Source organism: Patella vulgata, chromosome 3 (assembly GCF_932274485.2).
Source record: "Patella vulgata chromosome 3, xgPatVulg1.2, whole genome shotgun sequence".
Classification (NCBI taxonomy): Eukaryota; Metazoa; Mollusca; class Gastropoda; family Patellidae; genus Patella; species Patella vulgata.
Window position 1 is genome coordinate 82,508,580 of NC_065881.2, and position 144,179 is coordinate 82,652,758.

The window sequence follows — 144,179 nt, forward strand, 5'->3', positions numbered from 1 at the left end:
CATAGAATGCAGAACATCTTTAGCAGCTTGAATCAAATGATCACCATTTTGTTTATTGGTGACATCTGCTTGGTATTTCTGTGAAGCTATTTTTAAATCTGAACCAGCTAAATCTAAACTTTCACGCCAATGTGTACACGAGACCTCGGTTTTTCGTCTCATCCGAATGACTAGACAACTGTCCTTGTCAGACCCTCTGTTCTGCATCACTGACAAGGGTGAATCGTGTGTATAATACAGTGTTGTTATCCATTGAACTATGTTATATTATGTTCATTCGCGAAATGACATTCAAAGATTATATTACAGCAATAGTTGTCTCCATGTACGTGACAGTATTCAATAGCTGTCTCTATGTACGTGACAGTATTTATTTCAACCGAGAGAAAAATATTAAAATATAATTTACATGTAATCCTAAAATTAATGAACAATTGGTATATAATCAAATTCCTTACCATAATAATTGTCTCCAAGTACTTGACGTAGGTATTTCTCTAAATAGTACACGTTTTATCCCAACAATTTATTTACAAATCGCTAATATTCCATTTGGGTTGAATTGGGTTTTGTGCCGCCTTCATGTCCATATCCGAGAGTATATTTGGTATATGTCCTCCCGGTTATAAGTTCCAATACTGAAGTTTATCCGAGAATATATTCGGTGTGTTATAAATTCCAATACTGAAGTTTATCCGAGAATATATTCGGTGTGTGATAAGTTCCAATACTGAAGTTTATCTTAGAATATATTCCTTATGCGTCATCTTGATTATAAATTCTAAAGCTGAATTTTATCCTAAATATATTTGGTATGTGTTCGCCAGGTTATAAATAAACTAGACGAATAAATTTGATTAACTGAACGTTTTGATCAATTACATCTCAGTAAACCAAAGACAAAAAGGATTGAAATATTTTTGCCTGGGGGAATTACTGATATTTTCAGCGACAACATTGGTAGTTTTCAAGTGACAGTTTTCTTTTTAAAAATGAAAAATTAAGGTGCAACGGTTATATGTATATTAATACAAATGTGTACTGTTGCGTTGAACCTAAATATGTCTAATCTGTTCATGTCATTGTTCTGTCTGTGGATTTTTAAGCAGTTTTCCTGCAACTCCATTAATCTGTATGAAAATATCAAGCATCGTGGACCCCGCCCCTCCCTCTCTCTCTCCTGAAAAATAAAGGTAGTCAAACGCAATGCACTGTGTATGAAGGGAATTTGGCCAGGACAGCGGCATTTCGGCCTACATCTAGACACAGTTCCTATAGGCCGTCTATCCTGCACCCCTGACAAAGTGGAAACAAAGCTGAGGAACTCCCTCGTCTAACACCGAGATCGAACCCGGGAATGAAATGAAATGAAATAGATCTACTTTTCTGCTCCTACTGGGCTGATGAAGACGGGCTTATGCCATACAATATGCTATAGATGAGGTACATTTGGCCTGGACAACGGCACTAAGGCCTACTCTTGTCTCGAAGGTATCTGCCAAGGTATCATTTAAGTGCACGCCAATGTGTACACGGAACCTCGGGTTTTCCACCCATCCCCCGCCCTACACCACTGACAAGGGAAACTACGCCGAAAAATCCCGATGAACTTCCTCAATCAACACCTGGAACGAACGCGCAACCTCAAGGAATAGCGCGTCAGCGTCTACCAACTTATCCACCGTGGCTCCCATCGAGAGAGAGAGAGAGAAATGGGGTTTAACGTCCACTCGACACAAACTAGGTCATTTCGGGACTAACATACGGTTTAATTTTATTTACATAATTCGCTTGCGCGTAGGGGTCTTTAGCAGTGGGAGGACCCGGAGAAAACCCACGAGGTTGGACAGGCGACCCTACTCCTTGCCACGTACAACCGGGGATTCGAAACCACGCCAGTCGACTCAATGACAGACAGTATGATACAGCGCGCGCACGCTAACCATTCAGCCATCCACCCCCCCCCCCCCCCCAGGCTCCCATCGAACCCCGGGCCTCCTGGATACTACATACCGAGACTGAGCCCTACTCTATAAGTCACCACGGATCCACATACATATATAATACAATGATTTAAAAGTCATAACGCTTGTGTGCTCGAGGCCAGGGTGCGGGTATACAAGTTTTAGAAAGCACAGCATTACTATTTTTTTCACATGCGATAACGATCTATTTTTTACCTAGGGACCAGTCATTGTAAGTTAATTTCGATATCTTGTTAATCAAATCTTCAAGGCAAATTACTGTAACGGAAATAGCCGAGGTTGACCTGAATGTCTTGGTCGAAACGTCTGTCCCTCCTCTTATAGGAGTGAAAGGACGTACGTATAGCTCTATTATTTGGAAATGAAATGAAATGAAATGGGGTTTAACGTCCTACTGTTCTGCTCCTATGCTGGGCTAATGAAGACGGGCATACGCCATACAGTGTGCTATGAGGGAAATTTTGCCCGGGCAGCGGCACTATCGCCTACTCTTATATCGATTTCCAACTGCCAAGGGATCTTTTACGTGCATTCCAGTGTATACACGGGACCTCGGTTTTTCGTCTCATCCGAAGGACTAGACAGCTGTCCTTGTCAGGCCCTCCGTCCTGCATCACTGACAAGGGGGAACCACGCCGGAAAATCTGGATGAACTTTCTCGGCCAATGCAGGGATCGAACACCCGACTTTCAGAGCTAAATCTGCCTATTGTAGGTCTTTCTTTAGGCCTGAAATGTTATATAAATTATTAATTAGACATTAATTAACGTATCCAGACCATAATCAACTCTCGATGTCAACGCTAGCCTGCGATATTTGTTAGATTATGATCCGATTTGCTACATAACTTTCTTTCTTGATTTAACGATTAAATGGATAATCGAGACTATGATTTTTGTCTTACCGACTTTCGTAATGATGACCGAGGCTATGCGGAACTTTCGATCGCTTATTTCTCGGTTCATAGTAAATCAATTTGACTGAAACTTTTAGCAAATTGTCTTTACATTATCTAGTTTTTAACTATTATAGTGAGAACTGTCAGCTCTTCATCTAATCTCCCATAATGTATCTTTAATGTAATACGAGTGTAGATAAACTAATTTATATCCACTTTATGGGGTTGTATACAGGTCACAATTCTATGGAATACAATTACTGCTTTTTACTGAGCGACGTTTCGACTAGGCTTCTCTAGTCATTATCAAGCTATGATAAAAAAAATGAAAATATGACAGGACAATATATACATGTACACAACAATGCTTAGTTAATGCTGACAAACCAGGGATCTAACTTAATGACGTGTACCTAATGGTAATCTGATTTAATTAAACGCTAATAAGTAATAATACCAATTAACCTAAAAATTGACTAATTGATTAATGGATAAGTTGTTGTGGAGTATACACAATGATTAGTGGGTTTTAATAATACAAACGTTGAAAGAAAATGAAAATTGATGAAATGTTATCAACGACCCCTTTCACTGAAATAAACACAAATGATAAAAGAAATGATTGTTGTGGAGTATTTACAACGATTTGATGAGGTTTCGATAATGACAACATCCCAAGAAGATGAGATTTGATTGGTGTTATGACAAAAATAATTATTGTAATTTAATGCACTCAATAGTTCTAACCCTGCCTTTCTTCATCACTATAACACCCAGTGAAGTACCACTCAATATTTTAAATTGTCAGCCTTCAGGGGACTATTGATAATTAGTGCAGTCATTGTTCTATAGGTTTTTCGTATATCAGTAGAATCACTCGCATCATCATGCACATATCAATTATTTTTGTAGCGGTTTTATATACCTGCTGGGGTGGGGGGTGGGGTTGGATGGCCCAATGGTTAGCACGTGCGCGCTGTATCATACGGTCTGCCATTGAGTCAACTGGCGGGGTTTCGATTCCCCGGTTGTACATGACAAGAAGAAGGGTCGCCAGTCCAACCTCGTAGATTCCCCCGGATCCTCCGGCTTCCTCCCACTCCCAATAAAATTAAACCATATGTTAGTCCCGAAATTACCTAGTTTCTGTCGAGTGGAAGTTAAACCTCATTCCTCTCTCTCTCTCTCTATATATATACCTGCTGTAAATAAATCCTATATTTACTAAACTGATCTACTCTTATCACTAAGATAGTGTTACATATTTCAACAGTAAGATAATAATAAATATTGATTATAATGAACAAATACTGAATTCAAATTTGTGATTTTAAACATGCATTATGCAAGAGCTAAATCTGATTATTGCAAGTCTTAATTTAGGCTTCAGATGTTATAGAAATTATAAATTAGATCTTTATTTAAACAACAGGACCAAAATCAACTCTGTAGACCCACGGATGGCTCGGCTACAACTCGGATTTAAATAGGATTTCACTAACTGATTAAATCAAATAAGGGGTAACCTGATGAAAATACGTCAGTTAGATCGAGTCTAAATGATAGAGTGTACTTAGCGAGGCCGCTATAAAGCGTTTCCGTATGCCATTGAAAACTTTACTTGATAATCGAGGTATGTAGGTGGAGTTAACGCCTGTCAATCAAACGGTCGGCGAAGGTGAAGACGCATTTCGCTACCATTTTTAGTCAAATATTACAACGATGATAACTATGTTCAGAATAAAGTAATTTGACTGAATTTTTCAATATATTCTTCTTTCATCATCTACTTTTGAACTGTTATAGCAAGAATGACCAACTCTCTATAAAAATCTCCCATAATGTATCTTTAATTTACAATATTATAAATAGATAAAACTGATTTAGGAGTTTAGTTGTTTAACTATAGTTAAAGCGATCTAATTTAAAACGGTGGTGGGGTACGGGAGGGGGGGGGGGGCGGTCTAACATCTGGGTTCCCATCCTTTGGGTCGCCACGCCTTCTGCTCTCGTCAAGCACTTTTCGTGGGCTTTTTTTGTTCCATCCGTAAACCACTTCCTTTTCATCAAATATGCTCAATTCATATTTGATAAATAGTTCCACGGAGGGCAACAATATCTTAAATCTGACTTACCCCCCCCCCCCCCCCGCCCCCAAGATAAAAAAAACCCCCAAAACTCTTACGAAAACAATACGTGTTTCGTACCGAAGTTACACGCAATAATGATAATATTTCTTCGAGGGGTCGCGATCAGATGCTAGTTTCTGGAATAGGGTCGCAACCAAGAAAAAGTTGGGAACCGCATGCTCTAGTTACTAAAGTCTGTCATATAGTGGCAAGGTTTCCGTAACACATTTGTAGGTAACAACGAGAAGTGAGAACGAAAATTGTCATCTACCCAAACTTTTCTTCGGGTCCTCTGGTTTTCTTCAACAGATAAAATATCCCGAAGAGCTAGCGATTATTGAACTAAATAATTTACCCGGTGTAATTTGATATTCTAAAATTATTTTACAATAAAGCCATCTTTGATTTCATGGAACAGAAACTGTACCATATGTTTTACTGGTCTATACAGAAAGAGAAAAATATATGTGATAAAAACACCATAAAACATGAAATGTGGTATGTTTGCCCTTACAGTCGATTCTGAAACGTTTAATTGACAATATTAATAAAAAGTTTTAATAAAAAGTTAAACGTTAAGTATTGTCGATCATATGGCAATGTGGTATTAATTAATATATTAATATATTAATAAAAAGTTCTAAAAGAGATTAAAACTGTTTAAGTTTTACCTTTGAAGTAACATCTGGAACGATCATGTGGCAATGTTGTGGGCGTATCTCTATTTGATCTGGCGTATACAAGAGTCTAGAGAGAGAGAGAGAGAGAGAGAGAGAGAGAGATTACAAGCGTGGTAGATGTCCATTTGGAACCGTTTTGTTTTAAACATTGTATGCAATGTCAGTAGATAAAGGTGCCTTCCAAACCTCGTGGGTTTACTCCGGGTACCCCGGTTTCCCAAAACAAGAAAGGTGACTGTGCGTGCGCTAAGCGTAATAAAATAAGATAACCAATCTGCGATAAAATATGACAACTTGTCTGCGATATTACCCTCGGTGGAAGCGGACGTTAAACACTAATAAAAGAAGAAGCGATCGAGAAACATCTAGGAAACGAAGTTTGGAGGTGGGAGTCATTTACCCCAACCTACCTCGCCCCGCCCCGTCTTCCACGCCTTTGGTTTTATACATATATATATATTGATTTTCCCGCTCGACAGTTTCAATATAATTCTATTTGATGTACATTGTGATAGTTGACGGACAAGGTAAGTTGAAGATTTCCTCTTGAATCATTGAAATACCGTGTTTTAGAAAACTTCTGATTGACAGAAGTAGATGCTGATTAACTAAAGAAATCAAGCAGAGTATCTGACAGAAAGTTAACTACCAAATTTACAATTAGGGACATGTACTCCTAGTATACTGTTATTCATCTTCATATCAAGTCAAATTAAATTTATTAAACTTGTCAGATAAAGATGAATGTTTTCACATATAATATAGAATTTAGTATAATATCACCATTTTGCATCATCTGTGTCTAATACAGTATTGAATAAAATATGAAAGTTTCTAACCACGATTAATTTAAGCGCTATATAGGAATACCTACAAAGTGAAAACTACAATACTTTAAAGATTATCAGTGAAACAATTGTTCAATACATTTAAAGAATGGAATAACCTCGATATAAATATTAAAAATTCGACCTCTATAAATAAATTTAAAAATAAAATAACTGATAAAGATAAAAAAAATAAAAATATACCACCTTATTTGAACTTTGGCAAACGTAAAAATCAAATATTACATAGTCGTCTTCGTCTCAGTTGCAGGGAAATAAATGGGCATAAATTTTTAATCATATTTCGGACAACCCCGCGCGCGATTGCGGTCATTCCTTCGAAGATACCGATCATTTTCTTTTACATTGCTCCTTACATTCTGATGCACGCAAAATATCTATAAATCTTTTACCACCGTATTTTATCAATACACATAATCTGTTATACGGGGCTAGGTGGTTAAGACGCTGGCTCGCTAGCCTGGAGGTTGGGTGTTCGATCCCTGCATTGGCCGAAAAAGTTCATCTGGATTTTCCGACGTGGTTTCCCCTTGTCAGTGGTGCAGAACGGAGGGCCTGACAAGGACAGCTGTCTAGTCCTTCGGATGAGACGAAAGACCGGGGTCCTGTGTATACATTGGACTACACGTAAAAGATCCCTTGGCAGTTGGAATTCGATATAAGAGAAGGCGATAGTGCCGCTGCCCGGGCAAAATTTCCCTCATAGCACACTGTATGGCGTATGCCCGTCTTCATTAGCCCAGCATAGGAGCAGAACAGTAGGACGTTAAACCCCATTTCATTTCATTTCTGTTATACGGTGTAAGTAGCAGTCATATTTCGTTAGCCATCTTTGAAAAGGTCCACATGTTTTTAACAGCAGCAGAAGGTTTTAAGATCAGTGTAACATCTATATCAATCAAAATGCGAACATGAACAACTGCGTAGCCAATGTGTAAATATGTATATATAAAATGTTGATGATTAAGTATTCATTTTATTGTTTTGTTGTTTACTCACTTATTTCTTTTACATATCCTTATTAATTCTTGTATTTAGGAGAGAGGTCATATAGGCTATGCCTGTTCCGCAATCCCTTTTAATTTCTGAATAAAATAATGTTTTTGTTTTTTTAAAAAAAAAAAAAAACATTTAAAAAGATATGATGAATTTAAATTTCAATGATCTATGCTGCTCCCACCGTCATCTCTAAGAAGGGAGATTATCTAGCGTTGATAATTATTGTTTTCTTACATATTAGGATTACGCCGTGAGAAATTTGACATTTTCCGCAAAATGTCAGTCACGCAATCACTACACAATTTGGCAAATTTTAGACAAAGATTCATTCGGTCTAAAAAAATATTTATATTCAGTAATAAATTTTTCAAGTTTCGTCAAAAACAGCTGTCCATGTCAGGCCCTCCGTCCTGCATCACTGACACGGGGGGGCCACGCCGGAAAATCCGGATGAACTTTCTCGCCCAATGCAGGGATCGAACACCCAACATTTACCACGACTCCGCCACTGCTATTATATAATCTTCAAAAAAAGTAGGGGATATTGAAATGCAAATGCCTATGCAGGTTGTGATATGATGAATAGTCATGACCACTTGACATGCTTTGAGAGTATGTTCACAGATGAAGAACTTATCGCCCCAGCAGAACAACTGAGCTGCAGATGCGACACGCACTTGCGCAATACACGTGGGAGGGGTTCATTGTCAAATTTGGCACTTCAAGGAAGGGTTGATGAAAACTGCCGCGTGCTGGTTTATCCTATCCATGTTCGCTTTCCTATCGGTTCTTGTATAAGATTTACTGTTTAGCGAATCTTTGCTTTAGTGTTTTATGTTTAATTTGATCGGGAGACGTGTTCGTCGACGTCAACATCAACCGACAACACTGCAAGAATCGGCCGTGGCACTGCAAGAGGGGTGGGTCATATTGCCCCAAATCCTGATATTGCCCCAATATCCCCTACTTTTTTTGAAGAGTATTCCAACAAGAGTTTTATAACCGCATATATGAACTCGTACTATTATGTTGGTTTATAAACGAGAGTTTTATCCCCGCATATATGAACTCATACTATTATATTGGTTTATAAACGAGAGTTTTATCGCCGTATATATAAACTCATTTATTAGTTTATAACCAAGAGTATTATCGCCGTATATATGAACTCATTTATTAGTTTATAAGCAAGAGTTTCATCCCCGTATATCTAAACTCTACTATCATATTAGTTTATAAACGAGAGTTTTATACTCGTAGATACTATATATTATATTAATTTTTAACCATTCTACTCCTCGTGGGCGTTTTTATGCAATAAATTTACTTACTTACTTGCTTACTTACTACATTCGTCGCCACGTGAATTACAAGTAACGATTCTGCTTGTGCTTTAAAGGAACAATTTTGTCGAACTTTATTTTTCAAATACAGCATTCACTCCCATTTCGCATCCGACATATTCAAATTTCTTGCAAGCCATGTAAAGTATTCATAAAACTTAATCTATTGTTATATTTATGTACTTCTGGTCAGATTTGAACGAAATTGGAAATTTCGCTTGCGTTCGAAAAATGAAAAAAAGACAATTTGTTTTTATATACAAAAGTTTATTAGGTATATGAACACTTGGAAATGATAAGTGTTATGAGATGTTTTAAATTAGTAAATCGATACGTAGATCTTATAAATTAGGTATATGATCTCGTAGAAATGATAGGTGGTATGAGGTGTTTTAAATCAGTAAATCGATACCTAGATCTTGTTAATATTATTGATCACGGTGCATATTTGTATATCTGCCAGCTTCAATAAGAACCGAATGCTTTAACACAGGTACATGGGGACAGGTACGCCCTTATATGGTGCACCTATGTGATTTTTTCAAAATATTTTCTGGGGTTTTTTTTAAATATTTTTCAAATTTTTTAATCTTCTTTATTTTTCTTCCTATTTGGTGCTAAATCATATAATATTTACTATCAAACATATTCGTATCAAATATACCTTCTGATTTATCTAATAAAGAAATACATCAGAAGGTATTTTTTTTTTTTTTTATTGATACGAATATGTTTGATAGTAAATATTATATGATTTAGCACCAAATGGGAAGAAAAATAAAGAAGATTAAAAAATTTGAAAAATATTGAGAAAAAAACCCCAGAAAATATTTTGAAAATATCACATGTGACATATAGTATAGGTGCACCATATAAGGGCGTGCCTCTCCCCATGTACCTGTGTGCTTTAACGGTTAATGTCTGTCATTGAGTCAAGTGGTGTGGGTTCGATTCCCCGCTTATACGATTTCCTCTCACTGCTAAAGACCCCTACGAATAATTGAAAAAAAATTGACCATATGCTAGTCCCGAAATCACCTAGTTTATTAATAAATTCCAGAAAACATGCACAGTAAATACTTCGCCATTCAGAGTTATTAGCTATAGATAGTATCAAGGGAGACAAATCCATTTATTGACAACTATGATCAGGCTTCAGACAACAGTCGTCTGTTCACATTGATGTTTGGTTTGAAAATAAAAAGTGACGCAAAAACATGCAAACTCCATAGAAGATAAGTGGCATTCTAGAAAGAATACGAATATCATGCATCGTCCACAATATCCACTATCTTTACAGCTAACTGGATAAATATCCGATCCATTTAAGAATGTATTATTCAAGAGCTAAATCTGCCTAATATAGCAGATCTTTCTTTAGGCCTTAAATGTTATATAAGTTATTATTTAGACATTTAGTTATTAATATGGCAAGACCATACGTAGATTAGAGTGGTTGGGCCATTAAATAATTGACTTTAAAACTGAATAATCAATGAAAGCACACATCTTGTCAAAACTACAAACACTGATAACGTCACTCAGAATAAAGTAATTTGAATGAAATTTTCAATATACTCATTTTGCATTATCTATTTTTAAAATATATTAGCAAAAAGGGTCAGTTCTCTATCAATATCTTACATAATGTATCTTTAATAAAGTCAATCCAGATTACTCCTATTTCAAATAAATGGGGCTTAACGTCCACTCGACACAAACTAGGTCATTTCGGGACTAACACATGGTTCAATTTTATTTCAATAATTCGCTTGCCCGTAGGGGTCTTTAGCAGTGGGAGGAAATCGGAGGACCCGGAGAAAACCCACGAGGTTTGACATGCGACCCTACTCCGTGTCACTTACAACCGGGGAATCGAAACCCCGCCAGTTGACTCAATGACAAACCTTATGATACAGCGCCCACCTGCTAATCATACGGCCATCCACCCCCTCCCTGAGGTTCCTTCTAATAAACGAGTAAGTCTTGGTGGAATTGTAATCTTTTATCAAAACATAGGCTAATATGGCCGACACCATGGGTGTAATTTAATACGTGAATGTAAGATAAATGTACCAGATGTAGCTGACTTTTAGTAAATGGTTTATACTGAATAATAGACGGTGTAGTATACGCTTCTTGATTGAAAACATAACTAGTAAATTGAAATTCGTAGTATTCAAGTAAAAGAAAAAGAAAATTAGTGCTTTATTAGATTTCGGGTACTTTATGTTGTCAACTAATAATTTTTGTTTTCAGTTTACCCGTCTGTCTGGACGTTAAACCCCATTTTTGAGCCATGTTATAACTGTTTGAAGAATAGCGTAGTCTTGATTGTCATTCCTACCGTTGTTACGATAATAAACATAGTCTTGATTATCCAGTTTTTAATTTAATTATTGATTGGCGATTGTGTTTAAATCCGTTGAAAAACATAACCAGAGAGAGTTGTTTATATGGGAGAGAGAGAGAGAGAGAGAGAGAATTGTTTATATATGGACTTGGCAAGTGAATAAATGTCTAATTAATGATTTATATAACATTTGAAATTTGAAGCCAAACGAAAAATCCGCAAAAGACAGATTTAACAGGAAACCGCGGTGGCTAAGTGGGTAAGACGCTGGCTTGCTAGCCTGGGGATCGCGGGTTCGCTTCCGTTGTTGGCGTGCACGCAAGAGATCCCCTGGCAATTGAAATTCGATATAAGCGTGGGCGTTAGTGCCGCTCTTATGAAAAAGTCCTATAGAAAAAGTACAGGTTTCTATAGAAGTCTGTGGGATTCTATAGAATGCTATAGAATGCTGCAGGAAAACAAATTCATTCTGTAGTTTTTTTCACATGACTATAGATTCAAAAACATGTACTATAGTTTTGTGTAGGATTGATAGATGAATATTTTCCAAGTGTAATTTTCTACAGAATTCTATAGAATACTGTAAGAAACTATTGGAAAAAAAAATAAACCTACAGATTCATTGGTGCTGCTATAGTTTTCTATAGAACTAACCTGTATCCTCGAGTCATTTGAGGAATCAATCAGTTTTCTACAGCGTTTGTGGTAAAAACTATAGTTTGCTATAAAACTAACATGTATTCTCATGTCAGCTGGCGTTCTTATAGATTTGGTGGTAAAAACTATAGTTTTCTATAGAACTAACTTATTGTCTCAAGTCAGTTGTGTGATCCTATAGTTTTCTATGACATTCTGACATTTTTTTCTATAGATTTTGCGGAGAAAAATATAATGCATGAGCCTTCTATAGTTTTCTGTAGAATTTATATGTATACTGTATTTAAACCATTTTAACAAATAGCCTACTATAGTTTTCTACATAATAATGTAGAAACAATGTTCTATACTACAGATTTCATAAATTGGTGATGTCTTTTATTCATACTATAGTTTACAACAGAATTTAGTGAGGCACTTGTGTGAATTATGTAAACTTTTCCAACATAATTTTCCTGGATACGGTTTTCCTTAATTTATTGTGATACCAAATGACAAACTAAAATAAGCTTACCACGAAAAATAAAATATTAAGTATAAAATAGTGTATATAATATGAATGAAATACATGTTGACACTCAAAGGAATTCCCCACCCACCCTCCAAAAAAATGCCAGTAAATGTAGATCTTCACAACAAAAATATCAGATAATAAATTATTCTTCAGATAAGTCAATGAAATAAAGACAAAGTTTATTTAGAACACAGAAGTCTGACTGTTATTTGATCCTGCTAGTTAGATCTTAATGACTATAGCAGATTCTGTACTCAAATTATATAATTTGTTCAAGTCACCAGGTCAGCCGTTTATACCTGTCAACAAATTATAATTAACAGCCAATGTACTCTCTTGAAATCTGTTTGGCCATTGGCTGAATTTTAAATTCAAAAATTCAGTGTATAACAACTTAATATGTTAGTATTAACAAGAAACTGAAGAGAATGGTGCTATTTTTTCACAGATTCGATTAAAGATAGAAAGATAAGTATACTTTATTACTTTCTTAACAATAATATTAAATTACTTTAATTAGATAAGATTTATGTGATTTTGTTATTTATTTAACTTTATTACCTATTCTTTTCCTTATATTTCAGTTATACCAAGAAAAAAAACTTTTCATGGTTCTGGCTGGTGAATCATCAACAGAATTCAGATTTATCCATGAGAGAAAAAATAAGCTTATCAATTTAGAAGAATCCATGAGAGAAAAATAAGCTTATCAATTTAGAAGAAATCATGGGCCAACTATAGTTTTATTCCCAAAATAAGATTTAATAAAAAAAAGTCTATAGAATTCTATAGTACCCATTCCTACAGAAAACTATAGTGGCCCAATTTTCAAACTACAGACTACTACAGTATTCATTCCTATACATAACTGTAGAATTTCCTACAGAAAGTGCAATAAAAAAAACCCTATAGAATACTATAATATTTTTCTATAGAAATGTTTGCCATAAATCTGTAGGAAAAACTATAGGATGTGCGCTACAGAAATTATAGAATATTTAGGGCCGTTATTTCCTACAGGCCCCAAAATTATGTAGAATACTACAGAATTTTATCCTATACAAAATGGGACACGCCCCCCCCCCCCCCAAAAAAAAACTCTATAGTTTTTCTATAGAATTATATACAATACTACACTGGTATTCTGTAGGACTTTTTGCTAAGGGCTGTCCGGCAAAATATCCCTAATCGCAAACTGTATGGTGTATGCCCGTCTCCAGTAGGCAAGTTGGAGGAGGGGCCTGTTTCACGAAATTTTAACTAAGATAAAATCAAATTTTAGTAATTTGATTGGATAATATTAGATTGATTTTAGTGCTTAGCTAATCAAAATTGAAGTATCTATTAAAATTGGATTTTATCTTTAGTTAAAATTTCGAGAAACAGGGCCCTGAACAATAGAACGTTAAAACCTATTTCACTTAATTTCATTGCAGATTTAACGCTTGCATAATGTATCTTTAACTTCTCTTTACGTCTTAAATCGTCGATTTATTTAAAGGTTTGTGTTAGCCTCGGTTTACAGTTTCTCGGTGCCATTATATTGAAGCAGGCTGTGTTTTACTCTTGGAGTACATGTAAACACAGTCTACGAAGTTGGCATTCTATAATGGAACTCACTGCGTGGCGCGTGCAGTAAAACTGACCGTTCACGCTTTACTATAATACACACTTGTAGAACAGTCTGTGAGAGACGTCTGCTCATTCTCAAAGCATTCCACATTATTCAAAATGGCTGCGCCCATGTTAAGAAGATGTTGAAGAAATGAAGTAAACACAAATGTAACCAGTCGTGAAGAAAGACGATAGTTGTGGACCAGGAAGGTCACGTGTTGACTGTGATATGTATGTATACTTGTATATACTATATAGACACATGCTGTTTTTATACTTATATTTCTAACTGTGATATGTATGTATATACTTGTATATACTTATATTTCTAGCATCACGTGATTATGTAATCCAGGTAAACGTGTAGTATTTTGTTCTACCTGTATGTAATCAAGGTAAACGTGTAGTATTTTGTTCTACCTGTAAACACGGAATAGGTATATAGTAAAGATAAAAACTGTTACAGTGGACGCTTACGTCTGACCTCCAGACCCATTCCCGTAATTTGATATGTGTTGTTTATTGCTTACAATGTTTGTGTAGTTGGTGTCCTGTCCGCATGTTTGTCTTATAGGTATTATTTGTGTGTAGTGCTGTCCTCCTGGTTTACTGTGTCGACAGTAGAATACAATATTAGTTTTATCTATATGGAATTAAAGCTTTCAACCAAGACAGATCAAATGTATGAACGTAAAGTTTTCAACGAAGTCAGATCAAATTAAATGAACAAATTAAACCTAATGTTGCTATTCCACAATTTGTTTTTACCCAAATCGAAGAAATCTACTTAAAGTAACTAAGTCTCCAACTCAAAATCATCCAAATCCTTCGACATTGATCTTACCGGGAAAAGGTAGGCCTCTAATATCCAATATTTAAAACAAAATAAACATTTTACCATTGGTACACGAATCGTGTACCATAATGCGTTTCAGTGCCATCTGTAACTTAAGGGACTTGAAGAATGGAGCTAGACATATTCTACAAGTCATGTCAAACGGTGACGCCATATTCTTATCTAGAGAGCATGCACAATAAATACTTTGGTTGTAGACTGGAATGACTAGATGCTAGAGATTGCCATTCGGTTGAGATTTCTGACGTATTTCGTTGAACATGACTGATTTGAAATTAGAGTAAAAACGGAAAGATTGAATGTAAATCGGTTTAGACACATGCATATTACATTATTATATGCGTTGCGACCCATTTGTGCCAATTTCTAAGTCCCAAATATTAGCGATTCAGCTCTTTTAACTGGCGCATGTGTGTATAAAATACGGGGTTGGTGTCATACTGTTTTGTCACTTTTAGGCAGGAGACGGTTTCTTGAAAATTAGAAATTGTTTGTGTTGCAGCTCTACATTGCTATATGTATTGACGGGGAATCGGCATTGACCTTTTTAATACACCATAAACGGTCTAAGACATATGTCTATGCCATACAATAATTAATAGCTGTCAGTCACAGTATTCTATGTGGAATTGAAATAGTGATGTATATTTATCAACACTAGGTTAGCTTACTGAAGGTAATATTAAAGATGTACGTATTACAGTGTAAGCATGCTATCTAGATTAACTTACTGATAGCCCAGCATTCTGAGAAAATATTCTCTTTTTTATCTAATATTAACACTACCCACGACATTTCAAGAGATATCAACATGTCAGTATTAACTGCTATCATAAGGTCTGCCATTGAGTCAACTGGCGTGGTTTCGATTCCTCGGTTGTACGTGACAAGGAGTAGGGTCGCCTGTCCAACCTCGTGGGATTTCTGCGGGTCCTCCGGTTTCCTCTCACTGCTCAAGACCCCTACGCGCACGCTAATTATTGAAATAAAATTGAACTATATGTTAGTCCTAGTTTGTGTCGAGTGGACGTTAAACCCCATCTCTCTCTCTCTCTAGACGATGGGATGGTGGACTATTTGGCTTAGATTTGAACACCCCAGATGTTTTGTCAAACGGCGTCACATTAAAAATAATTAGTTTATCGACGGATTAAGACACAAAAAGCAGTAATAATGCTTCTTTGATTATGTCTAATGGTTTCATTTGAACAATCAGAAATGTCTTTTTATCTCTATATATTACAGAATGGCCGAAGATAAACTGAAGGATTTTGTCACGGCAGTGGATGATGAAGTAGCGAAACAATCGTATAATATAAATTATGGGGCCCATAAAGTGGGGATCACGGGACAAGAGTCGGCCGATTATTACACAAATTGGGCGAGAACAGGCAAATACGATCAGGTGAGACGAAATTTAAATTTAAAAGAACAAGAAATCTCTAGCAGATTTCATCTTCTGTCGTGCATGGTATCTCATGTACCGAAATAAGACAGAAAAATTTGATGGAATGACATAACAATGATGTCTATAAAAAGTGAGAAATTGTCCAGGCACTGGTTGAGTTGTCTATAAGAGGTAGAAGCTGCCCATGTAAACGACTGGGACAAGAGAAATCTTCGGAATTATTCAGTCCTGTTTCAAATTGTCAGCAGTCACGTGCAAACAACGAGAAAAAGAAAAGTTATGATTGTCTTGATGTAAATTCACATGGGTATCAGGCATTTGATAGTTTTGTATCTGTTTAAATTAAACAGAACAAGATATCTCTTTCACTCTGAGCTTCTGAAATCAAGGTCCAAAGCTAGTGCTGTACACGAGGCAGTGTATGACTGCTCAGCCTAATCCAAAACGGTGAAAACATGGAAAGTCTTCTCCCTCTTAAAGCTGCATTATTTAAATAATTACTCACGTGACAAGCTCATAAAGAGACTCTCTAGAGCATCCAATGGCTGATAAGCGGATTAGAAAATGTTTACCATGTCTTCGTTAAACGTTAAATTGGAAAATCGGGACTACGTATATCATCACTGCAATGATATTTGACAATCGAAACAATTTACCGTATTTCTTGTCAAAACTTCAAATATTAATAACTTCGCAAGGATTTAGTAATTTGACAGAATTTTTCAACATATTCATTTTGCATTATCTATGTTTTTAAAACAATTATAGCAATAACGACCAGCTCTCTATCTAAGTTTGAGAATCACATGAAACTTTTATACTGTTCCAGGATTTATCAAAAGGTAAAATCTACAATGGACCTATAGTTGCTGGTGCTGTCTTGGCGAAACACTACCCAACTAACAGAGATAGTATAAGTATATTAGATATAGCTGCTGGAACAGGATATGTGGCGGAAGAGGTGGGTATTATAAAATACTGATTTGAAAGATGACACACTGATCAGCAGTGAATAATCGCTAGGCTGCTACAATCACTGATAAGGATGACATAGGTGCGGCTTAATGAGCCCCCAATATTAACCTGTGTCCTTCTGCAAATTAAATTCTTAAACAATTGTTTTTAAACATTAGAAAAATAAATAAAGTTGTTTGAAGTACATGTAGCTTAAAAAAATATGTCCTATTTAGTGTAAATGGGTGTGTAGAATGAGTACAAGACACCATTCTGCTGGGACCAGTAACGTCTTATGTAAACAGTGCACGGGCTTTTGAGCCAATGATTGAAGCCGCGTGATGTGACGTCACGTGTTGACAGCAGTATCTTTTACAGAGTTATTAGAAGACTTTCGTAATCCTGTGTGAAGCAGATTGGAAAGATGAATGAATCTTCCGACGTCAGGATACAATGGATTATTTGAGGCGTACGTAACTTGAGGGGTGGGGTGGAGGAGGATAAAATGGGCTGTAACGTGTTGACGGCATTTCCCCATGGCGTATTTATGTCTTCATTATCCCAATTAGAGTAGAAAAGTAGGACTTCAAACCCCATCTCATTCACTCGTTCAGTTTTCCAGTGTGGATTTCCTTTGTCAGTGGTGCAAGACCGGGGCCTGGCAAAGAGCAGAGCCTAGATGTTTGTATGGGGTGAAGAAAGGGAGATCCCATGTACTTCTTGGTGTGCCCTTAAGTTGTAATTAAATTGCAATCCGGGGAAAAGTTTCCATCCAGTTGCTCGAATGAGATGACAAAAGCGAGATCCCACTATACATAACAGTGGGACGTTGCTAGCCGGATGTGGACAGTGTGGTTGACAAAGCGTGAACTGGATGTGGGCGTGGCCTGCCTCTTGTTTTTGTACGCCATACAATCGTCCATGATTGTTCTACAACTTGAAAACAAGTATGGCGATTATTTAGGGTGTTAATTTTTTTTTATTTGATTATTTCTGTAGTTTTGTAATCGGAGTTCAGCTTTAAATAAAACTCCATTTCATTCAATCATTCATTCTTTAACTTTCAGTTATTAACATAACAGATATTAAACTCAATTCCTTTCAATCATTCATTCATCCATCCTCCCATCTATTCATTCATTCTTATTCTTTAACTTTCAGTTATTAAAATATGGATTTAAGATTATAGATGCGCTGGATCCATCAGAAGGGATGCTGGAAATCGCTAAAACTAAAGACTTGTACAGAAAATATATCTGTGATTTTCTAAATGGTGGAAATGTATCGATTCCTGAAGGTACAATTATAATATTTTACTTACATAGATGTACCTCTAGTTTATATACGACTAGGAACGTTGTCCGAAAGGATAGCGCCTGGTTTGAAAATATTCCCCCTTACAAAAACTTAAAGGGACCATCCAGAAATAAAAATCTGTGTACGTATGAAATATAAGCGTCAAAATATAGAGGAATGATGTCTCAAAATTTCAGCGCAAAATATTTAGTCGTTTGGACATGAACGTCAAAACTGCTTATCCGGATACGTAACCCTTTTAAGATTTCGGCTCAAAGTTTTAGTTAGGTGACCTGATAATCGTTCTTTTAGAGGTCTATACAGTGAATGATCCACGTGATGTACTTGATACTGAAAGGTAAATTTCACCTACACATTATTTTTATAAATAAAAGTCTGGTTTTATCTAGACACCGTATAATACAGCTTGTGACAGATGAAAACTGACGGGTTTTAAGTTGTTTGAAAACTTATCACGTATATTGAGTTAGTTGCCCGGCCCTATAGGTAGAGAATTTTAGGGGCTTTTAACAAAAAATTAAGCAGTGTTATTCTCAAAAATATAATCGAGATTGGCCCGTGTAAACAATCAATGAATTCAACATGGCGCAGTAAATAAGGCGCAAAAACCGAGGTATCTGTAAACGTCTGATCAAGTTCAAATTCTCATTATCAGGTTTAACAGTCAGAATCAGCATATAAACCAATTATCGGCGAAATCGAAGGGGGGACGGTTGGACTCATGTGGTGACTTGACCCGGAATGATTGAACATGACTGTTAAACGCACCGAACGACTGTTGTGTATTTTAGATGAATATGACTGTTGTATAATATTTAGTTATGATGTATTTTAGATGAATATGACTGCTGTGTTGTATCTGGTGGAATGGGTGAAGGTCATATACCATGTTGTGTAATATCTAATTATGATGTATTTTTAGATGAATATGACTGTTGTATAATATTTAGTTATGATGTATTTTTAGATGACTATGACTGTTGTGTTGTATCTGGTGGAATGGGTGAAGGTCATATACCATGTTGTGTAATATCTAATTATGATGTATTTTTAGATGAATATGACTGTTGTATAATATCTAGTTATATGATGTATTTTTAGATGACTATGACTGTTGTATAATATCTAGTTATGATGTTTTTTAGATGACTATGACTGTTGTGTTGTATCTGGTGGAATGGGTGAAGGTCATATACCATGTTCAGGTCTCCATGAAATGATCCGTGTAGTTAAACCAGGTAATTCACATCGTTAGCCCATGCGCATTGTATCACAAAGTCTGTGTTGTTTCCTCTATACGGTGGCGGATTTGGATGGCCGAATGGTTAGCCCATGCGCATTGTATCGCAAGGTCTGTGGTGTTTCCTCTATACGATGTCTAATCACCACTCGTGCTCCACTTGTAGGCAACCTGTTTGTCACCGGAATGAGCCGTTCTTGACCGAAATATCAGCTGTTAATGAGCCAAATCATACACTCAAATCAGCCGCTCTTGACCGAAATATCAGCCGTTAATGACAGCAATGCGCCGTTTATGACTTCTAGGAGTGTTACGATCCATCCTCTGCCATGTGATGTGTTCAGATGGCGATTTCTAGACTCCAGGAGGGTACTGGAATCAGCCGAGATTTGCCGAATGTCTTCGTACTTCGTAGTTTTGAGATCTTCTTTCTAAAAGTTACAAGTCTTCATAATAGTAAACCGACAGACGCATCACATGGGTGTAGCTAGATGTAGGATACATGTGTCTGCCGAGGTTTGCCGAAGGATCGCACACACCATTGCATTCAGCGCATGCGTACGGAACTTCCGGAGTAGAGAAGCGGTTCTACCTATCTATAATCGGCCACACCAGGTGTCCAATCTCCTGTTTTTGTCTGATATCATATGGGTCCATGTTTATAGTAAGGTGTTGGGGGGGGGGGGGCAACTCTGGTATGTTCATCTATATTCCAGGTGGGCTAGTTTGTATAGTGATGTGTATATATCTATATTCCAGGTGGGTTAGTTTGTATAGTGATGAGTATATATCTATATTCCAGGTGGGCTAGTTTGTATAGTAATGAGAGAAGAATATTTATCATATGTTGAAGATTATAAAAATAAACTAGAACCGCTGATGGCTAAATTAGAAAAGGAAGGAAAATGGCGGCGATTATCACGTGACGTCATCCCTAACTATTCATTTAATAAAAATGGCGTCGTATTTAAGTACGAAAAGTGCTAAAATAAACATGTTTTGTATTTTTTCTCCAAAAAATGAAACGTGAAATGATGTTTATCAACGCCCATATTTGGAGATATTTTTGACCCTCCCACACTCTGCCTATCGCGCTACAGCGGCTGCTGCGCAGCCTCGTGCCTCCTATGGAAGCCTATTGCGGCCATTTCAGAATCTCGTCTTCTCGCCGCGAGAAGCCGAGGGCGAGAACACGAGAAGACAAGAAGTCGAGAAGTCGAGGGCGAGAACACGAGAAGTCGAGAAGTCGAGGGCGAGGACACGAGAAGACGAGAACACGAGGAAATAAGGGCGAGAATACGAGGATCTCGCCCCGAGAACACGAGATTACTTTCACCTCGACTTCTCGCTCCCTCGTCCCTCGACTTCTCGTCTTCTCGTGTTCTCGCACTCTCGCCCTCGACTTCTCGTCTTCTCGCCCTCGACTTCTCGCCCTCGACTTCTCGTCTTCTCGCCTTTGAAAAACCTCGTGTTCTCGCTCCCTCGCTCCCTAGCCTTTGAGTTAATCTCGTCTTCTCGTGTTCTCGCTCCCTCGCTTCGTCACAATCTCGACTTCTCGTGTTCTCGCCTCGGAAGTGCAGTTTATACGCATGTCCATTGACTACCGTATCGGCATTTATATTTGGACATGAATTGTAATATACGGAAATGTATGAAGGTCTAGAAAATTTAATAGTCCTAAACAATTTTAATCTCGCATAGTCGTTCGAATGGTATTAAAAAAACGAGGTCCCGTGCCTGTAATCAAAATGAAGTTGGTTCTACGGTGGCCCAGTGAGTAGGACGTTTGCTCTCTAACTTCATCAAAGTGCATCGGGATTTTTCTAGAGATGTCCTCCCTGTCAGTTGTGTAGGATGGAGGACGGAGGGCCTGGCAACGGATAACGTGTAGTCGTTCAGATGAGACAAAAACAAAAAGGGGTCCCGTGTACACATTGGCGTCTGTCATTGAGTCAAGTGGCTCGGTTTCGATTCGCCGCTTGAACGTGACAATGATATCGGATCGTCTGTCCAATCGCGTGGGTTTTTTCCGGGTTCTCCGGGTTTCCCCCACTGCTAAAGACCCCTAAACGCAAGCAAATTATTGAAATAAAATTGTTAGTCCCGGAATGACCTGGTTTGTGCCTCTCTTTCTCTCTTTCACACTCATTGGTGTCCACGTACAAGAACCCTTTACCGTTAGAATAAAATAAGAGTAGGCCCTTGCAGCACACTGCATGACGTATATTCGCTTTCATTAGCTCAGTTGGAGAAGAACAGTATGGGTTTTGGTAGCCGAATGGTTAACGCGTTTGCATTTGATCATAAGGACTGTCATTGAATCAACTGGCGGGGTATCGATTCCCCGCTTGAACGTGTCAAGGGATAGGTCGCCTGTCGAACCACGTGTTTTTTTTCCGGGTCCTGAAAGTGTGCAGTCTGGTAGTTGATTCTGTGAAATAAATAACATTTTGCCACCAAGTTGATCAAGGCTCATTTAGGTGGTTTTGATGCAGCCTGAACGTACCCTTTGGTTTATCCCGAATCCGGGTCATGAGAACTTTGCGGTGATATCTGTATCAATAAAATCAAGTTGTGTATGTATGTAGGTAGGTATGGATGTTCGCACATCACGCTTCGTGGCCATGAGAACTTTGCGGTGATATCTATATAAATAAAATCTAAGTGTGTATGGGTGTGTGTATGTATCTTTGTATGTATTTTCGCCCATCACGCTTCGTCGCCGCGCTCTACCACCCACTCATTATTATGTGGTATTAAATTAACCATCATCACAACATGAATGTTTTAGGCCATTAAATTCGGGTCCCAGGCGAATTGCGCTTCGTCGCCGCGCTCCACCCCACATATCTCGTATCAAATTAAAAAGCACGACCACGTGAATGTTTTAGGCCATCAAATCTGGGCTCCAGGCGAATTTGGGACAAGAACGAATTGGGCCTCGGGGGAATTTTGGTTCCGTGCGAATTTGTGCATTGGGCGAATATGGGCCCACTCTACAAATCAAGCAATTAACAGTTTTTTTTAGTGTGGGTGGGGGGTGGAGGACCTGAAGAAAACCCACAAGGTTGGACAGACGACCCTACTCCTTGTCACATATAAGCGGCGGATCGAAACTAGAGTCCCTCCCTCCGCGCCCCACACATCACCACGCCAATGTGTACACGGGACCTCGGTTTTTCATGCCATCCGAACAACATGCTGTCCCTATGCTTCCGTCCTACACCACTGACAAGGGGAACCCTTGCCAGAAAAGTCCCGATTACGCACTGAGCCACAGCAGCCCCTACTTCATTTCAAATTATCCCATCCTTCCTTCACAACTGGGGGGTTGGATGGCCGAATGGTTAGCACGTGCGTGCTGTATCATACGGCTCGTCATTGAGTCAACTGGCGTGGTTTCGAATCCCGGTTGTACGTGACAAGGAGTAGTGTCGCCTGTCCAACCTCGTGTGTTTTCTCCGGGTCCCCCGGTTTCCTCCCACTGCTAAAGACCCCTACGCGCAAGCGAATTAATGAAATAAAATTACCCATGTTAGTCCCGAAATGACCTAGTTTGTGTCGAGTGGACGTTAAACCCCATTTCTCTCTTTCTCTCCTTCACAACTGACATTGGTAAACCCCGTCAGAAAATTGAGATAAACTTTGATGAAATGAAATGAAATAGGGTTTAACGTCCTACTGTTCTGCTCCGACTGGGCTAATGAAGACGGGCATACGCCGTACAGTGTGCTATGAGGGAAATTGTGCCCGGGCAGCGACACCAAGGCCTCGGCTTATATCGAATTCAAACTTCCAATTACGTGCACGCCAATTTATACCCTCGGTGTTTGGACCCATCCGAACAACTTGACAGCTGTCCTTGCTAAGCCCTCCGCCCTGCACCACTGACAAGGGGAAACCATTTCGAAAAATCCTGATGAACTTTCTCGGCCAATGCAGGGATCGAACATGTGACCTCCAGTTTAGTAAGCCAGCGTCTTACCCACTTAGCCACCGTGGCTCCTAACTTTAATGATGTTAGAGAGCAAACGTCCTATTCACTGAGCCACCCTAACTCCCACTTCATTTCGATTCCGGACAAGGGGCCTCGTTTTTTTTATGCCATCCGAACGACTATACGTGGTCCCTTGCCAGGGCTTTCCTCCTACTCCACTGAAGGGAAGTAAGAGTGCAAACGTCCCACTCACTGACCCACCGTAGCTCCTACTTAATTTAGATTCCGGACATGGGAGCTCGGTTATTTTTATTCCATCCGAACGATATGTTGTCTCTTGTCAGATACTTCGTCCTACACCACTGACAAGGGTGGACATAGCCAGAAAAATCACGATGAACTTTGATGAAGTTAGAGAGCAAACGTGCTACTCACTGAGCCACCGTAGCCCTCACTTCATTCGATTTCGGACAAGGAATCTCGTTTTTTATTTATACCATTCGAGCAACTATACAACTGACAAGCCGGAACCACGACCGAAAAATGAGAACTTTGATGAAGTAAGAGAGCAAACGTCCTACTCACTGAGCCATCGTAGCACACACTTCATTTAGATTCCGGACACGGGATCTCGGTTATTTGTATTCCATCCGAACGACTATACGTTGTCCCTTCTCAGGCCCTCCGTCCTAGGGTGGACATCGCCAGAAAAATCACGATGAACTTTGATAAAGTTAGAAAGCAACAGTCTGGGCCACCGTAGAGCCAACTTCATTTCGATTCCGGGCACGGGACCTCGCTTTTTTAATCCCATTCGAACGACTATACGTTGTCCCTTGTCAGGCTCTACATCCTACAGCACTGACAAGTCCATGCATCAAAAAACCCGATGAAGGTTATTGAAGTTAGAGAGCAAAGAAAGATTCGACTGAAGACTTAAAATCGATTACAGAATACAATACTATCTGTGCAAGAAGAGATAAAAATTGTTTAGAACTATTAAATTTTCTAGAACTTCAAACATTTCCGTTTATTATAATCCATGTCCAAGTATAAATGCCGATACGGTAGTCAGTGGACATGCGTATAAACTGCACTTCCGAGGCGAGAAGACGAGAAGTCGAGGGAGCGAGAACACGAGAGGACGAGATTAACTCAAAGGCGAGGGAGAGAGGGAGCGAGAACACGAGGTTTTTCAAAGGCGAGAACACGAGAAGACGAGAAGTCGAGGGCGAGAGTGCGAGAACACGAGGTTTTTCAAAGGCGAGAACACGAGGGAGCGAGAAGTCGAGGGACGAGGGAGCGAGAAGTCGAGGTGAAAGTAATCTCGTCTTCTCGTGTTCTCGCCCTCGACTTCTCGCGGCGAGAAGACGAGATTCTGAAATGGCCGCAATAGGCTTCCATATGCCTCCGGTGTCACAGATTGTCAACATTTTATACAATTTCATTTGCGCCCCCCCCCTCCCAATATATATTTCAAGGCTACGCCTCTGTACTCGACACAAACTAGGTCATTTCAGGATTAACACACGGTTTATTTTTATTTCAATAATTCGCTTGCGCATAGGGGAGGAAACCGGAGGACCCGGAGAAAACCCACGAGGTTGGAAGGCGACACTACTCCTTGTCATGTACAACCGGGGAATCGAAACCACTCAATGACAGATCTTATAATACAGCGCGCACGTGCTAACCATTCGGCCATCCAACCCCAATCCGGATATGACGTTGAGAATGTGGCAGTGCTCCTGGAATATTTGACTATTGATGTCAGGCTATACATTATAGGTCGTTACCATGTAAACGGTGATCTGCTGCACATCGCTCGAACGAATGGGTTAGAAATGGAAGGTATACCCTGTCACGTGTACAATACTTATAGTTAACGGAGTAATGTTTTGACAAAGGGTTGTACTGGATGATGTTCACAACCCAGATTAGCTCTACTGTGTATACAGTCAACACTAGAGGGATCAGTACCTCAGATCAGATTAATGTATGCTGGGGTAAAAGGGTACTCACTAACCAGTAGATCGTTGGCTGTATCCCGTTGTTGGACGAGAATGGTACAGTATAAAATGTATACGCTAGATGTTTATTTTAAATACAGTAGGTGTAATTATATACAATACAATATAAATTGTCAATTAACATTTAAATTTTAATACCAAACCGATATCATTTAACATTTAAATTCTAATATGATACAAACTAGGCATACTTTGGTATCAATACAATCAAACTATCTGATTAGACTTGTACCGCCAGTCGACTATATCACCCTCACCTACACCGTAATGTGATAATGATAGATCTTTGTTGTTGTAACGGTGGTAGATGAACTTATCTTGTTTTACACTGTAGATACCAGTAATACAACGAACACCACGATCTCTACCATACTTCCTTCTACACTCCTCCTGTACCATAGATTCTAGTTCAATTACAGTTTTATCTCTACTTATAGTCATCTCACGACCACTGTAAATACAGGTAAATATATATTATATTATACCTACTATTGTAAATACAGGTAAATATATATTATATTATAATACCTACCTCTATAGATACATGTTAAATAAAACATGTAGTTTATACTTACATACAAACGATCGCGATACCGGTAAATATATATTATACTATAAAACATGTACATGTAGTTTATACTTACACATCAATGATCTTAAGAGTAATCATATCCTCCTCCTCTTCCTCCTCCCCCGTGTCATCCATCTGATATTCTGGTTCCTCGGTGTTTGTATCATCATTATTATTTTCTAACGCGGCCATTCTTTCCTCCAATTGTTTGACTCGGTCTTTTAATTCACCCACCTCTTCCCGCAGGTCAACCACCTCTGATTGAAGTTGATTCCTCTGGTGGAATACATTACCATTTCCAATCTGCACCTCATCACCGTTAACATGGTATGTATTGTATGTATTATACGCCAGGTTGTTGTTTGTTACGTTCTGAATAATATATTATAATATATACATAAAACATTTTATAACAAAAAATAATGTGTACATAATACATTTAGACTGGTTTTATATATTGTATTGATAACAGATATTGAGAAAAAACATTCATAATAAATAACGGGAATTCCCACAACTTGAACTAGTTTCAACCAGTTACTGTTTACGTCATTGTTCAATTGTTGACGTCATATTATAAATTTAATCAATCAGGGGTGATAATTTGTATGTAGGTAAAGATTTTTAAAAAAGATTAGAAAACACAAAACTTTCAAACACAGAGACCAATATATGATTTGTTTTTTAGTTACTGTAGTCATGTGGTGCAATTTCCTTAATCTTACCTCACATTTGAATGGTATGGTCAGGGGGTAGGACCAGGGGGTCTAATGGGAGCGCATTAGACCATAAGGTATTTCATTGAATCACGTGTCTTGTTTGTTAGAGAACCCTATTATTGAAATCACATTTATTTATTTATTGAAACCGAGATGATCAACCTGTTTCAATATTTCTATCAGATATTTGTTTTTTTGTTATAAAGATTATAAAAGATTAAGATGAAAGGAATGTTAAAATAAAATTTTAAAAATTAAGAAATGGCATGGATTTAACATTGACGTTTATAAGCAGAATTACCCGTCTGTATCCCAAATTGTTTAAATGGAGTTCCCCCCCTTTCAATAAAAAAATCTGCTCACAGATAATTGTCATCATATACTAATATGTTAAATCATTTGTATTTCTGCTATAATTAAACTATTTCAAGATTTACAGTTTTAGATAATTTAATATAATAGTCTGACTCGACGAATAAACAGTTGATCAAAGTAGATCATCTGCTCAACATGTACAAACAGCAAGTTTTAAATATTGATTATATCTTGTGTATAACGTTGTACTCACATGATTAGACATTATTTATAATGTGATTTGGGTTACAAAACACGTCAACCAGATGTCTTGAATTATCTACACTACAAAACGATGGCGACGCTGTACAAATCAAACGGGAAGTATTTATTTTTTAGAAGCCCCTCATGGAAAAAACCATTTATTTATAGTAACTATTTCAGTTTCGTTGTAGCCTAGATTGTCAAGACCCCGGCTAAAAGCTATAAAAAGAGTTAATATGATAGTAGAGTCTACTGTATGTATTATTACGTCAGTATTATATTGATAAAGAGAAATGTCAAGGTTGATAAGTGATCCGTGTCGTTTGATGTTAACAACAACTGAGGTCCACCCATGATGTACCCATTAGCGTGAACATAAAATAACCATGTATAAACAATTTGATAACTTTACTGTCCGTGACCATTTATAAACAATATGATAACTTTACTACCCGTAACCATGTATAAACAATATGATAACTTTACTACCCGTAACCATGTATAAACAATATGATAACTTTACTACCCGTAACCATGTATAAACAATATGATAACTTTACTACCCGTAACCATGTATGAACAATATGATAACTTTCTCTCAAAATGAACAAAGTATTGCTCTATTAATATTTAAATTTTCCAATCATAAATAGTTATTTTCCCGATGGTATTTTGATTTTTAAAACTTGTGAATGCGATACATTCAGTATTAAAATAAACAAATATAAGCTTAATATTGTTAGATCACAGCTGTTAGGTCTATTTATTGCTCGTTGTTGAATCGTTACACCAATATGGGATAACAACGGTTATTATTGCACTATCGTCACGTGATGAAAACAGTCAAAACGTCAGGCGTGTATTCAACAACGGGAATACCCACAACACGAACCTGTTTGAACAAGTTATTGTGAAATTACCGAACGCATATTTAATAAATTTTATAGTATTGAATCAAGTGTCTTGGTTTGTTTTTGTTTTTTGCTCTCCTGTTTTTGAAAGTTGCGAGTCGCAACATCTGAAAATACGATGATCTACAATGAATTCTTTCGGCCACCATGACAAACATAAATGACTGGAATCATATGTTTAAACAATCTACCAACATAAGACTACTTCTATTTCCACGATAATTAGATCATTTCCATTTTCACGATAATTAGATCATTTCCACGATAATTAGGTCATTTACATTTCTACGATAATTAGATCATTTCCTCCACACTGAAAAAACACTTGTGTTGGATCTCAACACAAGTACTTGTGTTAAAACTAATCTACACAAGTTATGTGTTGTTTTGCATTGCATTAACACAAACTTGTGTCGATTTATAAAATCTTGTGTTTTTTTCATATCATTAACACAAGTAATGTGTACCTTCCAAGATTTGTTTTCTTTTTTAAAAAAAAACTCCATACAAAGTCTGAATTCGGGAGTCGTCAAGTTTTTAGAAAAGTAATAAAGGGCTTAATTCACATCTCGAAAATCACATGCTGTTCTTCACTGGAAGGGTGTGAGTACCAATTAATCGGACAATTGCCAGACAGACTTGAATGTTAATTGATGTTAAGTTGTCTGTATAGTTAAAATGTCTGTCTTTTTTTATTGACCCAATAAACTGATAGATCAAATGAATATATAGTGTACATGTGATTTTCAGCACCCTGGTGTTTTCGAAAATTGATTCAATGTACAATGAACAAAAAAATGAGTAAAACTCTTAATAATGTAATTGGTTGATGTAATCGAAATTGGACAGTATTGGTTAACTGAAAAGTAACCAATCAAATTTAATTGATCATCCACGTGTATCTCATAATCGACTTATTGATATAATGTTTCTCCAAGTTATCTATACTTTTTGTCTGCGATATCACTTCGGTGGAAGCGGACGTAAAATACAACTAACTAAGAAGAAGTATCTATACTTTAGTCATTGCGACAAATTCTTTCTTTGATATTATATCAGCGACATTCAGTTAGATAGATGTAGTGAAGTTAGCATCAACAGGGTGCTTTAGCCGTGATATTTTAAAAAAAATTATAATGGTCACATAGAATACCAGACCGCAGGTTTGTAAATTTTTACAAAAAATAAAACCGTGTATTTAATTTAGCATGTATATATTGCTTCTATGTATATAATAATTCGTTTCGTTTAAAACAGTCAGATTTAGAACTACTGCCACTGACTGCACCGGAAGTCTATTTATATAATGGCGCCACAAAGAAATTTTTTTTGATGTGTTCTAAAAGACCGACTTGAAATTTCTATAAATTTTTCTGGGGGAGACAGGCCCCAACAAATCCCCCGACGGTGCGTTTCACGACTTTGGCGCAAGACGGTGACCTTGAAGAGACGTCGAAAACCATTTAATAGACATAGTAAAAGTCATATCTTACGAGATTATCGCTGGTCTTGTCAGAAAATGCTATTTTATATATGACCAGTTTGTGTTTGAAAAATTTAATTATTTATTCTCCCACCATTAAAGCACACTAATTACGAAATATCGCTCTCAGAAACTTCATGGTTTCTTTTGCAATTTGTTTGGGGTAAGACGTTATATAAATAATATCAATCTGTCTACCACACAAATTTAACAGATACAAATGCATGTTATTCCACAGGTAGACAGACAGGGCCTCCTTTGAAGGGACTCAGTGAAGGGAACGCGGTTGGTTTAGAGTTTGTCTGACCCCTTTGAATATTTGCGTCTCATCTCCAATGAAAACAATCATGTTGCTCTCATGCTGTTCTCATCCAGAATCAAACATATATCGTACCTGAGATTTGTTAGCATGTTCCACACAACCCAACATTTATCGGCACCGGGATTAAGGGTGTATATCTTTGTTTCTAACGCTTATTGGGAATACGCCACGAAACTACAATAAAAACTTATTTACAAAAACATTCTAAAGAGGGAAAACTGACATATTTCAAGCTTTACTGTATTTAAAGAAATAATTTAAATCAGTCGGCTGAAACCCCGTCTCCGCTATTTGTTCAGTCATTCTTTAGGTATAGTGCCAGTTTCCACCGACAATGATATTGCAAACAAGTGTCCAATCTATAAAAGCACACATTCCTACAAAATGTTTCTTTAGTCAAGTGAAACAATAAATTCATAACTATGCGAGGGTGTGGTGAGTAAATTCGTGGTAACAAGTGTGAATAGGCTAATGTGACATAGAACAAGGTCACATTGATGTTGACAAATACGTGAGACGATATGAACATCAACTAAAATATATGTAATGTGATTCAGCTGCAAGGTGATATATGCATATATGCAGCATAGATAATTAAAACTTCTATTCAAGTTAAACCAACTGTATCTATTTATTTAAGTCTTACGTGGAGCTGAATACATTTTATGATTTATTTTCATCTATTGGTGGTTAACAGTGTGTAACTAAAAACTAAAATTGGATCTTATTATTGCCAATGATATAATGTACATGTAATAGCAAGTGTATATATATTTTTTGTTCAGTCTGTACACAGTAACATATCTGAGAACCATATTATTATCATTTCTGCCCAAGGCTCCCTGTGCCTTATAGTTAGCAGTGATACAAGGCAATTACCAATTTTCCATGTTCTTGGCCTGAAGAAATAAAATAATAAAAGTCAAGTTTTTATTATTATGCAAGTGGAAAAATACAATTATTCATAGTATGATTTGAATAAATACAACTGATTTGAAGTTGGAATTATTATTTGTCTAAGATGACTGGGCATTTACAAATTGAAATAGCTACTCTTCGTCAAGAAAATATTGCCATCTACGAGAAGCATGTCAACTTGCAGCTCACGGATTATCGTTAACAATTTCTAGGGGCTTGTAAAAAAAGATTACATGTCGTGTAAATATTTATTTTGTTTTTTTGTGTAGGTCATTTTCAAATAAATTCATCAGCATATTTTTCGTTTTAAATAAATATAAAACTTTTATGAGAAACGATGATTATCAAAGAACCGTAAGTGCAACTAATGTTTTATCGTTTGGTTGAGCCTTTTACTAACCACGTGTTTCATGTTAATAAATATTTTCTTTCGTGTTTTGAATTGGCCTATTTCTAATAAATTATCCCGAGTCCCAAACGTCGTTAATCCGAGTCCCAAACGACGTATACCAAAGTCCCAAACGTCGTATACCCGAGTCCCAAATGTCGTGGTCATATGTTTTTGAGTCCCAAATGACGCGAGTCCCAAATGACTTGAGTCCCAAATGACGCGAGTCCCAAATGACTTGAGTCCCAAATGACATGTAATCCGTTGTTCAACCTCTGTGAGTCTGTGTAATATTTAATATTAGGCCCCATTTTTGCCTGATTCAGTCACAGTTAATAAATAATGGAACTAGAATCAGCCTGTGGAAGTTTCTCTATAGTTTTATTATTTTTTCCAGTCAGTGATGATATGTGACTCTTTCCACCTTCCAGCGACGAGGATTAGCCTACTTCCGTTTCCACCCTTTTCCTGCACACAGTCTCATTCTACATGTATTAAAAATTGGTATGTACTGTAATATTAATTATGCACGAACCTACATGTAGAGTTGTTGCAAGATGGGTCCTTATATCTACTTAGCCTCCAGACGCTAGGTCGTTTCGGGAAAAAGGACAGGTACGGTTAAATTTAATATGAATAATTCGCTTGCGGGTATGGGTATTTAGCAAAAAGAGGAACAAAAGGACCCAGAGATTAGAGAAGGTATGCTTCAATTTAATATGAATAATTCGCTTGGCGTAGGGGTACATGTATTTAGAAAACGGAGGAAACCGAATGACCCAGCGAAAAAACTCAAAGAGATTGGACAGGCGACTCTACTCCTTGAAATTGAAACCATGCCACTTAGCACAATGACAGACCCTGTGATTTCATGCGCATGCATTACCTACTAGACCATTCCCCCCAGCCCCACCCCATATCGAATAAAAGTATGACTTATTTCAAATATGATATTTACATATAAAGAAAGTAGAGAGACTTCAATCTTACTAGAAAAATACTAGATTACCTGAAATGAAATGGGGTTTAAAGACAACGTCCTACTGGTCAGCTCCGACTGGTCTAATGCATTGTGCTAAGTGAAAATGTTTGTCTGGGCAGCGACACTATGGCCTACTCTCATACCGAATTCAAACTGCCAAGAGAACTTTTATGTGTACGCCAATGTGTACATTGGATCTCAGGGGAAACCACTCTGCAAAATCAAGATGAGCTTTCTCGGTCAACCCCAAGAGATAACCTGTGGCCTCAATGCTAGTGTGCCAGCACCTAATTTACTCAGTCACCATGGCCATCTTCTAATTACTGCGACAGTGAAACCATGTGACAAACAAGGATTATTAAGATAGACTTTTACGGCTTAGGTAGTTCCTTGGGATTAAAACTTTTGATACATATAGATACATTAGTTTCAATTTCATATCACACAGTTTGTATATATGGTAAGGTAGCTTTAATCGTAAATTACATATCATGTATTTATTTTTTCAGTTTCAATATTGGATGTATATGCAAATCTCCCAGAAAAAGATCATGTAATAACAAAAGAAATTATAAAAGAAAAAAATGGAAGAAGAAATGGCTGGAAAAAATGATGATAGAGCAGCTTTTTCTTGGTGGGTAACTATTCAATTCTAATAGAAAAGATTGTTATGCTATTTTGAAATCTAAAATTCAGTTTAGTATAGTAAAACTGTACACGTCATGTATGAGCAGAGACAGAATCTTAGTTATATGTAGATATCACTGTCTCATCTGTGGCAAAGCAAACCAACACATGAAACAAAACAAATGTAATTAAATTAACATTTTTTTAATTAATCAAAACTGTCTAGTCAATTTAAGCCAACTAATACATTGCCATTTTTTTTTTCAGTTACCCACCTCGGAAGATCAAGTTGGAAAGGGCTATTGATATTGTGGAGACGTTTTCTCACAGTTCTTGCTTATCAGACAAAGACTATGTAAGTACCATGCATATTTGCTTTTTAAATCAGGAACTGGTTCTATACACTTGGTGGGGGGGTTGGATGGACGTTAAACCCCATTTCTCTCTCTCTCTCCTAAATATTGAGATTTTTGTTTACTTTTAAACTGCATATATTGAAGGTATCAGGAGCTTTTTATGGCTCCCGTACAATTTTATAAACATGAAGGACTGTACCTTTTGAATATTAAGCCATCAAATTATTTTATAATTTTGAAAATGAAATGAAATGGGGTTTAACATCCTACTGTTTTGCTCATAAATTGGGCTAATGAAGACGGGCATACGCCATACAGTGTGCTATGAAGGGATTTTTGCCCGGCCAGCGGCGCTACAGCCTACTCTTATATCGAATTCCAATTGCCAAGGAATCTTTTACGTGCACGCCAATGTGTACACGGGACCTCGGTTTTTCGTCCCATCCGAACGACTAGACAGCTGTCCTTGTCAGGTCCTCCGTCCTGTATCACTGACAAGGGGAAAACACGCAAAATGTAAGTAACATATATATTTGTATTTTTAATCAGAAAGTACTTCTATACACTTGCTTGGTAATCTAGTTATTCTTCTTGGGGCAATGCCTAATACTCTGCTGTTTCAAGTACTTGGCATGCTTGATTTTTGCCAATCACATCCATTGATTTCCTTCAAGTTGCGATAGGCCCTACATGTATGTGTATTTTTACAGTAAATAGCAGTAAAATAATGATGGACAGTATTTTACTTTCAAATAGATTTCAATAGATTTTAAAGGGTAATATCCAATTTGTTGTCAATGGAAATAAAAAAAGAATGGGTCCAAAAATAATTAGACATTGCCAAGTAAATAGGTGCTGCCATGATGTAGTAGGGAATCTGAATTTGCAGACAATACATGTATGAAAGGGTGAATAGTTGACCTATTATGAGACTTCAGTCCCAAATCTCAAGACTTTTTTCTGACTTCTTACTCATTTGATTTGAGCATAATAATCTGCCTGGGTCTGTAACTGGACAAGACACAATAAGCGTTACGCAAAGTTGAAACCAAATAGAGACTCGGTCTCGATGTGGCAAAATAAATTGTTTATTTAAACGTTGTGAACCATAGAAAGTATTCTTATTGCCTACTTTTTATTTTTTAGGTTGGAACACCATTGAAAGAGTATTTGCTGTATGATAACAACAAGAAAACCCAAGCATCAATTTATTTTATACTTCTGGGAAAGAATGCATTTGACCCAATTTTTAAATATTTATTTTTTGTTATTAATGTTAAATTTTTTTCCAAAACACAATTAGATTTTAATTCTCTTCAGAAATGTATGTATAATATAGCAAGTAAAGTGACATATAAATCACTTAGAATTTGGTTAGAAATCATAAAGTATTTAATAGGCATTACTAGAAACCAAATGTAGATCAAATACACCCAGAATTACAAAAAACCTTGACCTACATAAAGGTGACTTTCCCTTGCTTATGAAATGAAATACGGTTTAGTATCCTACTTTTCTGTGTTCTTAGAGTGATTCTGCCCTACACCCTACTCTTATATCAAATATTTCAACTGTCAAGGGTTCTTTAACGGGAACCCGGGGGGTGGGGGGCAATGATTAACACGCACACATTTGATCAGGAAGTCTGTCATTGAGTCAAATAATTCAATTGTCAAGGGTTCTTCTAAGTGAACGCAGTGGGGATGGTTTCGATTCCGGGAATGGGGGAGGGGGTGGTGGATGGCCGAATGGTAAGCACGTGCGTGCGGTATCATACGGCCTGTCATTGAGTCAACTGGCGTGGTTTCGAATCCCCGGTTGTACGTGACAAGGAGTAGGGTCGCCTGTCCAATCTTGTGGGTTTTCTCCGGGACCTCCGGTTTCCTCCCACTGCTAAAGACCCCTATGCGCAACGAATTATTGAAATAAAATTAAACCATATGTTAATCCTGAAATGACCTAGTTTGTGTCAAGTGGATGTTAAACCCCATTTCTCTCTCTCTCTCTTTCGATTCCGGGCTTGTACCCAATTATCCCTTGCCACATCCAACACTACTGACAAGTGGGAACTATGCCGGAAAATCCAGTTGAAATTTCTCGGCCAACACCTTATACTCACTGAACCACTGTGGCTTATGACTTGTGATTGTATATAAATTTTTTGTACATATGATATTTTTTTATTTCAATCCTGTAATCTTGATGCTTTGCTTCTTTTATTTACAAAATATTCATTTTGTTTGGGTTTTTTTTAATGAGGAAAAGGTTTTACATCATTTTATTACTCCTGCAAAATAGTGCATTTTTCTTTTGTTAGTTTTCTGTGTATATTAGTTATTTCTATATGTCTCACAAATAGTGTGTTTTTGTAGCACTTTTCAGTTTTTGAAATAGTTTCAATTTAGTGCATAATTAATCTTAGTGCTTGGTTTGGATGTTATTAAATTTAGATATTATTTGAATTATATATTTTGGAGTATGGGGTAGGGATACTGTGTACATATCTTTATATTCTCAGTTATTGTTTTGGGGTAAAGAACAATTTATATAGCTATTTTATATTTTGTGATTGGTAAAGTGTGTGGGGTTAAGAACAATTTAAATAGCTATGTTATATTTTGTGATGGGTAAAGTGGGGTGTGTGTGTGTGAGGGTGTGTGTGTGTGTGTGTGTGGGGGGGGGGGGGGTCATTATATATAACACAATATAATTAGTATTAGAATTCTCTGTTTTTCTGTTAACATTTCAAATATCTATTTAGTTTTGATGTATTAATTTACTTTTTCCTATGATTTTATGAATAAATAATAATCTTACAAAAACAAAAAAAAATTTTGTTTCCTTCTTTTATCAAACTTTACAGCTCTAACAGAGCAAAGAGATGGGTCCTGCATAAAAAGGTTGCTATACTGTATATAAATTGGGGTAAAACACAACACAAGTTTTTGTGGATGGTTATACACAAGTTTGTATGAAACCACACAAGTTTCAGAAATTTCAACACAAGTTTCAGAAATTTTAACACAAGTTTCAAAAATTTCAACACAAGTATTGTGTAGATTTTCACACAAGTTTGTGCTGTTTGATAAATTTTAACACAAGTTTTGTGTTGTTTCAACACAAGTTTGTATTGTTAAATAGAGACACCTTACTTTGATGGTTGGAAATCAAAAAGTATCAAATAGGTATATCTAGTTCCCAACTATAGATTGTATATACACAAAATTACAAAAAAAAAACCACTTGAGATACATTTCCTTTTTAAGGTGACCTTCCCTTGCTGATAAAATAAAATAAGGTTTAACATCCTACTTTTCTGCTCGGTATGCCGTCCCAACCGAACGATTGTACACACACCATCGTGCCCCCCTCTCCTTCGCTTATTTAAATATTATGTACATATTACAGGGTAGCTCAGGTCAGATTAAGGTATGCAGAGGTAAAAAAGGTACACACTAACCCACTCAGTTGTTGGACGAGAATTCTGGAGAAAAGGGGGACCGCTGTGGCTCAGTGAGTAATACACTGGGTGCGTTTGGAGGTGGGGGGGGGGTCAATGAGTAAGCCACTGGGTCACCAACGGGTAGATCCTTGGATCTATCCCTTTGTTAGCCGAGAGCGTATGGTGTGGGGGCCGCGATGGTTGTATCTAGTTGTTGGACGAGAATGGTACAGTATGAAATGTATACTAATAGACTCTACATGAAAGATGTATATTTTAAATACAGTCGAATCCCCGGTTGTACGTGACAAGGAGTAGGGTTGCCTGTCCAACCTCGTGGGTTTTCTCCGGGTCCTCCGGTTTCCTCCCACTGCTAAAGACCCCTACGCGCAAGCGAATTATTGAAATAAAATTAAACCATATGTTAGTCCCGAAATGACCTAGTTTGTGTCGAGTGGACGTTAAACCCCATTTCTCTCTCTCTCTCTCTCTCTCTCTCTCTCTCTCTCTCTCTCTCTCTTTTAAATACAGTAGCTGTAATTATATACGATACAAATATAAAATTGTCAATTAACATTTAAATTTTAATACCAAGTCGACATGATTTTAACATTGTATGATTTAACTCAATACAATCAAACTACTTTAAAAGTCAATCCAATCAAAGAGACTACTTCCGCCACCACTGCCAGACACTATCACCACAACCGAACTATATCATCCCCCTCTACACCGTAATAAGACAATGGTAGATGTTTGATATTGTTGTTGCAGAATAGGTAGATGTACTGATTCTGTTTTACATTGTAGATACTACCAATACCACCACCACCAGCATCTCCACCATACTTACTTCTTCTATATTCCTGTATTATCTGTTCTAGTTCACCAACAGTTTTACTTCTACTTATACTTATAGTCATATTACCATTCATACTGTAAATACAGGTAAATATATATTATATTATACCTACTACTGTAAATACAGGTACATATATATTGTATTATAGTTTTATAGTCGTCTCAGCATAATCATTTTAACTACAGAAAAATATATTATATTACTATTGTTATATATCTACTGATGAAGGTAAAACTATATTATAAAATATGTAGTATATACATGTACTTACTAATGAATTTTCAGAGTAATCATATCCCCATCCTCCTCCTCCTCGTCGTCACCCATCGGATATTCTGGTTCCTCAGTGTTTGTATGTACATTGTTATATTCTAACGCGGTCATTCTCTCATTCATCTGATATTCTGGCTCCTCAGTGTTTGTATCAGTATTAGTCTGTAATTTAGCCTCCAGTTGTCTGACCCTTTCTTTTAACTCATCCACCTCTTCTCTTAGTTCACCCACCTCCTCCCGTAGCTGATTGTTGATGTGTAATGTATTTTGACCATTTCCAATCTGCACCGCATCACTTCTTACATGGTATGTATTTGTAATATACATGTTGTTGTTGGTTCCGTTCTGAAATGAAATGAAATGGAGTTTAACATCCTACTGTTCTGCTCCTAAACTGGGCTAATGAAGACCGGCATACGCCATACAGTGTGCTATGAGGGAAATTTTTGCCCGGGCAGCGGCGCTACGGTCTACTCTTATATCAACTTCCAACTGCCAAGGGATCTTTTACGTGCACGCCAATGTTTACACGGGACCTCGGTTTTTGTCCTATCCGAACGACTAGACAGCTGGCCTTGCCAGGCCTTCCGTCCTGCATCACTGACAAGGGGAAACCACGCCGGAAAATGGTTACGTTCTGAATAATATATTATCAGCGGTATAATTTTAATGTAGCTAAAACTTTTATAAATTTTATAAAACATAAAATGTTCAACAATTTGAGACTAATATACGATTTGTTTTTATTTACGGTAGCCATAAGCAATGGTAGGGTTGTGAATTTTGCCCTAACAGCTTAATTTACCTGGTATTCAGGGGGTGGGGGTGGGTGTTTGAGTGATCCCCGGCTGAGTGATCTAACGCGTGCGCTTTAGATCATAAGGTATGCCATTGAATCGCGGGTCTTCGTTTAAATCTTGTGGATTTCTGAAGGTATTCCCGTTTCCTCAAACTGCTATACACCCTTGCGCGTGCAATCAAGTTATTAAATAAAGTTATCTGATATAACTAGTCAGGAAATGACGTCATTTCTTGTTTGGTTGGAAATATGTCTATATCCGACAATATTTGGATAGTTGTACTGAAACGCCACTGACCTGTAATTTGGTTTTTCAATCAACAATATGTGTTTAATACTTTGATATGATCAGATGAAACATTTACTCACAATTTGATGTAAAAATACTAGTTTTGTTTGATTGTGTAGATTTATTACAAATTTAGGAAAACAAGTGGTGATCTTTTCTCAGGGTTCAACATCGATCGTCACGTTAAAGCGTGGATATTTAGCAATACTTTGAAAGACGACAAAAACAAGCATGAAGGAAAACGAAAATCTTCAGACTTTCTACATGAGCTGTTATTGTGGTTCTGTCTAATAAACGAGTCTAAAAACAAGTTAAAACCATTGAAACAATAGTCACAACTAAAGAAATAGTTGTTAAGACATAGTTATTATATGTACTCACATGATCAGACATATTGATGCTATGATTTTGTAAACAAACACTGCGATATCTCCTAAACTACAACACAACCGTCCTCTACCGATGCTACACTGAAAAAAACCTTGTGTTGAATCTCAACACAAGTACTTGTGTGAAAATTATTCTACACAAGTTATGTGTTGTTTTGCATTGCATTAACACAAACTTGTGTTCTTTTTAATGCATTAACACAAATCTTGTGTTTTTTCCATATAATTAACACAAGTAATGTGTACCGTCAACAAATATATTTTTTTTTTAAATTTGAACTCCATACAAAGTCTTAATCCGGGGTCCACAAGTAAGAGAAAGGTATTTTTTACTCAGACAATATAGCCAGACAGACTTGAATGCTAATTGGTGTTAAGATGTCTGTAGTTAAAATAAAGTTGGGCCCAATAAACTGGTAGATCAAAAGACCTGTTGAGCGCTCATGCCCGGTGTTATTTTAACAATTGACTCCAAATGCGTTGACAAGAAAATAAGTAAAACTGTTATTGAATGTGATTGGTTGATAAAATCAACGTACTATAGGCTACATTTTGTCTGCGATATCATCTCGGTGGAAGCGGACATTACATGAAGTGATTTCACACAATTAATTTAACATTTAACAACGTGCTGAAATGATTTTGGAGCAGTGATATGTTTGACAAATGTAAGCTAATGGTCACATAGAATACAAGACCGCAGGTTTGAGAAAATTTATATAAAAAAAATAATACCATGTATGTAATTTAGCATCGATATTGTTTCTCTGTATAATGTTAGTATTTCGTTTCCTTAAAAAAAACTCCAACAATTTAAACCGGAAGTTCATGTTTATAATATGGCGCGGTCAGGAAAAAAATTTCGGCATGTTATTATCAAATCTGTTCAATTTTTCTGAAATCATGCTTAATTAACATTAAGGGTTTAGTTATACAATTAAGGTAGGGTGATTTATTTTACCTAGTTAACTACCTTGTATAGAAATGTATTTCAGCTACAAAATGTAAAGATAATTAACTCTAGTTAACCTAGTTAACTCTATAATAATAAATGAATTTAATATATTTTAGACAGAGAAGAAAACTACGATTTGGAGGTGTTCCAAAAGAAGCGGACCAACACGATGTCCGGCAACAGTAATCCAGCAGAACCCGGTATACACACGGCTACCAAGATGAAAGTTACAGTAGGTTTAAAAATTATATATCAATTAAATTAAAAATTTATATATGTGTGTAAATAAATAAAATATAAATAAACCAATAATATATTTGTAGTTTAATATGTTTTATCTTATCATTACAGGCAAAGCATGAAGCCAAAGGAAATGTTTTTACCAAGTCATGTTCCTCATTAGCGGAGAGAGTTTTATCCAGTGTCGGTTCTGCAGAAGAACCCATTCATAGCAGACCACCCATGGCAGCACTTGTAAGGTCGCTACAAAGAACCCGACAGACTCTGCGACCAAAAGATCCCACTGACGTGTTGTCAAGCGTAAGTATTCATGCAATTAAATACCCATGTATATAAGAATTTATTAACATGTAATTAAATGTACAATTTTATTTATTTATTAACATGTAATTAAATGTAATTAAATGTACAATTTTATTTATTTATTAAAATGTAATTAAATGTACTTTTTTATTTATTTTTTGTTTTAGCCTGACGAAGATTTCATCGATCATAGTGCACCGGGATTTTATCAAAAAAGAGTAAAAGTTGGGGAAAGGCGCCATCACATTTTTTGTACTGATAGACAGATGCAACTACTCGCACGCGCAAAAACTTGGTATATGGATGCAACTTTTCGGGTGGTGAACAAGCCATGGTCTCAGCTGTTTTCCATCCACGCCTTCATTAAGACTGGAGAGACCACCCGACAGTTACCATTGGTGTTTTGTGTAATGTCGGGTAAAAGCCAAGACGACTATTATAAGGTAAATAGCACTTACTGATTGAATTACTATTAATAGTAAAAAAGGACTATTATTTGGGACCTTGAAATTGTCACAAATGGGTCGCACTAACAGCGACATTTGTTTCAGGCATATTTGTTTCATCGGTGACACGTCTGGTGTCATGTGAATGCAACGACAACAGCCTGGTTGATTGATTTGTTGATTGGAGTTCAGATGTCTACATTAAAATCGACCACTTTCAGGTTGCCGTATTCACGGCCAGGCAAGACCGACTTGAAATTTCTAGAAATTTTTCTGGGGGAGACAGGCCCCAACAATTCCCTCGACGGTGCGTTTCACGACTTTGGCGCAAGACGGTGACCTTGAAGAGACGTCGAAAACCATTTAATAGACATAGTAAAAGTCATATCTTACGAGATTATCGCTGGTCTTGTCAGAAAATGCTATTTTATATATGACCAGTTTGTGTTTGAAAAATTTAAAAAGAAATTATTTATTCTCCCACCATTAAAGCACACTAATTACGAAATATCGCTCTCAGAAACTTCATGGTTTCTTTTGCAATTTGTTTGGGGTAAGACGTTATATAAATAATATCAATCTGTCTACCACGCAAATTTAACAGATACAAATGCATGTTATTCCACAGGTAGACAGACAGGGCCTCCTTTGAAGGGACTCAGTAAAGGGAACGCGGTTGGTTTAGAGTTTGTCTGACCCCTTTGAATATTTGCGTCTCATCTCCAATGAAAACATCCATGTTGCTCTCATGCTGTTCTCAACCAGAATCAAACATATATCGTACCCGAGATTTGTTAGCATGTTCCACACAACCCAACATTTATCGGCACCGGGATTAAGGGTGAATATCTTTGTTTCTAACGCTTATTGGGAATACGCCACGGAAACTACAATAAAAACTTATTTACAAAAACATTCTAAAGAGTGAAAACTGACATATTTCAAGCTTTACTGTATTTAAAGAAATAATTTAAATCAGCCGGCTGAAACCCCGTCTCCGCTATTTGTTCGGTCATTCTTTAGGTATAGTGCCAGTTTCCACCGACAATGATATTGCAAACAAGTGTCCAATCTATAAAAGCATACATTCCTACAAAATGTTTCTTTAGTCAAGTGGAACAATAAATTCATAACTATGCGAGGGTGTGGTGAGTAAATTCGAGGTAACATTGATGTTGACAAATACGTAAGACGATATGAACATCAACTAAAAAGATATGTAATGTGATTCAGCTGCAAGGTGATATATGCATATATGCAGCATAGATAATTAAAACTTCTATTCAAGTTAAACCAACTGTATCTATTTATTTAAGTCTTACGTCGAGCTGAATACATTTTATGATTTATTGTCATCTATTGGTGGTTTAACAGTGTGTAACTAAAAACTAAAATTGGATCTTATTATTGCCAATGATATAATGTACATGTAATAGCAAGTGTATATATATTTTTTGTTCAGTCTGTACACAGTAACATATCTGAGAACCATATTATTATCATTTCTGCCCAAGGCTCCCTGTGCCTTATAGTTAGCAGTGATACAAGGCAATTACCAATTTTCCATGTTCTTGGCCTGAAGAAATAAAATAATAAAAGTCAAGTTTTTTTTATTATGCAAGTGGAAAAATACAATTATTCATAGTATGATTTGAATAAATACAACTGATTTGAAGTTGGAATTATTATTTGTCTAAGATGACTGGGCATTTACAAATTGAAATAGCTACTCTTCATCAAGAAAATACATGAATATTTTTCCCAATTCACCTGGATTTTATTGTAGGTCTTTGTACGTGAAATAGCTTTATTTAACGTCCGCTACCACCGAAGTGATATTGCAGAAAATTAACAAATTCGGATTCCCTTTTAAAGGAAATTGACTGCACTATCGCTGGATTGTATTATATAGGTCATGTCAGTTTTTTTCAAAATGGCGCCCAGAACACAAAACAAACATTGCAATTCAAGGCGGACTGGTGTCGAGGCTGTATACTAAGAATGATTTTTTGAATATTTAATCACACAGAAACACAAGTATGCACATGCAGTTATGATATAATATTAAATTAGCTTACCTCAAATACCCCGAAATATACTGTTTGGTCAGTTTGTCCGCCCGCCATATTTCTATTAGTCACACATCCTTCGACCAATTAAAATGGACGTATATTTTGTTTTAACCGAAACGAAAAATTTGCGTTATAAATAGTAAACGAGCTTGATTGACCGACCACTGCTAATGTTTTTTCGTGAAACGGTATAACTGCAATCAACACACGGCCGCCATTCTCGATGATTGACAACTCACGTTTTTCCTCATCCACCAAAGAACCGTTATGTTTCTTTGAACATACTGTAATAACATTGGGATTATCAGTTAATCAGCTTTAATTATCCCGCTTTGTTCGTTGCCATTTCTTATATTTTCCACAAAAAAACTTTGCCTTGTACGCACTAATTTATCAATTGGTATTGCCATCTACGACAAGCATGTCAACGTGCAGCTCACGGATTATCGTTAACAATTTCTAGGGGCTTGTAAAAAAAGATTGCATGTCGTGTAAATATTTATTTTGTTTTTTGTGTAGGTCATTTTCAAATAAATTCATCAGCATATTATTCGTTTTAAATAAATATAAAACTTTTATGAGAAACGATGATTATCAAAGAACCGTAAGTGCAACTAATGTTTTATCGTTTGGTTGAGCCTTTTACTAACCACGTGTTTCATGTTATTAAATATTTTCTTTCGTGTTTTGAATTGGCCTATTTCTAATAAATTATCCCGAGTCCCAAACGTCGTTAACCCGAGTCCCAAACGACGTATACCAAAGTCCCAAACGTCGTATACCCGAGTCCCAAATGTCGTGGTCATATTTTTTTTGAGTCCCAAATGACGCGAGTCCCAAATGACGTGAGTCCCAAATGACATGTAATCCGTTGTTCAACCCCTGTGAGTCTGTGTAATATTTAATATTAGGCCCCATTTTTGCCTGATTCAGTCACAGTTAATAAATAATGGAACTAGAATCAGCCTGTGGAAGTTTCTCTATAGTTTTATTATTTTCTCCAGTCAATGATGATATATGACTCTTTCCACCTTCCAGCAATAATTATTGAGAATTTACCAAGGACTCCATTGGCATTGAATCGAAGAAAAACAGGTAAACATCTCAATTAATTTTTATATTTTCTATTTTTTTTTTACCAATGTCCTTCAATGATTAGTGTATGTGAACATACAATCCAAAATAAAGTATTTATATGGCACTTACATGCAACAGAGAGAGAGAGAGAGAGAGAGAGAGAGAGAAATGACATAAACAAGGCCTTACATGTACTTGTATTTGAAGAATCAAGTAGTCCATGCTGTGCCTATATGCATACCGGTAATCAACTACGACGAAGATTAGCCTACTTCCGTTTCCACCCTTTCCCTGCACACTGTCTCATTCTACATGTATTAAAAATTGGTATGTTACTGTAATACTAATTATGCACGAACCTACATGTAGAGTTGTTGCAAGATGGGTCCTTATATCTACTTAGCCTACAGACGCTAGGTCGTTTCGGGAAAAAGGACAGGTAAGGTTATATTTAATATGAATAATTCGCTTACGGGTATGGGTATTTAGCAAAAGGAGGAAACAAAAGGACCCAGAGATTAGAGAAGGTATACTTCAATTTAATATGAATAATTCGCTTGGCGTAGGGGTACATGTATTTAGAAAACGGAGGAAACCGAATGACCCAGCGAAAAAACTCAAGAGATTGGACAGGCGACTCTACTCCTTGAAATTGAAACCATGCCACTTAACACAATGAAAGACCCTGTGATTTCATGCGCATGCATTACCTACTAGACCATTCCCCCCAGCCCCACCCCATATCGAATAAAAGTATGACTTATTTCAAATATGATATTTACATATCATCTTACTAGAAAAATACTAGATTACCTGAAATGAAATGGGGTTTAAAGACAACGTCCTACTGGTCAGCTCCGACTGGTCTAATGCATTGTGCTAAGTGAAAATGTTTGTCTGTGCAGCGACACTATGGCCTACTCTCATACCGAATTCAAACTGCCAAGAGAACTTTTATGTGTACGCCAATGTGTACATTGGATCTCAGGGGAAACCACTCTGCAAAATCAAGATGAGCTTTCTCGGTCAACCCCAAGAGATAACCTGTGGCCTCCATGCTAGTGTGCCAGCACCTAATTTACTCAGTCACCATGGCCGTCTTCTAATTACTGCGACAGTTAAACCATGTGACAAACAAGGATTATTAAGATAGACTTTTAGGGCTTAGGTAGTTCCTTGGGATTAAAACTTTTGATACATATAGATACATTAGTTTCAATTTCATATCACACAGTTTGTATATATGGTAAGGTAGCTTTAATCGTAAATTACATATCATGTATTTATTTTTTCAGTTTTAATATTGGATGTATATGCAAATCACCCAGAAAAAGATCATGTAATAACAAAAGAAATTATAAAAGAAAAAAATGGAAGAAGAAATGGCTGGAAAAAATGATGATAGAGCAGCTTTTTCTTGGTGGGTAACTATTCAATTCTAATAGAAAAGATTGTTATGCTATTTTGAAATCTAAAATTCAGTTTAGTATAGTAAAACTGTACACGTCATGTATGAGCAGAGACAGAATCTTAGTTATATGTAGATATCACCGTCTCATCTGTGGCAAAGCAAACCAACACATGAAACAAAACAAATGTAATTAAATTAACATTTTTTTAATTAATCAAAACTGTCTAGTCAATTTAAGCCAACTAATACATTGCCATTTTTTTTTTCAGTTACCCACCTCGGAAGATCAAGTTGGAAAGGGCTATTGATATTGTGGAGACGTTTTCTCACAGATCTTGGTTATCAGACAAAGACTATGTAAGTACCATGCATATTTGCTTTTTAAATCAGGAACTGGTTCTATACACTTGGTGGGGGGGGGGGGGGTGGATGGACGTTAAACCCCATTTCTCTCTCTCTCTCCTAAATATTGAGATTTTTGTTTACTTTAAAACTGCATATATTCAAGGTATCAGGAGCTTTTTATGGCTCCCGTACAATTTTATAAACATGAAGGACTGTACCTTTTGAATATTAAGCCATCAAATTATTTTATAATTTTGAAAATGAAATGAAATGGGGTTTAACATCCTACTGTTTTGCTCATAAATTGGGCTAATGAAGACGGGCATACGCCATACAGTGTGCTATGAAGGGAATTTTGCCCGGGCAGCGGCGCTACAGCCTACTCTTATATCGAATTCCAATTGCCAAGGAATCTTTTACGTGCACGCCAATGTGTACACGGGACCTCGGTTTTTCGTCCCATCCGAACGACTAGACAGCTGTCCTTGTCAGGTCCTTCGTCCTGTATCACTGACAAGGGGGAAAACACGCAAAATGTAAGTAACATATATATTTGTATTTTTAATCAGGAAGTACTTCTACACTTGCTTGGTAATCTAGTTATTCTTCTTGGGGCAATGCCTAGAACTTGGATGTTATTAAATTTAGATATTATTTGAATTATATATTTTGGAGTATGGGGTAGGGATACTGTGTACATATCTTTATATTCTCAGTTCTTGTTTTGGGGTAAAGAACAATTTATATAGCTATTTTATATTTTGTGATAGGTAAAGTGTGTGGGGTTAAGAACAATTTAAATAACTATGTTATATTTTGTGATGGGTAAAGTGGTGTGTGTGTGTGTGTGTGTGTGTGGGGGGGGGGGGGGGTGTCATTATATATAACACAATATAATTAGTATTAGAATTCTCTGTTTTTCTGTTAACATTTCAAATATCTATTTAGTTTTGATGTATTAATTTACTTTTTCCTATGATTTTATGAATAAATAATAATCTTACAAAAACAAAAAAAAATTTTGTTTCCTTCTTTTATCAAACTTTACAGGTCTAACAGAGCAAAGAGATGGGTCCTGCATAAAAAGGTTGCTATACTGTATATAAATTGGGGAAAAACACAACACAAGTTTTTGTGGATGGTTATACACAAGTTTGTATGAAACCACACAAGTTTCAGAAATTTCAACACAAGTTTCAGAAATTTTAACACAAGTTTGATAAATTTTAACACAATTTTTGTGTTGTTTCAACATTTAACACAAGTTTTGTGTTGTTTCAACACAAGTTTGTGTTGTTTCAACACAAGTTTGTGTTGTTAAATAGAGACACCTTACTTGTGTTGAAAACAACACAAGTTTGTGTTGTTTCAACACAAGTTTTTTTTACAGTGTAGGGAGCTTGTAGTTTTAAGAAAAGGGACTAGTCCGCGCTGTACAACAGGGAAATATTTTTGTCTAAAAACCCATTTATTTATAGTAACTGACTCAGTTATTTCATTCAACGATATGATAATACTATTGTGTATTATATCGAATACCGTGAATTTCCTCATCACGAGCTTGTTTAAATGTCAAGGTTGGTCTACACATATATATTGTCATACACCAAGACAGGGCGGATATACAAATTGTGAAAAGATAGGGTGCAAAGCATCTTCTGTCCTAACGGAGCGAGCCAACACAATTTGCGTCCTTTACTTACGATCTGAGAATAAACCCAGTGGACTAAAATATGCAATTTATTACATGAGAGAGTTATAGAGTTTGTGACATTGTGTATTTAAGTTTATAGGTTTAAAGGCCCACCAAATCGAGCGATGCAAAACAATGTCCTTAAAGGTGATTAATTCTGCCTATTGAAGGTTTTTATTTTGGGTTTAAATTTAGTCACATGAGAAGTCTATAATCATATCTGCAGATTGTCTGGTGGCGGATATTTAAACCGATTAAAATGTGATCGCCATTTAATGATTTAAACTAAAAATTAGAGAAGCTATGCGGATCGTTGCTACGGTAATAAACAATATTTGCCACATCTTGTCAAAACGTTAAACAATAATAAGTTGACTCAGAATAACGTAATTTGAATGGAATTTTCAATACATTAAAGATACATTAGTTAAGAGTTTTATAAAGAGTTGGCCATTCTTGTTATAATAATTCAAAAATAAATGATAAAAAAAGAAAATGTTGAAAATTTCAGTCAAATTACTTTGTTCTGAACGGAATTGTCACTGTTAGAAGTTTGGACTAGAAATAGGCATCAATTGTGTCTTCACCGTCTATGAGAATTGGCGATCGTTTGATTGACAAACGATAACTCCATCCACATATTCTCGATTATCAAGTAACATGCTCAATGGCTATGGTAGCCTGGCTTGGCAGGCTTTTCCTCACCAGTTTCCGGTTGTGACATCAGCGAGTAACGGTAAACGTTAGCTTGGTCCGCCATTTATTGATATAATTTTAAATGGACGAGGCTGCTTAAATCCAAACTGTATTCAAGCCATCCTTGGGTCTACAGAGTTGATTTTGAGCTTGTAGTGTTAGAAAAGGTCTAATTAATAATTTCAATAACATGTGAAGCCTAATAGGCAGATTTAGCTCTTGCATAATGTATGTTTAATTTCGAATTATCTATTTCGGAAACATATTATAGCAAGAATTGTCAGCTCTTTATCGAAATCTTACATACTGCGTCTTTAAAATAATAGCCGTATTTTTGAGTCGTACTTAGAATTCCCCAAAACCGTAACGAAAACCAACCCCTACTGTTAGGTGACCCGTAGACTCGACACGGCGAATGTGCACGCTTCAGTGGCTGGTCTCGAAGTGATTTCTGTTTATCCACGCAGTATGAGACCATAAATAGCCATCGCACGTGCAATTCTCTACACATTTATCAACTATTAAAGCCGTAAAAAAATCTAATGTTGATGATTCTGAATAGCAGTAAAATTTAGCTTTTTGGTTATTACAGCAGCTTTAGAAATTACGTTAATTTTATTTTTTAAATTGCTTTATCATTAACCGTACCGTTAGGAGCGACATCCTTTGGTTTAGTACAAATAATGTCTCTGAAACACTTTGGTTAGGCAAGAACATGATACTAGCAGTAGTTTCATTTTACTTTTACAGGGAACTAAATACATTATACTAGCGGATGACCCGGCGTTGCACGGGTATGGCCATGAACAGAAAGCAGCATAACTCCGAAACCGGAAGTTGTAGGTCAACGCCATTACGTCATTTTGGTGAAGTCATCAACGCCATTTTGGTTAACCTCAAAACAGCGCCTCTCTAATTATTTTGTCAATATGCCGGGCTGTTCCGGGTAGACGGACAATGCGAGAAAAAAGGAGAAATAGTCAACAAAATTAAGGTGCCCAGAATCCCATTACTTGTGTTGCCGATCTGCATTGTGCGACGGTTTTCGGGCTTTAATTGACTAATGGATTAAACACTTAAAATCCGTGTATCAAACTTCCTCTGGCGCCACTCAAAGAGTAGTCACTCTGTTTTATGGGCATCATTTTGTTTCGTGCCTCATTTATTTGCTTTATTAGTTTTTCGTGACGTAAATTTCTGTGAATGCAGCTGATTGAGCTCAGATGCCCATTGTATTGAATTTAATTTACAAAACCATATAATTAAGGCTATATTTGAGCAGCTTCAGTTTGCTGTATTCACGGACTGAATTAGGATCCCCATGCAGCATATTCGCCAACGGCGCGCTTTGCGAATTCTGGCGATCGGCTTTGCCTGCCATGACCCCGAGGAATCCAATCGGGAAATTTATTGGACATTTCATTTCTGCCCACCTGTCCTCCAAAATACCAACGTAAGATAAACTCTCTGCTTAAAAACTGGCCCTTCAATTTGGTTCACTTCAAAAAAGATGGCGATTGTCTTGTTATATAGGGTACCGCATAGAGTGATGAAATTGAACCATTTTGACTAGTATACGTGTTAAAGATTCAACTTTGACAATATAATAATTTGCAAAGGATTCATGTGGCGCAAGAATCGCACTCATTTTTTAAATGAAATATATGCAATGTCATATTCTTCTTAAATAAGCGGATTGCTTTACTTTTACATGGGTGAAACATCACATTAATTCTCCATTATCTCTAATGAAGCTGGGGCTTCCGACAGAGGATAGATATACCAAACTAAGGGATCATTTGGGGGTGGGGGTGGGGGTGGCACATGCTAGAATGGATTTGACGTATATGTGAGCCATGGCATACCATACATTGACACATGGTTTAGGGATTATGATAAAGTCCTAAAGATGTAAAGTCATCAGTGGAAATCAGTCGAAGCTTGCATGCGGGTCCCTTTGCATAATGGGGGTGGATGGCCGAATGGTTACCACGTGCTCGCTGTATCACAAGGCCTGTCATTGTGGGTTTTCTCCGGGTCCTCCGGTTTCCTTTCACTGCTAAAATTAAAACATATGTAAGTCCCGAAATGATCTAGTTTGTGTCGAGTGGACGTTAAACCCTCTCTCTCTCTCTCTCTCTCTGTCTCTCTTCTCTCTCCCTCTCTCCCTTTGCATACAATGTCAACAATAAAAACGGCCATATTCTGGTCACTGTCCACCGCACACACAAATAAATTTCTATGTCAGTATGGTTGATAGATAAATTTATTAATAAATTAAATCATAAATATTTTTTAGAACTAATTTGGGAGCTCCTTTAACATTGAGACTCTTGGCGGTAGACGGGTCAGCAACCCGCTTAATCCGTGCCTTTTCATCTTCTGTCAGGGGTGGGATGGGCCTCGAACCGCCAGACTTGGAAACCATAAATTTACATATATGGTTTTTTTTTTCAAAATAACTAAAGTCCATTGAAAACAAAATGGCCTCAATCTGGTCTATGTGAGAGAGGTTCAGGAAAAGTTAATTAAACTAGTTTCGTTTTCTCATCATGTTACTTGTTGCATACCAGCCATACAATAAGTCGATCACCAGCAACGGTAATTGATTTCCTTTCCAACTGAAAGGGCATTTTTTCGGAACAGAGTGCACATAGCCATACATACACACCTCTATACACTGGTTGGAAATCTCGCCGGATTCGAGTGGTATCAACCATAACCGGTTTCTTTTGTTTTTGCAAACACGGCCTCTGGCAAAGCCACTATTGTATACATAACTTCCAAAATTGGTATGGTTAGTGTCAGTCGTTTTTTTTTATCATTTTACAAAAGATTCTGAGTCGATAGGATATATACTTTTCAAAATATTCAGTCTCGAAATACAATAGTGATTTTGCCAGAGGCTGTGGAAATCATGAAGTCGTAATCTACACCAAAAGTTGTCTTAGATTATATAGTTATAGAGCTCTACTCCTATTAGAAATGTGAGTTTATGTAAATAAAATTAAACCATATGTTCGTCCCAAAATGACCTAGTTTGTGTCGAGTGGACGTTAAACCCCAGTTCTCTCTATCTCTCTCTCCTATTAGAAATGTGAGTTTAAAGCGCCTGAGAATTTGAAAAAAATACTGAATTAAAGGACTGTTACAGCACCCTAATTTCAAATGGCCATATCACAACGATGTTTAGATCTAGAGAAATAAAATTCTAGGTTTGTTAGTTTAAGGCCGATATAGCCTACTATAACGTATATTTTTTTTGAAGGGGTCATGACCCCGCCATTGGTCCAGTTCATATGGAATGACCCTCATTTCATTTTTTTAGATATGAAATATTTTATGTGTATTGCCATTTTCATAAATCTATACAATCTGTTGTATATATCTTATACTATAGGCTATTTTTGATTCATTCTGTAACTTAATAGAAATTACTTTTCTTATTATAACTGTATAATGGTAACTAAATCTATACAATCCGTTCTTATAGGTTATTTTTAATTCTATATATTAATAGGGCTTACTTGTTTTATTATAACTGTACAGTTATCCATAAATCTATACAATCTGTTGTATATAATCTACCCTGGTTTATAGACTTTTTTTTAATAAACAATATTTTATCCTAAGAAAATAATTGAAGAACAGTTTAGGCCAATATTACCTCTCTCTTTATAGACGTACATGATATATTATAACTTAATAATTTATTATTTATATCTATATATGCTTTGCTTCACTTTGTAAAACAAATTTCCTCTGGGATAATTAGGTTTTAAGTTATTCTCGTTTATTTGTTTTTAAAAATGAGTTTTATATTTACACCACTCAACCAATTATTCTTAATGATTTGGGTTAACCAAAATGGCTTCAATCGTCATAATGGTAAACATGACGTCATGCCGTCTCCGGTTCATTAAAGCTTCTGTGTTACTCCCCGGTCCGAGCTACCCATATGCACCAAATTCTTAAATTCTTGTTAAATAAATATGACCGTTTTAATGTACCGAGCCTTTTTGAGTTCGTACTTAGAATTCCCGAAACGAAAACCAAACCTTATTGTTCCGACAGTCTAGAATAGTTGTGCAAGTAATTCGTAAATCCTAATTAAATAATAGCCCGAATTTAAGTATACCAAAAGTTAAAGAAATATAACCAGTTTTTGAGCCATTCAGATATGACTGCCAAAATTGTAATCAGCGCGCATGTTTTTTTAGGCTAAAGTCTAACCAGAAAACTTAGTGTCCATACATAATAAATATTTTATTCCATTAATCAATTCCATTCCGCCATTGGTTTGTCTTAAACTCGTCATTTGTGTTCATGGGCATCAGGGTCGAGATGGCAACGTTATATGTTTTATTCGTCTAATTTACTATAAAACATCATTCGGTTTGCCTCACGGGTTAACGGCATATTAATAGCTTTATTCACTGAGATGGTTCCTTTACTTATAGTTTATTTTTCGAATTGCTTTTTGTATTTATTTAAATGGAAATATTTAGCACCTTCTTGTTAAACCGTTGAAAGATTTAAAGTTTGGATTAAGGTTAAGTGAGTGTGGGTCAAAGATGCCGCTGGCAGAGTGTGTATAGGGTGTTAAAGTTTAAAAGTTATTCCCTACAAGGTGGTTCTACGGTTCTTACCATAGAATTCAGCTGTGAAATAACACAGTTTCTTTCATTATGTGTACAACAATAAAACTAGTTCAATTGCAAGTTGTCTAAACCACGGTGCTGTGATGTATGCATCTAAATGTTTCGACGACCCACCAATCAGTGGTTGCATGATGATTAAATTTATCGGACATGGAATGTGAAAATGCTTTGGAACTTTCAACTGTAACACGTTGCAATAATTACTCAATATAAGCCAAAAGGATCCGCCTTGTTCATTTATAGTCCGGCCCTGTCTTCAGTATTAAAATATAAAATTGATCACGAAGTATATTTAGTAATCCGTATTGTAGTAATGGCAATCACGGCTTGTGTTTTTTTGTTTTGTTTTTTGTTGTTTGTTTTTTTTGCAAAATATAAAATAATTACGATGTCGTTTAACACTCACAATAACATATTTGGTTACCGGCCATTCAGGTCGTACATGTGTCAAGTATACAGTCATATATACAAACGCCTAACTATAGAAGCCTACCATTCTTAATTTCTACTTTTCGCCCTCCAAAACACGAAAGTCGAAAAGTAGCAGTTACGACAAAATGTGAGGCGACAGCAACGCTATACAAGCCAAAATCGACTCGAAAATAGGAAATTAAGAAATAATACACTGCGATAATAGCGCCCCTCGTTTTTTTTCCTAATTTCTTATTTTCGACTTGCATTTTGGCTTGTATACCGTCTTGTTGACTTTCGACTTAGTCATATTTTTGTATTTATTGATGTCAGTAAGATGTTACTATGGAGAACGTAAATTTCAGATTATACATTCCAGACTTCGTAATTGTAAAAGTGCTTTAAACTTCCATAGATTTTTAATGCATATTTCACATAACCCGACATGCAGTTGTGGTCATACTCAAGAAGACAGCGACCATTATTTTTTGCACTGCCCAAATTATTCGTCTCAGCGTATCTCAACATTAAATACCCTCCCATTTAAATCCATAAATACAAACGCGTTCCTATATGGCGATACCAACGAAAGTAACCCGTTCAACACAGTGAGTTTTAGTATAGTTCACAAGTATTTAAAACTAAACAAGCGCTTTGAATAGATAAGGTAATTGTCAGGCGACGATGATTGGTGTTAAATAGTGATGATGACGATGATGATGACGATGATGATGACCATGAAGATGATTTATTTATATATTTATTTATATACTAGAAGAATGCCCGGCTTCGCTCGGGGGTCATAACTCCGAAACCGGAAGTGGTAGACTAACGCCACCTGGCCTATGTTACTCCCCGGTCCGAGCTACCCCTATACCCCAAATTTCAGACTCGGAAATGACAACGTGAATGATGGATCAGTCGAACGACAGAGTGAATGACAGGAGTTTTCCAGTCGAATAATAAAGATAATGGCAACTCTGGTCATAGCATATCTGTTTATAATATATTTCATATAAATGTTTATACACGTATTTGAAAAATACATTTAGGTCTACGTGTAATGTTAAATGTATAAATTCGGAAATGTTTTGATCTCTTGAACTGTATTATTATTTATTAACGTAATAAATTGTAAATAATGAATCAAGCGAAGACATGTATTACACGTTTTATTGAATTGGAATAGAAACTGAAAACAGATTAACACCCCGTGTGAGATATTTCATTCAAATATTGTGAAAGGGTTGGTAATAAAATTAAAATTGTCATTGTGTCATTTTAATAACATTGAATCGTCCTATTCTGTTACGTAGTCGTCTCAACATATTGTTGTCATGGGTTACTTCTGCTAAACAACTCAATAGAAACGAGTAAAGTATTATAAAAGAAATTATGTCTAAAGAGTTCTTCATGACATGTATTGACTGTAAGACACAAAGCGTACAGGATCTAAGTGTGATGTTAAAGGTCAACACGCAAATATTGAAATTGGGTATGTTCGTGGATTGACTTATAGAATGTTGTTAATATTTCCATTTAAATAAATACAAAAAGCAATTCGAAAAATAAACTATAACAAAGGAACCATCTCAGTGAATAAAGCTATTAATATGCCGTTAACCCGTGAGGCAAACCGAATGATGTTTTATAGTAAATTAGACGAATAAAACATATAACGTTGCCATCTCGACCCTGATGCCCATGAACACAAATGACGAGTTTAAGACAAACCAATTGCGGAATGGAATTGATTAATGGAATATAAATTTTATTATGTATTGACAATACTTTTCTGGTTAGATTTTAGCCTAAACACGACATGTGTGTTGGTGACAATTTTGGCAGTCATATCTGAATGACTCAAAAACTGTTTATATTTCTTTAACTTTTAGTATACCTAAATTCGGGCTATTATTTATGGTAGAAAGATATAATAAAATGACCTAAAGCTTTAAAACATATTTTTAAATATGTTGAGGCACCCTAAATTGAATTTGAAGCACCAGGGATAAATAAATACAAATAGCTATAATGCATGATTTTATTGTAACTAGTGAACTGATAAATATTGTACAATTTATCTAAAGAGTACATTTATGAAAACGTGGTACTTTTCTGATATCTAGTTAAATTAACACTTACCCAGATCTTGGCATAAGCATGACTTAAAATGATCACGGATAAAACAATTCCGTGCGAATCAAGAATTCTTTATGTAAGAATAGAGCTTTATAAGACCGTAAATGCACCACACATTATGTCTCCATAAGATGGTAGCTATAATCTTTCAATCCAATCCCCTAATTAAGTATACCCCCACCCAATCATAAAAAAATAATAACATAGCAAAACGGTGTTTAATTCTGATCATCTAAATTATCAAATGATATTCGCCGAAGTAGTAACTGAGAAGGGCGTGTTTTAAGATATACATAATGTATCTTACTATTTTTCGCTTATATAATTTGATTTTCAAATACAAACCATTAATACATATCTTAGCATTAAAACAATCAACCATTTGTGGTTATATTGAAATCTGTAAAAGACGCATTCTTTTTGAATATATTTTTAAAAAATAATAAGTTAAGTACAACAGTCCAGTAGGTTTTGCTGCATTGGAAAAAAACATATTATTAACGCTTTTTCAACAAGCAATTGTTATACTCTTAGTGATTTGTAGAGCGTCAAATCACAATGTTATTGTACTGTTTTAAATTGTAGATTTTATTCATTCATGTAAAACATTTATTACAATTTTATAATAAAATGTATAAAACACTGAGTTCGAGATTCAAATCACAAATCCATCCAAGCTAGGATACTGCAAATCCGAATTTTTTTGTTTATAAAATATTTACTTTCCATTCAATAAATATTCCAGTCATCTAGTTTTGGATTTGGGGAAATTCATTCTCCTTTTCCCATATATACAGATTGCCGTATTATTTAATAATCAAACCAAACAGCATGTAATCAAAGAACGCTTGTATCCGCCATATGTAATATTGTCACGTGACATTGTTATGTTTTGTTTCGCTCGGGAAGCGTTTATTATACATAATAGAACTCCAGTGTAGTAAGCCATAACTATGAACAATATCATGTCCCAAATAAATAATCTAATTTGTAGATCTGCAATTGGTCACATGATGGTCCGAACATTATTTGTATGGCTCTATTTGGACTAAGACTAGTAATTATTTCCCTTTATTTCATGATGGACGAATGTAGTGCGAGTTATAAATAGACAATTTTTCCCTTAATTTTTTTCTCCCCTCTTCCTGCATTTTTGGGTTGACTTTTTGGTCTAGAATTGGAGAAAAGGGATCAAATTTGCAATTTCATAGCAGTTTTGGGTAATACTGATGATATTACAGCGGAGGGATAGGGGGTGTAAAGTGTCTTTCTGCAGAGCAGTCATTGTGTCGGAAGTGAGATTTTCACCCCAGTCAACTTCAAATCCGTGTAGCAAAAAATCTAAATGGTCAACCCCCTACAAAATTATGATGAGGAGATTGCCAAATGTTGTCCCCATTGTGCCTATAAAGATTGGAACCAACGGAATGTTGAGAAAAAAGCTACAGCCTGTGATGTTACAGCCATTTAACATTGAAGTCAATGGGCAAATAATTGCTAGTCTGAGTCCTGATGAGATAAAGAAACATGGCCGACTCGGGATGTTGATATTTTTTCAAAGGCTTATTTCCTGAAATTTTGAATGGAAAGTGTCAGAAATGGTAAGAATACTGCTTTTTTATTGCCCAGCAGTAAGTTTTTTGATTATTTGGTATCAAAATAGCCATGATTGGGGGTATCCGTTGGCCGAGTGTGAATTTTGGGTTGTAAATGTGTAACATTTTGTTCACAGTGATATCAAAACATGGTTAGGTCTAAATATTAAGGCCAACTCAACTGCAGATTTGGTCTAAAGTCACGAGATGTAAGCAGGGCTGACCCTAACCCTAACCCAAGACCCAGTCCTTACCCTAACCCTAACCCACAATCTTTTCAAAAAGCATGTAGCCTAGAGGCCTAAGCCAAGACCTAGTCCTGACCCTAGCCCTAACCCACAATTGTGTCAAAAAATCATGTGCCCTAACCCTATTTACATGTTGTGACCTTGAACCAAGTCTGCAGTTGGCCTTAATATTTAGACCTAACATGTTTTTGACAGCATACAATGAAATGTTAACATGTACACTCCAAAATTCACACCTGTGTGACTTTTGACTAAACCTGCAGTTGGCCTTAATATTTAGACCAAACCTGGAAACATGGTGTCTACCTTTGAGATTGGCTTAGACTTATGTGACACTCAAGGTTTACTTATTTACTGACTGTTAACTGGTTTCTTGTTGGGGGGGGGGGGCACTGAAGGGACGTTCGCTAGAAATAAAGAGGCATATTATTTCTATTTCCAGTTGAAACCACGAGGAGGTCTCCCTTCTTATTCAACCACATATTTTTTTTTTTATTATTATTATTTTCTTACTTTTTTTTATTATTGCATATTTATTTCCATCTTTCTTTCATTTCAGGTGTCAGGTTACTGTGCAAGAGTGGTATGATTGACCTCAACACAAGTATTAAGGCAAAAGGTGGGTATATGACAATGGCTTGCATATGTCTGTCTTGCTTATTTACTATAGCTGTGATCCTGTAAAGTGTCATCTGCTGTTGATGGCTGGTCTAAATGGCCCTTTTTGTAGCCGGATTCAACTGCACAGTAATTCTTGTACTCGCGGAATTCATAAAGCTTTCGTCCATGCAGCAGAAGTGCTTGTCTTTGCACTTCGGGTCTGGATTGGTATTCTCTGTGGTACAGACTTTCTCTTTCTATTTGCCGCAGGGAATATCTTGTCTTTGGAGAAAGAGGGGCCCCAAGGAGTTTAGCTTTCTGCTCAGTGGCACTCTTTATTCCATCATTGCTTCTCAATATTGTTGAGGAAAGTCTACCCATCGCATTTCTTCCGTAATTTACATTCTTTGGAAGTGAAACACTCAACGAGCGGTTGATTGCTTCACATTTCTGTGTATTTGTTTGGAATTTGGTTTTTTCTAAAGCTGCTTCACTTATTCGGATTTTTAAAATTTCACTTAGAATTGATTTGTCATTTTCATTCATTTTCAGGGAATCAACTTTATTTGAGGCCAGATACATGGAACGGTTCCACCAGTTATTTGTTATCCCACCCCGGCACACAACAGAATGAAGGCGGCACTTTGAGCAGTCGCCATCGTAACACATGATAGTGGACTCTAGGACTTTTGGTAGGCGTTTTCTCATCTCCTCAGTATTACCACAGTGATTTTCAAACAATGTAGTCATGATTAGACTGCATCTAGCTTTTACATCTTGGCTCAGTATTTTCGTGATCTTGCCCTTATCCAGTCTGGTTTTACCAGGAAACATCTCCTCGCTGAATTTTGCATAATAGCAGTGCCTAAATTGAGTGGCAGCCAGGTGTGAAGGGTCAGCTAGTCGCTCCACACTCCACATCGGATGCAAAATTTTTAAACTATCTTCAATTCCAGCAGCTGATCGTCCATCTCCATCTGTTGTTGCATATTTGATGAGGACGTTTTGGAGAGCTAGTTCTGTGCCAATGCTTTTCCCCATGTCATACTCAGATAATGGTGCGTGAACTGGTAAATTTGCAGTACAGCCTTCATGTCCCCCAGGGCAGTTGACAGTAAAACCTTTTCCCTTAAGCCAGGCACCTTGCCAGCACAGTTTATTTTGCATCACAGCACTCAGGATATATTTGTGCTTTGTGTTTGTCTCGCATGCAATTCCAATGGCTTGCGAGGCTGCTTGCCCTGGCTTTTTACTGTGGCCTATGGTTATGCTGTTGTAAGGCCCATCCACTGCAACATTTATTATATTTGGGTTTACTGACCCTCCCTTCTGATTAAAAGATTTGACTGCTTCTATTTTTTCCCTCATGTTAATAGTGTTCAACCTTGTCATTTTAGCACTAACTTGGTTAGAAAGAGTCTGCATGCCACTGCGAGAGGGCGGTGGAATATCCAAATCTGTCAACAGCAGCCGAGCTCTGGTGTTTCCAACCGGCATATCTAACAGTCCAGATTGTAGGGTCAGATTAATAGCGGCTGCCTTTCTTCCTGGTTTGCCAGTTGGAATCTCTTTATACAACTTGTAGACAGGTGAGATAAATGTACATTTTGTACACTTTACAGAGTACATCCAACCCGCTCCCCACTTCTGCTCACTAACAGGCTGGAAATTTGGTACTGCACAGGCCTTTCTTCTCCCCTGGGCATGTAACCGAATGACAGAATTCCCCACATTTCAATCATTTTCTGGATGTCTATAATCCTGTTTCCCTGGATAGTATTCGCCTCAGAATTCTCAGTCTCATCCAAATTTAACATTTCAGGTCTACATCTCAAAACCCGATGACTTCCCGGACTGGCATTAGTAGAAAGATGATGCATATGAATTTCATCCCTGATCTCTGTGACACCTGTGGAAGTTGAGGGCAAATCATAATCAGTTTGGGTTCCAGCCGAGGACCCCTGTAAACGTTGCTGTTTAGTGTTGACTTCATGTCCGAGCTTGAAAAAGACAGCCTTGCGTTTATTATGGCCTCTCATATTGGAAGATAACATAAATGGCTTGTATGTTGACTGTTGTGCATATCTCTGGGTCAGGAAAGTTGTAGGTACCATCAACATTGTAAATCATTTGACAGACCAGAATGGAGAGTGAGAACTATGATTGGTCAGCCATGTATCAGATTCCATACTAGGGGGTGGGGATCATAAAACTGTTGTAGGGTTACATAATCAGATTATCTGAACTTAATTGTCCTATGTAAATACAGCTATGTAGGAGACATTTTAAAATTTATAGGCACTGCATGTTTCAACATCTTAGATTTGACCACAATTTGGCTCTTGAAACTTCGTTAAGAGAGAAAAACTAAGATCTTTTCGACGAAAATGTTAAAAAAATCTAATATTACATGATAATTACTGTTTTAAAGGATTTTCTTGTTTGATTTATATTGAATTTTTGTTATCTTTTTACAGAATGCATTTATGTTCAAAAATAAAAATGTTCTGTTTAATTCAAAATTCATGTGCTTTTAAATTTCTGTCTGAAATTCCGCAGTTTTCTGATGTATTGTAGTGTTTGCAGAATGCTGCACAGCTCATCTGAAAATGCATAGATTTTCATAATCTTTGGCCAGGGAATTGCATATATGTTTGTTTATTAGATAACAACAGATTTGTTTAAACTGCAGAAACATGTGAGGTATATAGGACTAAGACTAGTAATTATTTCCCTTTATTTCATGATGGACGAATGTAGTGCGAGTTATAAATAGACAATTTTTCCCTTAATTTTTTTCTCCCCTCTTCCTGCATTTTTGGGTTGACTTTTTGGTCTAGAATTGGAGAAAAGGGATCAAATTTGCAATTTCATAGCAGTTTTGGGTAATACTGATGATATTACAGCGGAGGGATAGGGGGTGTAAAGTGTCTTTCTGCAGAGCAGTCATTGTGTCGGAAGTGAGATTTTCACCCCAGTCAACTTCAAATCCGTGTAGCAAAAAATCTAAATGGTCAACCCCCTACAAAATTATGATGAGGAGATTGCCAAATGTTGTCCCCATTGTGCCTATAAAGATTGGAACCAACGGAATGTTGAGAAAAAAGCTACAGCCTGTGATGTTACAGCCATTTAACATTGAAGTCAATGGGCAAATAATTGCTAGTCTGAGTCCATTTGTTGACAGCAAATACCGCTAATAGTTATCTTGGATAAAATACCTCGTTTAGTAAACGAGGCAATTTTACCCAGCCTCGTTCCAAAAACAGGGCAATTTAAAAAAACACGTTTTGGAACTCCAGAGAAACGAGGTATTTTTTTTACCTCGTTACAACGAGGCAAAATCGGGGGCAAAAGTTTTGACACGTTTTTGCCTCGTTTGGACAGAAATGCCGAACGAGGCATTCTGAGGTTTATAGTGTAAAGGATAGAAAATAATGAAGAATATGGATATTGTAAGTTTATAGAGAACTGACAAATAATGAAGAATGGGGATGGTGTAAGTTTATAGAGAACTGACAAATAATGAAGAATATGGATTGTGTAAGTTTATAGAGAATTGACAAATAAACTGATCTGATGGAGATGATATCGTAAACAGTGGTAATCCTGAGAAGGCATATTCAAAAACAACACCATAAATGAGTTGTAATCACGATTCAGTAAGACTGCAATATCATTCCCCGTTATAGGTATCTAGTCGTTTGGGTGGTACGATAAACCAAATGTCAGTAAGACTGCATTATCATCTTCCGTTATCTATTCGTTTGGGTGGTACGATATAGGCCGTCTAGTCGTTTGGTTGGTACGATAGAGGATGTGTAGTCGTTTGGGTGATACGATAATCCAAGGTCCAGTAAGACTTCAATATTATCCTCCGTTATATAGTGTCTAGTCGTTTGGGTGGTACGAAAAACAAAGTTCCAATAAGACTGCAATATCATCTTCCGTTATTGGGTGTCTATTCGTTTGGGTGGTATGATATAGGATGCCTAGTCGTTTGGGTGGCATGATAAATGATGTCTTGTCGTTTCGGTGGCACGATAAACCAGGGTCCATTCATGTACACACTGACATTGGTGTAACAGGGCCTTTGATGGTTGGAAATCAAATATGCGGAAAACATAAAGTATTAAATAGGTATTATCTAGTTTCCAAATATAGATTGTATATACACAGAATTACAAACAAAAACCACCCTTGAGTTAGATTTCCTGAGGGTAATTCTGCCCCGGCAGTGGCGCTACAAGTCCCGAAATGACCTAGTTTTGTTTAAAAGGAAATATGATGTCCTTTGATGACAGCTGTGTCTTTATGTTCAACACCGTCCAGTAGGGGTGAGACAGATGATATTAAAGGTTTCCCCACTGTAATAGATAACTGTTTTTAACAAAGCTGTTTCCATGACACAACACCTCTTCGCATTTAAAGATGTTTGTTCCTTTGATAATCAGATATATCCGAACATAACTTCTGGATTATGACGGCCCCTGATTGGATGAAAAATCGCATTTTTATCTTGTGGAGTCTAGAGGTCACAATTTTTTTCCGATTTTAAAAACTGTTTAGATATATCACGATTCCACCAGAATGAAGGTTGAATTTGAATTTCGGGAAAATCGAAATGAAACTGCCCGACAAAATGGCCGCTCTTTGTAAGCAAATTGTGTATGTAAGTATGTAATACAACGGTTATGGACCCTCTAGAGGTCACAATTTTTATCCCATTTTGATGAAACTTAAAACATATCTTTACATTCCAAAAATCTCAGACCTTTTTGATATTTGCGCATTTCAGACCATAACTTTCTGGATTATAGCCCCTGATTGTACAAAAAATCGTTTTTGTTTTTAGCTTGTTCTCTATCCATCTATTACAAAATGTGGGCGTATCCTGCCTGACAGCCGCTGGTTAGATTAAATGAAGATCTTGATTCAATCCATTTAAATCGCGAACATCCAATGATCTAGAGAGCTGATGTTTATAAATATTTAATTAATAATTCATATAACATTTGAGGCCAAAATAAAGACCTGCAATAGGAAGATTTAGCTCTTACATAACGTATCTTAAAGGAATCTGAGACACTAGGGGATCAAATCATTCTTCAACGATTGAACAACGTTTTACTGTGTGTTAGTTGCTGGGAATGACCCTCGTCCCCCATACCAATGTCATTAAAAAACCAAAAAACAAAACATAATAGGAAAGATTTTGTTCAGGCCTCTAATGCAGAGTCATGGTAAATGTTAACGTAACGTTGTATACAATAGTATCCCTAGCGACCACTAGACAGGGGCGCTTTCTCAATCTCGTGGATTTACTCCGAGTACTCAAGTTTCCTCCCACAGGAAAGGTCCTTGTGCGTGCGATATCACCCTGTGTGGAAGCGGATGTTAACCACTAATAGAAAAAACACCATTTCGTGGTCAAAAATGTAGGAGGGGGTCTACCACTCCCTCGATCCTTTTTGTCCCCGCCCTCGCTAACACGCCATTGGTTTCATCCACATATATATATATATATATATATATATATATATATATATATATATATATATATTATTGATTTTGAAGCCTTACATTTACAATACCATTTTATTTGATGGACATTGTGAAAGTTGACGGACGAGGTAAGTTATATATAGAGTTCTCTTAAATACGTATTGCTCTTGCACCATAATAAATACGATGTTTTTAAGAAAACTTCTGAAATGATCTGGCATATACCCTAGTATATCCGACATAAAGTTAACTACCAAATTTACAATTGGGGACATGTACTCGTATTATACTGCTATTCATCTTCATATCAAATCAAATTAAATTTAATAAACTTGTCAGATAAAGATGAATGTTTTCACATATAAGATACAAATTTGCGTTAGTATTGTAGCATCATTGAATAAAATATGAAAGATTTTAACCGTGATTTGAGCGCTATATAGGAATACCTGCAAACTACAATATTGTTAAAGTTAAATGTCTAAAATTAATGTCAGTCAAACAATGGTTCAAGTCCGTTCAGTATTTACAAAGATATGATGAATTGTAAATCCACTGATCTAGGCTGCTCTCATCGCAATTTCTAAGCAGTGAGATTGTCGAAATAAATAAATAAAACAAAGACAGATTAATTGATTCTAAATATTATGGAAATATTAATCCGACTGTGAAATCTAATCTGGAAGACATCAGTGGCCGGATTAAGCTAGCATGGAGCTCTTATTGGTTTAAAGTGTCACTAGGGCTCTTATAATTATACGGTCCAACCTCGTGGGTTTTCTCCGGGTCCTCCGGTTTCCTCCCACTGCTAAAGACCCCTACGCGCAAGCGAATTATTGAAATAAAATTAAACCATATGTTAGTCCCGAAATGACCTAGTTTGTGACAAGTGGACGTTAAACCCCATTTCTCTCTATATATATATATAATTATACGGGTATATTCTGGGGATTATATATTCTAGGCAGATGATACCCAACTGTATTTGGGATTCCGTCCACTGAACGCAAACAACCAAAATGTTTTCAATTCACTTTCAAGAAGTATTGAAGATATTAAGTGCTGGATGACCAGTGATCTCTTGAAACCCAACGAAGACAAGACTGACTTTATAATAATATGTCCAAAATTAGAACAGTTTGAACTAACTGTGTGTGACTCAACAACCGATCCCAACACAAGCGCGCGAAACCTTGGTGTTGTATTTAATTTAGAAACACATGTGAGAAATGTTTGCAGAATTGCTTACTTTCAAATACGAAATATTTGCCAAAATGGGAATATATCGATATATGGACTCCACGAAACGTTTGATTCAGTTGTCATCTCTAGATTGGACTACTGTAATAGTCTCCTTTACGGCGTAAATCCCCAACAGCTTGATCGCCTACATTATCATTCACACAAATATCCGTGAACATATTACTCCCATTCTTAAGAGCTTAAATTGTCTTCCAATTCGTGCTCGAATAAATTTCATGTTATTAACTTTTGTTTTCGAAGCAATCCACAATCTCGGCCCAGTGTCAGATTATTGCTAGAATTTTGCTCTTTTAGTTAGTAGCATTATATTAATTAAATCAAACTAAGTGAATAAGTGACAGATTGTTATATAAAAGAGAATATAATTGGGTAAACATTAGCTGGTTCCGTGGGAATGAGAATATCATGTTTAACACGTGATTGAAAATTTACTAATTGCATCATGTGACTTGAGTAACCAATCTCTATAATTGTTTGTATCAGTTCCTTGACCAAGTTCGATGATGAGAATATTCTGCTTAGGCTAAGGTTCAATAAACGATTCGATTGGTCAAGATTTTGGAACATAACATCTCTGCTTTTGATTGAGGTAGAATGTTTAAACATGATGTAGATGTTCATTAGGTGAATGTCTTGATTACCATTTCCCACTAAAGTTAAGCAGAGCTAGGCAATTTCAATGGTTGGTGGTTTGGGACAAGATAACTTTGATTCTATCTGATAGAGAGTTATGAAACTTAGTGCGTAGTTGATAGGGCCACAGTGCACATAAATATAAAACAGCTACATAAATTAAACAGGAAAATAAATTAAACTACATAAGTAACATAAACAATAACATCAACACAGTACATGGATAGTTTAAGATAACCATCCCCCCCTCCCTCCGTCCCTCCTTCTGCCACGACAGCGGCTGAACCCCAAAGGCTGCTCTACGCTCCTCCCCGATCGTCTCTCACGTCGTCCTGCCTCCCCTCCCCCGTCTCTTCTAACTGTCAGTAAACACGTGGTTATATAGCCCAACAATTGGTGAAAATGGATACGAAAGGGAAGCGAACTTCTAATCAGGAATTTGAGTCTAACAACACAAAACCATTGTTATATATGGTGACATGTCCTGAGGTCTGAGCACTACGTTTGTACCGGAAACTCGGCTTGTAAACAATCAAACGAAAGTAAAATAGCTTCGACAAACAGAACACCTGCGTCGTGTCAGGGTTGTCTGTGAAATGACACGGATACAACTCATTTAGTTCGATTGAATATTAAATACCCGGACGAAAATGGGATTTTAACAGAATTAGCAAGTTTTACCGGACATTTGACACACGAGGAACACGCTATCTGTAATTATGCCGTGGGAGAAATTAAAACCGTCAGAAAAACAGCGTTACACCAATATTCTTTACGAATAACAACACGAAGAATTTCACTATATTATCTAAGCGATATTATCGGAGAGTAATAAAATTATACATGAATTATAGAAGCAGGGACGGCACAATTAATGATAGAAGACAAGTTTTAGACGATATGTCGGGTGTAAAACTAAATTTCTAAGGCTGGAAAAAATATGTTTACAAAAGGTAAGAAAAAGTGACTTTTTTTTACGTTTTATAAATTGACATTCAGTTCACTTTTCCGATGTCGCCGAGTTTTTTTGAGAACAACCTATGTTATTTTCCATGGAAACTTTTTGAATTGGGGGAATGGAGAGAACCATCAAAGGTGATATTTCGATGAAGATCTGGACAATTACATGGTTCTTGGGAGAAATTTGCCTGGATATTTTTTGAACCTATGTCAAAATATTAAATACAACCTCTAATTCCTTAGAACCCCGAGATTAGGCTCTCCCTCTGGACCCAGCAACGGCCACCTCCCGCTATAACTTTCATTTTACAAAGTTTGAATCCGTCTATGTGTTATATACATGTACTACCATTGTGTAAGTGCAGAAATCTGTGTTTTCATCCCTTTTGACATTGCTGTTTAGTAAGATCTACATGCTGGAACATGGATAGAAAAATATTTACGTTTCTTTTTGATCCTCTTAGGAATTTCGTATGTGAACGTGTACCCATTATTTTCTTTTTAATGGAACATGGTCATAAAAAACTGTATTTATTTTATATCTCAGAATTTACAAACATGAGACCAACACAAACTAATTTAAGGAGATCTGATAGACACACTGATCAGGAGTGAATTTTCGCTAGGCCGCTACAACCACTGATAAAAAGATGACATCGATGCGACTTAATGAGCCAGAAATATTAACTTTTTTCCTGCGACAAATTAAATTTTAAAACATTTTTTTTATGTATTGGAAAAAAAATAAATAAAGGCGTTTTACGTATTTGTAGGTAAAAATTATTTCCTATTTAGTTTAAATGGGTATTAAAATGACTAAAAAGCAGCATTCTGAAAATGTATTTTCCAATGTAATCAAAGAATGAATCCTAAATATTACTTGCTGTAAATATTATAGTTTCGGTCTTTTATGTAGGCCTAACTAATTTAAGTACTATATATGGGCGCTTTCTGGTGACGTAAAAGCTGTAAATGTCAGGAATTGCCATTGGGAAATGAAAAAAAGGCTATACAAAATCATTAGCCAAAACAACTAACAGATATTCAATATTTTATTGCATGATAATGTCACTATCTAATCTATTAATTACGGTAGTGTTTTGACATGAAATAAAAGTTCTATTCCTGACGCAATGCCTGTTCAGAATATTTGTTTGTTTTATTAAAAAACAAATAAATAAAGACATCTCTCCTATAGTTAAGAGGATACCCCTGGTTCTAATTTTTATTAAGTGGCCTATTCCAGCAGTAAAGACAAAATTCACACTGATTAGGCCTATCAATAAAACTGTGTTCAGCCGTATAAAAAAAACTACCACTCAGACTAAAATATCAACTTACATAGTATATTTCCACTGTAGCACCATGGGCCTTTCTGTCTGACATGGAAAGCGGGCGATCCTAAAAACCGATCGCCACATCTTACATACAACCCATGCATCTTTTCTTACTACATATTTCTGTAGCCTTGTGATCGTCTAGAATTTGTCTCTAGCTGTCTTTACTTCTGCTTCACGTTGTGTATTTACTTCTTACAGGTTTCTTAAGACGTTTGTCTTACCAGGAATAACAATGCAACAGTTCGCTTCTACATTTTATATAGCATAGCTGAATACATGGATACAAGCACAGATTACAATACTAGCTAAAAGAGTTATAGAGCCAAAACATAGCTAGTATATGTGTCAATAAAATACCACAAGATTACAAATGAGTGGAATTATTCCAATTGCATCATTTGGCTCAAAGTAACCAATCATTTTGTTAATTGCACAAGTTCAGGGCTATGAACACGCTTTGTTATGCGTGATATACGTGAGTGCTATATAAGATATCTATTTGAAACTTTCAAGCAGACTTCTATTATATTCCAGAGAGGTTCCATCTGAGTTCCTAGATTCGAGGGTTATCAACTATTTCCGTTTTCTTTTGTTTTTGCATTTATGAGAGCATTGCTGCCTACCCGTGCTGTCTACAAATTCCTATTTGACTTTTCTTTACTTCTTAAGTCATCGATTTATCGAAAGCTTTGTGAATGTATCGAAATATTTGAAATCTTGGTCCTTAGTTTCTTGGTGCCATTGAAGCAAGTTGGTTTACTGTGTCGACAGTGAATGCAGTATCGTCCTTATCTGTATGGTTTCAAAGAAGACTTGTTTTCTTTATCCAAATCGACAAAATCTGTAGTAGTTTTAATAAAATGTAGTTGGCGCAAGTGTGTATAAAACACATGGTTGGTGCTAGAATATTTTGCGCTGTGCCTCTTCCACCAATTCTCCCACACCCAGTGGCAGTTACAAACATTCATACACACACACCAGGAGCAGATCCAGGAGTTTATGCAGGAGTTTGCTAGGTTCCTGTTGAGGAAATTTGACAGTAGATAATGCCAGCATCGTCTCCAAATTACGTAGTCATACATACTCACTGAACTTTTTAAAGAGAGAAATCCAACACCCAGTTTGACGTCAATTTTTATTATGAATTAATACGATGACACTGTGCTTCAATTTCATTGATGTAAAGCATTAATTGTGACATTACATATGTCTATATCATTATATCGCGCTTTGAATGTCCATCCCATCCCGCCGTGTCACTTTTTTTATGTAGCTGGGTGGGGGTGGACCCCGCTATCTGGATCCATCCCTGCACAAGCCCCCCTCCCCCCATTCCACAAACCCACACCCACACCATTTTAGGTGGTAGGGGGGTAACTATTTTGACAACTAGAAATTGTTTGTGTTGCAGTTAACGATTGGTATTGTCAGTCTCGATTGGTGGAGAATAGGCATTGACCTTTAATACACCATTAACGGTATATGGCTGTCAGACACAGTGTTCTATGTGGAATTAAAATAGTGATCTATAATTATAAACACTAGATTAACTTACTGATATATTACAGTGTAAGCATGCTATCTAGATTATCTTACTGATAGCCCAGCATTCTGATATTTTTCTAATATTAAAGATACATTGCAGTGTTAGCATGCTATCTAGACGATAAGATGGACTATTTTTCTCAGATTTGAACACCCCAGATGTTTTGTCTAGCCAGGTCGCAACACAAATAATTTGTTTACCGACGGGTAAAGACACAAAAAAGCGGTAATAATCCATCCAATTAATCTTTTATTTCGGCTAATGTTTTCACTACCCCCCCCCCCAGCATTTTAACAGAAATAAATGTCTTTCTATCTCTGTATATTACAGAATGGCTGAAGATAAACTGAAGGATTTTGTCACGGCAGTGGATGATGAAGTGGCGAAACAATCGTATAATATAAATTACGGGGCCCATAAAGTGGGGATCACGAGAGAAGAGTCTGCCAATTATTACACAAATTGGGCGAGAACGGGTACATACGATCAGGTTAGATCATATTTAAATTAGAAAGAGCAAGATATCTCTTGCTTCCTTTGAAGTGAATTTACATGGCTATTAAACATTGTATAGTTTTGTACCTATTTATATACCATTGGAATTGTAGTAGTTCACCCCGAGCTTCTGTGCAACCAAGGTCCAAGCTTTCTGGTGCTGAACACGAAGTCGCGTATGATTGTTCAACTTAATCCAAAACAGGGAGAAAATGGAAAGCTGCATTATTTAAGAACTGTGTCTACCTATTTTGTCTTGCACCATAAATAAAACTCCCCAGGCCACCGAATGGTTGAGATATTAAGTGGATTAGAAAATGTCTTCCATATGGTTGTTTCATGTTAAAATGGAAAATCAAGACTAAACGTATAGTAACAGAGCAACGGTACTTGACAATCGAAACAATTCCTTACCAAAACTTCATATATTCATAACTTGTACAGAATAAAGAAATTTGACAGCAAATTTTCAACAAATTGGTTTTTCATTATCTATTTTGTAAAAGTATTATAGCAATAACGACCAGCTCTCTATCTAAGTTTGAGAATCACATGAAACTTTTATACTGTTCCAGGATTTATCAAAAGGTAAAATCTACAATGGACCTATAGTTGCTGGTGCTGCATTGGCGAAACACTACCCAACTAACAGAGATAATATAAGTATATTAGATATAGCTGCTGGAACAGGATATGTGGCGGAAGAGGTGGGTATTATAAAATACTGATTTGATTCAAAACACGAATGAATTCTCCCATTGCAATCTAAGTATTGACTATATTGAGATGCATCATGAGGGGTACAGAAGGGTCCAAGGATTAATCGAGGTGTAACTTGAAAGGCGGAAGGGCGGTTGATTAATTAAGGTGTATTACTGGAGTGACGATGTGTAATTTGAGGTACGGAAGGCGGCAGATTTATTGAGGTGTAACTCGAGGGGCGGAACGGCGGTTGATTAAAGATATATTATGGGAGATTTTTATAGAGAGTTAGCCATTCTTGCTATAACAGTTCAAAAGTAGATGATGAAAGAAGAATATATTGAAAAATTTAGTCAAATTACTTTATTCTGAACATAGGTATCATCGTTGTAATATTTGCCTAGAAATAGTAGCGAATTATGTCTTCACCTCCGCTGATCGTGATTGACAGGCATTAACTCCACCTACATATCTCGATTATCAAGTAAAGTTTTCAATGGCATACCGAAACGCTTTACAGCGGCCTCGATAAGTACACTCTATCATTTAGCCTCGATCTAACTGACGTATTTTCATCAGGTTATCCCTTATTTGATTTAATCAATTAGTGAAATCCTATTTAAATCCGAGCTGTAGCCGAGCCATCCGTGGGTCTACAGAGTTGATTTTGGTCTTGTTGTTTAAATAAAGATCTAATTTATAATTTCTATAACATCTGAAGCCTAAATTAAGACTTGCAATAATCAGATTTAGCACTTGCATAATGCATGTTTAATTGAGGTGGATTAATTGCGGTGTAACTGGGTACGCCTGTTGTTAGCGACGGAGGGCGGCAGATAAATTGAGGTGTAATTTCAATACTTAGTTCGCGCACAGGCAATTTAGCAACGGAACTGAAATATAGAATCTGGACAAAAATCCACAGTATTGGACAGGTAACTTTACTCCTTGTCAAAACAAGTATTTAATTGAACTGATGACTTACATAGATAACATAATATCTTGTAACATGGACGGGAAATCTTTCTTTGTTATTTTTGTAAAATAAGCAAATTATTTCCCTCTAGCAGACTGGCTGGGGCTTAAAGCTGAACTCCAATTACAAAACTACAGAAATAATTAAATAAAAAAAATAACGCCCAAAATAATCGCCATACTTGTTTTCAAGTTGTAGAACAATCATGACGATTGTACGGCATACAAAAACAGAGGCAGGCCACGCCCGCATCTAGTTCACTACTTGTCATCCACACTGTCCACATCCGGCTAGCAATATTTCAGCTGACTGATTGACGTTTTTTCACTATCAGTTTACTGAAAATATTATTGCTACACAATTATTATGTCTGATCAGGTACATATTATTTTACTAATTAGACGAAATAAGTAAACTATGGTGTACTTTTGCTCTAAAAATATGAGAAAACTGCTTTACCAAACAATAACAAATCCGCAACGCCAACATTTTTTTTCGTATTTCTTGAAATACAGCAGCGTGGAAACACCAAATAATTTCTAGTATTATAAAGTCTAGTATTATCGTTCCAAAATATATCCAAAGCAGCAATAAAACTGTTGTTCTCTCCATCAAATAAGTATGTTTCACTTCAAAATATTCACCATCTTGTGAAGTAGTTATGTCCATTGATGTTATGTCAACAACATATAATTGGTTGGTGTTCTTAGACTTGTTATTGTTTGGGGTAAGGCAGTTGTTTTGTTTCTTATTTTTAGAGCAAAAGTACACAGTGGTTTACTTATTTCGTCTAATTAGTAAAATAATATGTACCTGATCAGATATTTCTGGGTTATTTGTGCAATAACAACGAGCATGTTGAACAGGTGTCATTGTTACAAGTCATTTATAGCACGCTTCATTCGTTAACAGGTTTAACACCTCGGCCTACTGTCACTATGGTTATTCCTGTTACCCCATGAAAGCCGTGCTATAAAGATAACTTATGATCAATAGGGTACCATAGATAGTATGCCTGGTGATCAACAGGGTACTATAGATAGCATGCCTTGTGATCAACAGGGTTCCATAGATAGCATGCCTTGTGATCAACAGGGTACCGTAGATACCCTTGTAATCAACAGGGTACCATATATAGTATGCCTTGTGATCAACAGAGTACCATACATGCCTTGTGATCAACAGGGTAACATAGATAACACGTCTTGTGATCAACAGGGTACCCATCTATCTAACCTAGAGGTCACAGTGTTGACCAGAAATGTTCCTGGGATTTTTTCGGAACAACACCTGGTCGTTCAAACGGGTAAAAAAACGAGTTCCGTGTACCCCCTGACCTGCACGTAAAAGATCCCATTACAGAAGGAATTAAATTGCTGTGCGGGCAAAACTTCCCGCCTAGCACACTCTATATGTAACAGTGGGACGTTAAATAAAAATCCATTTCATTAATTCATTCATTCTTATTTTTTATGCATTCATTCATTGTTATTTTTTAACTTTCAGTTATTAAAATATGGATTTAAGATTATAGATGCGCTGGATCCATCAGAAGGGATGCTGGAAATTGCTAAAACTAAAGACTTGTACAGAAAATATATCTGTGATTTTCTAAATGGTGGAAATGTATCGATTCCTGAAGGTATAATTATAATATTTTAGATGTCCCTCTAGTTTATATACGGCCACGGTCATCCTAACCTGGCCGACCGTAAGTTTGATGTCCGAGTGGATAGAGTCTGGTTTGAAAATACCCCCCCCCCCCCCTTACAAAAACTGAGTCGTTTGGAGATGAACGTCAAAACTGCTTATTCGGATACGTAACCCTTTAAAGATTTAGCCTCAATTTTTCCGTTGGGTCACCTGATAATCGATTGCCGTTCTTTTAGAGGTCTATACAGTGAATGACCCATGTGATGACGAAAGGTAAATTTCACCTACACGTTATTGTTATAAAATAAAAGTCTGGTTTCAGACACCGTATAATACAGCTTGGGACAGATGAAGACTGACTGGTTAAAGTTTGAAAACTTATCACGTATATTGAATTAGTTAACCTGTCCTAAGGTATATGATTTTAGGGGCTTTTAACACAATATTAAGCAGTGTTTTTCTCCCAAAATATAATCGAGATTGGCATGTGTAAACAATCAATGAATTCAACATGGCGCAGTAAATAAGGCGTAAAAACCGAAGTACCGTGTAAACGTTGGCGTGTACATAAAAGAACAATTCGATGTCTGGGCAAAATCTTCTCTAACGCACACTAACAACCTATTATATCTGTAATACCTTTTCAATCTCCCCATAAATAAGAAAGACTGGCGCGATTTCGTCAAAATTGTATCAGGTTTAACAGTCAGAATCAGCATATAAACCAATCATCACCAAAATCGAAGGGGGTACGGTTGACCTCATTGGGTGACTTGACCCGGAATGATTGAACATCCCTGTTAAACAGCATGAATCATTGTTGTCTATTTTTTAGATGAATATGACTGTTGTATAATATTTAGTTACTAGCAGGATACCCTGCTTCGCTCGTGGGTCATAACTCCGAAACCGGAAGTGGTAGACTAACACCACCTGGCCTATGTTACTCCCCGGTCCAAGCTACCCCTATACCCCAAATTTCAGACTCGGGGCAGACCTAGTGTAGCCGCCAACCCCGAACAGACCGGCTTCGCTCGGGGGTCATACTCCGAAACCGGAAGTGGTAGACTAACGCCACCTGGCCTATGTTACTCCCCGGTCCGAGTTTCCCCTATACCCCAAATTTCAGACTCGGGGCAAACCTAGTGTAGCCGCCAACCCCGAACAGACAGACTTCGCCCGGGGGTCATAACTCCGAAACCGGAAGTGGTAGACTGACGCCACCTGGCCTATGTTACTCCCTGGTCCGAGCTACCCCTATACCCCAAATTTCAGACTCGGGGCAGATGTAGCCGCCAACCCCGAACAGACAGACTTCGCTCGGGGGTCATAACTCCGAAACCGGAAGTGGTAGACTAACGCCATTTGGCCTATGTTACTCCCCGGTCCCAACTACCCCTATCCCCCAAATTTCAGACTCGGGGCAGACCTAGTGTAGCCGCCAACCCCGAACAGACCGGCTTCGCTCGGGGGTCATAACTCCAAAACCGGAAGTGGTAGACTAACGCCACCTAGCCCATGTTACTCCCCGGTCCAAGCTACCCCTATACCCCAAATTTCAGACTCGGGGCAGACCTAGTGTAGCCGCCAACCCCGAACAGACAGACAGACAGACAGACAAACGACAGTCACAAATATATATATATAGATGATGTATTTTTAGATGTATATTTGTTGTATAATATTTTGTTACATGATGTATTTTTAGATGAATATGACTGTTGTGTAATATTTAGTTATGATGTATTTTTAGATGACTATGATTGTTGTGTTGTATCTGGTGGAATGGGTGAAGGTCATATACCATGTTCAGGTCTCCATGAGATGATCCGTGTAGTTAAACCAGGTAATTCACACCGTTTTGATTTTCTCCACTTTTACCGTCTGTGGTGTTTCCTCTATATGGTGGCGGGGTTGGATGGCCGAATGGTTAGCACATGCGCATTGTATCACAAGGTCTGTGATGTTTCCTCTATACGATGTTTAATCACCGGAATAAGCCGTTCTTGACCGAAATATCAGCCGTTAATGAGCCAAATCATACACCCAAAACAGCCGCTTTTGACCGAAATATGAACCGTTAATGACAGCAATGCGCCGTTTATGACTACTAGGCGTGTTATGATCCAACCCCTGCCATGTGATGTGTTCAGATGGCGATTTCTTGACTCCTGGAGGAACTAACTGACCAGGAGGAACTAATGCCGAAGTTAGATGTAGGGTATTGGAATCAGCCGAGATTTGCCGAATGTCTTCGTACTTCGCAGTTTTGAGATCTTCCTTCTAAAAGTTGCAAGTCTTCATAATAGTAACCCGGCAGACGCATCACATGGGTGTAGCTAGTTGTAGGGTACAGGTGTCTGCCGAGGTTTGCCGAAGGATCGCACATACCATTGCATTCAGCGCATGTGTACGGAACTTCCGAAGTAGAGAAGCGGTTCTACCTATCAATAAACGGCCACACCAGGTGTCCCAGCTCCTGTTTTTGTCTGATATCATATAGGTCCATGTTTATAGTAAGGTGTTGGGGGGGGGGGGGGCAACTCTGGTATGTTCATCTATATTCCAGGTGGCCATAGTTTGTATAGTGATGAGTATATATCTATATTCCAGGTGGGTTAGTTTGTATGTGATGAGTATATATCTATATTCCAGGTGGCCATAGTTTATATAGTGATGTGTATATATCTATATTCCAGGTGGGCTAGTTTGTATAGTGATCAGTATATCTATATTCCAGGTGGGCTAGTTTGTATAGTGATGAGAGAAGAATATTTATCATATGTTGAAGATTATAAAAATAAACTAGAACCGCTGATGGCTAAATTAGAAAAGGAAGGAAAATGGCGGCGATCATCACGTGACGTCATCCCTAACTATTCATTTAATAAAAATGGCGTCGTATTTAAGTACGAGAAGTGCTAAAATAAACGTGTTTTGTATTTTTTCTATTTCCTCAAAACCATGAAACATGAAATGATGTTTATCAACGCCCATCTTTAATGTGGACATATTTTTGTGTTGTTCCAATACTCATCCGCTGATTAAGGTTGTATTGAGACCCCTGCCTGTAGCCCAGTCAGCGTCCCCGTCGTTAATCCGAACCTTGTCGTACTCATTACGATTTTACATATATAGGTTGTTACATCAGTTCCCCCCCCCCCATACAGACTTTACACTGGTTGTTATCAAAGTCAGAAGGTATAAGTTATCCCCCCCATATAGACTTTACACTGGTTGTTATCAGAGTCAGAAGGTATAAGTTATCCCCCCATATAGACTTTACACTGGTTGTTATCAGAGTCAGAAGGTATAAGTTATCCTACCATTAAGATTTTACATGGGTTATTAATCGAGTCAGAAGGTATAAATTATCACACCATTAAGATTTTACGTGGGTTGTTCCCCGAGTCAGAAGATATAGATTATTAAGATTTTTTAAACAGGTTTTAGAGGTTTTGGTAACAACAGGATATTTCATCCGAAAATTTCATCGCATTCACCCGACGCTGTCGGCCGCGAATTTACTAATTATTAAGTCACCTGCACCATGTTTGTGGGGATACGCCAGAATGGTCTCTTTCAGGAAAAATCAACTAGCGCTCCCGGCAACAAAAATGGGACATTTTCAATGAAAAAATTCCTACTTATTCAATATTCCTAATTGGTTAATCAAATGGTCAAAAATTTCTCACCTAGTTTTTTAACCAGTTAAATTCTCTTGACTCTTGGCGATACAATGATAATAGGTCAATTAATAATATGACGATATGATAATTTCATAGGTTGATGGTTGTAAATTACTTGGAGGTCGGGGGTTTGACCTAAATTAATCGATTTATGAGACATATTATTTGACAGAGATTATAATCAGATATGCCAACAAATCGCATATTTGGGGTTCATTTTTCAAAATTTCCCGCCCCAATCCGACCCTGCAATGAATTAGTACATTCTGTTCCCCTGATTCAAAATGTCTTGAATGAGGAACCCTTACATAATAGTTTATTTTAAATACAGTAGGTGTAATTATATACAATACAATATAAATTGTCAATTAACATTTAAATTTTAATACCAAGCCGATATCATTTAACATTTAAATTCTAATATGATACAAACTAGGCATACTTTGGTATCAATACAATCAAACTATCTGATTAGTTAAAACTGAATACAATCAAACAAACTAACACTAGCAGACTATATCACCCTCACCTACACCGTAATGTGAAAATGATAGATCTTTGTTGTTGTTACTTTGGTAGATGAACTTCTTCTGTTTTACACTGTAGATACTAGTAATACAACTCACACCACAATCTCTACCATACTTCCTTCTACACTCCTCCTGTATCATAGATTCTAGTTCACTTACAGTTTTATCTCTACTAACACTAAAAGTCATCTTACCAAACCAAACACTGTAAATACAGGTAAATATATATTATATTATACCTACTATTGTAAATACAGGTAAATATATATTATATTATAATACCTACCTCAATAGATACAGGTAAATACATGTTAAATAAAACATGTACTTTATACTTACATACAAACGATCGCGATACCGGTAAATATATATTATACTATAAAACATGTACATGTAGTTTATACTTACATATAGAGCTTCAGAGTAATCATATCCTCCTCCTCTTCCTCCTCCTCCTCGTCATCCATCTGATATTCTGATCCCTCAGTCTTTGTATCATCATTATTATTTTCTAACGCGGCCATTCTTTCCTCCAATTGTTTGACTCGGTCTTTTAATTCACCCACCTCTTCCCGCAGGTCAACCACCTCTGATTGAAGTTGATTTCTCTGGTGGAATACATTACCATTTCCAATCTGCACCTCATCACCGTTAACATGGTATGTATTGTTTATAGTATACGCCAGGTTGTTGTTGGTTACGTTCTGAATAATATATTATAATATATACATAAAACATTTTATAAAAAAAAATAATGTGTACATAATACATTTAGACTGGTTTTATATATTGTATTGATAACAGATATTGAGAAAAAACATTCATAATAAATAACGGGAATTTCCACAACTTGAACTAGTTTCAACTAGTTACTGTTTACGTCATTGTTCAATTGTTGACGTCATATTATAAATTTAATCAATCAGGGGTGATAATTTGTATGTAGGTAAAGATTTTTAAAAAAGATTAGAAAACACAAAACTTTCAAACATAGAGACCAATATATGATTTGTTTTTTAGTTACTGTAGTCATGTGGTGCAATTTCCTTAGTCTTACCTCACATTTGAGGGGTATGGTCAGGGGGTAGGGCCAGGGGGTCTAATGGGAGCGCATTAGACCATAAGGTATTTCATTGAATCACGTGTCTTGTTTGTTAGAGAAACCTATTATTGAAAAACACATTTATTTATGTATTGAATATTATGTCACTGCAAACAGATTACTTTGACGTAGCATAGAAAGAAACCGAGATGATCAACCTGTTTCAATATTTCTATCAGATATTTGGTTTTTTGTTATAAAGATTATAAAAGATTAAGATGAAAGGAATGTTAAAATAAAATGTTAAAAATTAAGAAATGACATGGATTGAACATTGACGTTTATAAGAAGAATTACCCGTCTGTATCCAAAATTGTGTTTAAATGGAGTTTCCTCCCTTCTTATAAAAATTCTGGTCACAGATGATATTGTCGATCATTAATACCAATATCTCAAATCATTTGTATTTCTGTTATAATTAAACTATTTCAAGATTAACAGTTTTAGATAATTTAATATAATAATGTGACTCGACGAATAAACAGTTGATAAAAGTAGATCATCTGCTCCACATGTACAAACAGCAAGTTTTAAATATTGATATTTATATTTGGTGTATAACGTTGTACTCACGTGATTAGACATATTTATAATGTGATTTGGGTTATTAAACACGTCTTGAATTATCTACACTACAGGCTTATAACGATGTCTGCTCGCTCTGTGGCACTAAAACTTGGGCGACGCTGCACAAATCAAACGGGAAGTATTTATTTTATAGAAGTCCCTCATGGAAAAACCCATTTATTTATAGTAACTATTTCAGTTTCATTGTAGCCTAGAGTGTTGAGACCCCCAGTTACAGTTATAAAAGTGTTTATATGATAATAGAGTCTACTATATGTATTACGTCAGTATTATATGGATAAAGAGAAATGTCAAGGGGTTGATAGCAGCAGTTATTATGCATTTTCGTCACGTGAAGAAAGCGGTCAAAACGTTAGACTTGTATTGAATAACGGGAATTCCCACAACACGAACCTGTTTGAACCAGTAATTGTGAAATTAGCGCTTGTATATTTTATTAGATTTTATTTGTGTCTTCTTTTGTTTTTGTTTTTTTCTCTCCTGTTTTTGAAAGTTGCGAGTCGCCGTAAGGCCAGTACGGCGACTCTCTCGCAACATTTGACAATATATGACAAACATAATTGATTTGAATCATATGTTTAAACAATCTACCAACATAAGACTACTTCTATTTCTACGACAATTAGACCATTTTCATTTTCACGATAATTAGATCACTTCCATTTTCACGATAATTAGATCACTTCCTCCACGATAATTAGGTCATTTCCATTTCCACGATAATTAGGTCATTTCCATTTCTACGATAATTAGATCATTTCCATTTCCACGATAATTAGATGATTTCCATTTTCACGATAATTAGATCATCTGCATTTCCACGATAATTAGATCATTTCCATTCCCACGATAATTAGGTCATTTCCATTTTCACGATATTTAGATCATTTCCACGATAATTAGGTCATTTCGAAACTACCTGATGAATCGGATACCCATAGATGACATTTAAAACATTAATATCAAACATCACATGTAACAGTTAAAGATTTAAATATATTTTATATGATGTATACAAACTTATATAATATCTATACTACTCACGCGATCAGACATATTGCCAATAAACACAGCTATATCATCTAAACTATAACACAACCGTCTTCTACCGATATCGGGGAGCTTGTGGTTCTTAGATAAGGGGCGAGTCTGCGCTGTACAAAAGGGAAATCATTTTTAGAGAACCCCATTATTGAAAAACCCATTTATTTATAGTAACTGACTCGGATTTTTGAGGTCAAGAACAGCCACTGTTACTATTGTGTATTGTATCACATATCGGGTATTCCCATAGCGAAAATTAAATAAAATGGTGTTTAACTTCCCACTGTTCTACTCCGATTGAACTAATGAAGGAGGTCATACAAAATGAAATGAAATAAATGGGTTTTAACGTCCTAATGTTCTGCTCCGAACTGGGCTAATGAAGACGGACATACGCCATACAGTGTGCTAGGAGGGAAATTTTTCCCGGACAGCGGCACTACGGCCTACTCTTATATCGAATTTCAACTGTCAAGGGATTTTTTACGTGCACGCCAATATGTACACGGGACCTCGGGTTTTAGTCCCATCCGAACGACTAGACAACTGTCTTTGTCAGGCTATCCGTCCTGCATCACTGACAAGGGGGAACCACGCCGGAAAATATGGATGAACTTTCTCGGCCAATGCAGGGATCGAACACCCGACCTCCAGACTAGCGAGCCAGCGTCCTACCCACTTAGCCACGTGATCCCCAGGAGGTCATACGTTTTACAATGTGCTATGACTGCAATTTTGCCAAATCAAGCTGCGCTACATTCTACTCTTATATCGAATTCCAACTGCCAGGGGGTCTTTTACGTGCACGCCCATGTGTACACAGGACCTCGGTTTTTCGTCCCATCCGAACAACTAGACAGCTCCCCTTGTCAGATCCCCCGCCGTGCATCACTGACGAGGGAGAACCACGCCGGAAAACCTTCTCGGCCAATGCAGGGATCCGACACCCGACCCCCAGACTAGCGAGCCAGCGTCTTACCTACTATGTAACACTATAACTTAGTGACGACAGAGATCAGTTTAGTAAATTTAGGATTTATTTACAACGGGAACATATAACAGCTACAGTTACATACATACAACAACAATACGGGAATTTAAACTACATGTATATAAGAACTAGTCTACGACAGGAACACATATAACAATATTAAATCCACCATTCCACCCCTCTGCCAAGGCAGCGGCTGATCTCGGGTGAATCCATACACTCGTCCAAGCCTCTCTTCATCTCCCCGCTCCTCTCTGCTCTAACTGTCAGCCAACGCCTGATTATATACTTCGAACACATTGTCTCCTTTATCTCGTCACGGCATGCCTACTGACCAGTGCATATTCCTTTGAAGTCACGTGGGTCTTGTACACAGAGCATATATGTAGTTTGTAAATGACATATGGGATTGTGACATTAGATGTTTAATAACATCACAGTGAGTCCGTGCCTTAACCAAGTTTATACAGAGGTGAAACGTCAATATCATCTATTATCAAATCTAGCAGAGTTCATGAAGTTCTATAAAGCTAAATGATCGTTCAGTTTGATGAAAAGTATAAAGATCACTTTGTCACACTTAGCCACCGTGAATTTTATTCTAGTACATATACCTTCATACTAATTGCCAGCTAATAATTCCAACTACTCGGGGTTATTTTACGTGCACACCAAAGTAAAATGGAACAGGAGAAAGAGAGAGGAATGAGGTTTAACGTCCACTCGACACAAACTTTTTCATTTCGGGACTAACATATGGTTTTAATTGTATTTCAATAATTCGCTTGCGCGTAGGGGTCTTTAACAGTGGGAGGAAACCGGAGGACCCGGAGGAAACCCACGAGGTTGGACAGGCGACCCTACTCCTTGTCACGTACAACCGGGAATTCGAAACCACGCCAGTCGACTCAATGACAGACTTAATGATACAGCGCGCGCACGCTAACCATTCAACCATCCAACCCCCCTGAAATAGAACCGGAGTTTCTCGCCCCGTCACATAGACTAGAAAAGAGGCCTTCCGTTCTGCAACACTGACAAGAGGAAGCCATACTGGCGTATTTCTGGGCACTTTCTAGGCCAACTGTGGGATATTCGGCAAGGACCAGGTTACATGATTATGACCATTCAGTTTATCATGCTTATTCACAATATCAAACATTGTTCTTTTATTTCAGAAAACATTTACCAACACCGATATCCGTGTTTCTAGTAGCAACTAGTATATTTATAATTCACAATGTTATTGCCAGCTTTAAACCGGATTACGGAAGTCAAATTGCTTCATGACGTGAATTGCAATAAATCGAGCACAGAGCATAAACAGCGTCATATAGATGAAATAATAACATCCGAATATGAAAATAAAACTACGTATAAAGAACGTAAAATTATATTACGGTATGTTCCCCCTAGATATGTTTATAATACACCAAATCTACAGCCTTTAAAAGCATGTCCAGAGAGAAACCGTTTTACGACAACAAATACAAGTTATATGAAAGATGCTGCTGCTGTTTTGTACAATGTTCAGATTATGTCAATACCCCAACCGCCAACAAGACCAAATCCAAACCAAATATGGATAATGCATGATACAGAACCGTTAGACGATTTTAACACACCCTGGATTAGGAATAATGTCTTTAGAAATCTCAAATGGCGTCATTTATTTAACCGGGCAATGCTTTATAGAGATGATTCAGATATTTCGGCAGCTTATGGTCAAGTGAGAAAGAAAACTGTATCGGAGTTCTATAATAGGGACTTAGATTCGCTTGTTAAAAATAAAACTAAGAATATCGCGTGGATGGTCAGTATGTGCACGAAAAATGGCAAACGAATGGAATATGTAAAAATTCTACAAAAGTACATCAAAGTTGATATCTACGGTGATTGTGGCCAGTAGTGACCCAGAAGTAAAGATAAAGAATTTCAGCAAATGATAAATTCAACATATAAATTTGTTATGGTTTTTGAAAGTTCGTTTTGTGAGGATTATGTAACTGTAAAATTATATCGTGTCTATAACGGTGATTATATCGTACTAGCTCGAGGTGGGGGAAATTATACAAAATATATTCCTGCTAGAACATTTATAGACATCAGCGATTTTAAAACTATCAAGGATTAAGCTGATTATCTACACTATCTTAATACAAATCACGAGGCTTACAGAAAAAACGATTTGTATAGAAGTGTATATAAACGTGTGGACACAGTGATAAAATAACAACTACATGTATATACATATCAATACGAGACACCAGCCTTGTGTGAAATATGCTATAGAATCAATCATTTACAAATATATTCCAAAACAATAGACAGAGTTGATAAATGGTTTGACAAAACGTTGTGCTATCCCCCGAGAGACCTGAAATGAGTCACATTCTTAAACCTTTTATCAGGACCGGAGGCGCTGACTCGACTGCTGGCAGGGGTCCAATATTATAGGAGCCCAATGCTAGGCTAATAACGACGGGAATACGCCACACAGTGTGATATGAATACTGATATAAAAATTACATGTGTGTGATTGTTACCGACAATGATCATACCGTGCTCCCTTTTCACTGTTGAATAAAGGGCACCAGTGAAATCTTCAGTCAGGGGCCCCGCAAAAACCATATCTGGCCCTGCCCTCATAGCAATCTATGCAGAATTCAATTCCTAAAACAATATTTCGAGGGTCGGATGACTTCATTACAGTTGCTATCCTTTTTTATTATGATATAATTTGTTATATTTTTCGTATAAAATATATGTATATAAAAAAGAAGGTTTGTCCGTTGTTTGAAACAAGAAACGGTTTAACTTGATATGATTTAATAATAAAAAGAAAACAATATTTCACAAGGAATTTATTGATTTATTTTGTATTTAGTGCGGTATTTAATGGTGAAATTAACAATTCATGAAATAAGACTTTCTTTGAAAGGTTAAGGGAGAAAACTCCATTTCTTAATATGGGATCAGACCAACATTAATTTCACTTTTCTGATCCCTTTGCTAGCTATCTCCGTCTTTTTCTCAATACTCGGCGATATCGGACCCTGCACGGAACGTTGTTCGGTGTTTTCCTAGCTCCCACAAACTCCCCACCCACCCCACCCACTACCCTAGGATTATGCATGTGTGATATTTTTTTTCTCACCTGTTTGGTTGATTAGTTTCATATATAAATATACCCTATCTGTTCATGGCATAAACAGCTTGTGTTATCAATGAAATGAAATCGGTTTTAACGTCCTACTGTTCTGCTGCGACTGGGCTAATGAAGACGGGCATACGCCATACAGTGTGCAATGAGGGAAATTTTGCCCGGCAGCGACATCGTGGTCTACACTGACAAGGGGAAACCACCATCCTCCAGCATATTGGAGGGCACGGTTTCTGTTGGCATCACCGTCGTTATCTCCGTCATAAGTACTGAAAGATGATCCATTTAAACCATTTAAAGTGTCGCCCAGATTATTTACAGTAGGGGGGGGGGGGGGGTATACGAAAAATGAAATGAAATGAAATGGGGTTTAACGTCCTACTGTTCTGCTCCTAACCTGGGCTAATGAAGACGGGCATACGCCATACAGTGTGCTATGAGGGAAATTTTGCCCGGGCAGAGGCACTATCGCCTACTCTTATATCGAATTCCAACTGCCAAGGGATCTTTTACGTGCATTCCAATGTATACACGGGACCTCGATTTTTCGTCTCATCCGAAGGACTAGACAGCTGTCCTTGTCAGGCCCTCCGTCCTGCATCACTGACAAGGGGGAAACACGCCTGAAAATCTGGATGAACTTTCTCGGCCAATGCAGGGATCGAACACCCGACCTCCAGGCTAGCGAGCCAGCGTCTTACCCACTTAGCCACGTGATCCCCGCAGTATACGAGGAATATGTAATTGTGTAATGTGTTGATCGATCACCAACTTTGAAATCTGTGCTCCATGAAGAAATTTGACTGACATATTCAGTATATTCTCTTTTCAGTATCTTTTTTCAAAATGTTGACAGCGTTCGCTGTTTGGGTTATTACCCTGACGAATATCAAGATTTCTTATGCTGGAGGTGCGTAGCTCTAATACATGTATGTCGAAGCACAGCGCTCTCACAATATTTATTATTTAAGGAGATTTAATCTATTAGAAAGCAATAATTAGTTGACGTCAAACTAGTTTTATTAACAAATGAACATAACAATACCATAAGATAGTGAAATCACAATTAAAACATAAATTATACATTATCTATTAATAAATAATAGAATATATAATATTAACATATATTATGTGAACAAGTGTAATTATAAGCTATTTCACATTATCATAATTTGCATAAAATATAACATACATTAATCAATAATTGAATATATAAATATATTATGTGAACAATATAATATTATGTGAACAATATAATATTATGTGAACAATATAATATTATGCATAAAAGAATCATACATTAATCAATAAACTATTAGTGTATTAAACTACTACACATCATAAAATTATGTATAAAATAAAGATGTATATACGTATATGAATTATTAGGCGACACGACACAAATATAAACTATCTCAATGAACATAGGTGTAAGTATTTCGTCTCTTATATTTATACCCAGTCGCTATCGCCAATAATAATTAAACTAGAAATATTTGAACATATACATGATAAGAATTAAACATTATAATATAAACTGTAATATAAAGTAACATATTTACATTATTGAGACGTATCTCAAATATAGGTACCAACTGAATCAATGACTAAGACGCATATCAAAATATTTTAAGTGTTTAGAAATGGTAAATATATAAGACAGTTCGTTCGGATTAAAACCCTTAAGGTTCTGAGTAAAGATTAACTTATCCACTTTAAAGCAATTAGTCAATTTCGATAAGTAATTACACTAAAATATGTACTAAAACACTATTGTAGCGAGAAATGTCAGCCTTTATCTAAATCTTATATAAAGCACATTTAAGAGCAGGCAGCGTATATATTATAAAATTAGAAATTGTGTACAAAAAAGATTAGAAGTACACGTAATCAAAAAGCAACTATCTAAATTTACAAATTGTGCCTACTTATAACACGGTCAATTGTATATAATTTCTAGAAGTACGTCAAGATTAAATTAGATATTTGTTAGATTTAAACGTAATCTTATCAATTCGTTTATTACATTATTTCTCTACTATTCTTATGTTGAGTACTCTGTAAACCTCTTCATCATTGACGGATCAATGAAGCTATATATAGCTAGCCCTAAGTTAAGTATTTTACTGTTCGGGTTCTAATGATAAACCGACACGCTCAAGTTTTTCGTATTCATATAGCTGTTCGTGGCCTGGGAACTTCTTTATTGCCATTGGACCACAATTCTGTGTAGGACAGGTGAAAAATGATGTAATTGAATTTGTGGAGCAACCGTTTAGACCATTAAACCACCATCCTCCAGCATATTGGAGGGCACAGTTTCTGTTGGCATCACCGTCGTTATCTCTGTCATAAGTACTGAAAGATGAACCATTTAAACCATTTAAAACGTCGCCAACAGAACGTCCACGAGGTTTATACGAGGAATATGTCATTGTGTAATGTGTTGATCGGTCTCCAACTTTGAAATCTGTGTATTCCGAATAGAAATTCTTTCGAGAATCAGTATCGTCCCTCATACTGACCAGGATTGTCAAGACCTGATGAGGAAAATATTTAGTGATTTGGTGCAAGGTTTCAAGTCCAATCCAAACACGATATCTACTATCTTCCATGAATCCGTTAACGTATTCATCCCATGTTCTGTTGAAACTGAATGGATATTTTTTGTAGTGCTTCATGACGATGTGATCACCTTCAGAACAATACGATGATAAAGGTAACCCACTATCATATAACTCCTGGCAACCTAAAATGAAAAGGAAAGTGATTAACACGACAATGAAACAGGTCAATCAAATCGCAAACAACCCCACCCCCACCCTCTTAATTAGAGAAAACGGAAATAGTACACTTCACCCTCGTTATAGAAAGTCAATCAAATATTTCATTGATTAAATTGAGTTTTCTGTATCTCGGATTTTTATTGAGAAGTTGGTCTTGGATTGACCAATCACAATCTGTGTATTGGTATTTAGTGGACCGCACTATTTATAAATGGAGTAAACCACCAAAACATGGGTATACCCAGTAATTTTAATTGGATTACAAAGCATATAAATCCCTAATTCTAACACGAAGACGTACCCATAAAACCTCATAGATCTGACATCCTATCCTGGGGGGGGGGGGGGCGAATGGTTAGCACGTGCGCGCTGTATTATAAGGCCTACCATTGAGGCAACTGGCGTGGTTCGAATCCTCGGTTGTACGTGACAAGGAGTAGGGTCGCCTGTCCAACGTCGTGGGTTTTCTCCGGGTCGTCCTGTTTCCTCTCACTGCTAAAGACACCTACGCGCAAGCGAATTATTGAAATAAAAATGAACCATATGTTAGTCCCGAAATGACCTAGTTTGTGTCGAGTGGAAGTTAAACCCCATTCCTCTCTCTCTCTCTCTGTGACTTCCTAGTTCTAGCATGAAGACGTACCAATAAAACCTCATAGCTCTGACTTTATAGTTCTAGCATGAAGACGTACACAAAAAGCCTCATAGCTGACCTAGTTCTGGCATGAAGACGAACGTTATGACAATTAAGCGGTTTACAATAAAAGTTAAAAAAATGTTTGTTAAAAAGACTATAGAACGAACCTGACGCCCGCCTGTTACAATTCCGGCCTAGAAAACCGACAGAGCAGTTACAGTGGGTTGATGACGTCTTGTTTCCACCATTTAAACATTCTATATCCTGTAATTAATATTAATATTTATTCATTAAAAGATGTTTATTTATATATTTAAAACAAGTTTCCGGTAACGAATATAAAGGCCTAATAAGTTGTGGTCTTCAATGAAAACACTGATGTTGGCGTACTAGTACTTCAAATAAAGTACATGTACATCTCTATGGCACAGGCGTCTGTAACGTGGAAATATTTCAATAATAACATTAAGCTATGACTAAGTATAACGTCTAAAGTCTGTTACGCCCATGTTCGTAAGGAAGATTATCAAGTTCCGATTTCTAACTCGAGGGCAAATATTCTCTTTCAGTAGATATAGACAATCTCCTACGAGCCTCGTGTTTTTTTTACTTTATCGACTTGTGTTGATATTTTTTGATATCAAAAACGACGAGTAGGAGATTTTATTTATCACCCAATCCTTTCTTACATCCACAAACAAATAAATATAATTCTTTGCTATAGATTTCATTTTTACTGAAGCTGATTACATTACCGCGTAGTGATATCTCTTTCTTGACAGCAATTCAACCAGTAGTTCCTTTTGATTAACCAATCAGATTCATGTAAAGCAATATCTCCTAAGGAAATATCGCAGTAAATTATGAAATTTATCACACAAGCGATATCTACAGTAGAATGTATTATTGGGTCATAAATAATAATACCAAGCTGTGAAAAGGGCTGGATTAAAATAATTGGGATAAAAGTTTACTACTCTAGACTCCGTCAACTAGTGACAATACTCCCTAATTGTCGCTAGGTAGACAATCGAGTCTACGATGACGTTTTAAAATTATCCACGTGACCCTCTTGAAGTCTACCTAGTGAAAATTAGTGAGTATACAGGAGCGTGTGCTCTATGGTACCTACAATAAATCAATTACCTGCAAGTAACATAATAGCATTAAATATTGTTTTATACAATTAATTAATTAACAGTTGTTTTGATAAGTTTATTGTTTGATATATATATATATATATATATATATATATATGTAGCCTATATTCTGTGTCGTGTCCATGGGCTTGTCTTGCATAATTGTTTATGGTGTGATGCGGTCCTTCGCACTTACTATTCACTCAGCTAAACGACGAATATGACGTCAATGATAAAACAGATGTCTTCTGACGCCCTTTTTCTTATATGGCAGGGTGCCAAAACAGGATCGGGCACATTTGGAGCACGTGCTCGGAACAAATATTCACATATACAGCCATGCACGCGGTATTGTCACAACATCAAATGGTATAAAAAGACATGTTAAAAATATTTTCATGCGCGTTTGTCTTTCAATATTATTGGTTGTTGTTCTTAGCGTTTAACGTCCGCTTCCACCGAAGGTGATATCGCAGACAAGTTTATTTTAATGATCTTAGCGCACGCGCAGGGGTCTTTGTTGTGGGAGGAAACCGGAGTACCCGGAGTAACCCACGAGGTTGAGAAGGCGCCCCTATCTCCAAGCCACATACGCTCACACCTGGGATCGAAACCACAGCCGCAAGCCAGAGGTGACCGGCCAACTAGAGGTCGAAGCGTGACACTCTAGACCACTAGGCCATCCCAACCCCCCCCCCCTCAAATATTATTGGATCGCTAACTACGTTAAAAATTCTAAAAATTATTGTCGTTTTTATTTTTCAATTCGCAATTTTTTTACGGAGTGCTGTCGTTTAGTTTCGGCAATTTTACATCTCCGAAAGATAAGAGTACAACCTGTATTTTTCTTTTAATTTTGCAAGGTTTGTGAAATCGTCGTTGAATTGCCCCAGACGAGTTTTGCCAAGTTAGGAAATTTAACAAATTGTTTCCGGGAATTAATCGAAATGAAGGCTAGTCTCGGTTGACCAGATTTACTGTTCGAGACTATTGGCTTTTAGGGTTAAGGGGAAAAAATCTTTTTTATTTTGTTTAGGAATTGAACGACGAACTCTTTCTAATTTGTTGTCAATCGATTCAATTAGCAGGCATGACGCACAGCATTGGTTTGGGCTGGTCGATCACTATGATCTCGGTACAACAACTAAACTTCCCTTTGCAACAATTCCATGTAGGCTAGTTCTAGGCATCATTAATAAATTTCCGACCAATACAGAGCACCAGTCTATAATTACTGCTTTACATGACGACAGCGTGACGTTTGTTGACAACGGTATTCGAAATAGGCTGGTCAGGCTGAAGGCAACGACTAGAAAGCTGGGTAAACATATAAAGACTTCTAATAAATCTTTAAAATTATATGACGATTATCTCAACAGTCCCTTTTCTCCCCGGATAGTGGACAGGGATATCATGTGATCGCGTCGGTGTATCTTTAAACATGTTTCGGAAACCCTAAAGACAGCAAAAAACAACCACTTAATATACAGACGAAACTATAAAATTTAGCTCCAAATTCGGTATATATGCAATAACCGCTGACTCGACTCGTACGCCAATTATTATTAGTCTTTGAAATATGGCTGATAACTCTGCGCAAACTACTCTTACAACTTGAAATGAAATTTGGCACTAAATTCGTAATTTTCGAAATAAGAAATACAATGTCAGACAGAGCCAGCACCGAAAAGCTTTTTAACACTTTATTTACACAGTACAGATGCAATATTTGTTCTAAATTAGTAGAAAACTGGTCAGATTTATAACCGTCAGAGCGAAATATCCACCTACATATAAATCATTTCTTTTGCGGTCTTCATCTATTAACTGGTTTGGCCGATAAAAGTGCGTCTGAATTGAAGAAATTTGAGGAAATGTATTTTAAAACGTATTCGGACCAAACGTTTAAAACTGCTTCTTCATTTTTGCCAAACGAACCAGGGTGTGTTCGATTGATTCGGATCATTTGTAAAGCCTTTACACGGGGTGGGGACGAAAAGTCAGGTTGTTATTTACCTTTTAATTTGTATCTCATGTCCCTTGGGATTTCAAAATTACCGCAAACGCCCTTTCATGTTAACCGGTTTAACATAATTTTCCACAATGTCGCAATTGTAAATTATATGGCCAAATATATAACAAATTTTTTGGGTGATTTTGGAACAGGAAATAGATTGACCCGAAGCATATTTTTAGATATTAAAATTTCGTTTTTTCATATTGAGTGCCAAGCTTTGGGCTTGGTAGATAAATTAATTACTGTTCGGTGAATTGTCCACCCTTGACATGCACAGATGTCACATGACGACTGCCAGTTGTCACTTGACTTGAAGACATCAACCCGTCAACAGCGTGCAAATCATGGAGGTCGCGACAGCAAGACCGATCCGGGATGTTGCAAAACCTTTTCGAATAATGGAGGTTTTGAAAATGTTCAGGGAAAATGGTAATCTACCTAAGAGAATGGCAGATTTAAAAAAAGAGGAGAGGATAGAGATTTCGTCTTTAGTAGATTTAAATAAATTTTTCAAGACGGCAAAATTAGACAAGGCCGAGATAACTACTATTTTAGGTATCCCCCCATCCAGAGAGAATTTAATAAATGTTGCGTTGGCAGCTGTGTTATCCCAGAATTTGCATGACCCGACAACTACAAATGACAACGTTCCAGAACCGCCTGCAAAGAAAGCTAGGACGGATGAAGCTGAAAAGGTAGAAATGTGTTTTGTAAGGGTTAATACTAATAGTATGATGAATTTTTTGGTTGATATGTCCTGTGTGGCGTAGAATTTAGATATGTTAAAGAAGTAAATCCACGAGTTTACGCATTTTGCTGATTCGGGGTGAAAAGACGGGGTGGTTTAAGTAGATGTAGTGATATGAAAATAAGTACCAAGTTTTTTTTTGTTTCAAACAGCATTTGTTAGATTTTACATACAAGTTTTAAAATGTTTGGTCGTGGATTAAAATTTTCATAACCCACTCTAGGTTTTGATGTGTAACCAAGTCTGGAAAGGGGTTAGAGTGTGGGTTAGTTGTATATTACGTCCACTTCCACGGAGGTGATATCACAGACTAGAGGGGTTAGAATTTGTTAACCATTTTATTCTTTTTCAATGAATTGTTACAGCAGCTATTTTTTTTTCTGCTTATTGAAGTTTGATAATGTAAGGGGATTCCATGTTCAGTTTTACGACCGTAATTTGAGGTTATTAATATAATGTTCGATTTTTAATGTAGTATTATATCGGTTTGTTATTTTCCTGGGTTTTGGTTTACCATTTTTCAGTTTATTTCTACAAATCTGTGCTTTAAATATTAAATTTTAATTTAGTTGTTTGTAGTTTATTTTAATTGTCTCCCTTTAACGTTATGATTTGATCTAGCTCTATCATAAATACTTTAAAATAAATCGTTTTTGGCAAAAAAAATTGTGCGGTTACATTTACGGTAAGATAGGATAGTCAAAAAATAAGCCATTGGTCCAGTAACATTTGATAGTATTACGTGTTTTAAAACAAACCATGGTGGTTCAGTATTGAATAAGATGTTGGTATACTAACCGTTTTCGATTCCTTTGTTGGCATAGAAAATTTCATTGGGATTCAAGAGTACAGTCGTTTGGATGGTCCTGTGTATACATTCACATGTTGGTTAAATATCCTTGTCAAAATTTAATAGAATTTAAGCGATTTTTTCTAAGGTTCATGGGTATAGCACAATTTAGTTTCTAGAACTAGTAAAAAAAATAAGAATTAGATAACGATCTACTAGTGGTTTTATTCGTAGTAGGCATTACAATTCAGAGAATAAACTGGGGTATATTCAGTATTTGCCTGCTTGGAATTTTGCAGTTTTGTTTTGCAATGACTGGAGAGGAAATGGGGACCTAGTTATTTAATTTTGATAGCTTGCATTTTAATTGGTAGGTCGACCGGTGTTGAGTTACATCAGTTCTTGGTTTTAATGGTTGCCTGTGTGGAATTTAGTATTTCGTATTTTGCTTGTGATGTTTGTCTGTATGGAGATTTGGATAGTGTTTGGTTTTAGTCTTGTTGCCTTTGTGGAATTTAACACTTCGTAATATCTGCCTCTGTGGAGATATGAATTGGGTTATTGTCTAATTGTTGCAAATGTGGGATATGAAAGTTTTCTATTTTTTAACTATAATGGCTGCCTGTGTGGAACTATTGAATGAGAGGAAGATCATGTCGGAAAAAGAAGTAAACACATATTATTTGGTTAACTTTTTCAGTTCTTTTGAACCCCTTCAGACCATATTTAATATAATTCAATATAAGACAATTGAGGTTACGTTATAATTAGTGGGGGCTTGGATAGCCAAATGGTTGGCGCGTGCGCATTGTATCGCAGGGTGTGTCTGTCCAACCTTGTGGGTTTTCTCCGCGGGTCCCCCCCCCCTGCTAAATACCTATACGCGCAAGCAAATAAACAAAAAAACGAACCATATATTACTCTCATAACATAGTTACTAAAACAGAAAATAATTGTATTCAGAATTGAAATTTGTTACTCTACAGATAAGAATATGAAGTCAACATTTAACATGACTTGTGGAATATGTCTAGTCTCATTTTTCGAGTCCCTTCTTACAAATGGCACTGAAACTTCATAGCGGCCAAAAAAGATATCAAATTTCATTAGTTTTAATTGAGGTCGAATAACGAATACTAAAAAAATCTGTTTAAATAACCTTGAAATTTTTTCGAAAATAAATTAAATATTAAAATAAGCGAAAGAATTAAACTCTTGTAACATTCATAACTTTCTTCCTAAATATATAGTCATGATAGAAAATGCTGAATTGTATTGTTTTGTTGTACTTCTGTGAATATTTTAATATTGAATTCTATTTCTCTATTGATTATTGTGTAACAGCATTGAATCTTGTAGCATCATTTCCTTTGTCTGTCATTAATGAATCCAAACTATAAGTTATTTCCATAGATTTCTCTCGCCAGCACCATCCCCCACTCACTCGCCTATATTCACTCAAATACATCCTGGGACATAAACCTTTTGATTAACATCTGTAACAGACTTCTATATCCAGTCTGGATATAGGGCATGGATAAGTAGATTGATTGTACGAAAAATCACGTTTTTAGCTTGTGGACCCTATTAGCTATAGAGGTCATAATTTTTATCCGATTTAAAAAAACGTTTTAGTATATCACCTTTACACCCTAAGAATGGCTGAGGTCGAATTTCGTGAAAATCGAACCGAAACTGACTGACAAAATGGCCCCCCACCGTTCTCAAATAGCGTAAAAATATGGTATATCAAAGTTGTGGACCCTATAGAGGTCACAATTTTTATCCAATTTTGTTGAAACCCAAAGATCTCAGTTCCTTTTGATATTCGCACATATCAGACCGTAACTTCCTGAATTATGGCCCCTGCAAATTATTAATAGCAGCTAGTGTAATTTGTTGACAATGTATTTTTATTCTCTAAAAAGGGGCTTGGTAACACCCCCCCCCCCCCCCCAATGACATTTTAAAAAAAAAAAAATATTTTTTATAAAATGCTATGTATTTAAAAAATTAGTTACGGCATGTTGTCAAAAACAAATGACAAATGTCTCAAATATAAAATTATTTGGCTAGTCTGACTGAGCCATGGGTAATACGGAGTTAGTCTTGGGGCCTAAGAAGTTTCGATAAATGTAATTTTACACTGAAATTTTATCAAGATGTTCATTTAGAAAACCAAGGTTTAAAACATAATAATAATGATAGTAAAGTACAGGTATTTTGTATCTAAAATATGGAGTTAGAGGTTAGTTATAGGGCTTATTCGGTTTAGATGGTAATATATCAAGCAAAACATAAAAATAGGTTCCATTTCATTTCAGTACGATAAAGATCTCGTTAGGAAAAGGATTAATGATTTGGATGGCTTACTTGAAAGCAAGAAATACAGGAAACAAAAAGAAATATTGGAACGGGAGTTAGAGGAATTTTGTAGTTATTTGACACCTGCAAAGTCGTTGGACAACGTATCTCCGTATAACCTTAGGGAATTTTTAGTATTAATGGATCGCGGCGGGAAAACTCAAGTGCATGTGTTGGGTTGTGAGTTCAGAGGATGTAAGGGTATTCAGTCTTGTAAATGTCCAGTTAGACGGGCTGCGTCTTCGTTGGATAGTTTAATAGGACAGATTCGAGCGATTTTCAGAGACAGGGGCAGGGGATCATATTGGAATGAAAAGCTAGCTTTAGGAAATCCGATGGCGTCTGCGGTCATTAAGCGCCATCTTGAAGCAACTAAACTTGAGCAATCCACGGCTATGGTCATTCCACGCCAAGCTAAACCTTTCATTTTGAAAAAGCGTGTGCTTTTGTCGCGTTATTTGGCATACAAACTTTCGAACACAAAATTGTCTAAGCATGAAACGTATCTTTTTAGACGAGATAATGCATTTTTCAAGTTCCTGTGCTTTTCGGGGGATAGAGCTGGTGATTTAGGGCAATTGCGGACGGATCAGGTGAAGAAAATGGATAAGGGTTTACTTATTCGAATGACGAAAGGAAAAACGATAAAGGGGGAAGCTCGAACATTTGTGTTAATGAAATCTGATGAAGTAGAAGTCTGCCCAGTAAATGAAATTAAAGATTACATTACTTTTTGTGATGAAGAAGGTTTTGATATAAGAAATGGATTTCTGTTTCGTTCATGTAGAACATTATGCGAATTGGTATTAGACAGACCCGTAAGTTCATCGGGGATGAATCGAAGGCTTAAGATACATTTAAAAGCTGTGGGAATTTGGGAGGGCGAGACACCCCATGGAGCAAAGGGGGGGGGGTGCGATGTCAATGCGGATGCTAGGTGTGCCGGAAAGTCAAATTCTTTCGCATGTCGGTTGGAATTCGAATAAAATGTTAGATAGATATTCTAAAATGATGAAGTTGGTTGAGAATAAATCCTCGGCACTCGCACTGGCAAAGACTGTGGTTCCAACAGATTATACAGACGCAGTATTTGATGTTTGTAAGCATATGAATGACTGGTCTGGAATGTCCTCGTTATGATTGTGTAATAATTAGCAGTTTTTTGTTTGTAGGATTTATCTAGAGAAGTGAAGGAATTGAGACAGATAATAGAGGAACAAAGAAAAAAAATCATCGGATGAATCGGTAGAGGTAGCGTTACAAGAGGTAAAGGAATATGGTTCTAGAACTGTTGATTTTAACCCAGACGTGCTATTACAAAAATTGATTACCCTGGATCAACGTGCAAGGAGAGCTAACCACCCGGACGCGGAGATGTATTATTTTGTAATTCAACGATTTAATTATTATAAGTACCATCCTAATGTTGGAAGTATGATTGTAGCCATGTTATCGACATCAGTTGAGGCGAAGTTAATGAAAAAGGAGCAAGATTTTATTAAATCCTGTTCCCCTTTAAATATGATGGGTCACAGAACAATGTTTCCTGGAACAAGCCAACCGTTTAATTTTCGTAACCGTTTATCACAAAACATGAAGATCAGGTGTTACAATTGTCAGGAATATGGTCACATCTCGAAACTGTACAAAAAAATAGTGATTAACTCAAGCTCAAACAGTAAATCTCATTGAATGTATATTGTTAGCCCAATTTAGGTGATGATGTTTATATGTTGTAATTCTGTTTTAGGAACAGTTTGACAGTTTGAAATCAGAGATACAGTTATCAGAATGGATTTCATACAAAGGTGAACCAATGGTCTGGTCTAATCACCCATCCGCGGAAGAAATTGTTAGCTGTAAACAACCCCCGGATTTGTGTTTTATACCATTTCGAAATCCAAAGAGCTTTAAAGCTGGTCAAATTCATAAGTATGCGCCTGAATGGGAGACGGTATTAGAGAACAACAAAATAAGCGGATTAGACATCTTTGATATTGTTAAGAATGGTGTAAACATATATCCATGGTACTTTTAAGCGGAAATTTTATGATTGTTGTTTCCCACCGTCGATGCATTTTAAGAATGCCGAAATTTGTGAACGATTTGATGATTTTATTACAAAAGAGATAAAAAATCGATTACAGACCGGGGCTGTTTCGGTTTTTCAAAATGAACGCTTAGAAAGACCACACGTTGTATCACCTTTGACAGTTGAGCCCACAAAACCGCGCCTGTTTAGATTTACGATATGTTAATTGTTGGATGAGGGATACCCCGTTCAAACTGGATACACTGTGGACGTACCAAGAATAATTGATAAAAACACTTTAATGACGAAATTGGATGATAAATCGGGATACGATCATACTTTGATCAATGAAAAATCAAAATTATTGGTGGGGTTTTGTTGGAAAGGAGTGTTTTATGTAAATAATACTATCCCATTTGGCTGGAAAAATTCCGCGTATATTTACCATTCATTTAATTTAGTAATAGCGTCTTATCTTCGGGATTTGGGCATTTCAAATTTAATATATATTGATGATCGTCTTATTGGCCAATTGTACTCCACTTTGTGTTCAGACTATAAGCTGGGAGCAAGAATAGCGATATATGCAGCTTGTCAGATTGTAAGTCGATTGGGGTACTGCGTAGGAATACAGAAATCCGTACTTGAACCAACAAATTCGTTGGTATTTTTAGGTTTGCGTATCAATTCTTTGAAGCAGGCTTTTTTCTTGCCTGATAACAAAAAACAGTCTTTTGCTATTTTGAGAGAATCAATTTTGGCTAAATCTGTTGTTTCATTGGATTCTTTGCAAAGATTTCTTGGAAAATGCATATCATTTGTTTTGGTTGTACCTGGAGCAAAATTATATACATCCTCTGTATGTATCGCAATATCCCAATTAACTAGATCTGGAGCTTCACACATCCCTGTTCAAGGTGATCTAATGGAGGAAATTCAGTTTTGGAGAATGCTAGAAAAATGGGATGGGTTTTTGCCTTGGAAAGATGAGAGGCATTTAGTTGTACACCTCACAACCGATTCATCCGAATACCGTTGGGCGTGAGTATTAAAATTACAAAAAAAGTTCATTAAGTTTGGTGATTATTGGACAGGGAATATTATTACAAGTCCTATAGTAGTTAAGGAAGCAAAGGCTGTTTTTAATTGCATGTGTGCTATTAAAGAGTACATAACCGATACTCGTATTGATATCGATTGCGATTGTAAATCGTTTATTGCAGCATGGGAGGGACATTGTTCTCGTTCGAAAGAGTTAAATATTATACTAAAGAATATTTTTGAAATGGTAAGAGATTTAAGGGTAGTTATTCGCTTTAGCTACGTTTCATCAAACGATAATTTGGCTGATGATTTTTCCAGAATACTTTCCAAAGAAGATGCTATGCTGTCGTCTATGGCGTTGGAGAGAATACAACAGGTTATCGGGGGATCGGGACATACTCTTGATTTAATGTCCTTAGATTCTAATACCATGTGTGATCGGGAGGGTAAGGCGTTAGCACACTTTACACCCTATAATACCCCTTTTTCTGGGGGTGTTAATATGTTTGCACAGGATATACTGGAATCAGAAATTTGTTATGTATTTCCTCCGTTTGGAAAAATTGCTTCAGTATTAAGGTTTATTGAACAACAAAATATCTCTTGTACAATAATTGTTCCGGAATTTCAGCCTAAATCGATTTGGTTGCCAAACGGGGATATTTCAGAGATAAAAAGGGCCTTCCTTGGGATGTGTTCTGCTACCATATTTTTAATGCCAATTGTGTCGGTACACACAAAACGTTTTTACCAAGGCATCTTTATGAATTGGGCGTTTCAAAGGTCATCGTTGGAGATTCCATAATTAAGAAAGATGGTCGACGAAGTAGATCGCACATGTCGTGTTTTGTCTTTTGGGGGTGCCACAATTAAAACGATAGCGAGTCGTATTTCGGCTATTTGTTCTGAATATAAACCGTTATATCTTTTTGTTCATGTTGGGATAAATGACATCAATAACTCATGTAATGACGGGTTTAAAGTTAATGTTGTTCAAAGTATTGCATATTTATGTCACATATTAAAACAATTGGAAATGTTACCATTTTCATTTCTGCTGTTGTCTTGTCAACATTAGCTGGAAGAAAGATAGGGATTGAGATTGTAAATGGGGCGTACCGTGATTTATGCAGGAAGAACAATTGGCGGTTCATAGAGCATAATATATTGGAAAATCATCTTAGAAACGGGTTGCATTTAGAAAGAGCGGGTATTAGAATTCTGTGTGATAATTTGGGTCTTTTGTCAAGTTAATGGAATAATAAACCAATTCCCTTCATTACGTTACTGTATTTAAATATGTAAGGGGGTTTAAGTATGTAATGGGGGAATAAAGAGTTTATTTGTATAATGTTTTTTCTTATTACTAATGTAATGTAGATTGTCCGTCCAGGTGAACGCACTATGACTCCCAATACGTACATCTGCAGGGCAGGGGTGGGCAAATCAGACAGAAAAGTATACTGTTCGGTGAGTTGTCTACCCTTGACATGCACAGATGTCACATGACGACTGCCAGTTGTCAATTGACTTGAAGCCTTCAATATGTAACAAAGTATGCAAATGTTATAGAAGGGATTGTATGAGCGACGATACATGTACCCCCAGGTTGTCAAATTGACCAGAGAATTCGTTTGCCGATCTGATTTTAAAAAAAAGTAGTTTACAGGAGAGGGGGAGGAAGAAAAAAAAAATCACTTTTTGTCCTGCAGCTCACTATCATGGTGAACGCACTATGACTCCCAATACGTACATCTGCAGGGCAAGGGTGGGCAAATCAGACAGAAAAGTATACTGCTCCACTGTGGCGCATATTGTCTCACAACAAATTACTAGAAACCGTGTTCAGTCATCTCGATAGATTAATGAGGATCGCGCCCTCGTCTAATAATTTTGGCAGCGAAAGGTCCATTTTATATAAAATAAATAAATCTGATGAATGGCTAAAAAATCTTTCACCCGATAAACGTAATTGATGCTCAAACGATAACTAAAAATCAACTTTCTAAATTTAGGCAAAGACGGGAAGAAATCGAAAGAAAAAAGCTAGCAGTTCTTTTGGCGACAAAGAATGAATTAATACAAAAGGGGAAACGTGAGATTAGATTTTACAAGATACGGAAATGAAAGAGGCACTGAAAGCACAGCTCCGGTTTCGTAGTTATGTTTTAAATCGGCAAGTTTCCAATAAGCCGATATTTTATTTTTCTGTCGCTGGTAAGGAACACTCGATTCCAGTTTTAAAAGAAAATTTAAAGAAATTAATTGACCTGGCTGCTCCTACCTAACCGGATTAAACTTTCAATGCCCCTTTTTAGCAGCTATAAAAAATACAATTTCTGTATCCTTCGTTTCTGTATCCATCTCTCACTTGCAAGCTGTCAATCAAACCACGTGATGTAAACAATTAGCCATGTGGCGTGAATTGGGGCACAGCGTACTGTTCAGTATGAGTGAATTTCCCCGACGGCTTTGTGTACTAAACGTTAAAAAAACATAAATTCGTGTTTATAATATCCTAATAAACAACCCATTTGATCAGATTTTTGGCCAAAGGACGACGCGTGAACACAATACAGCAGTAAACTTGTGCCAAATCTGTATGCTTACTATAGAGACCAGTGAACGTGTTGAACCAACTATGTAACTTCCGGTTTAATAAAAATTAATTTCTCGCTTACAAAAAACTTTTTTGCTTGTGTTACAGAGGGAATTATTTATCAATATATATTTAAGATTTATGGAAACTTGTTGAAAATCATTGGTCTTCCCCTTTAAGGGTGTTGTAATAGACGACATACAGCTACGAAAGAAGATCTAACATACAGGCATGTTGATTTAGAGGGAGCTTGGTCACGATGAGATGTGTTTTTGTTAATGTTATCGATCGCTTTCAGTCCCTATAAAGTTATAGGAAAGTCATATTAATATAATCAGCATATTTATTCTTGTGTAAATGCAAGAAGGAACGTGATATTTTAACGGACAGTCGAATGGATATATCATGTGAAATATAGCACGCAGCTACAGTTTCTTGACAGTTTATAATAAAGGATCATCTAGGGTTGTTATATAGATACAGTGCCATAACTGTAAATAGTTTTCGAGATTTTTTTTCAACTGGGGGCACCCTAGGCCAGTTAGATTGGAGAAATTTGCCTGATTGCAAATACAATTGAGAAATGTTGATAGTTGAAAATGGAAAGATAAAAAAGTTACAGTGAATTTTGCAAAGGCGAAAAGTGGAAAGTGAAAAAAAAACCTCAAAAACCCCTAGATTTTTGCATTGTTGATTTTTGTAATGCAATTTTTGACTTGATACTAATATAGCGAGTTTGTGCTATGTGATATTTTCAAGTGAAAAATTCGAAATTTGCCATTTTGACTATGATTTTGCAATCTTAACTATAATATTTTATCTTAATATGACAACGATTCGGCTCCATATAATAATATTTGTTTGTATATTAAATTATTACCTTGTAGTAATATAGTGTATCGGGTTCCTTCACCATATCAGTACAATTATCACCGATATCATCAAAGTGATAACATAGCTGGTTTCTTCTATCATAAGACACGGACAAACAATTACCCGTTGTTTGTTTACAAGCTTTTATACATTTTAATTTGTGATCTGTACTAAATACTTCAGAAGCATTGCCTTTTGGTAAAGTTTTTTCAGTACATGTTTTTGTTTTAAACCATTCCGTGAGCTTGCATTGACCTTTAGATTTAGCGGTACAAGTACCAATCACATACATATAAACGATTATTGAAGAAAGGAACAACATTGTCAACCATTCACCTATCAACTGAAAATGAAAATTCTTTATGAACAATTTCTATTATTATTATTCATTTATTATGATTGCTGATGTATGGAAGCACGGTAGAGTAATATTTCATTTTACTGGTGATAGATCAAGCACCTCGCCATTTTCATTATTCTACATATCAATACCATACCAGTATTCCAGTCAATCTACATTAACCGTAAGGCAACCCGAAACAAATTGCAACAGAAGTTTTCTTGTTACCGTTGTGTTCGTCCTCTACAACATGTCCAAAGTTTTCTGATCTTCGGGAAAAGGGCCCTGTTTTGCACAAATTTAAAATGGCCACCAATTTTACATTTGGAGCCCCATGTTGACGTTAAATGATGACATCAACATACAAGTTTCAAACGCCAGCTCAATATTAAAGGAGTTATCAGACTCGTGTGTCAGACATTTTGAATTTACGTAAATTAGGCCCTTTCCCCGGCCCGAAAAAGAGTACGATCCCACAAACACTACGGTATCTAGCTCAACTTTTTATATTTGACTGGAGTACAGGTTCAGATAAGGCCTCGCGATTTCCGACTTTTGATTTTACCTGGAATCTTAAGTGTACTATAATGTTTAAAATGGTTTACGTGGGGCAGTTTACGTAGTTTTGAGCGTACTATAATGCTTAAAAATGGTATATGATGTAGGACAGTTTACGTAGGTTTAAGATATGTATTGGCGTAATTGATAACATGGTTTTCACCAAATCTGAAGTCGGCACTGACCATCACATACAATGTTGTATCTTTGTGAGGTTTAAACAGGTATCAACAATTAGCTACTTTCTATATTTGGAACACCCGATACCTCTTCTCATTTGAGTAGTCCAAATATGTGTATAATGTTTGCCAAACTATAATGCGGAGCCAAATTGGTTCACAATGTATTGAATGAATGAATGAATGAATAAATGAATGAAATGAAGTTTTATGTCACGTCAGCTCCAACCGTGATTTATTACGCCAAACATTTGATGATATCTACGCGACACATTGGATGAAATATTAATATACATACATACAAACATGCATCAGAGTTAACATAATTAAAATTAAATAACAATATTGTATGTATATCAAATATTTAAAATATAAAACATGAGATGAAGACCGGCTCATTAACCAGGAGGTACCAGGAACGATCCCGGTGTTTCTCACGATTATCCAGTCTGGTTTCCTCTCGTCAGTGGTCCACCAGGGGGTACAGCGCTCGGATGGGACTAAAAACCGAGGTCCAGTGTGCACATTGGCGTTCGCGTAGTAAAAACCCACGACAGTTGGAATTCACGTCTTCATTGGCAAGTTGATTCAGAATAGTAGGACATTTGGTTTGTACTAAATTAATGATTATATGGTTATAACCACAACATGTCTTCGTAGAAAGTATGGGGCATGATTCGGGTGTAACAAACAGTATGAAAGTATTGATTATTTGTTTTAACTCAATATAACAAATTGTTTTCTGTTAATGTAATTTGTATGGATCATTACCTGATTTTCACTTCTATTGCTCAGACCCATTTTAGAAAATATACAGATATCATTTATAATTGGTAAAAAGATCAGAGTTTGTACCGTAGGGAATTCAGTTACATAGCTGTCATTTGTTGCCTTGGGTTTAAAGGCATTTATTATGGTCATATCTTCTTGAACAATTGTCTATAATTGTCACAGTGACACGTTAGCTTCTCGTGTTTCGTTAGCTGGCAATGATTTGAAGAATATTAAGGTCTAATATCACATTATAAATCATCGCTATAGCTAAACAAGTAATATAGTATAAGGTCATTTATATTAACATCCAAACGTGAAAGGATCTCTCCGTTCGGTGGGGTGGGCGTTTGGTTGGTTGGTTGGTCTAACGTGTCCGCTTTAGATTATGTCTGTCGTTAAGTCAAATGACGTTGTTTCAAAACAAAGGACCTGATAAGGAGCAGAATCACCTGGGTTTTCTTCTTTACCTCAGTTCTCCTCATAAAAGCTGAAGACTTTTTCGTGCACGCGATTCAACAATACGTTTAAGTTGGCACAGGACGTTAAACTCCATTTCATTTCATTTCATTTCTGAACCCGAGGCAGTGGTCTGCGCCAGGTCACAGCCAAGCACCACTGACAAAGTAAAACCGTCCTGGAAATCCCGTGAACTACCCCGGCCAATGCCCGGATTGGCATATCAGGACCACCTGGTTGGTGTGCCAGGTCTTAGGTCATGTTAATAAACATGTTCAGAAATACGCTATTGAAGTGATAAAAATACACCGTAAGCCCCCACTTTCTTGAACTGTGAAAGAAGTTTAATTGAGTGATAAAACAACCATGTTGTAGCACAGGTGAAATGAGAAAAACACCCTTTGAAGGCGGGTTGGGATGGCCGTATGGTTAGAGCGTGCGCGTTGCATCATAAGATCCGTCATTAAGTCAACTGGCGTCGTTTCGAATCTCCATTTGTACGTGACAAGGAGTAGGGTCGCTTTCTCCGGTTTCCCCGGTTTCCTCCCACTGCTAAAGAACCTTAAGCGTAAGCGATTTATTGAAATAAAATAGAACCATATGTTAGTCCCGAAATGACCTAGTATGTGTCAAGTGGACGTTAAACCCCATCTCTCTCTCTCTCTCTCATTGAAAATTTGAAGATTTTTTTTTATGGAAGTGTGGTAGAAGTGGATAACTCCGTATATCCAATTTATCACACAGTGTCGTCCCAGATGGAGGTCGACGGTGGGTAATACGCTGGCTCGCTACCCTGGAGATCTCGTGTTCGATCCCTGCACTGACCGAGAAAGTTCATCGGATTTGGGTGGTCCCGTGTATGCATGCAAGTAAAAGATCCCTTGGTAGTTGAAATTCGATAAAAGAGCAGGTCATAGTGCCGCGTCCCGGAAAAAAATTACTCTCATAGTACACTGTATGGCGTATCCCCGTCTTCACTAGCCCAGTCGGTGTAGAACAGTAGGACGTTAAACCCTGTTAGCCATTTTCTTATTGAATTTATTGTTCAAAAAGAGATGGACTTATTCATAGATGGTGAGAATAATCACAGAATACGCGAACAGCATACTAATGGCTTACAAAATGGCATTTCAAATCATATTTTTGAAGTTCCTGAAGAATATTGTTTGAAAAATTGTGGTAAGTACCAAGATACCTTATATTTGACAAAATATGCTTATTGAAATAATCTGCGTTGACATCACATTAATTAAACTAATCTAATCTCAACAGCCTGCAGTCCATATTTTTTTTTAACAAACATTATATAACATATGAAAAATGACATTGGATTGCTTTATTTTCTTACTGGATCTCTGATTATATTTTTAAGGTTTTATGAATAATAAGGAATTTGGATAGATAGATTCAGAAATATCATAAATATTTGTGCATATAATATTTAAACTGCATTGTAGTTTGTAGTCTAATACAGTGCAATAATATACAGCTAATGTATACAGTCGAGTGAAATATCAAATATTACTTGAAGATACATTATGTAAGGTTTAGATAAAGGGCTAGCACTTCTTGCTATAATAGTTCGAAATAAATAATGTAAAATTATTAATTTGAAAATTCCGTTCAAATAACTCTATTGCGAGCAAAGATATTAGCCTTTAAAGTTTTGACAAGACGTTTGCAATAATTTCAACCACCGTACTGGTTGTTCGAAGCTAAGTCTCGCTCTTCCATTTTTAGATTGAATTAAAATATGGCTGAACCGTTCTAATCTATTTAATATCGGAGAAATCCGATGCCATCGATAGTTGATTATGGCCTGGATCAGTTAATTAATGTCTAAAAATAATTTAGAAAACATTTCAGGCCTAAAGAAAGATCTGCAATAGGCAGATTTAGCTCTTGCATAATGTATGTTTAATTGATTTTTAGATCCTGTCCTGTAAGCTTATTCAAATTATCTGCCTATTTAAGTTGTTTATAACTACGAACCAATTAGAGACTCTGTTACATACTGACATCACAGTGATGTGAGTGTCTAGATTGGCTCGTACATGTAGTTATAAACAACTAAAATGGGCAGAGAAATTGAATTCGCGTCGATAGCTAGGATGTACACATGGGTTATAGAAGTAGCACGGAGCGATGCCCCTGGGGAACCCCAGAATGTCGACGACTGTGAGTTTACAATTTACATGTTCATCTTCGTCTCCAAAACACCTTGACATATTTAGATAAATTCCCAGTTCAAATATTTTCCTCTCAAACCACTAAACAGATTTTGATAAAACTTAGTACTTATCATGATCACTGGGTAGTACTGTGTTAGATTTGTTCAGGGTATGCTCTCCTACCCCACAGTGACACAAAAAAATTCACTCCCGTCAATTGGCTCCGCGACTATTCTGGTTCCTTAAGAAAGTAGTGCGCTCATCGGAGTACGTCACTCAAAAACATGGTCGGTCAATAGGTCAGAGAATATATCTCTGTGTTCAGAATGAGCTGGTAATGTGGACGTATTCCACGCTCTGTGTGACTATATTTATGAAACTTGACTGACAGATTTGTAAAGATCAAATTTTGAACAAAATCGTCTGCCCTTAAACCCTATAGGATAGGAAATGACCATGTACCGATGGGCGATTCAATCCCTCTGTTATATTTCTTGCCAACAAAGCGAAAAGAGTTTGGATGAGTTGACTATTTTTATTTTACCAGGGATGATTTAACTATTTGGGTGGGACGAGCTAACCAAATCGGGCACGAGTTGACGATAGGACGAGATGACTGCAAACCGATATAGGAATGTGTGACATGATCGAACTGTTTTCAAACCATGCAAAGTGTTGTTTTTCTTTTTTAAGGTTTGTATGTAACCGATGATCAGTTAGAGGAAGCTGCTACAAATTCTGGAATCATGGAAGTGGGTGATGATTATATAGATGACCAATTTAGACATCAATGTGAGAATCTTCTACCAAATGTTGAAGATATAAATCCTTGTGAGTGCTCTCTTGCATACCAGTTTCTGAAACAGAACTTACTGGGATAATGTTACAGTGAACTTGAAATACAAAACACAAGATTTTGCTAACTTTAACAATATTGAACTAGGGTTTTTATATATCCACCAGACCATCACTGGCGGAGGGCGTATACAGTGACCGCCCATGGCTGTCTGTCCGTCCATAATTAGCTTGTGCTCACAATTCTTTATGGATTTTCTTCACATTTATTTTGTGTGTCAATACCATTGTGAGGCCATCCTTATTCATTTTCGTGAAGTTCGAATAATTATTCGCGAAGATTTTGCGAAAAACTTGACGTAAAATGTATGAAGTATGCTTTGTCTGTAGCATACAATTCTTATTATTATACCCTTCTTTTTGATCCGCTGCGTGGCTATCTTTGTCTTATGTACAAATGTACGTTTAAATGAACACTACTGTTATTATTTTTACATGATTTTTATGTGGGTGTATGTTGCTGCTTCGTTTCGTCGGGAAGAATAGATGGGCGACTGGCGTTGACTTGTCTTGAGAAGATGATCCGTGTACAGACTGTTTACAAATTATCCCTGTGCTAATATCAGTAGCCCAAATTTTGTTTTTCAACATTGCTGATGAACTTAAGTGCGCATCATTTTGCTCTTTGGGGATTGGGCGAAGGGCCTGAAACTACATGTTCCAATATTGATTTGAGTAGAATAATAAGTTCAATTGAAATCATAACCTTCTTTAATAATTTAAAATGACATAACTTTATTAAAAATTGAATAGAAATATTTTTCTTCCACAATAAAAAGTCTAACATAAAAGTTTTCAAATAAAATATCAATCACAGGTGACCTGGCCACAAACACCAACTTCAGCAGCTTCTTTTTTAAAATTTAAACAAAGATCAAAGTAATAGAGTGTGTAAAAACAAAGGTTTGTGAAAATTAAAAAATACCCTCAGGCACGGATTATAAAAAGCTGACTGTAACTTCAGGATATATGATTCCTGCTGTGTCATGCCTGGTCACATCAAGTGGGGAATTAGGATTGATGCAGAATAAGCTTCAGTTTCTAATGAATTTAGAGGCCGAAGAAGTTAGATCTCTCCTAAATGAAATAATGACGAATTCTCATCTAGCTGTGACGGGTACATGAAACATTAGTCGTAAAATTTTAAATTCAAATGGTGTAAATTTTTGTCAATTACTGTTCACCCAGGCCATATTATTGATTTGTATTTAAAATATATCATGACTCGTGCCTCCTGATGAAAAGGCATAGATTGTTTAACAAGTGACTAACAACAAAAATAAATATTTCATTTCATCTCAAATAATTTTACTAAATTAACGTTATAATTAACGTTTGGATAATTTTACATTAATAATTGTTGGTTTTCTGTTTTGAACAAAGCACAATGAGGGCCACATCAATATTTCTGGGCCATGAAAAGTTTAAATAACTTAAATTCGTCAAAAAAAAGTACTGAACATTTTAATGTGTATAATTGGAATTAATTACATGTATGTACTGTAGACATCAAAATAGCATTTTCGCTTCACAACGCTGTTTCTAGTTCTCATTTGATGAACCAAGATTTATCAGTAACTTGTCAGTAGCAGTTAAATTTAACATTCCACAGAACTTATTGCATTCATGACTTTCTCTGAAATTTTCGATGGCAGCACTTGATAAATTTCCTGTTGTAAACAGATATTCATTATCATCAACCAAAGACTTAGATGCAATTTCAGGGTCACACTAACAATACTGACATCCTTGAATGTCCACAACTTAGAGTTCACAGTTTGATCGTTCATAAGTGTGATGCATGAAAGATTCTGCTTTCTGACAAATTGGCATATCATCATTAAAATTTAAATATTGACCATCATTGTTAACATATTGTTTGTATTGACCTGATATATATTCTTCAACCGTTATCATCTCATTAGTTGATTTAATATGACCTAAATAGATTCGCTTATAGTGAAAAGTTTCTCCATATTCTTGAATGGGCTTTTCTTGAATTTCTTGGGCCAGTTTCGCTACCATATTTCTTACTAACATGTGTGTTTGTACAATTTCCTTGTATGTTGCCCAGTAGCATTGATTATGTCAAAAGACTTTTGTAAATATTTTTTTTACCACCCATCTTTTATTCTTAAAATCAGTATTTTTGCTTTTTGCCAAGGGGCAAACATGTTTTTTTAATAACAAACTCTACGTTGTGTGGTGCGCACCATGTCATACAATCAATAACAAAATACATTATTTCCACAACTGTTTTTGTGTCTTGTATAGTTTTATTATTAACTTTAACATATCTAATACAGACAGACTTTTTGGTATAAATTTACTCTTATCTGAATCTTTAGTTTCTACGACTTTGGGGTTGTATGTTGTTGTTGTTAGTTAGTTGTATTTTACGTCCGCTTCCACCGAGGTGATATCGCATACAAACGGTTGTATGGTTGGCTTTCTCTTTTCCGAGGATTTTTGCTTCAGCTGTAGACTGGAAGAACGGGCTGTGTGCCCTATTGACTCGGCCTAGATCTAATGTAGAGGTTATCCCAGAATTTGGAATGTCAATAAATTTGACATGTATGAATTTCAGATCCGGTATTCGCTCCAGGTCCTTGCACGATGGACATTGTTCACTAGCTAGCACCAGGGCCGGCGGAAGCAATTCTTGATTATGGTGGGGGGGGGGGGCTACAACCCCAGGGCCTTAGACGAGGGTCCGGAAGCTCTTGGGGGTCTAGATGCTTTCTGGGTCTTTTCTGGCTAATAAAACTACTCGGCAATGAAGTGAAATTTTATGTCTTTTTTAACTCCCTTACCATACAAACACAGTCGATGCTGAACTTGGCAAAAAATGCAGAATAATCTTAAGGTTGTGGACACCCTACACGTCACAAGTTTTATCCGATTTTGATGAAACTTACAATGTATGTTTATTACCGACAGATCTCGGTTTCGTGTGATATTGGCGCATATAGGACCGTGACTTCCTGGATTATGACCCCTGTTTGTACGAAAAATGACATTTTAGTTTGTGGACCCTGTAGAAAAAACAGTTTTTATTTGATTGTAAAAACCGTTTGACTATAACAGGTCACAATTTTTATCCGATATTGGCGAAACTTGAAATATAGGCCTATCTCCCAAAAATCTCGGTTTTGTTACTTTCGATATTGGCATAAATCGGACCATAACTGCATGGATTATGACCTCTGATTGTACGAAAAATCACGTTTGTAGCTTACGGAAACTCCAGAGGTCACAATTTTCATCCTTTCCATATTCGCGCATATCCGATTGTAACTTCCTGGATTATAGCCCCTGGCTGCACGAAAAATCGCGTTTTTAGCTTGTGCCGGTTTAATTTCGTTCGAATATATCACCATTATACAATAATTCCTCTTGAGTTCACATTTCCTGAAAATCGGATCGATCTGCCCAACAAAATGGTCGGCCCCTAAACGCATGTAATACCCAGGTTAGATCTAAATCAAGGCCACCTACAGATTTCACCAAGGTCACGAGATGTAAACAGGGATAGTGCCAATCTTAACCCGAAATCTAGCCCTTACCCTAACCCTCGGCAACAATCACGTGCCCTAGTCTTGATTACATCTCGTGACCTTGACGAAATCTGCCGGTGGCTTTAATATTTAAATCTGACCGTAATACCCAGATTGTAGACCATCCAGCGGCTCGAATTTTTTATCCAATTTTGATGAACCTTAAATGTATATTTTCAATCCAAAGATCTGGGTTCCTTTCGATATTGGCGCGTATTGGATCGTAACTTCCTGGATTATGACCCCCCTGATTGTACGAATTAACACGTCTTTAGCTTATGGGCCCTCTAGAGGTCACAATTTATATCTTATTTTCAAACATCTTCTAATATATCACCGTTACACCATAATTATTTCCTCAAAACGGGACCAAAATTTCATCGTCAAATATCACTCCCCTTTACGAAACTAGTACAATAAAAGCATGTAATACCCAGGTTGTGGACCATCTAGAGGTCACACTTATATAGTCGATTTAAATGAAACTTCAATCGGTATCACTAGTTCTTGGGTGAGTTCAATTTTCGTGCTATGAAGTTTGTGAACCGTTCACGATGAAGCTTAAACTGTGTGTTAAGGATCAAAAGTTCTTGGATGAGGTCGACTTTGGTAGCATCAGACCTTACATTCTAGAGCTGTAGCCCCTGCTTTTCACGCAAAATTGGAAATATGTACTGATTTTATAGGCCCTCCATGGGGGCGGGCTACCATTGTTGTCCCATGCTGTTGAAACTTAAATATATTAATGTCCAAAAGAAAGTATACACACTAAAATTATGACTAAGTTTGGTTTAAATTAAAAACATTTAATAAAACAATACTCAACATGTCACGTGCGTCCAAACTTAACATTTCTAAGCAAATAAAAGGACATGGTACCCAAATATCGCATACAATAGAAAAACAGCTTTGGTTGAAGCAGGACAAAATGCACAGTGTATACTTTCTTTTTGACATTGGTATATATTAAGGATCAAAAGATCTTGAATGAGAGGATAAGCCCTATTGATTTTACCTATTCCCCATCCATTTCTTGCAAAATGTGGGCATATCGTGCTTGGCAACCGCTTGTGTAAACTGGTCATAACTGATAGCAGCGAATTGTTTGATGGATAAGGGACACAAGGAAAGAGTATACATAAATCTCTATTTCGTCGTTTTTTTAATTGCCTAATATGCCATAGATACAACAGACGGGAGATGGACTTGAAATAAAGATCGGCTGTTCAGTTATCTAATCGCGACCCTCGGAACCGTAGTTCTCTTAATCCAGAGATAGTTAAAAAGCGGACGTAAAATACAACTAATTCATCATCATTTCTTCTTCCGAAAATCTACGTTTTAAAAGTCTCACGTTCATGTTAAAATCAAGCCTCTTGTTTTTTATTGAATAGTTACGTGCGTGCAATAACCTGGAGAAAAGAGTACTTGCGGCCAAATTATTACACATGGGTCAAACAAGACGTATTTGCAGGTCACGGAAACAGCCGACGGTTACCGATTGGGGTCAAGGACGTTTAATCACGTGACATGAATGGTAGCGATAGGCCGTCCCAAATTTTTTATTTTACTTTTGCGTGAATAAAAAAGTTGAATGATAGCGATAGGCCGACAAATATTTTTATTTTGCGTTCCACTTTTGCTTTTGTTTTACATTTTAAATTACTTTTAAAAATGATTTTAGTTTTTATTTGCGTTTTGATTTTAATTTACATTCTGGTTTTACTTTTGATTTAATTTTTACTTTTGATTTAACTTTTGCTTTTGATTGGATGTTCGATCCCTGCATTAGCCGAGGAAGTTCATCGAGATTTTCCGACGTGGTTTCCCCTTGTCAGTGGTGCAGAACGGAGGGCCTGATAAGGACAGCTGTCTAGTCCTTCGGATGAGATGAACAACCTAGGTACCGTGTATACATTGGAATGCACGTAAAAGATCCTTTGGCAGTTGGAATTCGATATAAGAGTAGGCGATAGTGCCGCTGCCCGGGCAAAATTTCCCTCATAGCACACTGTAAGGCGTATGCCCGTCTTCATTAGCCCAGTATAGGAGCAGGACAGTAGGACGTTAAACCCCATTTCATTTCATTTCATTTAACCTTTGCTTTTGATTATACTTTTGCTTTTATTTTTACTTTTGTTTCTATTTTACTTTGGATTTTGACTTTGTTTTTCATTTTCTTTTCGTTTTATTAGGTTTTTAAAGAAATTTTATTAAATTCCTCAATGATAAGGATAGGGCACTATAGTTATGTCATCAATGTATCGGAAGGTATAGCTTAAACTTTAAGCTACCTTGTGATCTGTTTTTCGTTTATGGGCCTGAAAGTAGAATTCATATTTATATAAATGTGCATTTGCCATAAATGGGTCGGGGTCAGTTCCCATTGGTAAACCAATAGTTTGCTGTATCTGATCCTCAATCTCAAATATGGCATTGCCAATGAGAAAATGTATGATGTTTTGAAATTTTTCTTTATTAAAAACTACAGTGTAGGCATTGCGACATTTAATATTTTTTACCCCGACCTGGCCGCGAGGTGCATTTTAAGTTCAGATTGGGTCGAGCCTTGCTTGCTCTGTATAGGCCAGGGTGGTTTGGGTTCTACCCCCCAATTTTATGAAATGCCGTCTCGCCAACAGATCTGAAGAGAGCGAGAGAGAGAGACACGATATTTTCATACATCCGTTTTATTAACCGGAAACGAAAAGCGGCTACAATAATACATTACATCCATAATGCACAAGTGGAGTTATCTCCATTAATGTAGACTACGGCCTGGATTATATATGTTCTTGACATTGTAGTAATATGGAGGGAAAGAATTTGTGCTTTGAAACAATTTGTGCTTTGAAACATCTATGTAAAATAATATTATGGTGTTGATTAATTATTCTCCATTGCCAAAATATTAGCTAAGGTATAAGTTAATTCGGAAACGCAAATTCAAATTGGCTATGAATATTGTGACAATAACAAGACATGAGGTCTAAAGACAAAGAATAGAGAAATATGATGGCTGGAACAATAGCGTTATCTTTCATATTGTTGATTCTAACTTCATAACCAAAAATAGAGAAAGTATGATGGTTGTTTAGATACGTTAACGCAGTTAGAGTTTAGTAAACATGATGGTCATTTGCATTTTTCAAGGATAAATTGTTATTGTTTGAAATACACGTGGTAGGAAAGTTACCATTTCATATTTGGCAAGAGTGACCAATCACATGATTAATTACATAATAATTAGCCAATAGGATAATTAATGGGTGTGAATTTGAGAATATATAATTAATAGAATGTGCGCTCTAGGGTAGACAGCCATGTAGTTCTCGTAGGGAGAAGATGTAGGAATCTCCATCAGCAGACTCACCGAGTCTGCATGAGAGCGGATTAGAAAGAATGACTTTATTATGCTTGTAACTTTGTAACCTATATGTAGCAGTGCTTAATATAAAATGTAGAAACGAAATGTGGTATTGTTGCTACTGTGTGTAACCATAAACTGAATGACAGAATAAATACACAATATTTAAAGTGGAGTCCTACAAGAAGAAAATAAGAAACAAATGCGGCCAGAGACAATACTAGACGATCATGGGCTGTTCCAGAATATGTAGTAAGAAACGATGCATGGGTATTACGTCGGATGTGGCGTCCGGGTTTAGCGCTGACCACGCTCCACGTCTGACAAACGACCCATGGTGCTACAACATATGTTCAAAGTGTCCATGGCTATAAACATCAAGGCAAATTACAAATTACTCTATGCCACTAACTCTTTTTCAAAGATTTCAACTATTATGTTTACCTTTAAGATTTATCACCATGTACGATTTGAATAAAGGAATAAAGATAATCAAAATTCCTAGTGTTGTTTACATTTGTTTACAAATGAAATATCGCAGAACCACGTGAGAGACCTCATAAATATTCATAATGCTCATAAAAGACTTGCGGTGTTGCGCAGAAAAACAGTATGTTTTCCCGCCAATTGACATACACCTATTTGAGGGATTATGCATCAAGAAACTGACACTTTTACAGTAGTCTTATTGTTAAATGAAATATCGCAGAACCACGTGAGAGGCCTCATAAATATTCATAATGCTCATAAAAGACTTGCGGTGTTGCGCAGAAAAACAGTATGTTTTCGCGCCAATTGACATACACCTATTTGAGGGATTATGCATCAAGAAACTGACACTTTTACAATAGTCTTATTGTTAACACGTTCTAACACATCTAGATAATGATATTATGCCCAGAAAATGTGTTGTTACAATCATACATTTCAGTGGTCTACAAAACCGTTGTAATACAATATCATTTGGGATCTAAATTTTAATATTGTATTTTGAATTCATATTTTAATTTATATTTTTCATTTGTAACTCATTTTGGACATGTGACAGATTAATTGTAAAATTTAATCTGCATCAGGTGTGGGATGTTGGCCTAATATTATGTAAGATGTATTGGGTTTGTCAAACTTGTATACTCGGAGTGTCTATATGATATAAGATTTAGGCTTAACACGTATCGACACCTTTTGTCTAAAGATAAGATGTTTGACTCTTAATAATTTTTCTGATACTATTACTTTTAACTATGGCGTGCCTATCTGACGCGACAGATATTGCTGCACCTTATAAAAAGCCTAGTTGAGAATCAGAGAAGCAGACCTGGAGAAAGACCCGTAGAGAATCAGATTCAGTCAGACCGAGGCAGACCTGGAGAGAGACTGTAGAGACGTTGCTATACCCAACCAAATGACGTTCATATGTAGAATTGTACCTGTAAATATGTTATCCAGTATTAAAATATCCTTCTAATCAAAAAGATTTATGTGGTTATATTACATACTCTTAAGTGGTGCCGTGATCGACGAACCTGAGGTTATGATATATTACATACTCTTAAGTGGTGCCGTGATCGACCAACCTGAGGTTATGATATATTACATACTCTTAAGTGGTGCCGTGATCGACGAAACTGGGGTTATGATATATTACATACTCTTAAGTGGTGCCGTGATCGACCAACCTGAGGTTATGATATATTACATACTCTTAAGTGGTGCCGTGATCGAAGAAACTGAGGTTATGATATATTACATACTCTTAAGTGGTGCCGTGGTCGACCAACCTGTGGTTATATTACACCGTTTCCCACGTGATCAATGGCATGGTGTACCGCGCTTTACGACTAAATTTTCTGTCACCGATCACCGAAATGCCTTTAATCGTAAAGGTTTAAATGTTTTGACAGAATTAATCCCTAATCTGCTATAACACTATCACATACAGGATAAAAATGACAAAGTATATAAATTTATCAAAATACCTGAAGACAGAGAGAGAGAGACATGCCTCTAATTACGAACCAACCGCAACGCTTGGTTGGAGCAGAATTGTTGCTAGATTTGGAATATAAAATATTAAACACATGTAAATCGTCGCATATTCCCAATCGTAACGCATCGTCTGAGTAAATGGCCATCATGTCTCTGCTTTTCCCAAAGGCTCCATTAAAAGCTTTTATCTACATACCAATTCAAACCAAACCTTTCTAGTGCTTTTGCATTAACGTTTTATTGATTTTATCTAAAGTATCTACTATATATGGGTTTATTTTTATCAATTATGAAAAAACCCCTATTAATTCCAGTATAGCTACGAAGTGTTCTGTACCAAATGGCATGTTGGGTTTGGCTGTTGTTGTTTATATTTAATTAACATCAATGTCAGATAGGTTTATTCTTCACGGTACGTGCATTTAGGGGATTCAACTAAGTGACATGCCTGAGGTTGAGGGCACCAGGGTAAGGGACAACCCTGCAATATTAGAAATCTGATTCGGGTCTGTGTTTATAAATATGAAATGAAATGGGGTTTAACGTCCCACGTGTCTGCACCGACTGGGTTAATAAAGACAGTGTTCTATGAAATGAAGACGGACATAAGCCATACAGTGTTATGAGGGACATACTCTTATAATAAAATAAAACCAAGTACGAACAATACAAACCATGACAAAATTCGAAGTCCTAAAAAAACGGTATAGGCAAAATAGTGTAATCAGCATATGGACTGTTCACCGTGTACAGAATACACCACAAACAGTGGTAACAGGTGCCCGGAAGAGTATAACGAATTCCAACTGTTAAGGGAGCTCTTACGTGCACACCAATGTGTACAAGGAACCTCGGTTTTTCGTCCTACTACTGACAAGGGGGAAATCACGCAGGATAAACTTTATCGGCCAACACCGGGGGTGTACCCGTGACCTCCAGGCTAGTGTTGCTGGAACAGCGGAACCCTACACCACTGACAAGAGGAAATCCACGCCGAAAATTCCCTATAAACTAGCGAGCCAGCGTTTTACGCACTTGGCCACCGTGCCCCCCCCCCACTATTAATTAATAAACATGATAAGACTTATTAAAATTATTGATGCTATCTGATTGGTCCGATTTTAACCAGATTTGAATCCGATCTTCGGTTCAACAATAGTTGATTATTATTCCTAAAAAGAGATAATCGAGACTTTTTTTTATTATTGTAACATTGATAGTAATGGTAGTCGAGGCTACAGTGTTATTGAAATGAGAATTTCTCGGCTCAGAGAGAAGCAATTTGAGTGGTATTCGCAGCATATTCCCTTTACATTATATATTGTTTAACTAGCGAGAACTGTCAGTTCCTTATCTAATCCTAAACAATTACGCATTAACGTTACCCCAATAACCCTATTTATGCGTAGGGGGTTGGTTGGCCGATTGATTAGCGCGTCCGCGTTGGATCATAAGGTCTGTTATTGTGCCCAATGGCGTGGTTTCGATTCCCCGGTTGTACGTGACAAGGGGTGGGGTCGCCTGTCCAACCTCGTGGGTTTTCTCCGGGTTTTCCGGTTACCTCCCACTGCTAAAGACGCGCATACGAATTATTGAAATGAAATTTAACCATATTTATGTTAGTGCCAAAATGACCTAGTTCGTGTCGAGTGGACATTAAACCCCATCTCTCTCTCTCTCTCCTATCTATTTGTACGACCACCCTGACTCAAGAGGAAACAAAAGACGTGTTCAGTCGTATAATACAAACTGTTGAGACGTGTTAATGATTAGTATGATTGTTGTTCTCGTCTGTCTGCTCTGTTGTTTATAAACACCACGACTTTATGGTAACTGATTCTCTGGAATGTATTGCATTGGCGAGTAAACAGGGAGTGAACAGCGAGAAGGCAAGAAGTTCAAAACTCATCAGCGCGTATCCAAAATACGACTCACTTCTTAAAGGAGCTAAATCGGTATTCTTTGGCACCTAGAGATGGACACAAATTGGTCGCAACGCATTTTATAATGTAAAATGAATGTATATAAACTGATTAACATTCCATTGTTTCTGTTTTACTGTAATTTCCAGTCAGTTATGTTCGGCGAAATACGCAAAGTCTGCACTGAATAGCAGTCTTTGGCGTCTGGTTATTCCAGTCTACACCGGTAGTATTCTCATACATGGGATATATTTAGCCTCGTTCTCCGAGTTGCTTAATACAACTGGCGCTCGAAAGCATTCTGGCACACGTTTCGTGTGCAAATTTTACACTTTTCATTTTGTCTTAAATTTTGGATATCAGAAGCACAACTTTTCATTGTAAGATAACAACATATCTTTGATTTCAATTGACAAATGTTTGTAATGTCGAAGACTGTTGATGATATTGAGTTAAAAACTTGGATCCTTCAACTGCCCGTTATTCAGTTATTTCTTCTGATCTATTAATTCACAAAACCGAAAAGCGAGGGGGCGAAGACAAGAAGGAGCGAAGTGATCCCACCTCTAGCTGCTCCTGGTCTGTATCTGTCATGTGCACTCCTCCTATTGCTCCAGCGTCAACGTTCGGTTTTAATGTGACTTGGCATGACAGATATAAACCTGATACTATTCACTTTGTCTGAAACATCAGATATCATCTAAATGCCTGACTATATGATGTCCTTTGCACCCCCCCCCCCACCTGCAGCATTGAGAAGGAAGAACAACACCGTAACTTTCTAAGCCAAATTCTGATGATTTTTTTGTTGTATAGCCTGCAAGTTTTGGTAATATGTTCTTAGTCAAATCAATTTAAAACTTATGAAAATTGAAATTTCAGAGCTTTAAATATTGTAACATTATTTCATCTACTAGTCATAGGCCAGTGTTGTCGTGTGATCACTGCGTTTGGTAATCGTAGAGCAGAATGGGGAAGAGATTTTTTAAGAAAGAATCTCGCTTTTATAAATTGTTTATATAACGTTTCATGATAAAACGGCCATATTGTTTATTGTCGGGTTTTGGTTTTGTTTTTCTAGACAGTATTTTATTTCATTGAACCCGTCTCCAATATTTACAAAAATAAATGAATTTAATTTATGTCCGTATAGAACATAAATACAGCATGAACACATATTACATTAATTTAAACTAAATCAAAAACTATAAACATTTATGCACATACACAGTAATAGTACAGCCCTGCACCACTGACAATAGGGAGTTGCGGGGGGGGGGGGGGTAAGTAGTTTGTACTAATATTCCCTAGTACTAACTTTCTAAATTATATCTAATAACTCTGAGCCAATGTGTATCTTTAATATGTAAAATGAAATATGCTAATGTTCCTCATTATAATGTTATGTGTATCGTTAACACATGGAAGTTATTGCTCTTCAGTAACCGTGATATCTGGTGATGCAGTAAACTATTGGTATAAAAAAATATTAGTCAGTCAATAGTGTGCAGTGCAGTACCCTTAAAGATACTTTCCCGCGTATTAACTGTGTGATTTGATGATATATTTGGACTAAAAACATATTCAAACTAATTAAATCTATCAAAAGTTTGCTTCAAATCCCTCTACCTTAGGGACGAACTACTAACTCAATATACATGTAGGCCTACGTGGTAAGTTTTTTCAAACAACTTAAACCCAATAGTCTTCATCTGGAAATGGGGACTGGGGTCCCAAGCTATATTATACGGTGTCTGGATAAAACCAGACTTTTATTTCATAACAATAACGTGAAGGTAATATTTACCTTTCGTTATCATGGACTCTATAGACCTCTAAAGAAACGACAATAGATTATCAGGTCACCCAACGAATAAAATGACCCGAAATCTTAAAAGGGTTACGTGTCCAAATTTGTAGACAAGGTAAATGCACCTTCTTGTTGGCGCTTAAATTTCAATTTCATACGTACACAGACATTTATTTCCGAGACCCTGTTAAAATCGGGATAGTCCCTTTAAAAGGAGATATGCAAATAGAATCCAGACATGTTAACATGACTTTGTATGTTAATTTTAACGCTAGGTTGCCATCATTAGAACACCACCTGTTGTATCATAAATAATGGCTTTACTACACGCTCGACGAGGCGATCCAATGTCCTCCAATGTCTTTAATATGATAATTGAATTATTATTATACAATGTACGCTATTAGAGATAATGAAAATATAAATAGAATACAATTTGGTGATAAATCTGTAAAAGTGATAGCATTTGCTGACGGTACAACTGCATTATTAAATGGTTTTAGCTCTGCGCGACATTTATTTGAAATATTGAAACTCTTTGGTTAACGTAATAACACAGAATCAATATATATGAATAGCTATGAAATTTATTTTATGCAATATTTAAATTCAACTGGCATAACTCAATGTGAAAAATTCATAAAAATTCTTGGGATATATTTTTCCAAAGACACCCATTTTACCGATGAATTAAATTTTACAAATGAAATCATTGAGAGAGAGAGAGAGAGAGAGGTGCACAGCGTTGTCTAAATCGTCTCAGAAATTGCAGTAACGACTTTATTTTCAATCTCCGCGTCAAATTTCCTTAACAGAGACCTGGCACCCCCCACTCTAAAAATTTCTGGACCTGTCCCTGCTCTTATGAAAGCTGTGATATTTAAAGATAAATGTTTTCTTACCGAATAACTAACACCAATTTCTAATATAATACCATGTTCCTGGAGCAACGACTGCGAGTTTTACAACATCTGGACGTTGCTAGATGACCTGGCGCCTGGTACGTTCGGGCATTTTTATGCTTGAACTCTTAGTTTTTTTTTACTGGCATGCGCACAGGTACTATTTCTTTTTCTTTTAACAAGTACCCAAATCGGGGATTTCGTGCGGAGGTAGTTCGGAGGTAAACAGTCTGTGAAGTACAACAATTGCCACTGTACCTGTGTATCGCTAATTATAAACCGAATGTGTGAAGACAGTTAATACATATCACTCAAAAATTTTTCAGTACAAACTCAGTTGATTCACGCTCGATTTGCTACTAAACAAACCCATCGGTTTATTTTCTCAACAGTGTGACCCGAAGTGACCGCGGATTTATTGACCTTGTATGAACTTATCCATAGCTATATCCTTACACCGAGAGAAATTATCTAGTCTCGGTGAATAGAACCATGGTCATCTGGTAGAAAATTACTTTTGTATTTTTTGGAACGGAAAACAGTGTTTTTAGAAGCAAACTAACCTGCCGCACATGAGGAAGTCATTATACTAATAATAAAAGGCGAGACCTCTTTTTGCGGCGCAGGCTTATCACTGAGTAGTAAACCGTCCACAAACAATAATATAGGAAGCCTAGTGACAGTGTAGTAAGTGGGCTATAGACTATAGGTTTGAGTCGAGATTACTGGCTTTCAGTTTACTCTGTTTTTGCGATAACCAATTATGTGAGAAATACCATACTGACATTCGGTTTTTAAAAGTTGTACGCGAACTAAATGCGTTTGTTAGATACTGACAGAGCAGCCCCGAGTCGAACAATCGCCGCCCGAGCTGTCTTCGTCAGCTAGTTTCACAATATCGTGCAATAGGTGTATTAATGTGATTTTTAGGTTTAACCCCGCAAACAATGCCAAAATAGTGTTTTCACTGCTTACAGAAAACTGAAATTTAAAAAAAAATTTTTTTATGAGGGTGACCCTCCCACACACTCCCTATCGAGCTACCGCTCGGTCTGCGCAGCCTCATGCCTGGCACATACTGTCAACATTGTATATTTTTCCGTTTCCACCCTTTCCCCCCCCCCCCACAATATATATTTCACGGCTACGTTGCGACGGTACCAGCATACCCAGTTGTTGACACCCATTACATCACTCCTGTCTAACAAATCATAAAGCTGTGGTGTTACGGTGGCGGCATAGTATTTCACCGTAACACCACAGCCACTCTAACCATTCATAATACATCTAACTATCCCTTTACAGCACTCCCTACACATTTCACCTCGTCCTACTTTCCCAAACGTCAACAACACATCTCATACATCCAGTTCGCTGATTAACCCTTGTACCACGTCTACTGGATGACCTGGCGCCTGGTACGTTCGGGCATTTTTATGCGCGAACTCTTAGTTTTTTTTTTACTGGCACGCGCACAGGTACTATTTCTTTTTCTTTTAACAAGTACCCAAATCGGGGATTTCGTGCGGAGGTAGTTCGGAGGTAAACAGTCTGTGAAGTACAACATTTGCCACTGTACCTGTGTATCGCTAATTATAAACCGAATGTGTGAAGACAGTTCATACATATCACTCAAAAATTTTTCAGTACAAACTCAGTTGATTCACGCTCGATTTGCTACTAAACAAACCCATCGGTTTATTTTCTCAACAGTGTGACCCGAAGTGACCGCGGATTTATTGACCTTGTATGAACTTATCCATAGCTATATCCTTACACCGAGAGAAATTATGTAGTCTCGGTGAAAAGAACCATGGTCATCTGGTAGAAAATTACTTTTGTATTTTTTGGAACGGAAAACAGTGTTTTTAGAAGCAAACTAACCTGCCGCACATGAGGAAGTCATTATACTAATAATAAAAGGCGAGACCTCTTTTTGCGGCGCAGGCTTATCACTGAGTAGTAAACCGTCCACAAACAATAATATAGGAAGCCTAGTGACAGTGTAGCAAGTGGGCTATAGACTATAGGTTTGAGTCGAGATTACTGGCTTTCAGTTTACTCTGTTTTTGCGATAACCAATTATGTGAGAAATACCATACTGACATTCGGTTTTTAAAAGTTGTACGCGAACTAAATGCGTTTGTTAGATACTGACAGAGCAGCCCCGAGTCGAACAATCGCCGCCCGAGCTGTCTTCGTCAGCTAGTTTCACAATATCGTGCAATAGGTGTATTAATGTGATTTTTAGGTTTAACCCCGCAAACAATGCCAAAATAGTGTTTTCACTGCTTACAGAAAACTGAAATTTAAAAAAAAAATTTTTTATGAGGGTGACCCTCCCACACACTCCCTATCGAGCTACCGCTCGGTCTGCGCAGCCTCATGCCTGGCACATACTGTCAACATTGTATATTTTTCCGTTTCCGCCCTTCCCCCCCACAATATATATTTCACGGCTACGTTGCGACGGTACCAGCATACCCAGTTGTTGACACCCATTACATCACTCCTGTCTAACAAATCATAAAGCTGTGGTGTTACGGTGGCGGCATAGTATTTCACCGTAACACAACAGCCACTCTAACCATTCATAATTCATCTAACTATCCCTTTACAGCACTCCCTACACATTTCCCCTCGTCCTACTTTCCCAAACGTCAACAACACATCTCATACATCCAGTTCGCTGATTAACCCTTGTACCACGTCTACTGGATTACTGTTGTTGTTGTTAGTTAGTTGTATTTTACGTCCGATTCTACCAAGGTGATATCGCAGACAATAACATGTTATGTATACAAGGTGCAATAATTTACAATGTAATTAGTAAAAAAGAGGATAATTAGGTTTTTATATATATGTACAGAAGACAATAGATAACAGCAAGAGACATGAGATAGCAGGTGCAAGTGGACGTTTACAAAACAGACGAATTTGTAACAAAATGAATGTGGACGAACATTTGGACAGAGACAAACATTTAGACATAGTATGTACATATATATATATATATTTAGGTCATTTTCGTCGGTCTGGTCGATTTGTCCGGTTGAATGGCAGGGCGGTGCAACTCTTCCTTGGGGCTTGTTGGTGAGTGTAAGGCCTAGACCATTCTTCCTTCCAATTGGTTTTGTTGTCCGGTATGGTGGTTGATTTCGTCATTATTTCTGTTGTTCATTCCTTTGTTGTTGGTTCTCTGAAGGAAGAATCCAGCGCCTGAAAAGAGAAAGCTAGAGAAAAAAGAGTAGCTGGTCTTGTGATGGTTTTGTTTTTATTTCGTCTAGTAAGGCTTCGTGGGGGGGGGGCTGGGGTTAGAGGAGAAAAAAAAAATAAATGCATTTATGGCAAGTTAGTATGATATACACTCAATCAAAATTTATTAGGAGTTAATAAATACAATAATACATATATGGTGGCTTAATATGATCTACAATCAATACTTATTTAGTCAAATAAATAAAAGTGTAAAGAATATTTCAGGGTGTGTAGCGTTTCCCTCTTATGGTGACATTTTTGCGCTATCGCCCTGATTTATTAATCAATAGTTTTATTTGTGGTGTAGGACAGTTGGCGATTCCCTCTAGGGGACGTTTTTTCGCTTCATCCTACATTGTATAATTTGATTTAATAATTTTATCGGAGTTTTATTAGTAGTGTAGGGCTGTTTACGCTTCCTTCTAGAGGACATTTTTACGTTCCGCCCTACTGTTAATTGATTAATTTTATTAATTGATTTATTAATTTTATCGGAGTTTTATTAGTAGTGTAGGGCGGTTTACGCTTCCTTCTAGAGGACATTTTTACGTTTTACGTGGACGTTGCTAGATTACTTTACAATTCCGGAACTTATAGCTACGTTATCTGCTGATACGTGAACAGTAGCGTCCAATCAGAGGTTGTGACATAGTGACCTCCACGAAAACCTTGACATTGAACAAACCTTGAACTTTCCAACTCGATTATCGCAGGTAGACATTTTAGCTAGAAAGCGCGAGACTTGGTATTCGCGATGGCCGACGAATCTGATAGGCTCACAAACAGGGTAAATACCCAATCGAAATTAATGCCGAAATATGCAGGGTATTACGTGAAGGCCTTGATAAGATGTGCATAGTTAAGGCAAGATCAAGCCTTCTGTTGAATATCATAAAATATATTATACTGTATGATATTTAGAGGCAAGTTATATTGTCTGATATTTATGTGAGTTAATTAGATACGACGATAAAACTTATAATACATAGTTGCTTTATTATGAAAAGCATATGGCATCTCTACAACATGATTGCGGCAAGTCAGAACGCTCATCACCGGAAACATGCAAATATACATACGTAATATGCATGCGTATAAATTACAGTTATTAAACTATGGAAGATAATTGTGACATACAAATAATAATTTGTAAAGACATCACACCAGCCATTAAAACACAGTTTAATATAGTACTCTTATATGACGTGGGATTTGAGTCAAAACTCGGTACTATGTTGTTAGTGCTTTTACATCTCCAATGCTTTAAATGCTGAAAGTAACGTGTAAACCTTGTAATATTGACAAATAAAAAGTTAGTTTTTTTTCTGTGCAAAAATAATTAGCTCTTTTACTTCGGGTAATTTTTCATCTCGAATTTTGACAAATTATAGTGGTTCTACATAACCAATTCAATAAACTTCATTTATTTAATATTTTCTTTTTCACATTGTATTTTTGACATTCAACATTTCGCATTAGACTTTTTGCAATGTCAATGACATGCCTAACGGTGACACAGAACTTTAAACTTTGAACTCTGACATCTTCCAGTTTGACACTGATCGCACAATGTATTTCTCTTTCAACATTTGTCTGTTGCATCGTAACTTTATTCACAGAGAACACGAAATAAAGCCAGTATGCAAATTAGTAAACAATAAGGATGAATGAAGCCAGCCAGTGTGCAATAAAAAAAAAATCACGTGCTTGGTATGGCTTATCCGAGACTTCGATTAATAAAAATAAAAAGTAGTCTTTTTTTAGTATTTATGTTATTGTCTGATAGCGACACATTTCTTTGCCTAAAATAAAAAGAGTTTTATCTTTTCTAATGTATGTAATCATGACAGTATGGCGGCTGATTGGTATCATGTCGTGGTGTCGCCCTTCATAAGCAACCCGACAACTCAACATGACGGCATTTTAACCCGACGCCCCGACATGACGACATTTCAACCCCGACATTTTCACCCGACACCACTATTTCTGGAATTTCGTATTACAGGCCGTTAACTATTATTGTTTGCTAGCTTGATTTACGATTATTGTCAAGTGCCTTCTACATGTGACTCAATGGGCTCGATTAGAGGGTTATAGTATAGTAACGTAACCTGGTCCGGACAAAATGATGCCTTTTACTCAATTTATATACCCATTTACACTAAATAGGAAATATTTTGTATCGAGATATACTTCAAACACCTCTTTATATCGTTTTGGGTCCTAATGATCTCAGGACATGTCTATTGGACAATAACACCCCTCTAAATGCAAAACAGGAGGTGTTTATCTCCTAAATTAATCATAAATCTATACTCTGTTTAAAACTTGTCAGCGTTAATTAGCTTGATCCTTATTAATAAAGCTTAATAACTGATGACAGCTTGAACATAGTTTATGCCGGATTTATGACTTTCAATTCACCATACGTACGTGTCGGGGATTGCCGAATACGTGACGTCATGTTCCGGAGATTACCGACATGGAGAAAGCCAGATCGGAGACGGTCCCGCAATGTGGATTGTGCTTTAGGGTTAGCCCTGTTTACATCTGGAGACATGGAGAGACGAAATCTGTAAGTCCTAAACTGTACAACAAGCGACACCGAAGGGACACCACCAGCGCCACCAACACCAAAACAAACAGCGAAGTCAACTGTGTACATAACCTGATGTATTGCATGTATTTTTAATAAAACTAGGAAATATCACGAACTAAATTTTCATCATCCTAGGTCAATGCTTATGTGGAGATTTATCCTCATCCCCCAAATTCTTAAACCTAATCCACATATGACGTCATGCAACACCGTCGCCGATCTAGCGTTCTCCTACCGACATACATTGCATGTTTGACTGTTACAGACCCATCTGTCAGCTATTGTGGGATGAAATAATTAAACACGGCTAAACAAAATATGGAGAATTACAAAATAGTGTAGCACCATTGATCTTTTGTCAGGCTTGAAGAGCCGGGGAACCAACTCCGGTCGACCCATGCATCATTTCTTACTACATATCTTAGTAGCCTTGTGATCGTCTAGAATTTGTCTCTAGCTGTCTTTGCTTCTGCTATACGTTGTGTATTTACTTCTTATTGTTTTCCTTAAGACGTTTGTCTTCTCAGTAGTTATAGCAATGCAACAGTTCATTTTTACGTTGTATATATCATAGCCGCTTACATATGGATACAAGCTTAGTATAAATTACAATAATAAAGTCATTCTCAAACACTAGCCCGGCAGACTAGGCGAGTCTGCTGATAGAAACTGTTACATCTTCCCCTTTTGGAATCTGTCTGTTGTCTATCCAATTCTCACAAATGTAATAATTTTGTAGCTTGGGTTTTGACGTTCAATTATCTAATTGGTCAAATATGGTGTAAATAATTAGAGAAATTGGTTAATTGAGCCACGTGACGTCGAAACCCACCTTATATGGTTAAATGGAAATTTACCGAAGAAACTTCCCATGAGATATCTGTTATCAACCTAGAATTGAATGTTTACCACATTATGACTTTTTTTATTTAACCATCTGTCACTCTGTTGATTTAAATACATCTGCTGATTTAATTACAATACTACATATATGTGGATTTAATAACTTGCCAAAAGCAAAAATTCTACAATATTAATACAATAGCTTCGCCCTGTATTACATTGTAGTTTGTACACATATATATGCCAACACCAGAGAAATCACGACGATAAAACCATTTGTATGATTATAAAACGCGGATAAATACGTTACGCTATTCTCCAAAGTTGTAATGACTTTTAACTTTCGTTAAAGATATTTCTCAGTTTTTCTGTTTCAATTTTTCGCGCGTTGTGGCAATTCTTTAATTTGGAGGTTTTAATGTCTAATTCATTGGAATATTAATAATTCGCGTTTATCTGAAACTGTTACATAAAACGCCAGAATAAGAATGCTGTTAACACAAACGTTTGATTTGAGACTATGCTATGTATGGACAAGTTTATCGTAAAGTTTACTATATTCGAGCCACCCGGAAGGAGAAGATTCTGCAATTTTAACATATCTTATAGTGTGTGACTGGCTGTCATTAAATGTGTTAAAACCATGTACATGTATTATCTTTAAGCCTATTTAATCTGTGAATAATACAGACCTGTGAAAAGTTTTTTTTATTATTGCTTATTTAACAATAACACTGCCCCAGAATGAACAAAACTAGACGAGTCTTCCTATATTTTTCAGTGTGGATTTTCCTGGCAATAGTTGTTGTTATTTTAAACATTATGAACCTAGACTGGAGTAAAACAAACCTTATTCAAGGTACTTTGGTAGTTGTTGTGGCGGGAATTGTACAGGGCAGTGTTTTGGAGCTTCCCGTTATGACAGGGGTAACTCTTATTGTCGGCGGAGATCAAAGACAAAGTAAGAAAGCGCGATCTGATCACCTGTCTTTATGTTTGAACTATAATTTATTGGCTCTAAGTGAAGACGACATTGACGAATGTTTACAGACAATGTATGAAGCTTTTATTTATAATTTATCAGCAAACACGTGCGCGGTGCTTGTTTCGGCAACGAATGACGAAGAACTGAAGAAATACGAGTTGCAAGCACGAGACAATTACCGCGGATTGATTTACGATCAGTTATTTCGTGAAGGATTATCTTATTCTAGTCGAGATTTCAGTTCTGTGGAACCACTGAGACTAAAACATGTTTGGGAGAAATTCAATGACGTGGAATCAAGTATTTTTGTGCGGGAATATCTAGATACTATTTGCGATAATTTCGCTAAAGAATTTATGGTGATTCATCGAACAAGTCGTGTCTTGAGAAAATGCGGTCAGTATCAAGATTTAATGCTTCTGTTTGACGGCGATGATGAAGCCTATTCCTACTGCGATCCGGAGTATTACGGGAAAGCGGCTCGACCGTATGGACAGCCTTTATTCTACGACTCCGAAGATGTCGAGAGAATTTACGGACGACATACTGACTATACGTTGGTTCTGGACGGAGACACAGGCGTTCCGAAAGGCGGGACTTTTGACCTGATGGAAATAGCCGCAGCTCATCCGGATCGTGGCATCATTCAACCGGCTATAAAGCTCCATTGCACCAGCAGCGACACCATGTTTATGCATCTTGAATCGTTGAGACAATCTCTGTTTGAGCCCCTGACCAACGCCACAATGGCATATTTTTCACAAAGTTCTTTCTTCGGCAAAGGTCTTATTAAGAATCGTGTATATATTGACAATGTTATCGGATACAGAGGAAATTTAATCGAACGCGTACCGATAGATGTTTTGAGTCACGATACGTTTGAAGCGTCTTTACTGAAACCCCTATATGCTGGCAGTGTGTATCTTCTGGAGGCGCCATCTTATAATTATGTGACGTGGAACATTCGCGAGCGCAGGTGGAACCGAGGAGAAGTTCTCTTAGCTTTCTATTTCTGGGAAAACGCTGTTGGTGTTCCAATGCGATGGCTACAAAGCAAACTTCAGGGAGAAAAATTCGTAGCAACAAAATTGCGGACTAAGTCGAAAATGGATTTTGTGACCTCATATGTTGCTCATTCAGCATTAAGACAAATGTTTATGAAGCCTATTTTGTTGTTATATATTCTGTTACATTATCAAGCTAATCTATACTATAGACACGCCTCTATAATTATTGTTATGTTCCTTGTGCTTATATTCCCGAAGTTCCCAACAACAACGCGCAAAAACTTTAAATTTGTCATAATAGAGGCAGTGGCTTCCATTTTACAGTTTACACCAGAAGCGTTTGTTGGTTGTGTCCGAATAATTCGCGCCATTCAGGCCAATGTCGGTGCCGCGGTGAAATGGGTTCCACAGAGAGCTGTTGAAGAAGACTTTAAGGCATCAAATCCATTCGTGTCAAGTTTTAAGCATTTGTGGGGCTACGCCATTTTGGCCTTAATCGCTGCTGTACTAATTATTATTTTCACTCCCAGTTCGGACCTTATTTTAGTCATGTTAGGAACCTCCATTTTACTGCCTGTTTACACGGGTTTTACCTCGCTTACTTTAGACTTTAGAAGTTCCAGAAGTTTAGAAAATAGTAGGAATAATCTACTGACCTGCGTATCGACAATTGCTTAACCAAATCCTAAAATAGGGAAACATAGTATAACGTTTACAAACATTACTGTGCCCACAACCCCGCCAGACGTGGACAATGGTTCTATGTATGACGCGCTCTGCTGACGGGGGGGGGGGTCTGGGGGACTCCTCATGAAAATTTGTTTTCAGAAATGCTGGAAATGAGTTTTCCGAGCATCTCGGACAAAAGAATTTATCGACCTGGGCCTGGGCGGAAATGAAAAATCGCGGGCCTCAGTTAATCAAACCGGTCTGCCCACACTCTTAATTTCCTCCTCTAAGCCGTTGACCACCGCGAATATTTTAAAACGCCGAGGAAATTCGTAATAACAGATCCACCGCGAAATTTAAAAAAGTCGGACTAGTCACGTACGTACGTTGAATACATCAACATCTGGTGTGAAATAGGTAATTTATCGTGCGAATGCACCGCAGTGATATTGTAGTCAAACATCAGCCAACCTCATTCAAATAAAGTATTTCAAAATATGCACACGTAGTTGCATGTCTTACCGGGGGCGTAGGTTTTATCCATTAATAAAATTATATCCATTCTGACAAATAAGTTACACAATGCATCTTAAGTCGGTAAACCTGACCGTGGCCTCAAATAATATATCTGGCTAGCAGTGAAATAAAGCTTGTTATTTCACTGGCCGCCGGGACTACTTTTTTTTGTTTTCTGGAGTTACCTCCCTTGCGTCGTCTGCTTTTTTTTAAACTATTAATTCAATCAAGCCAGTACCTTCAACGCCAACACCATGGCCTCTGCAAAAGAAATTAAAATTTTAATGCCGGACGACAATTTACATGTAGAATATGGGAATTTTGAATTAATTAATACATCTGGAACAGGACTAACCGAAAATGGTAGATTTAAAGAAATTACAGAAATGGATATTAACAATTTTCTGGAGGAACAAGAAAACCTAAACACAAGAAAACAAAACAGTGGTGATATCAAACTGTTTCAGAAATTACTTATTTCAAAAGGAAACAATAGCTTAATGGAAGCAATTCCTGCACAAGATCTCAACATGCTAATTTCAGAGTTTTTGCTGTCGGTGAAAAAAAAAACAGATGGAAATGAATACGAACCATTTTCTTTACGTTCTTTCTTTGCATCTTTCGACAGACATCTAAGGGAAAAAGAATATGGTTTTATCATTAATAAAAGATCTTGCATTCGAAAAGTGCCGACAAGTACTGAAAATGAAACAAAAAGATTTTAAAAAAGGGAAAAGGAAACAAACCTCATGCTGCAGACCCCATTAACGATGAGGACATAGAAAGAATGTTTGTTACCAAGACACTTGGAGAAAGCACTCCACAATCATTAATTCATACACTGTGGATGATTTGCACAGTGCAATTTGGTATGCGAACAGGTCAAGAAGTTCACAATTTAAAATGGGGAGACGTCGCATTAAAGGCTGATCTAAATGGAGACGAATATCTTCAATACCACACGGAACGTCAAACTAAAACAAGAACAGTCTCCAATCCTAGGGATGTAAGGTAACCTATTGTTTATAAAAAAGTTTTTGATCTATATATATTCATATGAGATTAAACATTTTAAACAAGCCTGGTTCAATTCCAAATTTTTGTGAAAAAGTTCAAATCTAGTAGACTACAGGGATTTTTAAAGTAAAGCCTAGCTAAGGCAAAAAGTTTTTTCCCTGCAAGTTTTACCTCAAAACTTTAAAAATCCTTTTTGTTAAATTTTTGCGCGATTCATTCATATTGAAATTTTAATTTACAAAATCCAAGAATTTTTGTTCCAAATATTAAATTATTTAAATTGTAATAATTTTATGCACTTAGAAATACTAAATTTCCCAAAAATCACAGTAATATTAAAATATTGTTTTTTTTAGACTCACAAAACCCAGGGCATATGCCATACCGGAATGTAAAGAGAAGGACCCTGTCCATAGCTACAAATGTTACCAAATGAGAAGACCACAAGATGCTTGACCCCGAGAGCCCTTTTTTTTCTGACTGTATCATCTCGAAATCCTAAACCAGGACAGTTATGGTTCAAGGCACAACCAATGGGCATAAACAAATTGTATTCCATAATGAAAAATATGAAAGAGGAAGCTGGGCTAACAGGAACTGATAAACGTATCACACCATACAGGTATGTTCATGTTGCGATTACCAAAAGCTTTAAACTTCAACAAACAATAACAATAGTAAAGTAGATCTTGACCACCACCCATATTCCTGATGATTTAATTATTCACTCTAAAGCCAACCCAAAATATAGTGCCATTTTTTTTAAAATACATCTACACAGTGGGTGACAAAAAAATAGAACAATCTTCTTGTAGCAAATGTTATTGTGTCTAATGCTGTAGTTATATTCGATATAAAAAGCAACCTATAATAAAAATGGAAAAATATAGATATCTAATTAATTGCTTTTTGTTTGTTTTTTTTTATTTGCAGTGCACGTAAACACTTAGTACAAAAGTTAAACGATGCTGGAGTTGCACCAAACCAAATCATCCAAATATCGGGCCACAAAAATGTCAACTCCTTGAATAATTATAGTTGCCTAAATAACATATTTTATTTCATCTGGTATCAAGAAAACGTTTATATTTTCACTCATGCTACGCATTCGTGAAAATATAAGTTTTCTTGCTTCTCGATGAAATAAAAAATGTTATTCACTCTAAAACGACAAATATCCTCTATATAATACTGTTTGCAATACTGTATTCACGATTGCCTTAGTGGGGCTAATTGATAAATCAAATGATTATTTTTTCATTGCTATTATCATTTTTTCAAGACGTTTGTTCTGGCTTCTGACCAATTGAGGCATAATAATCTGCCTGGCTATGTAGTTGGAAAAGGCACAATAAGTATTATGCAATGTTGAAACAATAGAGAATAAACATGTAACAAAATGAGTTGTTTATTTAAATATTATGAACCATAGAAAGTATATTTATTGCCTACTACAATGTATAATATATTTTTTTCAGTCTAGAGAGCATTTGCTGTATGATAACAACAAGAGAACTATATACCTTTTGAATATTAAGCCATGAAATTAGTTTATAATTTTGAACAAAAATGTAGTGATTGTAAAAGCTAATAAGTTATCTGTTGCATTTGGCCTGTTATTTAAATGTTTTATTTTTGTTTTTAATGTTAAATATCCTTGCCAAACACAATTATATTTTAATTCTCTCAAGAATTTTATGTAAAATATAGAAAGTAAAGTGACCTATAAATCACTTAGAATTTGGTCGGAAATCATAAAGTATTAAATAGGCATCATCTCGAAACCAAATGCAGATCGAATATACAAAGAATTGCAAAAAACCCTTGAGGTACATTAAGGATACTTATGGGAGATTGTAATAGAAAGTTGGCCATTTTTGCTATAATAACTCAGGTGGGCTAGTTTGTATAGTAATGAGTATATATATATATATCTATATTCCAGGTGGGGAAGTTTGTATAATGATGTGTATATATCTATATTCCAGGTGGGTTTGTTTGTGTAGTTATGAGAGAAGAATATTTATCATATGTTGAAGATTATGGCTGAGTGGGTAAGACGCTGGCTCGTTAGCCTGGAGGTCGGGTGTTCGATCCCTGCATAGGCCGAGAAAGTTCATCCGTATTCTCCGGCGTGGATCCCCCTTGTCATTGATGCAGGACGGAGGGCCTTACAAGGACAGCTGTCTAGTCATTCGGATGAAACGAAAAAACGAGGTCCCGTGTACACATTGGCGTATACGTAAAAGATCCCTTGACAGTTGGAATTCGATATAAGAGTAGGCCGTAGTGCCGCTGTCCGGGAAACAATTCCCTTATACCACACTGTATGGCGTATGCCCGTCATTATTAGCCCAGTCCGGAGCAAAACAGTAGGACGTTAAACCTCATTTCATTTCGCATGCGTCGCACTCTTTACGATTTTACATAGGTTATTCCCCGAGTCAGATCGAATAATTTATCGCCTTATTAAGATTTTTGAAAGTTTTGAGAGGTTTTGGTAAGACAATATTCATCAGATGTATCCTATGGTTTCGTTGCACTTAAATACAGAAAGACCATCTGACTATTTCCCATTAATTGGTATCTGACGCAAATCAAAAGGCTATATGCGAGCTGTTGATTAGCCATCGAGAAGATATTTATCCCGCTCATATTATGAACTCTGATTTTGAATCTTCTGATGAAGAATAAGAATAAATTAAATACTAAACATGTCGTTGATTTACCGTGTTTTTTATGCCATTTCCAGATTTCTTGAAAAGTACCATTTTAATTTAATATATTGAATGACGAAGTAGGTACTGAACGAAAAAGCTAACGAGAAACCAAATGATTTCTGTCCACAAAAACACATGTTGGCCCCACCCCCGCAGTGCCCCCCCCCCCACACACACAATGGGAATCTTATAAACACATTTAGAGATGTTTCATCAAGCTCTAAGAAAATCATCATTTAAATCGACCTGAACTCATTTCAAGCCAATTTTACACACACACACACACACACACGCAAACCAGCAACCACCCACCCCACCTCGCCACAAATCAAAACAATTGTCCAGGGGCATCATGAACACTTATTTTGAGATGGACAGTATTAGAAATTTACGTTTTAATAATATATAACAAGGTCACCATTTATGTTAACATAATCACATTTTCCAGTAGTAGACATTGGACCCCCCCCACCCCAATATCTCGAAAACGCCCCCTCAAACACATGATCACCGCTCAGATTCGGAATCTACGCAATAGACTGGTCTAGAAGAACTTGATTCCCCCACTTCAGACACCGGACTACACGGAGACCCCATCTGGTATTTTGGGATGTTAAATCTTGGGATTATTTGCTGTTTTAGGGTGTTGTGGAATTGTTCGCTTGTCCAGAAATTAAAAGCTAAAAGGCGAAGATTTGGTAGATCCTCTAAATAACGTTTCTTAGGATGAACAATGTCCTTTGGGATTTTATCGACATATTTAAGAGGATTATTCGCCCTTGTAATGCTTATTATCTTACTGTTGTAAGTTATTTAAACGGATGTGTATGAGATCTTCACTAACTACGAATAATGTCGCTTGGGATTTTATCGACATAAATGGACTAAGACTAGTAATAAATAGACAATTTTTCCCTTAATTTTTTTCTCCCCTCTTCCTGCATTTTTGGGTTGACTTTTTGGTCTAGAATTGGAGAAAAGGGATCAAATTTGCAATTTCATAGCAGTTTTGGGTAATACTGATGATATTACAGCGGAGGGATAGGGGGTGTAAAGTGTCTTTCTGCAGAGCAATCATTGTGTCGGAAGTGAGATTTTCACCCCTGTCAACTTCAAATCCGTGTAGCAAAAAATCTAAAGGGTCAACCCCCTACAAAATTATGATGAGGAGATTGCCAAATGTTGTCCCCATTGTGCCTATAAATATTGGAACCAACGGAATGTTGAGCAAAAAGCTACAGCCTGTGATGTTACAGTCATTTAACATTGAAGTCAATGGGCAAATAATTGCTAGTCTGAGTCCAAATAAGAGGATTATCTCCCTTGTATTGCTTATTATCTTACTGTTGTAAGTTATTTAAAAGGATGTATGAGACCTTCATTAACCACGAACAATGTCGCTTGAGATTTTATCGACGTAGTTAAGAGGATTATCTCCCTTGCATCGCTTTATCATCTAACTACGAACAATGTCGCATGGGATTTTATCAACGTAGTTAAGAGGATTATCTCCCTTGTATTGCTTTATCATTGAGGGATTTGGCGTTGTTGTTATTTATTACAAATTGAACGTCCAATACATAATACATGGTATTATGGACAGGTTGACTTGAAAACAATATTTACAAATGGAGGATTAATACCTCAAAGAAAGATAACAACATAAATAAATAAAAAGGTTCTTGTATATATGAAAAGAAATTACTTTATAAAAAACACAAAACAAAAAACACTGTCGTGAGAAGAGAAGGTGTTCGTCTCCTACCTTCGTCAAAATAAAGCCAACTTGAAACCTGCTAATTGACGCTTCGTATCGTCAATCCGGATAGAAAAATCCACTTACTATGTGGAAAAGTTCTCGCAGTTAAAATCATATTACCTGGACCTGTGGATTATTTACATATTAAAACAATTCGTGTTTATGATGTTATTTCTTGTCGTCAAATCCGGGGCCAGTTTCATGAAATTTTAACTAAGATCAAATCCAAATTTTAGTAATTTGATTGGATAATATTAGACTGATTTTAGTGTTTAAACAATCAAAATTGAAATATCTACTAAAATTTGGATTTTATCTTTAGTTAAGATTTCGAGAAACAGGGCTCAGATTGTTATTTTTTTCTTGAAGTTTAACAAGTTCGCTGATTGTAGTCTATTGTATATGGGGATTTAAGCAACGTGATATTGATTCCATTGTTCCGTATTTTACTTTATAATATATTATTTATGAATGGGCGTCCTCGCTGAAGGAATTCTCACAACGCGTCGCTAGTAAAAACTCGGTGCCACGTGACATTATCGATGGTAAGAGAACCGTATTTGGAAGTATCGGGATTAAATTCCATATTTAAACAAACATTTGTCAACACACCAGTTCATAACGAATTTACAGGAAAACAATGCTGTAAGGTAAACAATGAGGTCACGTGCCACCGTCTCTATATATGGTGTCATCTATAAATTATGCCCCTTTATTTCTAGCGAGGAGGGGGGTTGGGTGGCCGAATGGTTATCACGCGCGCGCTGTATCATACGGTCTGTCATTAAGTCTGGCGGGGTTTCGATTCTCCAGTTGTACGTGACAAGGAGTAGGGTCGCCTGTCCAACCTCGTGGGTTTGCTCTAGGTCCTCCGGTTTCCTCCCCTACGCGCAAGCGAATTATTGAAATAAAATTGAACCATGTGTTAGTCTCAAAATGACCTAGTTTGTGTCTTTTTAGCGAGGACGACCATTGCCTGAATTCAAATGGCAGTGTGGCTGTGGCTTACTATTTATAATAAAAAAATTGTTTTGATTTGTATTGAAGAGAAAATAAATGTCGAAGAGTTTTATTCTTCACGGATCGAGCATTCAGTGGACAAAAGAAATATTCTCTATAAGTCTATATGTTTACTAAAGGGGCCATTATATATACAAGATACGGTTAACCAATATTTCACACTTAACCTATCAATGATGTTTTGACAACAAGACATAACATCGCCAATACTACGAAACTGTAAGAGAGAGAGAGAGAGAGAGAGAGAGAGAGAGAGAGATGGGGTTTAACGTCCACGCGGCACAAAAAAACACATGGTTCAATTTTATTTCAATAATTCGCTTGCGCGTAAGGATCTTTAGCAGTGGAAGAAAACCCACGAGGTTGGACAGGCGACCCTACTCCTTGTCACGTACAACCGGGGAATCGAAACCCCGCCAGCTGACTCAATGACAGACCGTATGATACAGCGCGCGCGTGCTAACCATTCGGTCATCCAACCCCCAAACTGTAAAAGAAAAGCAGTCATAAAAATGTTCATAAAAAAATGATAGCCATAGAAATGAAATGAAATGAAATTGGGTTTAACGTTCTACTGTTCTGCTCCGAACTGGGCTAATAAAGACGGGCATGCGCCATACAGTGTGCTATGAGGGAAATTTTGCCCGGCCAGCGGCACTATGGTCTACTCTTATGTCGAATTCCAACTGTCAAGGGATATTTTACGTGCACGCCAATGTGTATACGGGACCTCGGCTTTTCGTCTAGATAGCTGTCCTTGTTAGGCCCTCCGTCCTGCATCACTGACAAGCGGAACCACGCCGGAAAATCGGGATGAACTTTCTCGGCCAATGCAGGGATCGAACACCCGACCTCCAGGCTAGCGAGCCAGCGTCTTACCCAATTAGCCACCGTGATCCCAAGATAGCCATAGAAAGTTACTTAATACGAAAGGAATACTTGGATTTTGACCAAATTGGATAGGGTTCGTCCTCTCATGACCCCTATGTTTGACATTAAATCGAAAGAAATTTTTTTAATCTTTATCGCGTTCACAAGCTAATTGTTTACAGACAAAATGGCGGCATAATGTGCTCATATTGATATTTTTGTCGTATACAAATCCGGTAAAACCTATAGCCTCCAATGCGTTCACAATGGTTTTTTTTCCTAACCCAATGTTGCAGAATGCTAAATCTCCTCTCGTGACCCCAATGCTGCACATCAAATCTGAAACCCCTCAAAAACTAGTCTGAGAGAAAGAGAAATGGCGTTTAACGTCCATTCGACACAAACTATGTCCTTTCGGGACTAACATATGGTTTAATTTTATTTCAATAATTCGCTTGCGCGTAGGGGTCTTTAGCAGTGGGAGGAAACCGGAGGACCCGTAGAAAACCCACGATGTTGGACAGGCGACCCTACTCCTTGTCACGTAAAACCGGGCATTCGAAACCACGTCAGTTGACTCAATGACAGGCCTTGTGATACAGCGCGCACGTGCTAACCATTCGGCCACCCAACCCCCCTCAAAAACTAGTCTCTATCGCTTTGACAAGGTTTTCTGAAAAGACGGCTTTGACTCACAAAGTTGTGTCATCCCCAGACCGGGTGTTCTTTAGAAAGCTTATTATCGATAGGGTCCGTCCTCGTATTACCCTCATGCCTTACACCAAACGGTAGCCACTTTCACGTTTTGGACAAGGGAATGTAATCCGGGAAAGGAAATGGGGTTTAACGTCCACTCGACACAAACTTCCCGAATTGACGATTTTAGTCGAAAACATGAAGAAAACTTCGAGAATTCGGAAAGTATATATTCTGCTTTCAATTAACTGTTGTGTGTGTGTGACGTATGAGCGGGAGTAGGGCCGCATTACAAATTTTTGGATATGGCGGCCATTCTGGGCAGAGATCTGGGCCCTTATTCACGAAAACTTAAACTAAGTTACAACCGAAATTTTAAGAAATACTGCAACTTCATTGGATATATGCAAATTGATTTTACTGTTCAGCCAATCGAATTGCAGTATTTCTTAAAATTTCGATTGTATCTTAGTTTAAGTTTTCGTGAATAAGGGCCCTGTTCTCGAAGTAGATTGTTCTTGGTGTGCAGAATGGATAGAGATGTGAGACAGAATGCGAGAAACGAGTTGTCAGCTCAGAACTCACATCAACCGAATATAGTATTTTTAAAATTATTTATAAGTTGAGTTACTATACCACACAATACCCAGCTAGCAATTTCGAGAATTTAAAAAAATGTTGTGTAAATTATGAAACGACCTGATCGAAGCAGTGATATTCCCAGCTAGCAATTTCGAGAATTTAAAACAATGTTGTATAAATTATGAAACGACCTGATCGAAGCAGTGATATTCCCAGCTAGCAATTTCGAGAATTTAAAACAATGTTGTATAAATTATGAAACGACCTGAGCGAAGCAGTGATATTCCCGGCTAGCAATTTCGAGAATTTAAAACAATGTTGTTTAAATTATGAAACGACATGATCCAAGCAGTGATATTCCCAGCTAGCAATTTCGAGAATTTAAAACAATGTTGTATAAATTATGAAACGACATGATCGAAGCAGTGATTAATACTATGTATGCAGAAAGTTTAGTATTAGAAAATGCAGTTGAGGGGTGAAGTCAGCTATTATCCATCAAGACATACGCCACACAATGGGGTTCAAATTTTTAGGCAATCGCACACGCAGGTTTCGAATGTGGCGACACCATTTTTAGTGGTTATTTTGGTATTACGTCAACAAATACATAAGCAAATTCCAGCCAACAATCGCGACAACCGCACCTTAAAGGAGATAAATAAATCGACACAAATGGATCGCAACGCATATAATAATGTGATATGATTGTATATAAACTGATTTACATTCAATCGTTTCCGTTTTTACTATAATTTCAAATGATTTGTGTTCGGCGAAATACGCCAGAAATCTCAATCGAATGGCAATGTCTAGCGTCTGGTAATTCCACTCTACACCGATAATATTTATTGAGCATGCTCTCCAGATAAGAATATGGCGTTACCGTTTGACATGACTTGTGGAATATGTCTAGCCTCGTTCTTCGAGTCCCTTGTTACAAATGGCACCGAAACGCATTATGGTACACGATTCGTGTACCAGCCTTGAAATGTTGAATTTGTTTTAAATATTGGATATCAGAAACTCATCTCTTCTCGGTAAGATTACAAAATCAATGTTGATTACAATTAACAAATAATTCGTGTTTTCAGTGTCTATCGAAGACTTTGGATGTCGAATTCTGACTGCCCGTGGATCGTTTACGTGTTCCTGTCTAACAACTCTCATACCAAATTTCATATTTATAACATTAAAATAGTAGGTACAGTACATGCTATTAAGCTGTTTATGCCAGTTTCTCATTGGCGTGCGATACGTTAAGATACGATCCAGGCGTGTAACTGCAAAAAGTTTCGCCCCCCCCCCCCCCTGTGAAAAATGTGTCGACCATAAAAACAATAGATATATATGTTCGTCAAATTAACATCACACATGAGAACACTTCCCGCCCCCTCGTTCATCTGAGCTAGTTACGGCCCTGATACGATCTGGTGCATGCAGATACTTTCACGATTTCAATCGTAGCGCGAATCGTTATAGTGGGAACTTGGCATTAACAATAGCTGTTATCACTAATGCCTCCTTCAGACCGGGGTGGTGTAGTTACGGCGACCAGAAAATGGACAAGGCCGCCGGCAAACGTGAACACGACCTTTCCGCGCTTATGGAAATTTTATTGTGGCTTGGCAACGGCGACCATCGGCGAACCTTCGGCGCTTTAACCACGCTCATTGGGTTCTTACCACACATTTCGGGTTACAGGCGACGGCGTCGGTCTTCTGTGAGAGCGGAGCTTACCATGTAGGGACGCCCCGTCCAAGACAATTTTGGAAAATTTGACGGTCGCAAACTCATTTCCTGCTATTCTAACCCGTGAATACAGCAACTTTAAAGTGGTCTAATATAGCCTAATTAAGATGGCTGACTGGAATTTCAATCAACCAATCAATCGTTTACAGTCCACGGAGACGGTACCGTCGTGAGAAAATTTAACCCGCAAACGTATTTTCCTGCTATTCTTCAGTATGGTCCAAAGGGGGGGGGGGGCGAGCATTTTTTTCTCCTACATTCAGCGAAATAACGTCGAACAAATCATCATGCATGAGGTCAGCTGAACGAGCAGACATCTTGTCTCAAGAGTTTCTGATTATATAACAGTCTCTAGTAATTACTTGGGCCTTGCTTCTCGAAATCTTAACTAAAGATAAAATCCAAATTTTAGTAGATACTTCAATTGGGATTGGCTAAGCGCTAAAATCAATCTAATATTATCTAATCAAATTACTAAAATTTTGACTTTATCTTAGTTAAAATTTCGTAAAACAGGCCCCAGACCCCGCGCAAAACTTGAAGTTTCCTCGACTCGGACACCCCTATTCAAAGGGATTAACAATTTCTGACACGAAGTACAGATAAATAATATCATAAAAGCTTTTGTGCATGATGTTGCTTCTCTTTATTCAATCGATGAAACGCATCCGTAACTATAAAAACAAAATCTTAGATAACTCAACCCTGTCTTGTTAGTACGATATTTTTGGAGAAAACATTTTAAAATTGAAAATCTATTTTACGTCCTTATTGTCAAGCCCTTTAAGTATTTCGATAAGAACTATTTTTTATTTACGTCTGGTGAGAATAAACAGAGTTAACATGGTAATGACGTTATTGTTCGTTTGCTTTGCTTTTCAATACAAGTTAGAAATACAATGTTAGACAACGTCAATATACTTACATATGGAAGCGCATTGGGGTCAATAGCGCGAGAGATACCAAGATATTAATATTGCAATATATCTACATATTGAGTTTGCCAATCAAAAGTCAGCTTTTGCAGTTAACTTCAGCAACTCGCGCTCGTTTTCCCCCTTATTATAGTTGCTATTCTGAAGTTTTGTAAACACATTCCATTTATCGTCATCGAGCTATGTCGACATATACTACAGCGAAATGGAAGTTGTTGACAATCCTAAAAAGACAAGTTTTGCTGATTTAATTGAATCAACGCACCGTATTGTGTGTCGACATTTCGGTTTAAAAGCACGTTTGCGTTAATATATTGCTGTTCTGAAGCATTGTCAACATAATCCACTTGGCCGTAGTATATGTCGATATAGCGCATGGTCATAAATGGAATATGTTGACAAAACTTCATAGTAGCAATATCTTAACGGAAACGTGCACATTTAAAATGAAGGGGGGTGGGGTGGATGGCTGAATGGTTAGCATGTGCGCGCTGTATTATAAAGGCTGTCATTGAGTCAATTACTGGCGTGGTTTCGATTCTCCGGTTGTACGTGGCAAGGAGTAGGGTCGCCTGTCCAACCTCGTGGGTTTTCTCCGGATCCTCCGGATTCCTCCCACCGCTAAAGACCCCTACGCGCAAGCGAATTATGGAAATAAAATTGAACCATGTGTTAGTCCCGAGATGACCTAGTTTGTGTCGAGTTTACGTTAAAGCCCATCTCTCTCTCTCTCTCTCTTTCTCTCTCTTTAAAATGAAATGGCGATATGCATCATAGCACGTTGGTAAAATTTACTCAGCAAAATCTGTCCTCTGAGGGGTAAAAATCATCTCAACGATCACAATATGTAGACATATTATCTTATTGATATCGCGATATCTTTCACGATATTGACCCCGATACACTTCCATACGTATTAACTGATGATCGATAGTCAAATCCATCGTGTTTTAAGCATACAGTTCATACCAGTAAATCTCTTTTTCTTCAAAAATGCAAAACGGAATCCATGAAACGTACTTTTCATTATTCTGCATGTCTTTTATGGAACAATCTGCCTTTTGATATAAAGATGTGTAAAAATGTTGAAAATTTTAAGATTAAACTGAAAACTCATTTATTTTGCACACTGAAGGAACCATAATTTTCAACTGATGACATACTCATTATTTTTAACTTGCAACTGCATTCTATTTTATTTTGTGTGTAATTATAGTGTTCTTCCTATATTCTACTTGTATAATGTATATGTTTTGTAGTTTGGGAGTGACTTATCAAACTTCCCACTTTAAAATGCTATTGCATTTCTAATGATTTTAAATTTATCCTGATATTACATGTATATATGTCTTTGTAGTTTAGGAGGGACCTATGGAAGATTAGTTTTTTTTTTTGCAAACTAAATACGTTGCCTCATTAAATAAAGTTTTTATTATTATTATTATTATTATTGTTTTCGTTCGATCGATCTTTTGCATTTTTTTTCAGCTTCTTTTGGAATTCGATGTATCGTGCTTCTGGGCATATGTTTAATTGACAATAATTCCAGTCTTTATTAACTAAACAGAGATACGTGGTTTATCAACATTGTGTAGACTCATTGATCAACAATATACAATAGTCCCATTGGTGGTGATCCCAGCCAACATGTGTGTCGTAGAAACCGTCTGATATTCAAAGATGAACTTTATTTTTATCTTTGACACTGATGATTGATGATCACCATTTCAAATAATGATGATAAACTTTAAACAGACGGTGTTTCTCATCGTTTACCAGATGAGTATCTTAAGTTTCAGTTGTCCAGATTATTGGTTTGGATTTACGTCTGTTTTTGAAAATGCGATACCTGAGTCAGCACTGAAAATGGTTTCAAGCGATTTTCCATTTCGAAGTGGCATTGCTTGTCAAATGGAACCACGATGTGAAGGGTTTGCTTTTCACCAAAGGAGAAGAGAATGCCATCTTTATACCAGGAATGTGGAGGAATTGGCAAGGATTCCAGACCCTGGAATGAAAGTTTTTATGGCCATTATAACCGGTAAGGATTGGGTTTTAGAATTACCCATAATGAATTTCGAATCTGTCAACTCATAATTAGACAACACACCGTATTTGGCACAGACAGTCTATATCTAGCCACATCTGGCAAAATGATTTGGCCTGATAGGGCATACATTAACTTTTTCTTATCTGGACCGGACTTGGACCAGTCGGGGCCAGATCTGCCCCACAGCCGCTAATTCAAATGCTGGGCGGATATGGCCAAGATCTGGCTAACAGTTGGCTAGTTTCTATCATCCAGAAATATTCTAC

At 36.8% G+C, this 144,179-nt stretch overlaps 3 protein-coding genes and 5 long non-coding RNA genes across 10 annotated transcripts; 5 read left to right on the top strand and 3 right to left on the bottom strand.

The window, feature by feature from the left end:
- Positions 1-14,036: 14,036 nt before the first annotated feature.
- LOC130012157 (methyltransferase-like protein 27) lies at positions 14,037-20,788 on the top strand. 2 transcript variants are annotated; one of them, XM_056099484.1, is made up of 6 exons: positions 14,037-14,251; positions 16,122-16,281; positions 17,114-17,245; positions 18,400-18,535; positions 19,701-19,793; positions 20,598-20,788. In XM_056099484.1, exons 2-6 carry the CDS (start codon positions 16,123-16,125, stop codon positions 20,780-20,782), a joined length of 705 nt encoding a protein of 234 aa, XP_055955459.1. In that variant the 5' UTR covers positions 14,037-14,251; position 16,122; the 3' UTR covers positions 20,783-20,788. The 2 variants fall into 2 exon arrangements, with proteins under 2 accessions (XP_055955459.1, XP_055955460.1); XM_056099485.1 differs by lacking the exon at positions 14,037-14,251 and adding an exon at positions 14,322-14,375.
- A 5,025-nt stretch (positions 20,789-25,813) lies between these two features.
- On the bottom strand, positions 25,814-27,768 carry LOC126816972 (uncharacterized). The gene is made up of 3 exons (XR_007678688.1): positions 27,621-27,768; positions 26,407-26,705; positions 25,814-26,213 (listed from the first exon to the last, which is right to left on the bottom strand). It is a non-coding gene; the product is annotated as an uncharacterized LOC126816972 (long non-coding RNA).
- Positions 27,769-30,983: 3,215 nt separating this feature from the next.
- Positions 30,984-39,730, bottom strand: LOC126816980 (uncharacterized). The gene is made up of 4 exons (XR_007678697.2): positions 39,644-39,730; positions 38,173-38,519; positions 37,058-37,975; positions 30,984-31,225 (listed from the first exon to the last, which is right to left on the bottom strand). It is a non-coding gene; the product is annotated as an uncharacterized LOC126816980 (long non-coding RNA).
- On the top strand, positions 32,331-35,957 carry LOC130012158 (uncharacterized). Its single transcript, XR_008787501.1, has 3 exons — positions 32,331-33,248; positions 33,509-33,596; positions 34,744-35,957. It is a non-coding gene; the product is annotated as an uncharacterized LOC130012158 (long non-coding RNA).
- Positions 39,731-57,174: 17,444 nt separating the features above from the next.
- LOC126816973 (uncharacterized) lies at positions 57,175-61,068 on the top strand. 2 transcript variants are annotated; one of them, XR_007678689.2, is made up of 5 exons: positions 57,175-57,704; positions 58,506-58,565; positions 59,099-59,238; positions 59,944-60,135; positions 60,369-61,068. It is a non-coding gene; the product is annotated as an uncharacterized LOC126816973 (long non-coding RNA). The 2 variants fall into 2 exon arrangements; XR_007678690.1 differs by lacking the exon at positions 57,175-57,704 and adding an exon at positions 58,386-58,404.
- Positions 61,069-66,611: 5,543 nt separating this feature from the next.
- Positions 66,612-76,544, top strand: LOC126815072 (methyltransferase-like protein 27). The gene is made up of 6 exons (XM_056099339.1): positions 66,612-66,900; positions 70,124-70,283; positions 70,864-70,995; positions 73,473-73,608; positions 75,373-75,465; positions 76,360-76,544. Exons 2-6 carry the CDS (start codon positions 70,125-70,127, stop codon positions 76,542-76,544), a joined length of 705 nt encoding a protein of 234 aa, XP_055955314.1. The 5' UTR covers positions 66,612-66,900; position 70,124.
- Positions 76,545-77,610: 1,066 nt separating this feature from the next.
- Positions 77,611-80,708, bottom strand: LOC126816975 (uncharacterized). The gene is made up of 3 exons (XR_007678692.1): positions 80,573-80,708; positions 78,247-78,542; positions 77,611-78,043 (listed from the first exon to the last, which is right to left on the bottom strand). It is a non-coding gene; the product is annotated as an uncharacterized LOC126816975 (long non-coding RNA).
- Positions 80,709-128,055: 47,347 nt separating this feature from the next.
- On the top strand, positions 128,056-130,005 carry LOC126815071 (glucans biosynthesis glucosyltransferase H-like). Its single transcript, XM_050540603.2, has one exon. The coding sequence runs from the start codon at positions 128,080-128,082 to the stop codon at positions 130,003-130,005; it is 1,926 nt and encodes a 641-aa protein (XP_050396560.2). The 5' UTR covers positions 128,056-128,079.
- The last annotated feature ends 14,174 nt before the right edge of the window (positions 130,006-144,179 follow it).

Excerpts from the sequence above, each read along its gene's own strand:
- LOC130012157 (XM_056099484.1), top strand. The coding sequence starts at position 16,123 with ATGGCCGAAGATAAACTGAAGGATTTTGTCACGGCAGTGGATGATGAA. Across the intron at positions 16,282-17,113 it reads GAACAGGCAAATACGATCAG|GATTTATCAAAAGGTAAAAT; the intron begins GTGAGACGAAAT and ends ATACTGTTCCAG. Across the intron at positions 18,536-19,700 it reads AAATGTATCGATTCCTGAAG|ATGACTATGACTGTTGTGTT; the intron begins GTACAATTATAA and ends GATGTTTTTTAG.
- LOC126815072 (XM_056099339.1), top strand. The coding sequence starts at position 70,125 with ATGGCTGAAGATAAACTGAAGGATTTTGTCACGGCAGTGGATGATGAA. Across the intron at positions 70,284-70,863 it reads GAACGGGTACATACGATCAG|GATTTATCAAAAGGTAAAAT; the intron begins GTTAGATCATAT and ends ATACTGTTCCAG. Across the intron at positions 73,609-75,372 it reads AAATGTATCGATTCCTGAAG|ATGACTATGATTGTTGTGTT; the intron begins GTATAATTATAA and ends ATGTATTTTTAG.
- LOC126815071 (XM_050540603.2), top strand. The coding sequence starts at position 128,080 with ATGAACAAAACTAGACGAGTCTTCCTATATTTTTCAGTGTGGATTTTC.